Source organism: Bos taurus, chromosome Y (assembly GCF_002263795.3).
Source record: "Bos taurus isolate L1 Dominette 01449 registration number 42190680 breed Hereford chromosome Y, ARS-UCD2.0, whole genome shotgun sequence".
Classification (NCBI taxonomy): domain Eukaryota; kingdom Metazoa; phylum Chordata; class Mammalia; order Artiodactyla; family Bovidae; genus Bos; species Bos taurus.
Genome location: NC_082638.1, coordinates 14,494,871 through 14,635,305, shown reverse-complemented (window position 1 = coordinate 14,635,305; position 140,435 = coordinate 14,494,871).

The window sequence follows — 140,435 nt, the reverse complement described above, 5'->3', positions numbered from 1 at the left end:
GCAAGACCCTGACAAACACTCCTGAGCCAACCGCCCGGTGCCTGCTCTGAACCAGGCTGGCTCCTGCCCTCGGGCAAGACCCTGACAAACACTGCTGAGCCAGCCGCCCGGTGCCTGCACTGGCCCAGGCTGGCTCCTGCCCTCAGGCAAGACCCTGACAAACACTCCTGAGCCAACCGCCCGGTGCCTGCTCTGAACCAGGCTGGCTCCTGCCCTCGGGCAAGACCCTGACAAACACTCCTGAGACCACCCCGGGTCCCTGCACTGAAGTAGGCTGGCTCCTGCCTTCCTTCAAGCACCTGGCAAAGAAACCACGGGAGACTTCAGATCGCTCCCTTCCGTCCACTTCGCTGTGTCCTGCCCTTGGTCCCTCGCCGGGACAAAGCCCTGATCCCGCAACTCACTCCCGGCACTGAACCCGCCTCGGGGGCTTGGACTGCTTCAAGACCCCGAGAAATACATCTCGGTCGGCGCACTGAAGAAGCAGTTTAGGGCCTGCCCTTCTTCGATTCTCGTGACACACACTCCTGAGCCCACAGCTGCGTGCCCGCCCTGAACTCGGATGGATGCTGCCCTTGAGCAACACCCCCTCCCCGCACACACACACACAAAACACTCCTGAGCGTTCATCTCGGTCCCTGAGCTCAACCACGGAGGTTTCTGCGTCTGGCCAAGGCCCCCGACAAACAATCCTGAGCCCAAACCTGGCCCCCTGGCCCCGAACGACGGTGAGGCCTCCCCTTGTTCAAACCCCTCAGAATCACTGCTGCGCCCTCATCTCACGCGCTGCACCAAACCAGGCTGGGTTCCGCCCTTCCTGAAGTGCACGTCTAATCTCCCGAGCCCCGTCTCTGTCACTGAACTGAACCAGTCGAGGTCCTGCCCTTGTGCGGGACCTTAGCACAGACTCCCGACCCCACCTCTCGGTCCCTGCAGTCAAGCAGGCGTTTGTTGGACTTTGCATATTCGTGTCCCGGACACATAATCCTGAGCGCGCATCTCAGTCCCTGCCCCGAAGCAGGCTGGGTCCTTCCCATGTTCAAGCCCCGAGAAGCATTCCTGAGCCCACATCGGGTAGCCTGCCCTCAATCAGGCTAGGTCCTGCCCTTGGCCCGACCCCCGGCAAACACTCCTGAGCTTGCATCGGTCGCTGCCCTCAACTGGGCGGTGCCCGGCACTTCTTCCCGACCCTGACAAACACTCCTGACCCAACACCTCGGTCCCTGCTCGGGACGAGGCTGGGTCCCGCCCAGTGTCAGTCCCCCGACAGGCCCTCCTGAGCGTGCCTCGCGGCCACGGCACGCACCTAGGCTGGGGCCTCCCTTGCTGCACAGCGCCACCCAACGCCCCTGTGCCAACATCTCCTTCCCTGCCCCGGCCAGGGCTCCGGCAAGCAATTGCCGAAGCCACCGGCAAATGCGCCTGTGCCCGCCCCTCGGGCGCTGCACTGAACCAGTCGAGGTTCTGCCCTTGGGAGCTACCTCAACACGTCCTCCTGAGGCCTCCTCTCGCACTCTGCCCTGAAGCCGTGCGCGTCCTGCCCACGATCAGACCTCGAGAAACCCTCCTGAGGGAGCATCTCGGTCCCCGCACAGAGACAGGGTGGGCCGTGCCCTCGTTCAGTCACCCGGGAAACACTGCTGAGCCCGCATCTTGATCCCCGCGCTAAACCTGGCCGGGGTCCTACCCCCAGGAAATACTCCTGAAGCAGCATCTCTGTCCCTGCCCTGAACCGGTCTAGGTCTGGCCCTTGTTCGATTCACTCAGCACAGACTCCTGAGCCCCCATCTCTGTGTCTGCCCTGAAGGAGGCTGGGTCCTGCCCATGCCCGGCGCCGACAGACACTCCTGAGACCACCGCCCGGTGCCTGCCCTGAACCAGGCTGGTCCCTGCCCTCGGGCAATACCCTGACAAACACTCCTGAGCCCACCGCCCGGTGCCTGCTCTAAACCAGGCTGGCTCCTGCCCTCGGGCAATACCATGACAAACACTCCTGGGCCCCCCGCCCGGTGTCTGCACTGATCCAGGCTGGCTCCTGCCCTCGGTCAAGACCCTGGCAAACACTCCAGAGCCCACTCCGGATCCCTGCACCGAAGCAGGCTGGCTCCTGCCTTCGTTCAAGCACCTGGCAAAGTAACCACCGGGAGACTCCAGCTCGCTCCCTGCCCGTCCACTTCGCTGTGTCCTGCATTTGGTCCCTCTCCGGGACAAAGCTGTGATCCCGCAGCTCACTCCCGGCACTGAAGCCACCTCTGGGGCTTGGCCTGCTTCAAGACCCCGAGAAATACATCTCGGTCGGCGCACTGAAGAAGCAGTCTAGGGCCTGCCTTCTTCGATTCCCGCGACACACACTCCTGAGCCCACAGCTGCGTGCCCGCCCGGAACTCGGATGGATGCTGCCCTTGCGCACCCCCCCCCACACACCCCCCCACCCCCCACACACACACACTAAACACGCCTGAGCGTTCATCATCTTGGTCCCTGAGCTCAACCACGGTGGTTTCTGCCTCTGGCCAAGGCCCCCGACAAACAGTCCTGAGCCCAAACTTGGCCCCCTGGCCCCGAACGACGGTGAGTCCTCTCCTTGTTTAAACCCCCCGGAATCATTGCTGCACCCTCATCTCACGTGCTGCACCAAACCAGGCAGGGTCGTGCCCTTCCAGAAGTGCCCTTCTAAACTCCTGAGCCCCGTCTCGGTCACTGATCTGAAACAGTCGAGGTCCTGCCCTTGTGCGAGCGCCTAGTACAGACTCCCGACCCCACCTCTCGGTCCCTGCAGTCCAGAACGTGTTCGTTGGATTTTCCATGTTCAAGTCCCTGGAACATAATCCTGAGAGCGCATCTGAGTCCATGCCCCGAAGCAGGCTGTGTCCTTCCCATGTTCAAACCCCGTGAAGCACTCCTGAGCCCACATCGGGTTCCCTGCCTTCAATCAGGCTAGGTCCTGCCCTTGGCCCGACCCCCGGCAAACACTCCTGAGCCTGCATCGGTCGCTGCCCTCAACAGGGCGATGCACGGCGCTTCTTCCGAACCCTGACAAACACTCCGGAGCCAACACCTGGGTCCCTGCACTGGACGAGGCTGGGTCCCGCCCGGCGACAGTCCGCCGACAGACCCTCCTGAGCCTGCCTCGCAGCCATGGCTTGCACCGAGGCTGGGGCCTCCCTTTGTGCACGGCTCCCTGCAACGCCCCCGAGCCCACATCTCCTTCCCTGCACCGGCCGCGGCTACTGCAAGCACTTGCTGAAGACACCGGCAGATGCGCCTGTGCCCACCCCTCGGGCGCTGCGCTGAACCAGTCGAGATCCTGCCCTTGGGAGCTACCTCAACACGTCCTCCTGAGGTCACATCTAGCTCTCTAACCTGAAGCCGAGCGCGTCCTGCCCACTTTTCGACCTCGAGAAACCCTTCAGAGGGCGCATCTCGGTCCCTGCACAGAGACAGGGTGGGCCGTGCCCTCGTTCAATTAGCCGGGAAACACTGCTGAGCCCGCATCTCGGTCCCTGCGCTGAACCTGGCCGGGCTCCTACCGCCTGGAAATCCTCCTGAAGCTGCATCTCGGTCCCTGCGCTCAACCGGTTTAGGTCTGGCCCTTGTTCGATTCGCCCAGCACAGACTCCTGAGCCCCCATCTCTGTGCCTGCCCTGAAGGAGGCTGGGTCCCGCCCATGGCCCGGCCCCGACAAACACAACTGAGCCCACCGCCCGGTGCCTGCACTGAACCAGGCTGGCTCCAGCCCTCGGGCAAGACCCTGACAAACACTCCTGAGCCAACCGCCCGGTGCCTGCTCTGAACCAGGCTGGCTCCTGCCCTCGGGCAAGACCCTGACAAACACTGCTGAGCCAGCCGCCCGGTGCCTGCACTGGCCCAGGCTGGCTCCTGCCCTCAGGCAAGACCCTGACAAACACTCCTGAGCCAACCGCCCGGTGCCTGCTCTGAACCAGGCTGGCTCCTGCCCTCGGGCAAGACCCTGACAAACACTCCTGAGACCACCCCGGGTCCCTGCACTGAAGTAGGCTGGCTCCTGCCTTCCTTCAAGCACCTGGCAAAGAAACCACGGGAGACTTCAGATCGCTCCCTTCCGTCCACTTCGCTGTGTCCTGCCCTTGGTCCCTCGCCGGGACAAAGCCCTGATCCCGCAACTCACTCCCGGCACTGAACCCGCCTCGGGGGCTTGGACTGCTTCAAGACCCCGAGAAATACATCTCGGTCGGCGCACTGAAGAAGCAGTTTAGGGCCTGCCCTTCTTCGATTCTCGTGACACACACTCCTGAGCCCACAGCTGCGTGCCCGCCCTGAACTCGGATGGATGCTGCCCTTGAGCAACACCCCCTCCCCGCACACACACACACAAAACACTCCTGAGCGTTCATCTCGGTCCCTGAGCTCAACCACGGAGGTTTCTGCGTCTGGCCAAGGCCCCCGACAAACAATCCTGAGCCCAAACCTGGCCCCCTGGCCCCGAACGACGGTGAGGCCTCCCCTTGTTCAAACCCCTCAGAATCACTGCTGCGCCCTCATCTCACGCGCTGCACCAAACCAGGCTGGGTTCCGCCCTTCCTGAAGTGCACGTCTAATCTCCCGAGCCCCGTCTCTGTCACTGAACTGAACCAGTCGAGGTCCTGCCCTTGTGCGGGACCTTAGCACAGACTCCCGACCCCACCTCTCGGTCCCTGCAGTCAAGCAGGCGTTTGTTGGACTTTGCATATTCGTGTCCCGGACACATAATCCTGAGCGCGCATCTCAGTCCCTGCCCCGAAGCAGGCTGGGTCCTTCCCATGTTCAAGCCCCGAGAAGCATTCCTGAGCCCACATCGGGTAGCCTGCCCTCAATCAGGCTAGGTCCTGCCCTTGGCCCGACCCCCGGCAAACACTCCTGAGCTTGCATCGGTCGCTGCCCTCAACTGGGCGGTGCCCGGCACTTCTTCCCGACCCTGACAAACACTCCTGACCCAACACCTCGGTCCCTGCTCGGGACGAGGCTGGGTCCCGCCCAGTGTCAGTCCCCCGACAGGCCCTCCTGAGCCTGCCTCGCGGCCACGGCACGCACCTAGGCTGGGGCCTCCCTTGCTGCACAGCGCCACCCAACGCCCCTGTGCCAACATCTCCTTCCCTGCCCCGGCCAGGGCTCCGGCAAGCAATTGCCGAAGCCACCGGCAAATGCGCCTGTGCCCGCCCCTCGGGCGCTGCGCTGAACCAGTCGAGATCCTGCCCTTGGGAGCTACCTCAACACGTCCTCCTGAGGTCACATCTAGCTCTCTAACCTGAAGCCGAGCGCGTCCTGCCCACTTTTCGACCTCGAGAAACCCTTCAGAGGGCGCATCTCGGTCCCTGCACAGAGACAGGGTGGGCCGTGCCCTCGTTCAATTAGCCGGGAAACACTGCTGAGCCCGCATCTCGGTCCCTGCGCTGAACCTGGCCGGGCTCCTACCGCCTGGAAATCCTCCTGAAGCTGCATCTCGGTCCCTGCGCTCAACCGGTTTAGGTCTGGCCCTTGTTCGATTCGCCCAGCACAGACTCCTGAGCCCCCATCTCTGTGCCTGCCCTGAAGGAGGCTGGGTCCCGCCCATGGCCCGGCCCCGACAAACACAACTGAGCCCACCGCCCGGTGCCTGCACTGAACCAGGCTGGCTCCAGCCCTCGGGCAAGACCCTGACAAACACTCCTGAGCCAACCGCCCGGTGCCTGCTCTGAACCAGGCTGGCTCCTGCCCTCGGGCAAGACCCTGACAAACACTGCTGAGCCAGCCGCCCGGTGCCTGCACTGGCCCAGGCTGGCTCCTGCCCTCAGGCAAGACCCTGACAAACACTCCTGAGCCAACCGCCCGGTGCCTGCTCTGAACCAGGCTGGCTCCTGCCCTCGGGCAAGACCCTGACAAACACTCCTGAGACCACCCCGGGTCCCTGCACTGAAGTAGGCTGGCTCCTGCCTTCCTTCAAGCACCTGGCAAAGAAACCACGGGAGACTTCAGATCGCTCCCTTCCGTCCACTTCGCTGTGTCCTGCCCTTGGTCCCTCGCCGGGACAAAGCCCTGATCCCGCAACTCACTCCCGGCACTGAACCCGCCTCGGGGGCTTGGACTGCTTCAAGACCCCGAGAAATACATCTCGGTCGGCGCACTGAAGAAGCAGTTTAGGGCCTGCCCTTCTTCGATTCTCGTGACACACACTCCTGAGCCCACAGCTGCGTGCCCGCCCTGAACTCGGATGGATGCTGCCCTTGAGCAACACCCCCTCCCCGCACACACACACACAAAACACTCCTGAGCGTTCATCTCGGTCCCTGAGCTCAACCACGGAGGTTTCTGCGTCTGGCCAAGGCCCCCGACAAACAATCCTGAGCCCAAACCTGGCCCCCTGGCCCCGAACGACGGTGAGGCCTCCCCTTGTTCAAACCCCTCAGAATCACTGCTGCGCCCTCATCTCACGCGCTGCACCAAACCAGGCTGGGTTCCGCCCTTCCTGAAGTGCACGTCTAATCTCCCGAGCCCCGTCTCTGTCACTGAACTGAACCAGTCGAGGTCCTGCCCTTGTGCGGGACCTTAGCACAGACTCCCGACCCCACCTCTCGGTCCCTGCAGTCAAGCAGGCGTTTGTTGGACTTTGCATATTCGTGTCCCGGACACATAATCCTGAGCGCGCATCTCAGTCCCTGCCCCGAAGCAGGCTGGGTCCTTCCCATGTTCAAGCCCCGAGAAGCATTCCTGAGCCCACATCGGGTAGCCTGCCCTCAATCAGGCTAGGTCCTGCCCTTGGCCCGACCCCCGGCAAACACTCCTGAGCTTGCATCGGTCGCTGCCCTCAACTGGGCGGTGCCCGGCACTTCTTCCCGACCCTGACAAACACTCCTGACCCAACACCTCGGTCCCTGCTCGGGACGAGGCTGGGTCCCGCCCAGTGTCAGTCCCCCGACAGGCCCTCCTGAGCATGCCTCGCGGCCACGGCACGCACCTAGGCTGGGGCCTCCCTTGCTGCACAGCGCCACCCAACGCCCCTGTGCCAACATCTCCTTCCCTGCCCCGGCCAGGGCTCCGGCAAGCAATTGCCGAAGCCACCGGCAAATGCGCCTGTGCCCGCCCCTCGGGCGCTGCACTGAACCAGTCGAGGTTCTGCCCTTGGGAGCTACCTCAACACGTCCTCCTGAGGCCTCCTCTCGCACTCTGCCCTGAAGCCGTGCGCGTCCTGCCCACGATCAGACCTCGAGAAACCCTCCTGAGGGAGCATCTCGGTCCCCGCACAGAGACAGGGTGGGCCGTGCCCTCGTTCAGTCACCCGGGAAACACTGCTGAGCCCGCATCTTGATCCCCGCGCTAAACCTGGCCGGGGTCCTACCCCCAGGAAATACTCCTGAAGCAGCATCTCTGTCCCTGCCCTGAACCGGTCTAGGTCTGGCCCTTGTTCGATTCACTCAGCACAGACTCCTGAGCCCCCATCTCTGTGTCTGCCCTGAAGGAGGCTGGGTCCTGCCCATGCCCGGCGCCGACAGACACTCCTGAGACCACCGCCCGGTGCCTGCCCTGAACCAGGCTGGTCCCTGCCCTCGGGCAATACCCTGACAAACACTCCTGAGCCCACCGCCCGGTGCCTGCTCTAAACCAGGCTGGCTCCTGCCCTCGGGCAATACCATGACAAACACTCCTGGGCCCCCCGCCCGGTGTCTGCACTGATCCAGGCTGGCTCCTGCCCTCGGTCAAGACCCTGGCAAACACTCCAGAGCCCACTCCGGATCCCTGCACCGAAGCAGGCTGGCTCCTGCCTTCGTTCAAGCACCTGGCAAAGTAACCACCGGGAGACTCCAGCTCGCTCCCTGCCCGTCCACTTCGCTGTGTCCTGCATTTGGTCCCTCTCCGGGACAAAGCTGTGATCCCGCAGCTCACTCCCGGCACTGAAGCCACCTCTGGGGCTTGGCCTGCTTCAAGACCCCGAGAAATACATCTCGGTCGGCGCACTGAAGAAGCAGTCTAGGGCCTGCCTTCTTCGATTCCCGCGACACACACTCCTGAGCCCACAGCTGCGTGCCCGCCCGGAACTCGGATGGATGCTGCCCTTGCGCACACCCCCCCACACACCCCCCCACCCCCCACACACACACACTAAACACGCCTGAGCGTTCATCTTGGTCCCTGAGCTCAACCACGGTGGTTTCTGCCTCTGGCCAAGGCCCCCGACAAACAGTCCTGAGCCCAAACTTGGCCCCCTGGCCCCGAACGACGGTGAGTCCTCTCCTTGTTTAAACCCCCCGGAATCATTGCTGCACCCTCATCTCACGTGCTGCACCAAACCAGGCAGGGTCGTGCCCTTCCAGAAGTGCCCTTCTAAACTCCTGAGCCCCGTCTCGGTCACTGATCTGAAACAGTCGAGGTCCTGCCCTTGTGCGAGCGCCTAGTACAGACTCCCGACCCCACCTCTCGGTCCCTGCAGTCCAGAACGTGTTCGTTGGATTTTCCATGTTCAAGTCCCTGGAACATAATCCTGAGAGCGCATCTGAGTCCATGCCCCGAAGCAGGCTGTGTCCTTCCCATGTTCAAACCCCGTGAAGCACTCCTGAGCCCACATCGGGTTCCCTGCCTTCAATCAGGCTAGGTCCTGCCCTTGGCCCGACCCCCGGCAAACACTCCTGAGCCTGCATCGGTCGCTGCCCTCAACAGGGCGATGCACGGCGCTTCTTCCGAACCCTGACAAACACTCCGGAGCCAACACCTGGGTCCCTGCACTGGACGAGGCTGGGTCCCGCCCGGCGACAGTCCGCCGACAGACCCTCCTGAGCCTGCCTCGCAGCCATGGCTTGCACCGAGGCTGGGGCCTCCCTTTGTGCACGGCTCCCTGCAACGCCCCCGAGCCCACATCTCCTTCCCTGCACCGGCCGCGGCTACTGCAAGCACTTGCTGAAGACACCGGCAGATGCGCCTGTGCCCACCCCTCGGGCGCTGCGCTGAACCAGTCGAGATCCTGCCCTTGGGAGCTACCTCAACACGTCCTCCTGAGGTCACATCTAGCTCTCTAACCTGAAGCCGAGCGCGTCCTGCCCACTTTTCGACCTCGAGAAACCCTTCAGAGGGCGCATCTCGGTCCCTGCACAGAGACAGGGTGGGCCGTGCCCTCGTTCAATTAGCCGGGAAACACTGCTGAGCCCGCATCTCGGTCCCTGCGCTGAACCTGGCCGGGCTCCTACCGCCTGGAAATCCTCCTGAAGCTGCATCTCGGTCCCTGCGCTCAACCGGTTTAGGTCTGGCCCTTGTTCGATTCGCCCAGCACAGACTCCTGAGCCCCCATCTCTGTGCCTGCCCTGAAGGAGGCTGGGTCCCGCCCATGGCCCGGCCCCGACAAACACAACTGAGCCCACCGCCCGGTGCCTGCACTGAACCAGGCTGGCTCCAGCCCTCGGGCAAGACCCTGACAAACACTCCTGAGCCAACCGCCCGGTGCCTGCTCTGAACCAGGCTGGCTCCTGCCCTCGGGCAAGACCCTGACAAACACTGCTGAGCCAGCCGCCCGGTGCCTGCACTGGCCCAGGCTGGCTCCTGCCCTCAGGCAAGACCCTGACAAACACTCCTGAGCCAACCGCCCGGTGCCTGCTCTGAACCAGGCTGGCTCCTGCCCTCGGGCAAGACCCTGACAAACACTCCTGAGACCACCCCGGGTCCCTGCACTGAAGTAGGCTGGCTCCTGCCTTCCTTCAAGCACCTGGCAAAGAAACCACGGGAGACTTCAGATCGCTCCCTTCCGTCCACTTCGCTGTGTCCTGCCCTTGGTCCCTCGCCGGGACAAAGCCCTGATCCCGCAACTCACTCCCGGCACTGAACCCGCCTCGGGGGCTTGGACTGCTTCAAGACCCCGAGAAATACATCTCGGTCGGCGCACTGAAGAAGCAGTTTAGGGCCTGCCCTTCTTCGATTCTCGTGACACACACTCCTGAGCCCACAGCTGCGTGCCCGCCCTGAACTCGGATGGATGCTGCCCTTGAGCAACACCCCCTCCCCGCACACACACACACAAAACACTCCTGAGCGTTCATCTCGGTCCCTGAGCTCAACCACGGAGGTTTCTGCGTCTGGCCAAGGCCCCCGACAAACAATCCTGAGCCCAAACCTGGCCCCCTGGCCCCGAACGACGGTGAGGCCTCCCCTTGTTCAAACCCCTCAGAATCACTGCTGCGCCCTCATCTCACGCGCTGCACCAAACCAGGCTGGGTTCCGCCCTTCCTGAAGTGCACGTCTAATCTCCCGAGCCCGGTCTCTGTCACTGAACTGAACCAGTCGAGGTCCTGCCCTTGTGCGGGACCTTAGCACAGACTCCCGACCCCACCTCTCGGTCCCTGCAGTCAAGCAGGCGTTTGTTGGACTTTGCATATTCGTGTCCCGGACACATAATCCTGAGCGCGCATCTCAGTCCCTGCCCCGAAGCAGGCTGGGTCCTTCCCATGTTCAAGCCCCGAGAAGCATTCCTGAGCCCACATCGGGTAGCCTGCCCTCAATCAGGCTAGGTCCTGCCCTTGGCCCGACCCCCGGCAAACACTCCTGAGCTTGCATCGGTCGCTGCCCTCAACTGGGCGGTGCCCGGCACTTCTTCCCGACCCTGACAAACACTCCTGACCCAACACCTCGGTCCCTGCTCGGGACGAGGCTGGGTCCCGCCCAGTGTCAGTCCCCCGACAGGCCCTCCTGAGCGTGCCTCGCGGCCACGGCACGCACCTAGGCTGGGGCCTCCCTTGCTGCACAGCGCCACCCAACGCCCCTGTGCCAACATCTCCTTCCCTGCCCCGGCCAGGGCTCCGGCAAGCAATTGCCGAAGCCACCGGCAAATGCGCCTGTGCCCGCCCCTCGGGCGCTGCACTGAACCAGTCGAGGTTCTGCCCTTGGGAGCTACCTCAACACGTCCTCCTGAGGCCTCCTCTCGCACTCTGCCCTGAAGCCGTGCGCGTCCTGCCCACGATCAGACCTCGAGAAACCCTCCTGAGGGAGCATCTCGGTCCCCGCACAGAGACAGGGTGGGCCGTGCCCTCGTTCAGTCACCCGGGAAACACTGCTGAGCCCGCATCTTGATCCCCGCGCTAAACCTGGCCGGGGTCCTACCCCCAGGAAATACTCCTGAAGCAGCATCTCTGTCCCTGCCCTGAACCGGTCTAGGTCTGGCCCTTGTTCGATTCACTCAGCACAGACTCCTGAGCCCCCATCTCTGTGTCTGCCCTGAAGGAGGCTGGGTCCTGCCCATGCCCGGCGCCGACAGACACTCCTGAGACCACCGCCCGGTGCCTGCCCTGAACCAGGCTGGTCCCTGCCCTCGGGCAATACCCTGACAAACACTCCTGAGCCCACCGCCCGGTGCCTGCTCTAAACCAGGCTGGCTCCTGCCCTCGGGCAATACCATGACAAACACTCCTGGGCCCCCCGCCCGGTGTCTGCACTGATCCAGGCTGGCTCCTGCCCTCGGTCAAGACCCTGGCAAACACTCCAGAGCCCACTCCGGATCCCTGCACCGAAGCAGGCTGGCTCCTGCCTTCGTTCAAGCACCTGGCAAAGTAACCACCGGGAGACTCCAGCTCGCTCCCTGCCCGTCCACTTCGCTGTGTCCTGCATTTGGTCCCTCTCCGGGACAAAGCTGTGATCCCGCAGCTCACTCCCGGCACTGAAGCCACCTCTGGGGCTTGGCCTGCTTCAAGACCCCGAGAAATACATCTCGGTCGGCGCACTGAAGAAGCAGTCTAGGGCCTGCCTTCTTCGATTCCCGCGACACACACTCCTGAGCCCACAGCTGCGTGCCCGCCCGGAACTCGGATGGATGCTGCCCTTGCGCACCCCCCCCCACACACCCCCCCACCCCCCACACACACACACTAAACACGCCTGAGCGTTCATCTTGGTCCCTGAGCTCAACCACGGTGGTTTCTGCCTCTGGCCAAGGCCCCCGACAAACAGTCCTGAGCCCAAACTTGGCCCCCTGGCCCCGAACGACGGTGAGTCCTCTCCTTGTTTAAACCCCCCGGAATCATTGCTGCACCCTCATCTCACGTGCTGCACCAAACCAGGCAGGGTCGTGCCCTTCCAGAAGTGCCCTTCTAAACTCCTGAGCCCCGTCTCGGTCACTGATCTGAAACAGTCGAGGTCCTGCCCTTGTGCGAGCGCCTAGTACAGACTCCCGACCCCACCTCTCGGTCCCTGCAGTCCAGAACGTGTTCGTTGGATTTTCCATGTTCAAGTCCCTGGAACATAATCCTGAGAGCGCATCTGAGTCCATGCCCCGAAGCAGGCTGTGTCCTTCCCATGTTCAAACCCCGTGAAGCACTCCTGAGCCCACATCGGGTTCCCTGCCTTCAATCAGGCTAGGTCCTGCCCTTGGCCCGACCCCCGGCAAACACTCCTGAGCCTGCATCGGTCGCTGCCCTCAACAGGGCGATGCACGGCGCTTCTTCCGAACCCTGACAAACACTCCGGAGCCAACACCTGGGTCCCTGCACTGGACGAGGCTGGGTCCCGCCCGGCGACAGTCCGCCGACAGACCCTCCTGAGCCTGCCTCGCAGCCATGGCTTGCACCGAGGCTGGGGCCTCCCTTTGTGCACGGCTCCCTGCAACGCCCCCGAGCCCACATCTCCTTCCCTGCACCGGCCGCGGCTACTGCAAGCACTTGCTGAAGACACCGGCAGATGCGCCTGTGCCCACCCCTCGGGCGCTGCGCTGAACCAGTCGAGATCCTGCCCTTGGGAGCTACCTCAACACGTCCTCCTGAGGTCACATCTAGCTCTCTAACCTGAAGCCGAGCGCGTCCTGCCCACTTTTCGACCTCGAGAAACCCTTCAGAGGGCGCATCTCGGTCCCTGCACAGAGACAGGGTGGGCCGTGCCCTCGTTCAATTAGCCGGGAAACACTGCTGAGCCCGCATCTCGGTCCCTGCGCTGAACCTGGCCGGGCTCCTACCGCCTGGAAATCCTCCTGAAGCTGCATCTCGGTCCCTGCGCTCAACCGGTTTAGGTCTGGCCCTTGTTCGATTCGCCCAGCACAGACTCCTGAGCCCCCATCTCTGTGCCTGCCCTGAAGGAGGCTGGGTCCCGCCCATGGCCCGGCCCCGACAAACACAACTGAGCCCACCGCCCGGTGCCTGCACTGAACCAGGCTGGCTCCAGCCCTCGGGCAAGACCCTGACAAACACTCCTGAGCCAACCGCCCGGTGCCTGCTCTGAACCAGGCTGGCTCCTGCCCTCGGGCAAGACCCTGACAAACACTGCTGAGCCAGCCGCCCGGTGCCTGCACTGGCCCAGGCTGGCTCCTGCCCTCAGACAAGACCCTGACAAACACTCCTGAGCCAACCGCCCGGTGCCTGCTCTGAACCAGGCTGGCTCCTGCCCTCGGGCAAGACCCTGACAAACACTCCTGAGACCACCCCGGGTCCCTGCACTGAAGTAGGCTGGCTCCTGCCTTCCTTCAAGCACCTGGCAAAGAAACCACGGGAGACTTCAGATCGCTCCCTTCCGTCCACTTCGCTGTGTCCTGCCCTTGGTCCCTCGCCGGGACAAAGCCCTGATCCCGCAACTCACTCCCGGCACTGAACCCGCCTCGGGGGCTTGGACTGCTTCAAGACCCCGAGAAATACATCTCGGTCGGCGCACTGAAGAAGCAGTTTAGGGCCTGCCCTTCTTCGATTCTCGTGACACACACTCCTGAGCCCACAGCTGCGTGCCCGCCCTGAACTCGGATGGATGCTGCCCTTGAGCAACACCCCCTCCCCGCACACACACACACAAAACACTCCTGAGCGTTCATCTCGGTCCCTGAGCTCAACCACGGAGGTTTCTGCGTCTGGCCAAGGCCCCCGACAAACAATCCTGAGCCCAAACCTGGCCCCCTGGCCCCGAACGACGGTGAGGCCTCCCCTTGTTCAAACCCCTCAGAATCACTGCTGCGCCCTCATCTCACGCGCTGCACCAAACCAGGCTGGGTTCCGCCCTTCCTGAAGTGCACGTCTAATCTCCCGAGCCCCGTCTCTGTCACTGAACTGAACCAGTCGAGGTCCTGCCCTTGTGCGGGACCTTAGCACAGACTCCCGACCCCACCTCTCGGTCCCTGCAGTCAAGCAGGCGTTTGTTGGACTTTGCATATTCGTGTCCCGGACACATAATCCTGAGCGCGCATCTCAGTCCCTGCCCCGAAGCAGGCTGGGTCCTTCCCATGTTCAAGCCCCGAGAAGCATTCCTGAGCCCACATCGGGTAGCCTGCCCTCAATCAGGCTAGGTCCTGCCCTTGGCCCGACCCCCGGCAAACACTCCTGAGCTTGCATCGGTCGCTGCCCTCAACTGGGCGGTGCCCGGCACTTCTTCCCGACCCTGACAAACACTCCTGACCCAACACCTCGGTCCCTGCTCGGGACGAGGCTGGGTCCCGCCCAGTGTCAGTCCCCCGACAGGCCCTCCTGAGCATGCCTCGCGGCCACGGCACGCACCTAGGCTGGGGCCTCCCTTGCTGCACAGCGCCACCCAACGCCCCTGTGCCAACATCTCCTTCCCTGCCCCGGCCAGGGCTCCGGCAAGCAATTGCCGAAGCCACCGGCAAATGCGCCTGTGCCCGCCCCTCGGGCGCTGCGCTGAACCAGTCGAGATCCTGCCCTTGGGAGCTACCTCAACACGTCCTCCTGAGGTCACATCTAGCTCTCTAACCTGAAGCCGAGCGCGTCCTGCCCACTTTTCGACCTCGAGAAACCCTTCAGAGGGCGCATCTCGGTCCCTGCACAGAGACAGGGTGGGCCGTGCCCTCGTTCAATTAGCCGGGAAACACTGCTGAGCCCGCATCTCGGTCCCTGCGCTGAACCTGGCCGGGCTCCTACCGCCTGGAAATCCTCCTGAAGCTGCATCTCGGTCCCTGCGCTCAACCGGTTTAGGTCTGGCCCTTGTTCGATTCGCCCAGCACAGACTCCTGAGCCCCCATCTCTGTGCCTGCCCTGAAGGAGGCTGGGTCCCGCCCATGGCCCGGCCCCGACAAACACAACTGAGCCCACCGCCCGGTGCCTGCACTGAACCAGGCTGGCTCCAGCCCTCGGGCAAGACCCTGACAAACACTCCTGAGCCAACCGCCCGGTGCCTGCTCTGAACCAGGCTGGCTCCTGCCCTCGGGCAAGACCCTGACAAACACTGCTGAGCCAGCCGCCCGGTGCCTGCACTGGCCCAGGCTGGCTCCTGCCCTCAGGCAAGACCCTGACAAACACTCCTGAGCCAACCGCCCGGTGCCTGCTCTGAACCAGGCTGGCTCCTGCCCTCGGGCAAGACCCTGACAAACACTCCTGAGACCACCCCGGGTCCCTGCACTGAAGTAGGCTGGCTCCTGCCTTCCTTCAAGCACCTGGCAAAGAAACCACGGGAGACTTCAGATCGCTCCCTTCCGTCCACTTCGCTGTGTCCTGCCCTTGGTCCCTCGCCGGGACAAAGCCCTGATCCCGCAACTCACTCCCGGCACTGAACCCGCCTCGGGGGCTTGGACTGCTTCAAGACCCCGAGAAATACATCTCGGTCGGCGCACTGAAGAAGCAGTTTAGGGCCTGCCCTTCTTCGATTCTCGTGACACACACTCCTGAGCCCACAGCTGCGTGCCCGCCCTGAACTCGGATGGATGCTGCCCTTGAGCAACACCCCCTCCCCGCACACACACACACAAAACACTCCTGAGCGTTCATCTCGGTCCCTGAGCTCAACCACGGAGGTTTCTGCGTCTGGCCAAGGCCCCCGACAAACAATCCTGAGCCCAAACCTGGCCCCCTGGCCCCGAACGACGGTGAGGCCTCCCCTTGTTCAAACCCCTCAGAATCACTGCTGCGCCCTCATCTCACGCGCTGCACCAAACCAGGCTGGGTTCCGCCCTTCCTGAAGTGCACGTCTAATCTCCCGAGCCCCGTCTCTGTCACTGAACTGAACCAGTCGAGGTCCTGCCCTTGTGCGGGACCTTAGCACAGACTCCCGACCCCACCTCTCGGTCCCTGCAGTCAAGCAGGCGTTTGTTGGACTTTGCATATTCGTGTCCCGGACACATAATCCTGAGCGCGCATCTCAGTCCCTGCCCCGAAGCAGGCTGGGTCCTTCCCATGTTCAAGCCCCGAGAAGCATTCCTGAGCCCACATCGGGTAGCCTGCCCTCAATCAGGCTAGGTCCTGCCCTTGGCCCGACCCCCGGCAAACACTCCTGAGCTTGCATCGGTCGCTGCCCTCAACTGGGCGGTGCCCGGCACTTCTTCCCGACCCTGACAAACACTCCTGACCCAACACCTCGGTCCCTGCTCGGGACGAGGCTGGGTCCCGCCCAGTGTCAGTCCCCCGACAGGCCCTCCTGAGCATGCCTCGCGGCCACGGCACGCACCTAGGCTGGGGCCTCCCTTGCTGCACAGCGCCACCCAACGCCCCTGTGCCAACATCTCCTTCCCTGCCCCGGCCAGGGCTCCGGCAAGCAATTGCCGAAGCCACCGGCAAATGCGCCTGTGCCCGCCCCTCGGGCGCTGCACTGAACCAGTCGAGGTTCTGCCCTTGGGAGCTACCTCAACACGTCCTCCTGAGGCCTCCTCTCGCACTCTGCCCTGAAGCCGTGCGCGTCCTGCCCACGATCAGACCTCGAGAAACCCTCCTGAGGGAGCATCTCGGTCCCCGCACAGAGACAGGGTGGGCCGTGCCCTCGTTCAGTCACCCGGGAAACACTGCTGAGCCCGCATCTTGATCCCCGCGCTAAACCTGGCCGGGGTCCTACCCCCAGGAAATACTCCTGAAGCAGCATCTCTGTCCCTGCCCTGAACCGGTCTAGGTCTGGCCCTTGTTCGATTCACTCAGCACAGACTCCTGAGCCCCCATCTCTGTGTCTGCCCTGAAGGAGGCTGGGTCCTGCCCATGCCCGGCGCCGACAGACACTCCTGAGACCACCGCCCGGTGCCTGCCCTGAACCAGGCTGGTCCCTGCCCTCGGGCAATACCCTGACAAACACTCCTGAGCCCACCGCCCGGTGCCTGCTCTAAACCAGGCTGGCTCCTGCCCTCGGGCAATACCATGACAAACACTCCTGGGCCCCCCGCCCGGTGTCTGCACTGATCCAGGCTGGCTCCTGCCCTCGGTCAAGACCCTGGCAAACACTCCAGAGCCCACTCCGGATCCCTGCACCGAAGCAGGCTGGCTCCTGCCTTCGTTCAAGCACCTGGCAAAGTAACCACCGGGAGACTCCAGCTCGCTCCCTGCCCGTCCACTTCGCTGTGTCCTGCATTTGGTCCCTCTCCGGGACAAAGCTGTGATCCCGCAGCTCACTCCCGGCACTGAAGCCACCTCTGGGGCTTGGCCTGCTTCAAGACCCCGAGAAATACATCTCGGTCGGCGCACTGAAGAAGCAGTCTAGGGCCTGCCTTCTTCGATTCCCGCGACACACACTCCTGAGCCCACAGCTGCGTGCCCGCCCGGAACTCGGATGGATGCTGCCCTTGCGCACCCCCCCCCACACACCCCCCCACCCCCCACACACACACACTAAACACGCCTGAGCGTTCATCTTGGTCCCTGAGCTCAACCACGGTGGTTTCTGCCTCTGGCCAAGGCCCCCGACAAACAGTCCTGAGCCCAAACTTGGCCCCCTGGCCCCGAACGACGGTGAGTCCTCTCCTTGTTTAAACCCCCCGGAATCATTGCTGCACCCTCATCTCACGTGCTGCACCAAACCAGGCAGGGTCGTGCCCTTCCAGAAGTGCCCTTCTAAACTCCTGAGCCCCGTCTCGGTCACTGATCTGAAACAGTCGAGGTCCTGCCCTTGTGCGAGCGCCTAGTACAGACTCCCGACCCCACCTCTCGGTCCCTGCAGTCCAGAACGTGTTCGTTGGATTTTCCATGTTCAAGTCCCTGGAACATAATCCTGAGAGCGCATCTGAGTCCATGCCCCGAAGCAGGCTGTGTCCTTCCCATGTTCAAACCCCGTGAAGCACTCCTGAGCCCACATCGGGTTCCCTGCCTTCAATCAGGCTAGGTCCTGCCCTTGGCCCGACCCCCGGCAAACACTCCTGAGCCTGCATCGGTCGCTGCCCTCAACAGGGCGATGCACGGCGCTTCTTCCGAACCCTGACAAACACTCCGGAGCCAACACCTGGGTCCCTGCACTGGACGAGGCTGGGTCCCGCCCGGCGACAGTCCGCCGACAGACCCTCCTGAGCCTGCCTCGCAGCCATGGCTTGCACCGAGGCTGGGGCCTCCCTTTGTGCACGGCTCCCTGCAACGCCCCCGAGCCCACATCTCCTTCCCTGCACCGGCCGCGGCTACTGCAAGCACTTGCTGAAGACACCGGCAGATGCGCCTGTGCCCACCCCTCGGGCGCTGCGCTGAACCAGTCGAGATCCTGCCCTTGGGAGCTACCTCAACACGTCCTCCTGAGGTCACATCTAGCTCTCTAACCTGAAGCCGAGCGCGTCCTGCCCACTTTTCGACCTCGAGAAACCCTTCAGAGGGCGCATCTCGGTCCCTGCACAGAGACAGGGTGGGCCGTGCCCTCGTTCAATTAGCCGGGAAACACTGCTGAGCCCGCATCTCGGTCCCTGCGCTGAACCTGGCCGGGCTCCTACCGCCTGGAAATCCTCCTGAAGCTGCATCTCGGTCCCTGCGCTCAACCGGTTTAGGTCTGGCCCTTGTTCGATTCGCCCAGCACAGACTCCTGAGCCCCCATCTCTGTGCCTGCCCTGAAGGAGGCTGGGTCCCGCCCATGGCCCGGCCCCGACAAACACAACTGAGCCCACCGCCCGGTGCCTGCACTGAACCAGGCTGGCTCCAGCCCTCGGGCAAGACCCTGACAAACACTCCTGAGCCAACCGCCCGGTGCCTGCTCTGAACCAGGCTGGCTCCTGCCCTCGGGCAAGACCCTGACAAACACTGCTGAGCCAGCCGCCCGGTGCCTGCACTGGCCCAGGCTGGCTCCTGCCCTCAGGCAAGACCCTGACAAACACTCCTGAGCCAACCGCCCGGTGCCTGCTCTGAACCAGGCTGGCTCCTGCCCTCGGGCAAGACCCTGACAAACACTCCTGAGACCACCCCGGGTCCCTGCACTGAAGTAGGCTGGCTCCTGCCTTCCTTCAAGCACCTGGCAAAGAAACCACGGGAGACTTCAGATCGCTCCCTTCCGTCCACTTCGCTGTGTCCTGCCCTTGGTCCCTCGCCGGGACAAAGCCCTGATCCCGCAACTCACTCCCGGCACTGAACCCGCCTCGGGGGCTTGGACTGCTTCAAGACCCCGAGAAATACATCTCGGTCGGCGCACTGAAGAAGCAGTTTAGGGCCTGCCCTTCTTCGATTCTCGTGACACACACTCCTGAGCCCACAGCTGCGTGCCCGCCCTGAACTCGGATGGATGCTGCCCTTGAGCAACACCCCCTCCCCGCACACACACACACAAAACACTCCTGAGCGTTCATCTCGGTCCCTGAGCTCAACCACGGAGGTTTCTGCGTCTGGCCAAGGCCCCCGACAAACAATCCTGAGCCCAAACCTGGCCCCCTGGCCCCGAACGACGGTGAGGCCTCCCCTTGTTCAAACCCCTCAGAATCACTGCTGCGCCCTCATCTCACGCGCTGCACCAAACCAGGCTGGGTTCCGCCCTTCCTGAAGTGCACGTCTAATCTCCCGAGCCCGGTCTCTGTCACTGAACTGAACCAGTCGAGGTCCTGCCCTTGTGCGGGACCTTAGCACAGACTCCCGACCCCACCTCTCGGTCCCTGCAGTCAAGCAGGCGTTTGTTGGACTTTGCATATTCGTGTCCCGGACACATAATCCTGAGCGCGCATCTCAGTCCCTGCCCCGAAGCAGGCTGGGTCCTTCCCATGTTCAAGCCCCGAGAAGCATTCCTGAGCCCACATCGGGTAGCCTGCCCTCAATCAGGCTAGGTCCTGCCCTTGGCCCGACCCCCGGCAAACACTCCTGAGCTTGCATCGGTCGCTGCCCTCAACTGGGCGGTGCCCGGCACTTCTTCCCGACCCTGACAAACACTCCTGACCCAACACCTCGGTCCCTGCTCGGGACGAGGCTGGGTCCCGCCCAGTGTCAGTCCCCCGACAGGCCCTCCTGAGCGTGCCTCGCGGCCACGGCACGCACCTAGGCTGGGGCCTCCCTTGCTGCACAGCGCCACCCAACGCCCCTGTGCCAACATCTCCTTCCCTGCCCCGGCCAGGGCTCCGGCAAGCAATTGCCGAAGCCACCGGCAAATGCGCCTGTGCCCGCCCCTCGGGCGCTGCACTGAACCAGTCGAGGTTCTGCCCTTGGGAGCTACCTCAACACGTCCTCCTGAGGCCTCCTCTCGCACTCTGCCCTGAAGCCGTGCGCGTCCTGCCCACGATCAGACCTCGAGAAACCCTCCTGAGGGAGCATCTCGGTCCCCGCACAGAGACAGGGTGGGCCGTGCCCTCGTTCAGTCACCCGGGAAACACTGCTGAGCCCGCATCTTGATCCCCGCGCTAAACCTGGCCGGGGTCCTACCCCCAGGAAATACTCCTGAAGCAGCATCTCTGTCCCTGCCCTGAACCGGTCTAGGTCTGGCCCTTGTTCGATTCACTCAGCACAGACTCCTGAGCCCCCATCTCTGTGTCTGCCCTGAAGGAGGCTGGGTCCTGCCCATGCCCGGCGCCGACAGACACTCCTGAGACCACCGCCCGGTGCCTGCCCTGAACCAGGCTGGTCCCTGCCCTCGGGCAATACCCTGACAAACACTCCTGAGCCCACCGCCCGGTGCCTGCTCTAAACCAGGCTGGCTCCTGCCCTCGGGCAATACCATGACAAACACTCCTGGGCCCCCCGCCCGGTGTCTGCACTGATCCAGGCTGGCTCCTGCCCTCGGTCAAGACCCTGGCAAACACTCCAGAGCCCACTCCGGATCCCTGCACCGAAGCAGGCTGGCTCCTGCCTTCGTTCAAGCACCTGGCAAAGTAACCACCGGGAGACTCCAGCTCGCTCCCTGCCCGTCCACTTCGCTGTGTCCTGCATTTGGTCCCTCTCCGGGACAAAGCTGTGATCCCGCAGCTCACTCCCGGCACTGAAGCCACCTCTGGGGCTTGGCCTGCTTCAAGACCCCGAGAAATACATCTCGGTCGGCGCACTGAAGAAGCAGTCTAGGGCCTGCCTTCTTCGATTCCCGCGACACACACTCCTGAGCCCACAGCTGCGTGCCCGCCCGGAACTCGGATGGATGCTGCCCTTGCGCACCCCCCCCCACACACCCCCCCACCCCCCACACACACACACTAAACACGCCTGAGCGTTCATCTTGGTCCCTGAGCTCAACCACGGTGGTTTCTGCCTCTGGCCAAGGCCCCCGACAAACAGTCCTGAGCCCAAACTTGGCCCCCTGGCCCCGAACGACGGTGAGTCCTCTCCTTGTTTAAACCCCCCGGAATCATTGCTGCACCCTCATCTCACGTGCTGCACCAAACCAGGCAGGGTCGTGCCCTTCCAGAAGTGCCCTTCTAAACTCCTGAGCCCCGTCTCGGTCACTGATCTGAAACAGTCGAGGTCCTGCCCTTGTGCGAGCGCCTAGTACAGACTCCCGACCCCACCTCTCGGTCCCTGCAGTCCAGAACGTGTTCGTTGGATTTTCCATGTTCAAGTCCCTGGAACATAATCCTGAGAGCGCATCTGAGTCCATGCCCCGAAGCAGGCTGTGTCCTTCCCATGTTCAAACCCCGTGAAGCACTCCTGAGCCCACATCGGGTTCCCTGCCTTCAATCAGGCTAGGTCCTGCCCTTGGCCCGACCCCCGGCAAACACTCCTGAGCCTGCATCGGTCGCTGCCCTCAACAGGGCGATGCACGGCGCTTCTTCCGAACCCTGACAAACACTCCGGAGCCAACACCTGGGTCCCTGCACTGGACGAGGCTGGGTCCCGCCCGGCGACAGTCCGCCGACAGACCCTCCTGAGCCTGCCTCGCAGCCATGGCTTGCACCGAGGCTGGGGCCTCCCTTTGTGCACGGCTCCCTGCAACGCCCCCGAGCCCACATCTCCTTCCCTGCACCGGCCGCGGCTACTGCAAGCACTTGCTGAAGACACCGGCAGATGCGCCTGTGCCCACCCCTCGGGCGCTGCGCTGAACCAGTCGAGATCCTGCCCTTGGGAGCTACCTCAACACGTCCTCCTGAGGTCACATCTAGCTCTCTAACCTGAAGCCGAGCGCGTCCTGCCCACTTTTCGACCTCGAGAAACCCTTCAGAGGGCGCATCTCGGTCCCTGCACAGAGACAGGGTGGGCCGTGCCCTCGTTCAATTAGCCGGGAAACACTGCTGAGCCCGCATCTCGGTCCCTGCGCTGAACCTGGCCGGGCTCCTACCGCCTGGAAATCCTCCTGAAGCTGCATCTCGGTCCCTGCGCTCAACCGGTTTAGGTCTGGCCCTTGTTCGATTCGCCCAGCACAGACTCCTGAGCCCCCATCTCTGTGCCTGCCCTGAAGGAGGCTGGGTCCCGCCCATGGCCCGGCCCCGACAAACACAACTGAGCCCACCGCCCGGTGCCTGCACTGAACCAGGCTGGCTCCTGCCCTCGGGCAAGACCCTGACAAACACTGCTGAGCCAGCCGCCCGGTGCCTGCACTGGCCCAGGCTGGCTCCTGCCCTCAGGCAAGACCCTGACAAACACTCCTGAGCCAACCGCCCGGTGCCTGCTCTGAACCAGGCTGGCTCCTGCCCTCGGGCAAGACCCTGACAAACACTCCTGAGACCACCCCGGGTCCCTGCACTGAAGTAGGCTGGCTCCTGCCTTCCTTCAAGCACCTGGCAAAGAAACCACGGGAGACTTCAGATCGCTCCCTTCCGTCCACTTCGCTGTGTCCTGCCCTTGGTCCCTCGCCGGGACAAAGCCCTGATCCCGCAACTCACTCCCGGCACTGAACCCGCCTCGGGTGCTTGGACTGCTTCAAGACCCCGAGAAATACATCTCGGTCGGCGCACTGAAGAAGCAGTTTAGGGCCTGCCCTTCTTCGATTCTCGTGACACACACTCCTGAGCCCACAGCTGCGTGCCCGCCCTGAACTCGGATGGATGCTGCCCTTGAGCAACACCCCCTCCCCGCACACACACACACAAAACACTCCTGAGCGTTCATCTCGGTCCCTGAGCTCAACCACGGAGGTTTCTGCGTCTGGCCAAGGCCCCCGACAAACAATCCTGAGCCCAAACCTGGCCCCCTGGCCCCGAACGACGGTGAGGCCTCCCCTTGTTCAAACCCCTCAGAATCACTGCTGCGCCCTCATCTCACGCGCTGCACCAAACCAGGCTGGGTTCCGCCCTTCCTGAAGTGCACGTCTAATCTCCCGAGCCCCGTCTCTGTCACTGAACTGAACCAGTCGAGGTCCTGCCCTTGTGCGGGACCTTAGCACAGACTCCCGACCCCACCTCTCGGTCCCTGCAGTCAAGCAGGCGTTTGTTGGACTTTGCATATTCGTGTCCCGGACACATAATCCTGAGCGCGCATCTCAGTCCCTGCCCCGAAGCAGGCTGGGTCCTTCCCATGTTCAAGCCCCGAGAAGCATTCCTGAGCCCACATCGGGTAGCCTGCCCTCAATCAGGCTAGGTCCTGCCCTTGGCCCGACCCCCGGCAAACACTCCTGAGCTTGCATCGGTCGCTGCCCTCAACTGGGCGGTGCCCGGCACTTCTTCCCGACCCTGACAAACACTCCTGACCCAACACCTCGGTCCCTGCTCGGGACGAGGCTGGGTCCCGCCCAGTGTCAGTCCCCCGACAGGCCCTCCTGAGCATGCCTCGCGGCCACGGCACGCACCTAGGCTGGGGCCTCCCTTGCTGCACAGCGCCACCCAACGCCCCTGTGCCAACATCTCCTTCCCTGCCCCGGCCAGGGCTCCGGCAAGCAATTGCCGAAGCCACCGGCAAATGCGCCTGTGCCCGCCCCTCGGGCGCTGCGCTGAACCAGTCGAGATCCTGCCCTTGGGAGCTACCTCAACACGTCCTCCTGAGGTCACATCTAGCTCTCTAACCTGAAGCCGAGCGCGTCCTGCCCACTTTTCGACCTCGAGAAACCCTTCAGAGGGCGCATCTCGGTCCCTGCACAGAGACAGGGTGGGCCGTGCCCTCGTTCAATTAGCCGGGAAACACTGCTGAGCCCGCATCTCGGTCCCTGCGCTGAACCTGGCCGGGCTCCTACCGCCTGGAAATCCTCCTGAAGCTGCATCTCGGTCCCTGCGCTCAACCGGTTTAGGTCTGGCCCTTGTTCGATTCGCCCAGCACAGACTCCTGAGCCCCCATCTCTGTGCCTGCCCTGAAGGAGGCTGGGTCCCGCCCATGGCCCGGCCCCGACAAACACAACTGAGCCCACCGCCCGGTGCCTGCACTGAACCAGGCTGGCTCCAGCCCTCGGGCAAGACCCTGACAAACACTCCTGAGCCAACCGCCCGGTGCCTGCTCTGAACCAGGCTGGCTCCTGCCCTCGGGCAAGACCCTGACAAACACTGCTGAGCCAGCCGCCCGGTGCCTGCACTGGCCCAGGCTGGCTCCTGCCCTCAGGCAAGACCCTGACAAACACTCCTGAGCCAACCGCCCGGTGCCTGCTCTGAACCAGGCTGGCTCCTGCCCTCGGGCAAGACCCTGACAAACACTCCTGAGACCACCCCGGGTCCCTGCACTGAAGTAGGCTGGCTCCTGCCTTCCTTCAAGCACCTGGCAAAGAAACCACGGGAGACTTCAGATCGCTCCCTTCCGTCCACTTCGCTGTGTCCTGCCCTTGGTCCCTCGCCGGGACAAAGCCCTGATCCCGCAACTCACTCCCGGCACTGAACCCGCCTCGGGGGCTTGGACTGCTTCAAGACCCCGAGAAATACATCTCGGTCGGCGCACTGAAGAAGCAGTTTAGGGCCTGCCCTTCTTCGATTCTCGTGACACACACTCCTGAGCCCACAGCTGCGTGCCCGCCCTGAACTCGGATGGATGCTGCCCTTGAGCAACACCCCCTCCCCGCACACACACACACAAAACACTCCTGAGCGTTCATCTCGGTCCCTGAGCTCAACCACGGAGGTTTCTGCGTCTGGCCAAGGCCCCCGACAAACAATCCTGAGCCCAAACCTGGCCCCCTGGCCCCGAACGACGGTGAGGCCTCCCCTTGTTCAAACCCCTCAGAATCACTGCTGCGCCCTCATCTCACGCGCTGCACCAAACCAGGCTGGGTTCCGCCCTTCCTGAAGTGCACGTCTAATCTCCCGAGCCCCGTCTCTGTCACTGAACTGAACCAGTCGAGGTCCTGCCCTTGTGCGGGACCTTAGCACAGACTCCCGACCCCACCTCTCGGTCCCTGCAGTCAAGCAGGCGTTTGTTGGACTTTGCATATTCGTGTCCCGGACACATAATCCTGAGCGCGCATCTCAGTCCCTGCCCCGAAGCAGGCTGGGTCCTTCCCATGTTCAAGCCCCGAGAAGCATTCCTGAGCCCACATCGGGTAGCCTGCCCTCAATCAGGCTAGGTCCTGCCCTTGGCCCGACCCCCGGCAAACACTCCTGAGCTTGCATCGGTCGCTGCCCTCAACTGGGCGGTGCCCGGCACTTCTTCCCGACCCTGACAAACACTCCTGACCCAACACCTCGGTCCCTGCTCGGGACGAGGCTGGGTCCCGCCCAGTGTCAGTCCCCCGACAGGCCCTCCTGAGCATGCCTCGCGGCCACGGCACGCACCTAGGCTGGGGCCTCCCTTGCTGCACAGCGCCACCCAACGCCCCTGTGCCAACATCTCCTTCCCTGCCCCGGCCAGGGCTCCGGCAAGCAATTGCCGAAGCCACCGGCAAATGCGCCTGTGCCCGCCCCTCGGGCGCTGCGCTGAACCAGTCGAGATCCTGCCCTTGGGAGCTACCTCAACACGTCCTCCTGAGGTCACATCTAGCTCTCTAACCTGAAGCCGAGCGCGTCCTGCCCACTTTTCGACCTCGAGAAACCCTTCAGAGGGCGCATCTCGGTCCCTGCACAGAGACAGGGTGGGCCGTGCCCTCGTTCAATTAGCCGGGAAACACTGCTGAGCCCGCATCTCGGTCCCTGCGCTGAACCTGGCCGGGCTCCTACCGCCTGGAAATCCTCCTGAAGCTGCATCTCGGTCCCTGCGCTCAACCGGTTTAGGTCTGGCCCTTGTTCGATTCGCCCAGCACAGACTCCTGAGCCCCCATCTCTGTGCCTGCCCTGAAGGAGGCTGGGTCCCGCCCATGGCCCGGCCCCGACAAACACAACTGAGCCCACCGCCCGGTGCCTGCACTGAACCAGGCTGGCTCCAGCCCTCGGGCAAGACCCTGACAAACACTCCTGAGCCAACCGCCCGGTGCCTGCTCTGAACCAGGCTGGCTCCTGCCCTCGGGCAAGACCCTGACAAACACTGCTGAGCCAGCCGCCCGGTGCCTGCACTGGCCCAGGCTGGCTCCTGCCCTCAGGCAAGACCCTGACAAACACTCCTGAGCCAACCGCCCGGTGCCTGCTCTGAACCAGGCTGGCTCCTGCCCTCGGGCAAGACCCTGACAAACACTCCTGAGACCACCCCGGGTCCCTGCACTGAAGTAGGCTGGCTCCTGCCTTCCTTCAAGCACCTGGCAAAGAAACCACGGGAGACTTCAGATCGCTCCCTTCCGTCCACTTCGCTGTGTCCTGCCCTTGGTCCCTCGCCGGGACAAAGCCCTGATCCCGCAACTCACTCCCGGCACTGAACCCGCCTCGGGGGCTTGGACTGCTTCAAGACCCCGAGAAATACATCTCGGTCGGCGCACTGAAGAAGCAGTTTAGGGCCTGCCCTTCTTCGATTCTCGTGACACACACTCCTGAGCCCACAGCTGCGTGCCCGCCCTGAACTCGGATGGATGCTGCCCTTGAGCAACACCCCCTCCCCGCACACACACACACAAAACACTCCTGAGCGTTCATCTCGGTCCCTGAGCTCAACCACGGAGGTTTCTGCGTCTGGCCAAGGCCCCCGACAAACAATCCTGAGCCCAAACCTGGCCCCCTGGCCCCGAACGACGGTGAGGCCTCCCCTTGTTCAAACCCCTCAGAATCACTGCTGCGCCCTCATCTCACGCGCTGCACCAAACCAGGCTGGGTTCCGCCCTTCCTGAAGTGCACGTCTAATCTCCCGAGCCCCGTCTCTGTCACTGAACTGAACCAGTCGAGGTCCTGCCCTTGTGCGGGACCTTAGCACAGACTCCCGACCCCACCTCTCGGTCCCTGCAGTCAAGCAGGCGTTTGTTGGACTTTGCATATTCGTGTCCCGGACACATAATCCTGAGCGCGCATCTCAGTCCCTGCCCCGAAGCAGGCTGGGTCCTTCCCATGTTCAAGCCCCGAGAAGCATTCCTGAGCCCACATCGGGTAGCCTGCCCTCAATCAGGCTAGGTCCTGCCCTTGGCCCGACCCCCGGCAAACACTCCTGAGCTTGCATCGGTCGCTGCCCTCAACTGGGCGGTGCCCGGCACTTCTTCCCGACCCTGACAAACACTCCTGACCCAACACCTCGGTCCCTGCTCGGGACGAGGCTGGGTCCCGCCCAGTGTCAGTCCCCCGACAGGCCCTCCTGAGCATGCCTCGCGGCCACGGCACGCACCTAGGCTGGGGCCTCCCTTGCTGCACAGCGCCACCCAACGCCCCTGTGCCAACATCTCCTTCCCTGCCCCGGCCAGGGCTCCGGCAAGCAATTGCCGAAGCCACCGGCAAATGCGCCTGTGCCCGCCCCTCGGGCGCTGCACTGAACCAGTCGAGGTTCTGCCCTTGGGAGCTACCTCAACACGTCCTCCTGAGGCCTCCTCTCGCACTCTGCCCTGAAGCCGTGCGCGTCCTGCCCACGATCAGACCTCGAGAAACCCTCCTGAGGGAGCATCTCGGTCCCCGCACAGAGACAGGGTGGGCCGTGCCCTCGTTCAGTCACCCGGGAAACACTGCTGAGCCCGCATCTTGATCCCCGCGCTAAACCTGGCCGGGGTCCTACCCCCAGGAAATACTCCTGAAGCAGCATCTCTGTCCCTGCCCTGAACCGGTCTAGGTCTGGCCCTTGTTCGATTCACTCAGCACAGACTCCTGAGCCCCCATCTCTGTGTCTGCCCTGAAGGAGGCTGGGTCCTGCCCATGCCCGGCGCCGACAGACACTCCTGAGACCACCGCCCGGTGCCTGCCCTGAACCAGGCTGGTCCCTGCCCTCGGGCAATACCCTGACAAACACTCCTGAGCCCACCGCCCGGTGCCTGCTCTAAACCAGGCTGGCTCCTGCCCTCGGGCAATACCATGACAAACACTCCTGGGCCCCCCGCCCGGTGTCTGCACTGATCCAGGCTGGCTCCTGCCCTCGGTCAAGACCCTGGCAAACACTCCAGAGCCCACTCCGGATCCCTGCACCGAAGCAGGCTGGCTCCTGCCTTCGTTCAAGCACCTGGCAAAGTAACCACCGGGAGACTCCAGCTCGCTCCCTGCCCGTCCACTTCGCTGTGTCCTGCATTTGGTCCCTCTCCGGGACAAAGCTGTGATCCCGCAGCTCACTCCCGGCACTGAAGCCACCTCTGGGGCTTGGCCTGCTTCAAGACCCCGAGAAATACATCTCGGTCGGCGCACTGAAGAAGCAGTCTAGGGCCTGCCTTCTTCGATTCCCGCGACACACACTCCTGAGCCCACAGCTGCGTGCCCGCCCGGAACTCGGATGGATGCTGCCCTTGCGCACACCCCCCCACACACCCCCCCACCCCCCACACACACACACTAAACACGCCTGAGCGTTCATCTTGGTCCCTGAGCTCAACCACGGTGGTTTCTGCCTCTGGCCAAGGCCCCCGACAAACAGTCCTGAGCCCAAACTTGGCCCCCTGGCCCCGAACGATGGTGAGTCCTCTCCTTGTTTAAACCCCCCGGAATCATTGCTGCACCCTCATCTCACGTGCTGCACCAAACCAGGCAGGGTCGTGCCCTTCCAGAAGTGCCCTTCTAAACTCCTGAGCCCCGTCTCGGTCACTGATCTGAAACAGTCGAGGTCCTGCCCTTGTGCGAGCGCCTAGTACAGACTCCCGACCCCACCTCTCGGTCCCTGCAGTCCAGAACGTGTTCGTTGGATTTTCCATGTTCAAGTCCCTGGAACATAATCCTGAGAGCGCATCTGAGTCCATGCCCCGAAGCAGGCTGTGTCCTTCCCATGTTCAAACCCCGTGAAGCACTCCTGAGCCCACATCGGGTTCCCTGCCTTCAATCAGGCTAGGTCCTGCCCTTGGCCCGACCCCCGGCAAACACTCCTGAGCCTGCATCGGTCGCTGCCCTCAACAGGGCGATGCACGGCGCTTCTTCCGAACCCTGACAAACACTCCGGAGCCAACACCTGGGTCCCTGCACTGGACGAGGCTGGGTCCCGCCCGGCGACAGTCCGCCGACAGACCCTCCTGAGCCTGCCTCGCAGCCATGGCTTGCACCGAGGCTGGGGCCTCCCTTTGTGCACGGCTCCCTGCAACGCCCCCGAGCCCACATCTCCTTCCCTGCACCGGCCGCGGCTACTGCAAGCACTTGCTGAAGACACCGGCAGATGCGCCTGTGCCCACCCCTCGGGCGCTGCGCTGAACCAGTCGAGATCCTGCCCTTGGGAGCTACCTCAACACGTCCTCCTGAGGTCACATCTAGCTCTCTAACCTGAAGCCGAGCGCGTCCTGCCCACTTTTCGACCTCGAGAAACCCTTCAGAGGGCGCATCTCGGTCCCTGCACAGAGACAGGGTGGGCCGTGCCCTCGTTCAATTAGCCGGGAAACACTGCTGAGCCCGCATCTCGGTCCCTGCGCTGAACCTGGCCGGGCTCCTACCGCCTGGAAATCCTCCTGAAGCTGCATCTCGGTCCCTGCGCTCAACCGGTTTAGGTCTGGCCCTTGTTCGATTCGCCCAGCACAGACTCCTGAGCCCCCATCTCTGTGCCTGCCCTGAAGGAGGCTGGGTCCCGCCCATGGCCCGGCCCCGACAAACACAACTGAGCCCACCGCCCGGTGCCTGCACTGAACCAGGCTGGCTCCAGCCCTCGGGCAAGACCCTGACAAACACTCCTGAGCCAACCGCCCGGTGCCTGCTCTGAACCAGGCTGGCTCCTGCCCTCGGGCAAGACCCTGACAAACACTGCTGAGCCAGCCGCCCGGTGCCTGCACTGGCCCAGGCTGGCTCCTGCCCTCAGGCAAGACCCTGACAAACACTCCTGAGCCAACCGCCCGGTGCCTGCTCTGAACCAGGCTGGCTCCTGCCCTCGGGCAAGACCCTGACAAACACTCCTGAGACCACCCCGGGTCCCTGCACTGAAGTAGGCTGGCTCCTGCCTTCCTTCAAGCACCTGGCAAAGAAACCACGGGAGACTTCAGATCGCTCCCTTCCGTCCACTTCGCTGTGTCCTGCCCTTGGTCCCTCGCCGGGACAAAGCCCTGATCCCGCAACTCACTCCCGGCACTGAACCCGCCTCGGGGGCTTGGACTGCTTCAAGACCCCGAGAAATACATCTCGGTCGGCGCACTGAAGAAGCAGTTTAGGGCCTGCCCTTCTTCGATTCTCGTGACACACACTCCTGAGCCCACAGCTGCGTGCCCGCCCTGAACTCGGATGGATGCTGCCCTTGAGCAACACCCCCTCCCCGCACACACACACACAAAACACTCCTGAGCGTTCATCTCGGTCCCTGAGCTCAACCACGGAGGTTTCTGCGTCTGGCCAAGGCCCCCGACAAACAATCCTGAGCCCAAACCTGGCCCCCTGGCCCCGAACGACGGTGAGGCCTCCCCTTGTTCAAACCCCTCAGAATCACTGCTGCGCCCTCATCTCACGCGCTGCACCAAACCAGGCTGGGTTCCGCCCTTCCTGAAGTGCACGTCTAATCTCCCGAGCCCGGTCTCTGTCACTGAACTGAACCAGTCGAGGTCCTGCCCTTGTGCGGGACCTTAGCACAGACTCCCGACCCCACCTCTCGGTCCCTGCAGTCAAGCAGGCGTTTGTTGGACTTTGCATATTCGTGTCCCGGACACATAATCCTGAGCGCGCATCTCAGTCCCTGCCCCGAAGCAGGCTGGGTCCTTCCCATGTTCAAGCCCCGAGAAGCATTCCTGAGCCCACATCGGGTAGCCTGCCCTCAATCAGGCTAGGTCCTGCCCTTGGCCCGACCCCCGGCAAACACTCCTGAGCTTGCATCGGTCGCTGCCCTCAACTGGGCGGTGCCCGGCACTTCTTCCCGACCCTGACAAACACTCCTGACCCAACACCTCGGTCCCTGCTCGGGACGAGGCTGGGTCCCGCCCAGTGTCAGTCCCCCGACAGGCCCTCCTGAGCGTGCCTCGCGGCCACGGCACGCACCTAGGCTGGGGCCTCCCTTGCTGCACAGCGCCACCCAACGCCCCTGTGCCAACATCTCCTTCCCTGCCCCGGCCAGGGCTCCGGCAAGCAATTGCCGAAGCCACCGGCAAATGCGCCTGTGCCCGCCCCTCGGGCGCTGCACTGAACCAGTCGAGGTTCTGCCCTTGGGAGCTACCTCAACACGTCCTCCTGAGGCCTCCTCTCGCACTCTGCCCTGAAGCCGTGCGCGTCCTGCCCACGATCAGACCTCGAGAAACCCTCCTGAGGGAGCATCTCGGTCCCCGCACAGAGACAGGGTGGGCCGTGCCCTCGTTCAGTCACCCGGGAAACACTGCTGAGCCCGCATCTTGATCCCCGCGCTAAACCTGGCCGGGGTCCTACCCCCAGGAAATACTCCTGAAGCAGCATCTCTGTCCCTGCCCTGAACCGGTCTAGGTCTGGCCCTTGTTCGATTCACTCAGCACAGACTCCTGAGCCCCCATCTCTGTGTCTGCCCTGAAGGAGGCTGGGTCCTGCCCATGCCCGGCGCCGACAGACACTCCTGAGACCACCGCCCGGTGCCTGCCCTGAACCAGGCTGGTCCCTGCCCTCGGGCAATACCCTGACAAACACTCCTGAGCCCACCGCCCGGTGCCTGCTCTAAACCAGGCTGGCTCCTGCCCTCGGGCAATACCATGACAAACACTCCTGGGCCCCCCGCCCGGTGTCTGCACTGATCCAGGCTGGCTCCTGCCCTCGGTCAAGACCCTGGCAAACACTCCAGAGCCCACTCCGGATCCCTGCACCGAAGCAGGCTGGCTCCTGCCTTCGTTCAAGCACCTGGCAAAGTAACCACCGGGAGACTCCAGCTCGCTCCCTGCCCGTCCACTTCGCTGTGTCCTGCATTTGGTCCCTCTCCGGGACAAAGCTGTGATCCCGCAGCTCACTCCCGGCACTGAAGCCACCTCTGGGGCTTGGCCTGCTTCAAGACCCCGAGAAATACATCTCGGTCGGCGCACTGAAGAAGCAGTCTAGGGCCTGCCTTCTTCGATTCCCGCGACACACACTCCTGAGCCCACAGCTGCGTGCCCGCCCGGAACTCGGATGGATGCTGCCCTTGCGCACCCCCCCCCACACACCCCCCCACCCCCCACACACACACACTAAACACGCCTGAGCGTTCATCTTGGTCCCTGAGCTCAACCACGGTGGTTTCTGCCTCTGGCCAAGGCCCCCGACAAACAGTCCTGAGCCCAAACTTGGCCCCCTGGCCCCGAACGACGGTGAGTCCTCTCCTTGTTTAAACCCCCCGGAATCATTGCTGCACCCTCATCTCACGTGCTGCACCAAACCAGGCAGGGTCGTGCCCTTCCAGAAGTGCCCTTCTAAACTCCTGAGCCCCGTCTCGGTCACTGATCTGAAACAGTCGAGGTCCTGCCCTTGTGCGAGCGCCTAGTACAGACTCCCGACCCCACCTCTCGGTCCCTGCAGTCCAGAACGTGTTCGTTGGATTTTCCATGTTCAAGTCCCTGGAACATAATCCTGAGAGCGCATCTGAGTCCATGCCCCGAAGCAGGCTGTGTCCTTCCCATGTTCAAACCCCGTGAAGCACTCCTGAGCCCACATCGGGTTCCCTGCCTTCAATCAGGCTAGGTCCTGCCCTTGGCCCGACCCCCGGCAAACACTCCTGAGCCTGCATCGGTCGCTGCCCTCAACAGGGCGATGCACGGCGCTTCTTCCGAACCCTGACAAACACTCCGGAGCCAACACCTGGGTCCCTGCACTGGACGAGGCTGGGTCCCGCCCGGCGACAGTCCGCCGACAGACCCTCCTGAGCCTGCCTCGCAGCCATGGCTTGCACCGAGGCTGGGGCCTCCCTTTGTGCACGGCTCCCTGCAACGCCCCCGAGCCCACATCTCCTTCCCTGCACCGGCCGCGGCTACTGCAAGCACTTGCTGAAGACACCGGCAGATGCGCCTGTGCCCACCCCTCGGGCGCTGCGCTGAACCAGTCGAGATCCTGCCCTTGGGAGCTACCTCAACACGTCCTCCTGAGGTCACATCTAGCTCTCTAACCTGAAGCCGAGCGCGTCCTGCCCACTTTTCGACCTCGAGAAACCCTTCAGAGGGCGCATCTCGGTCCCTGCACAGAGACAGGGTGGGCCGTGCCCTCGTTCAATTAGCCGGGAAACACTGCTGAGCCCGCATCTCGGTCCCTGCGCTGAACCTGGCCGGGCTCCTACCGCCTGGAAATCCTCCTGAAGCTGCATCTCGGTCCCTGCGCTCAACCGGTTTAGGTCTGGCCCTTGTTCGATTCGCCCAGCACAGACTCCTGAGCCCCCATCTCTGTGCCTGCCCTGAAGGAGGCTGGGTCCCGCCCATGGCCCGGCCCCGACAAACACAACTGAGCCCACCGCCCGGTGCCTGCACTGAACCAGGCTGGCTCCAGCCCTCGGGCAAGACCCTGACAAACACTCCTGAGCCAACCGCCCGGTGCCTGCTCTGAACCAGGCTGGCTCCTGCCCTCGGGCAAGACCCTGACAAACACTGCTGAGCCAGCCGCCCGGTGCCTGCACTGGCCCAGGCTGGCTCCTGCCCTCAGGCAAGACCCTGACAAACACTCCTGAGCCAACCGCCCGGTGCCTGCTCTGAACCAGGCTGGCTCCTGCCCTCGGGCAAGACCCTGACAAACACTCCTGAGACCACCCCGGGTCCCTGCACTGAAGTAGGCTGGCTCCTGCCTTCCTTCAAGCACCTGGCAAAGAAACCACGGGAGACTTCAGATCGCTCCCTTCCGTCCACTTCGCTGTGTCCTGCCCTTGGTCCCTCGCCGGGACAAAGCCCTGATCCCGCAACTCACTCCCGGCACTGAACCCGCCTCGGGGGCTTGGACTGCTTCAAGACCCCGAGAAATACATCTCGGTCGGCGCACTGAAGAAGCAGTTTAGGGCCTGCCCTTCTTCGATTCTCGTGACACACACTCCTGAGCCCACAGCTGCGTGCCCGCCCTGAACTCGGATGGATGCTGCCCTTGAGCAACACCCCCTCCCCGCACACACACACACAAAACACTCCTGAGCGTTCATCTCGGTCCCTGAGCTCAACCACGGAGGTTTCTGCGTCTGGCCAAGGCCCCCGACAAACAATCCTGAGCCCAAACCTGGCCCCCTGGCCCCGAACGACGGTGAGGCCTCCCCTTGTTCAAACCCCTCAGAATCACTGCTGCGCCCTCATCTCACGCGCTGCACCAAACCAGGCTGGGTTCCGCCCTTCCTGAAGTGCACGTCTAATCTCCCGAGCCCCGTCTCTGTCACTGAACTGAACCAGTCGAGGTCCTGCCCTTGTGCGGGACCTTAGCACAGACTCCCGACCCCACCTCTCGGTCCCTGCAGTCAAGCAGGCGTTTGTTGGACTTTGCATATTCGTGTCCCGGACACATAATCCTGAGCGCGCATCTCAGTCCCTGCCCCGAAGCAGGCTGGGTCCTTCCCATGTTCAAGCCCCGAGAAGCATTCCTGAGCCCACATCGGGTAGCCTGCCCTCAATCAGGCTAGGTCCTGCCCTTGGCCCGACCCCCGGCAAACACTCCTGAGCTTGCATCGGTCGCTGCCCTCAACTGGGCGGTGCCCGGCACTTCTTCCCGACCCTGACAAACACTCCTGACCCAACACCTCGGTCCCTGCTCGGGACGAGGCTGGGTCCCGCCCAGTGTCAGTCCCCCGACAGGCCCTCCTGAGCGTGCCTCGCGGCCACGGCACGCACCTAGGCTGGGGCCTCCCTTGCTGCACAGCGCCACCCAACGCCCCTGTGCCAACATCTCCTTCCCTGCCCCGGCCAGGGCTCCGGCAAGCAATTGCCGAAGCCACCGGCAAATGCGCCTGTGCCCGCCCCTCGGGCGCTGCACTGAACCAGTCGAGGTTCTGCCCTTGGGAGCTACCTCAACACGTCCTCCTGAGGCCTCCTCTCGCACTCTGCCCTGAAGCCGTGCGCGTCCTGCCCACGATCAGACCTCGAGAAACCCTCCTGAGGGAGCATCTCGGTCCCCGCACAGAGACAGGGTGGGCCGTGCCCTCGTTCAGTCACCCGGGAAACACTGCTGAGCCCGCATCTTGATCCCCGCGCTAAACCTGGCCGGGGTCCTACCCCCAGGAAATACTCCTGAAGCAGCATCTCTGTCCCTGCCCTGAACCGGTCTAGGTCTGGCCCTTGTTCGATTCACTCAGCACAGACTCCTGAGCCCCCATCTCTGTGTCTGCCCTGAAGGAGGCTGGGTCCTGCCCATGCCCGGCGCCGACAGACACTCCTGAGACCACCGCCCGGTGCCTGCCCTGAACCAGGCTGGTCCCTGCCCTCGGGCAATACCCTGACAAACACTCCTGAGCCCACCGCCCGGTGCCTGCTCTAAACCAGGCTGGCTCCTGCCCTCGGGCAATACCATGACAAACACTCCTGGGCCCCCCGCCCGGTGTCTGCACTGATCCAGGCTGGCTCCTGCCCTCGGTCAAGACCCTGGCAAACACTCCAGAGCCCACTCCGGATCCCTGCACCGAAGCAGGCTGGCTCCTGCCTTCGTTCAAGCACCTGGCAAAGTAACCACCGGGAGACTCCAGCTCGCTCCCTGCCCGTCCACTTCGCTGTGTCCTGCATTTGGTCCCTCTCCGGGACAAAGCTGTGATCCCGCAGCTCACTCCCGGCACTGAAGCCACCTCTGGGGCTTGGCCTGCTTCAAGACCCCGAGAAATACATCTCGGTCGGCGCACTGAAGAAGCAGTCTAGGGCCTGCCTTCTTCGATTCCCGCGACACACACTCCTGAGCCCACAGCTGCGTGCCCGCCCGGAACTCGGATGGATGCTGCCCTTGCGCACCCCCCCACACACACCCCCCCACCCCCCACACACACACACTAAACACGCCTGAGCGTTCATCTTGGTCCCTGAGCTCAACCACGGTGGTTTCTGCCTCTGGCCAAGGCCCCCGACAAACAGTCCTGAGCCCAAACTTGGCCCCCTGGCCCCGAACGACGGTGAGTCCTCTCCTTGTTTAAACCCCCCGGAATCATTGCTGCACCCTCATCTCACGTGCTGCACCAAACCAGGCAGGGTCGTGCCCTTCCAGAAGTGCCCTTCTAAACTCCTGAGCCCCGTCTCGGTCACTGATCTGAAACAGTCGAGGTCCTGCCCTTGTGCGAGCGCCTAGTACAGACTCCCGACCCCACCTCTCGGTCCCTGCAGTCCAGAACGTGTTCGTTGGATTTTCCATGTTCAAGTCCCTGGAACATAATCCTGAGAGCGCATCTGAGTCCATGCCCCGAAGCAGGCTGTGTCCTTCCCATGTTCAAACCCCGTGAAGCACTCCTGAGCCCACATCGGGTTCCCTGCCTTCAATCAGGCTAGGTCCTGCCCTTGGCCCGACCCCCGGCAAACACTCCTGAGCCTGCATCGGTCGCTGCCCTCAACAGGGCGATGCACGGCGCTTCTTCCGAACCCTGACAAACACTCCGGAGCCAACACCTGGGTCCCTGCACTGGACGAGGCTGGGTCCCGCCCGGCGACAGTCCGCCGACAGACCCTCCTGAGCCTGCCTCGCAGCCATGGCTTGCACCGAGGCTGGGGCCTCCCTTTGTGCACGGCTCCCTGCAACGCCCCCGAGCCCACATCTCCTTCCCTGCACCGGCCGCGGCTACTGCAAGCACTTGCTGAAGACACCGGCAGATGCGCCTGTGCCCACCCCTCGGGCGCTGCGCTGAACCAGTCGAGATCCTGCCCTTGGGAGCTACCTCAACACGTCCTCCTGAGGTCACATCTAGCTCTCTAACCTGAAGCCGAGCGCGTCCTGCCCACTTTTCGACCTCGAGAAACCCTTCAGAGGGCGCATCTCGGTCCCTGCACAGAGACAGGGTGGGCCGTGCCCTCGTTCAATTAGCCGGGAAACACTGCTGAGCCCGCATCTCGGTCCCTGCGCTGAACCTGGCCGGGCTCCTACCGCCTGGAAATCCTCCTGAAGCTGCATCTCGGTCCCTGCGCTCAACCGGTTTAGGTCTGGCCCTTGTTCGATTCGCCCAGCACAGACTCCTGAGCCCCCATCTCTGTGCCTGCCCTGAAGGAGGCTGGGTCCCGCCCATGGCCCGGCCCCGACAAACACAACTGAGCCCACCGCCCGGTGCCTGCACTGAACCAGGCTGGCTCCAGCCCTCGGGCAAGACCCTGACAAACACTCCTGAGCCAACCGCCCGGTGCCTGCTCTGAACCAGGCTGGCTCCTGCCCTCGGGCAAGACCCTGACAATCACTGCTGAGCCAGCCGCCCGGTGCCTGCACTGGCCCAGGCTGGCTCCTGCCCTCAGGCAAGACCCTGACAAACACTCCTGAGCCAACCGCCCGGTGCCTGCTCTGAACCAGGCTGGCTCCTGCCCTCGGGCAAGACCCTGACAAACACTCCTGAGACCACCCCGGGTCCCTGCACTGAAGTAGGCTGGCTCCTGCCTTCCTTCAAGCACCTGGCAAAGAAACCACGGGAGACTTCAGATCGCTCCCTTCCGTCCACTTCGCTGTGTCCTGCCCTTGGTCCCTCGCCGGGACAAAGCCCTGATCCCGCAACTCACTCCCGGCACTGAACCCGCCTCGGGGGCTTGGACTGCTTCAAGACCCCGAGAAATACATCTCGGTCGGCGCACTGAAGAAGCAGTTTAGGGCCTGCCCTTCTTCGATTCTCGTGACACACACTCCTGAGCCCACAGCTGCGTGCCCGCCCTGATCTCGGATGGATGCTGCCCTTGAGCAACACCCCCTCCCCGCACACACACACACAAAACACTCCTGAGCGTTCATCTCGGTCCCTGAGCTCAACCACGGAGGTTTCTGCGTCTGGCCAAGGCCCCCGACAAACAATCCTGAGCCCAAACCTGGCCCCCTGGCCCCGAACGACGGTGAGGCCTCCCCTTGTTCAAACCCCTCAGAATCACTGCTGCGCCCTCATCTCACGCGCTGCACCAAACCAGGCTGGGTTCCGCCCTTCCTGAAGTGCACGTCTAATCTCCCGAGCCCCGTCTCTGTCACTGAACTGAACCAGTCGAGGTCCTGCCCTTGTGCGGGACCTTAGCACAGACTCCCGACCCCACCTCTCGGTCCCTGCAGTCAAGCAGGCGTTTGTTGGACTTTGCATATTCGTGTCCCGGACACATAATCCTGAGCGCGCATCTCAGTCCCTGCCCCGAAGCAGGCTGGGTCCTTCCCATGTTCAAGCCCCGAGAAGCATTCCTGAGCCCACATCGGGTAGCCTGCCCTCAATCAGGCTAGGTCCTGCCCTTGGCCCGACCCCCGGCAAACACTCCTGAGCTTGCATCGGTCGCTGCCCTCAACTGGGCGGTGCCCGGCACTTCTTCCCGACCCTGACAAACACTCCTGACCCAACACCTCGGTCCCTGCTCGGGACGAGGCTGGGTCCCGCCCAGTGTCAGTCCCCCGACAGGCCCTCCTGAGCGTGCCTCGCGGCCACGGCACGCACCTAGGCTGGGGCCTCCCTTGCTGCACAGCGCCACCCAACGCCCCTGTGCCAACATCTCCTTCCCTGCCCCGGCCAGGGCTCCGGCAAGCAATTGCCGAAGCCACCGGCAAATGCGCCTGTGCCCGCCCCTCGGGCGCTGCACTGAACCAGTCGAGGTTCTGCCCTTGGGAGCTACCTCAACACGTCCTCCTGAGGCCTCCTCTCGCACTCTGCCCTGAAGCCGTGCGCGTCCTGCCCACGATCAGACCTCGAGAAACCCTCCTGAGGGAGCATCTCGGTCCCCGCACAGAGACAGGGTGGGCCGTGCCCTCGTTCAGTCACCCGGGAAACACTGCTGAGCCCGCATCTTGATCCCCGCGCTAAACCTGGCCGGGGTCCTACCCCCAGGAAATACTCCTGAAGCAGCATCTCTGTCCCTGCCCTGAACCGGTCTAGGTCTGGCCCTTGTTCGATTCACTCAGCACAGACTCCTGAGCCCCCATCTCTGTGTCTGCCCTGAAGGAGGCTGGGTCCTGCCCATGCCCGGCGCCGACAGACACTCCTGAGACCACCGCCCGGTGCCTGCCCTGAACCAGGCTGGTCCCTGCCCTCGGGCAATACCCTGACAAACACTCCTGAGCCCACCGCCCGGTGCCTGCTCTAAACCAGGCTGGCTCCTGCCCTCGGGCAATACCATGACAAACACTCCTGGGCCCCCCGCCCGGTGTCTGCACTGATCCAGGCTGGCTCCTGCCCTCGATCAAGACCCTGGCAAACACTCCAGAGCCCACTCCGGATCCCTGCACCGAAGCAGGCTGGCTCCTGCCTTCGTTCAAGCACCTGGCAAAGTAACCACCGGGAGACTCCAGCTCGCTCCCTGCCCGTCCACTTCGCTGTGTCCTGCATTTGGTCCCTCTCCGGGACAAAGCTGTGATCCCGCAGCTCACTCCCGGCACTGAAGCCACCTCTGGGGCTTGGCCTGCTTCAAGACCCCGAGAAATACATCTCGGTCGGCGCACTGAAGAAGCAGTCTAGGGCCTGCCTTCTTCGATTCCCGCGACACACACTCCTGAGCCCACAGCTGCGTGCCCGCCCGGAACTCGGATGGATGCTGCCCTTGCGCACCCCCCCCCACACACCCCCCCACCCCCCACACACACACACTAAACACGCCTGAGCGTTCATCTTGGTCCCTGAGCTCAACCACGGTGGTTTCTGCCTCTGGCCAAGGCCCCCGACAAACAGTCCTGAGCCCAAACTTGGCCCCCTGGCCCCGAACGACGGTGAGTCCTCTCCTTGTTTAAACCCCCCGGAATCATTGCTGCACCCTCATCTCACGTGCTGCACCAAACCAGGCAGGGTCGTGCCCTTCCAGAAGTGCCCTTCTAAACTCCTGAGCCCCGTCTCTGTCACTGATCTGAAACAGTCGAGGTCCTGCCCTTGTGCGAGCGCCTAGTACAGACTCCCGACCCCACCTCTTGGTCCCTGCAGTCCAGAACGTGTTCGTTGGATTTTCCATGTTCAAGTCCCTGGAACATAATCCTGAGAGCGCATCTGAGTCCATGCCCCGAAGCAGGCTGTGTCCTTCCCATGTTCAAACCCCGTGAAGCACTCCTGAGCCCACATCGGGTTCCCTGCCTTCAATCAGGCTAGGTCCTGCCCTTGGCCCGACCCCCGGCAAACACTCCTGAGCCTGCATCGGTCGCTGCCCTCAACAGGGCGATGCACGGCGCTTCTTCCGAACCCTGACAAACACTCCGGAGCCAACACCTGGGTCCCTGCACTGGACGAGGCTGGGTCCCGCCCGGCGACAGTCCGCCGACAGACCCTCCTGAGCCTGCCTCGCAGCCATGGCTTGCACCGAGGCTGGGGCCTCCCTTTGTGCACGGCTCCCTGCAACGCCCCCGAGCCCACATCTCCTTCCCTGCACCGGCCGCGGCTACTGCAAGCGCTTGCTGAAGACACCGGCAGATGCGCCTGTGCCCACCCCTCGGGCGCTGCGCTGAACCAGTCGAGATCCTGCCCTTGGGAGCTACCTCAACACGTCCTCCTGAGGTCACATCTAGCTCTCTAACCTGAAGCCGAGCTCGTCCTGCCCACTTTTCGACCTCGAGAAACCCTTCAGAGGGCGCATCTCGGTCCCTGCACAGAGACAGGGTGGGCCGTGCCCTCGTTCAATTAGCCGGGAAACACTGCTGAGCCCGCATCTCGGTCCCTGCGCTGAACCTGGCCGGGCTCCTACCGCCTGGAAATCCTCCTGAAGCTGCATCTCGGTCCCTGCGCTCAACCGGTTTAGGTCTGGCCCTTGTTCGATTCGCCCAGCACAGACTCCTGAGCCCCCATCTCTGTGCCTGCCCTGAAGGAGGCTGGGTCCCGCCCATGGCCCGGCCCCGACAAACACAACTGAGCCCACCGCCCGGTGCCTGCACTGAACCAGGCTGGCTCCAGCCCTCGGGCAAGACCCTGACAAACACTCCTGAGCCAACCGCCCGGTGCCTGCTCTGAACCAGGCTGGCTCCTGCCCTCGGGCAAGACCCTGACAAACACTGCTGAGCCAGCCGCCCGGTGCCTGCACTGGCCCAGGCTGGCTCCTGCCCTCAGGCAAGACCCTGACAAACACTCCTGAGCCAACCGCCCGGTGCCTGCTCTGAACCAGGCTGGCTCCTGCCCTCGGGCAAGACCCTGACAAACACTCCTGAGACCACCCCGGGTCCCTGCACTGAAGTAGGCTGGCTCCTGCCTTCCTTCAAGCACCTGGCAAAGAAACCACGGGAGACTCCAGCTGGCTCCCGTCCGTCCACATCGCTGTGTCCTGCCCTTGGTCCCTCGCCGGGACAAAGCCCTGATCCCGCAACGCACTCCCGGCACTGAACCCGCCCCGGGGGCTTGGACTGCTTCAAGACCCCGAGAAATACATCTCGGTCGGCGCACTGGAGAAGCAGTTTAGGGCCTGCCCTTCTTCGATTCCCGTGACACACACGCCTGAGCCCACAGCTGCGTGCCCGCCCTGAATTCGGATGGATGCTGCCCTTGGGCAACACTCCCACCGCCCCCAAACTCACACAAAACACTCCTGAGCGTTCATCTCGGTCCCTGAGCTCAACCACGGTGGTTTCTGCGTCTGGCCAAGGCCCTCGACAATCAATCCTGAGCCCAAACCTGGCCCCCTGGCCCTGAACGACGGTGAGTCCTCCCCTTGTTCAAACGCCCGGAATCATTGCTGCACCCTCATCTCACGCGCTGCACTAAACCACGCAGAGTTCCGCCCTTCCTGAAGTGCCCGTCTAAAGTCCTGGGCCCCGTCTCGGTCACTGAACTGAACCAGTCGAGGTCCTGCCCTTGTGCGGGCCCCTAGCACAGACTCCCGACCCAAACCTCTCGGTCCCTGCAGTCAAGCAGGCGTTCTTTGGACTTTCCATGTTCGAGTCCCGGGAACATAATCCTGAGCGCGCGTCTCAGTGCCTGCCCCGAAGCAGGCTGGGTCCTTCCCATGTTCAAGCCCCGAGAAGCATTCCTGAGCCCACATCGGGTTCCCTGCCCTCAATCAGGCTAGGTCCTACCCTTGGACCGACCCCCGGCAAGCACTCCTAAGCCTGCCTCGGTCGCTCCCTCAATTGGGGGGTGCACGGCACTTCTTCCCGACCCTGACAACACTCCTGAGCCAACACCTCGGTCCCTGCACGGGACGAGGCTGGGTCCCACCCGGCGTCAGTCCCCCGGCAGACCCGCCTGAGCCTGCCTTGCGGACACGGCACGCACCTAGGCTCGGGCCTCCCTTTGGGCACTGTGCCGTGCAACGCCCCTGAGTCAACATCTCCTTCCCTGCACCGGCCGCGGCTCCAGCAAGCACTTGCTGAAGCCATTGGCAAATGCGCCTTTACCCACCCCTCGGGCGCTGCTCTGAACCAGTCGAGGTTCTGCCCTTGGGAGCTACCTCAACACGTCATCCTGAGGCCTCCTCTCGCACTCTGCCCTGAAGCCGTGCGCGTCCTGCCCACGATCAGACCTCGAGAAACCCTCCTGAGGGCGCATCTCGGTCCCCGCACAGAGACAGGGTGGGCCGTGCCCTCGTTCAGTCAACCGGGAAACACTGCTGAGCCCGCATCTTGGTCCCCGCGGTGAACCTGTCCGGGATCCTACCCCCAGGAAATACTCCTGAAGCTGCATCTCGGTCCCTGTCCTGAACTGGTCTAGGTCTGGCCTTTGTTTGATTCGCCCAGCACAGACTCCTGAGCCCCCATCTCTGTGCCTGCCCTGAAGGAGGCTGGGTCCCGCCCACGGCCCGGCGACGACAAACACTCCTGAGCCCACCGCCCCGGGCCTGCACTGAACCAGGCTGGCTCCTTCCTGTCCGTGGGCAAGACCCTGACAAACACTCCTGAGCCCACCGCCCGATGCCTGCACTGAAGCAGGCTGGCTCCTGCCTTCGTTCAAGCACCTGGCAAAGACACCACCGGGAGCCTCCAGCTCGCTCCCTACCCGCCCACTTCGCTGTGTCCCGCCCTTGGTCCCTCGCCGGGACAAAGCCCTGATCCCGCAGTTCACTCCCGGCACTGAATCCGCCTCGGGGGCTTGGCGTGCTTCAAGACCCCGAGAAACACATCGGGCTCGGCGCACGGAAGAAGCAGTCTAGAGCCTGCCCTTCTTGGACTCCCGCGACACACGCGCCTGAGCCCACAGCTGCGTGCCCGCCCTGAACTCGGATGGATGCTGCCCTTGGGCAACCCTCCCCCCCTCCAACACAAAACGCACCTCCCTGCGCGTCCATCTTGGTCCCTCCACTCAACCTCGGTGGTTGCTGCCTCTGGCCAAGGCCCCCAACAAACAATCCTGAGTCGAAATTGGCTCCCTGTCCCCGAACGACGGTGAGTCCTCCCCTTGTTCAAACCCTCGGGAAACACTGCTGCGCCCTCACCTCAAGCGCTGCATAAAAGCAGGCTGGGTCCCGCCCTTTCTGAGGCGCCCTTGTAAACTCCTGAGCCCCGTCTCGGTCACTGAACGTAACCAGTCGAGGTCCTGCCCTTGTGCGGGCCCCTAGCACAGTCTCCCGACCCCACCTCTCGGCCCCTGCGGTCACGCGGGCGTTCCTGGGACTTTGCATAGTCGAGTCCCGGGAACATAATCCTGAGCGCGCGTCTCAGGCCCTGCCCCGAAGCAGGCTGGGTCCTTCCCACGATCAAGCCCCGAGAAGCATTCCTGAGCCCACATCGGGTTCCCTGCCCTCAATCAGGCTAGGTCCTGCCCTTGGACCGACCCCCGGCAAACACTCCTGCGCCGGCGTCGGTCGCTCCCCTCAACTGGCCGGTGCCCGGCGCGTCTTCCGGGCCCTAACAAACACTCCGGAGCCAACCCCTCGGTCCCTGCACGGGACGAGGCTAGGTCCCGCTCGGCGTCAGTCCCCCGACAGACCCTCCTGAGCTTGCCTCGCGGCCACGGCACGCACCTCGCCTGGGGCCTCCCCTGGTGCACGGCGCCGTCCAACGCCGCCGAGCCAACACCTCCTTCCCTGCACCGGTCGCGGCTGCGGGAAGCACTTGCTGAAGACACCGGCAAATGCGCCTGTGCCTACCCCTCGGGCGCTGCGCTGAACCAGTCGAGGTCCTGCCCTTGGGAGCAACCTCAACACGTCCTCCTGAGGCCACCTCTCGCTCTCTGCCCTGAAGCCGTGTGCGTGCTGCCCACGGTCAGACCTCGAGAAACCCTCCTGAGGGCGCATCTCGGTCCCTGCACAGAGACAGGATGGGCCGTGCCCTCGTTCAATCACCCGGGGAACACTGCTGAGCCCGCATCTTGGTCCCCGCGCTGAACCTGTCCGGGATCCTACCCCCAGGAAATACTCCTGAAGCTGCATCTCGGTCCCTGTCCTGAACTGGTCTAGGTCTGGCCTTTGTTTGATTCGCCCAGCACAGACTCCTGAGCCCCCATCTCTGTGCCTGCCCTGAAGGAGGCTGGGTCCCGCCCACGGCCCGGCGACGACAAACACTCCTGAGCCCACCGCCCCGGGCCTGCACTGAACCAGGCTGGCTCCTTCCTGTCCGTGGGCAAGACCCTGACAAACACTCCTGAGCCCACCGCCCGATGCCTGCACTGAAGCAGGCTGGCTCCTGCCTTCGTTCAAGCACCTGGCAAAGACACCACCGGGAGCCTCCAGCTCGCTCCCTACCCGCCCACTTCGCTGTGTCCCGCCCTTGGTCCCTCGCCGGGACAAAGCCCTGATCCCGCAGTTCACTCCCGGCACTGAACCCGCCTCGGGGGCTTGGCGTGCTTCAAGACCCCGAGAAACACATCGGGCTCGGCGCACGGAAGAAGCAGTCTAGAGCCTGCCCTTCTTGGACTCCCGCGACACACGCGCCTGAGCCCACAGCTGCGTGCCCGCCCTGAACTCGGATGGATGCTGCCCTTGGGCAACCCTCCCCCCCTCCAACACAAAACGCTCCTCCCTGCGTGTCCATCTTGGTCCCTCCACTCAACCTCGGTGGTTGCTGCCTCTGGCCAAGGCCCCCAACAAACAATCCTGAGTCGAAATTGGCTCCCTGTCCCCGAACGACGGTGAGTCCTCCCCTTGTTCAAACCCTCGGGAAACACTGCTGCGCCCTCACCTCAAGCGCTGCATAAAAGCAGGCTGGGTCCCGCCCTTTCTGAGGCGCCCGTGTAAACTCCTGAGCCCCGTCTCGGTCACTGAACGTAACCAGTCGAGGTCCTGCCCTTGTGCGGGCCCCTAGCACAGTCTCCCGACCCCACCTCTCGGCCCCTGCGGTCACGCGGGCGTTCCTGGGACTTTGCATAGTCGAGTCCCGGGAACATAATCCTGAGCGCGCGTCTCAGGCCCTGCCCCGAAGCAGGCTGGGTCCTTCCCACGATCAAGCCCCGAGAAGCATTCCTGAGCCCACATCGGGTTCCCTGCCCTCAATCAGGCTAGGTCCTGCCCTTGGACCGACCCCCGGCAAACACTCCTGCGCCGGCGTCGGTCGCTCCCCTCAACTGGCCGGTGCCCGGCGCGTCTTCCGGGCCCTAACAAACACTCCGGAGCCAACCCCTCGGTCCCTGCACGGGACGAGGCTAGGTCCCGCTCGGCGTCAGTCCCCCGACAGACCCTCCTGAGCTTGCCTCGCGGCCACGGCACGCACCTCGCCTGGGGCCTCCCCTGGTGCACGGCGCCGTCCAACGCCGCCGAGCCAACACCTCCTTCCCTGCACCGGTCGCGGCTGCGGGAAGCACTTGCTGAAGACACCGGCAAATGCGCCTGTGCCTACCCCTCGGGCGCTGCGCTGAACCAGTCGAGGTCCTGCCCTTGGGAGCAACCTCAACACGTCCTCCTGAGGCTACCTCTCGCTCTCTGCCCTGAAGCCGTGTGCGTGCTGCCCACGGTCAGACCTCGAGAAACCCTCCTGAGGGCGCATCTCGGTCCCTGCACAGAGACAGGATGGGCCGTGCCCTCGTTCAATCACCCGGGGAACACTGCTGAGCCCGCATCTTGGTCCCCGCGCTGAACCTGTCCGGGATCCTACCCCCAGGAAATACTCCTGAAGCTGCATCTCGGTCCCTGTCCTGAACTGGTCTAGGTCTGGCCTTTGTTTGATTCGCCCAGCACAGACTCCTGAGCCCCCATCTCTGTGCCTGCCCTGAAGGAGGCTGGGTCCCGCCCACGGCCCGGCGACGACAAACACTCCTGAGCCCACCGCCCCGGGCCTGCACTGAACCAGGCTGGCTCCTTCCTGTCCGTGGGCAAGACCCTGACAAACACTCCTGAGCCCACCGCCCGATGCCTGCACTGAAGCAGGCTGGCTCCTGCCTTCGTTCAAGCACCTGGCAAAGACACCACCGGGAGCCTCCAGCTCGCTCCCTACCCGCCCACTTCGCTGTGTCCCGCCCTTGGTCCCTCGCCGGGACAAAGCCCTGATCCCGCAGTTCACTCCCGGCACTGAACCCGCCTCGGGGGCTTGGCGTGCTTCAAGACCCCGAGAAACACATCGGGCTCGGCGCACGGAAGAAGCAGTCTAGAGCCTGCCCTTCTTGGACTCCCGCGACACACGCGCCTGAGCCCACAGCTGCGTGCCCGCCCTGAACTCGGATGGATGCTGCCCTTGGGCAACCCTCCCCCCCTCCAACACAAAACGCACCTCCCTGCGCGTCCATCTTGGTCCCTCCACTCAACCTCGGTGGTTGCTGCCTCTGGCCAAGGCCCCCAACAAACAATCCTGAGTCGAAATTGGCTCCCTGTCCCCGAACGACGGTGAGTCCTCCCCTTGTTCAAACCCTCGGGAAACACTGCTGCGCCCTCACCTCAAGCGCTGCATAAAAGCAGGCTGGGTCCCGCCCTTTCTGAGGCGCCCGTGTAAACTCCTGAGCCCCGTCTCGGTCACTGAACGTAACCAGTCGAGGTCCTGCCCTTGTGCGGGCCCCTAGCACAGTCTCCCGACCCCACCTCTCGGCCCCTGCGGTCACGCGGGCGTTCCTGGGACTTTGCATAGTCGAGTCCCGGGAACATAATCCTGAGCGCGCGTCTCAGGCCCTGCCCCGAAGCAGGCTGGGTCCTTCCCACGATCAAGCCCCGAGAAGCATTCCTGAGCCCACATCGGGTTCCCTGCCCTCAATCAGGCTAGGTCCTGCCCTTGGACCGACCCCCGGCAAACACTCCTGCGCCGGCGTCGGTCGCTCCCCTCAACTGGCCGGTGCCCGGCGCGTCTTCCGGGCCCTAACAAACACTCCGGAGCCAACCCCTCGGTCCCTGCACGGGACGAGGCTAGGTCCCGCTCGGCGTCAGTCCCCCGACAGACCCTCCTGAGCTTGCCTCGCGGCCACGGCACGCACCTCGCCTGGGGCCTCCCCTGGTGCACGGCGCCGTCCAACGCCGCCGAGCCAACACCTCCTTCCCTGCACCGGTCGCGGCTGCGGGAAGCACTTGCTGAAGACACCGGCAAATGCGCCTGTGCCTACCCCTCGGGCGCTGCGCTGAACCAGTCGAGGTCCTGCCCTTGGGAGCAACCTCAACACGTCCTCCTGAGGCCACCTCTCGCTCTCTGCCCTGAAGCCGTGTGCGTGCTGCCCACGGTCAGACCTCGAGAAACCCTCCTGAGGGCGCATCTCGGTCCCTGCACAGAGACAGGATGGGCCGTGCCCTCGTTCAATCACCCGGGGAACACTGCTGAGCCCGCATCTTGGTCCCCGCGCTGAACCTGTCCGGGATCCTACCCCCAGGAAATACTCCTGAAGCTGCATCTCGGTCCCTGTCCTGAACTGGTCTAGGTCTGGCCTTTGTTTGATTCGCCCAGCACAGACTCCTGAGCCCCCATCTCTGTGCCTGCCCTGAAGGAGGCTGGGTCCCGCCCACGGCCCGGCGACGACAAACACTCCTGAGCCCCCCGCCCCGGGCCTGCACTGAACCAGGCTGGCTCCTTCCTGTCCGTGGGCAAGACCCTGACAAACACTCCTGAGCCCACCGCCCGATGCCTGCACTGAAGCAGGCTGGCTCCTGCCTTCGTTCAAGCACCTGGCAAAGACACCACCGGGAGCCTCCAGCTCGCTCCCTACCCGCCCACTTCGCTGTGTCCCGCCCTTGGTCCCTCGCCGGGACAAAGCCCTGATCCCGCAGTTCACTCCCGGCACTGAACCCGCCTCGGGGGCTTGGCGTGCTTCAAGACCCCGAGAAACACATCGGGCTCGGCGCACGGAAGAAGCAGTCTAGAGCCTGCCCTTCTTGGACTCCCGCGACACACGCGCCTGAGCCCACAGCTGCGTGCCCGCCCTGAACTCGGATGGATGCTGCCCTTGGGCAACCCTCCCCCCCTCCAACACAAAACGCACCTCCCTGCGCGTCCATCTTGGTCCCTCCACTCAACCTCGGTGGTTGCTGCCTCTGGCCAAGGCCCCCAACAAACAATCCTGAGTCGAAATTGGCTCCCTGTCCCCGAACGACGGTGAGTCCTCCCCTTGTTCAAACCCTCGGGAAACACTGCTGCGCCCTCACCTCAAGCGCTGCATAAAAGCAGGCTGGGTCCCGCCCTTTCTGAGGCGCCCGTGTAAACTCCTGAGCCCCGTCTCGGTCACTGAACGTAACCAGTCGAGGTCCTGCCCTTGTGCGGGCCCCTAGCACAGTCTCCCGACCCCACCTCTCGGCCCCTGCGGTCACGCGGGCGTTCCTGGGACTTTGCATAGTCGAGTCCCGGGAACATAATCCTGAGCGCGCGTCTCAGGCCCTGCCCCGAAGCAGGCTGGGTCCTTCCCACGATCAAGCCCCGAGAAGCATTCCTGAGCCCACATCGGGTTCCCTGCCCTCAATCAGGCTAGGTCCTGCCCTTGGACCGACCCCCGGCAAACACTCCTGCGCCGGCGTCGGTCGCTCCCCTCAACTGGCCGGTGCCCGGCGCGTCTTCCGGGCCCTAACAAACACTCCGGAGCCAACCCCTCGGTCCCTGCACGGGACGAGGCTAGGTCCCGCTCGGCGTCAGTCCCCCGACAGACCCTCCTGAGCTTGCCTCGCGGCCACGGCACGCACCTCGCCTGGGGCCTCCCCTGGTGCACGGCGCCGTCCAACGCCGCCGAGCCAACACCTCCTTCCCTGCACCGGTCGCGGCTGCGGGAAGCACTTGCTGAAGACACCGGCAAATGCGCCTGTGCCTACCCCTCGGGCGCTGCGCTGAACCAGTCGAGGTCCTGCCCTTGGGAGCAACCTCAACACGTCCTCCTGAGGCCACCTCTCGCTCTCTGCCCTGAAGCCGTGTGCGTGCTGCCCACGGTCAGACCTCGAGAAACCCTCCTGAGGGCGCATCTCGGTCCCTGCACAGAGACAGGATGGGCCGTGCCCTCGTTCAATCACCCGGGGAACACTGCTGAGCCCGCATCTTGGTCCCCGCGCTGAACCTGTCCGGGATCCTACCCCCAGGAAATACTCCTGAAGCTGCATCTCGGTCCCTGTCCTGAACTGGTCTAGGTCTGGCCTTTGTTTGATTCGCCCAGCACAGACTCCTGAGCCCCCATCTCTGTGCCTGCCCTGAAGGAGGCTGGGTCCCGCCCACGGCCCGGCGACGACAAACACTCCTGAGCCCCCCGCCCCGGGCCTGCACTGAACCAGGCTGGCTCCTTCCTGTCCGTGGGCAAGACCCTGACAAACACTCCTGAGCCCACCGCCCGATGCCTGCACTGAAGCAGGCTGGCTCCTGCCTTCGTTCAAGCACCTGGCAAAGACACCACCGGGAGCCTCCAGCTCGCTCCCTACCCGCCCACTTCGCTGTGTCCCGCCCTTGGTCCCTCGCCGGGACAAAGCCCTGATCCCGCAGTTCACTCCCGGCACTGAACCCGCCTCGGGGGCTTGGCGTGCTTCAAGACCCCGAGAAACACATCGGGCTCGGCGCACGGAAGAAGCAGTCTAGAGCCTGCCCTTCTTGGACTCCCGCGACACACGCGCCTGAGCCCACAGCTGCGTGCCCGCCCTGAACTCGGATGGATGCTGCCCTTGGGCAACCCTCCCCCCCTCCAACACAAAACGCTCCTCCCTGCGTGTCCATCTTGGTCCCTCCACTCAACCTCGGTGGTTGCTGCCTCTGGCCAAGGCCCCCAACAAACAATCCTGAGTCGAAATTGGCTCCCTGTCCCCGAACGACGGTGAGTCCTCCCCTTGTTCAAACCCTCGGGAAACACTGCTGCGCCCTCACCTCAAGCGCTGCATAAAAGCAGGCTGGGTCCCGCCCTTTCTGAGGCGCCCGTGTAAACTCCTGAGCCCCGTCTCGGTCACTGAACGTAACCAGTCGAGGTCCTGCCCTTGTGCGGGCCCCTAGCACAGTCTCCCGACCCCACCTCTCGGCCCCTGCGGTCACGCGGGCGTTCCTGGGACTTTGCATAGTCGAGTCCCGGGAACATAATCCTGAGCGCGCGTCTCAGGCCCTGCCCCGAAGCAGGCTGGGTCCTTCCCACGATCAAGCCCCGAGAAGCATTCCTGAGCCCACATCGGGTTCCCTGCCCTCAATCAGGCTAGGTCCTGCCCTTGGACCGACCCCCGGCAAACACTCCTGCGCCGGCGTCGGTCGCTCCCCTCAACTGGCCGGTGCCCGGCGCGTCTTCCGGGCCCTAACAAACACTCCGGAGCCAACCCCTCGGTCCCTGCACGGGACGAGGCTAGGTCCCGCTCGGCGTCAGTCCCCCGACAGACCCTCCTGAGCTTGCCTCGCGGCCACGGCACGCACCTCGCCTGGGGCCTCCCCTGGTGCACGGCGCCGTCCAACGCCGCCGAGCCAACACCTCCTTCCCTGCACCGGTCGCGGCTGCGGGAAGCACTTGCTGAAGACACCGGCAAATGCGCCTGTGCCTACCCCTCGGGCGCTGCGCTGAACCAGTCGAGGTCCTGCCCTTGGGAGCAACCTCAACACGTCCTCCTGAGGCCACCTCTCGCTCTCTGCCCTGAAGCCGTGTGCGTGCTGCCCACGGTCAGACCTCGAGAAACCCTCCTGAGGGCGCATCTCGGTCCCTGCACAGAGACAGGATGGGCCGTGCCCTCGTTCAATCACCCGGGGAACACTGCTGAGCCCGCATCTTGGTCCCCGCGCTGAACCTGTCCGGGATCCTACCCCCAGGAAATACTCCTGAAGCTGCATCTCGGTCCCTGTCCTGAACTGGTCTAGGTCTGGCCTTTGTTTGATTCGCCCAGCACAGACTCCTGAGCCCCCATCTCTGTGCCTGCCCTGAAGGAGGCTGGGTCCCGCCCACGGCCCGGCGACGACAAACACTCCTGAGCCCCCCGCCCCGGGCCTGCACTGAACCAGGCTGGCTCCTTCCTGTCCGTGGGCAAGACCCTGACAAACACTCCTGAGCCCACCGCCCGATGCCTGCACTGAAGCAGGCTGGCTCCTGCCTTCGTTCAAGCACCTGGCAAAGACACCACCGGGAGCCTCCAGCTCGCTCCCTACCCGCCCACTTCGCTGTGTCCCGCCCTTGGTCCCTCGCCGGGACAAAGCCCTGATCCCGCAGTTCACTCCCGGCACTGAACCCGCCTCGGGGGCTTGGCGTGCTTCAAGACCCCGAGAAACACATCGGGCTCGGCGCACGGAAGAAGCAGTCTAGAGCCTGCCCTTCTTGGACTCCCGCGACACACGCGCCTGAGCCCACAGCTGCGTGCCCGCCCTGAACTCGGATGGATGCTGCCCTTGGGCAACCCTCCCCCCCTCCAACACAAAACGCACCTCCCTGCGCGTCCATCTTGGTCCCTCCACTCAACCTCGGTGGTTGCTGCCTCTGGCCAAGGCCCCCAACAAACAATCCTGAGTCGAAATTGGCTCCCTGTCCCCGAACGACGGTGAGTCCTCCCCTTGTTCAAACCCTCGGGAAACACTGCTGCGCCCTCACCTCAAGCGCTGCATAAAAGCAGGCTGGGTCCCGCCCTTTCTGAGGCGCCCGTGTAAACTCCTGAGCCCCGTCTCGGTCACTGAATGTAACCAGTCGAGGTCCTGCCCTTGTGCGGGCCCCTAGCACAGTCTCCCGACCCCACCTCTCGGCCCCTGCGGTCACGCGGGCGTTCCTGGGACTTTGCATAGTCGAGTCCCGGGAACATAATCCTGAGCGCGCGTCTCAGGCCCTGCCCCGAAGCAGGCTGGGTCCTTCCCACGATCAAGCCCCGAGAAGCATTCCTGAGCCCACATCGGGTTCCCTGCCCTCAATCAGGCTAGGTCCTGCCCTTGGACCGACCCCCGGCAAACACTCCTGAGCCGGCGTCGGTCGCTCCCCTCAACTGGCCGGTGCCCGGCGCGTCTTCCGGGCCCTAACAAACACTCCGGAGCCAACCCCTCGGTCCCTGCACGGGACGAGGCTAGGTCCCGCTCGGCGTCAGTCCCCCGACAGACCCTCCTGAGCTTGCCTCGCGGCCACGGCACGCACCTCGCCTGGGGCCTCCCCTGGTGCACGGCGCCGTCCAACGCCGCCGAGCCAACACCTCCTTCCCTGCACCGGTCGCGGCTGCGGGAAGCACTTGCTGAAGACACCGGCAAATGCGCCTGTGCCTACCCCTCGGGCGCTGCGCTGAACCAGTCGAGGTCCTGCCCTTGGGAGCAACCTCAACACGTCCTCCTGAGGCCACCTCTCGCTCTCTGCCCTGAAGCCGTGTGCGTGCTGCCCACGGTCAGACCTCGAGAAACCCTCCTGAGGGCGCATCTCGGTCCCTGCACAGAGACAGGATGGGCCGTGCCCTCGTTCAATCACCCGGGGAACACTGCTGAGCCCGCATCTTGGTCCCCGCGCTGAACCTGTCCGGGATCCTACCCCCAGGAAATACTCCTGAAGCTGCATCTCGGTCCCTGTCCTGAACTGGTCTAGGTCTGGCCTTTGTTTGATTCGCCCAGCACAGACTCCTGAGCCCCCATCTCTGTGCCTGCCCTGAAGGAGGCTGGGTCCCGCCCACGGCCCGGCGACGACAAACACTCCTGAGCCCACCGCCCCGGGCCTGCACTGAACCAGGCTGGCTCCTTCCTGTCCGTGGGCAAGACCCTGACAAACACTCCTGAGCCCACCGCCCGATGCCTGCACTGAAGCAGGCTGGCTCCTGCCTTCGTTCAAGCACCTGGCAAAGACACCACCGGGAGCCTCCAGCTCGCTCCCTACCCGCCCACTTCGCTGTGTCCCGCCCTTGGTCCCTCGCCGGGACAAAGCCCTGATCCCGCAGTTCACTCCCGGCACTGAACCCGCCTCGGGGGCTTGGCGTGCTTCAAGACCCCGAGAAACACATCGGGCTCGGCGCACGGAAGAAGCAGTCTAGAGCCTGCCCTTCTTGGACTCCCGCGACACACGCGCCTGAGCCCACAGCTGCGTGCCCGCCCTGAACTCGGATGGATGCTGCCCTTGGGCAACCCTCCCCCCCTCCAACACAAAACGCACCTCCCTGCGCGTCCATCTTGGTCCCTCCACTCAACCTCGGTGGTTGCTGCCTCTGGCCAAGGCCCCCAACAAACAATCCTGAGTCGAAATTGGCTCCCTGTCCCCGAACGACGGTGAGTCCTCCCCTTGTTCAAACCCTCGGGAAACACTGCTGCGCCCTCACCTCAAGCGCTGCATAAAAGCAGGCTGGGTCCCGCCCTTTCTGAGGCGCCCGTGTAAACTCCTGAGCCCCGTCTCGGTCACTGAACGTAACCAGTCGAGGTCCTGCCCTTGTGCGGGCCCCTAGCACAGTCTCCCGACCCCACCTCTCGGCCCCTGCGGTCACGCGGGCGTTCCTGGGACTTTGCATAGTCGAGTCCCGGGAACATAATCCTGAGCGCGCGTCTCAGGCCCTGCCCCGAAGCAGGCTGGGTCCTTCCCACGATCAAGCCCCGAGAAGCATTCCTGAGCCCACATCGGGTTCCCTGCCCTCAATCAGGCTAGGTCCTGCCCTTGGACCGACCCCCGGCAAACACTCCTGCGCCGGCGTCGGTCGCTCCCCTCAACTGGCCGGTGCCCGGCGCGTCTTCCGGGCCCTAACAAACACTCCGGAGCCAACCCCTCGGTCCCTGCACGGGACGAGGCTAGGTCCCGCTCGGCGTCAGTCCCCCGACAGACCCTCCTGAGCTTGCCTCGCGGCCACGGCACGCACCTCGCCTGGGGCCTCCCCTGGTGCACGGCGCCGTCCAACGCCGCCGAGCCAACACCTCCTTCCCTGCACCGGTCGCGGCTGCGGGAAGCACTTGCTGAAGACACCGGCAAATGCGCCTGTGCCTACCCCTCGGGCGCTGCGCTGAACCAGTCGAGGTCCTGCCCTTGGGAGCAACCTCAACACGTCCTCCTGAGGCCACCTCTCGCTCTCTGCCCTGAAGCCGTGTGCGTGCTGCCCACGGTCAGACCTCGAGAAACCCTCCTGAGGGCGCATCTCGGTCCCTGCACAGAGACAGGATGGGCCGTGCCCTCGTTCAATCACCCGGGGAACACTGCTGAGCCCGCATCTTGGTCCCCGCGCTGAACCTGTCCGGGATCCTACCCCCAGGAAATACTCCTGAAGCTGCATCTCGGTCCCTGTCCTGAACTGGTCTAGGTCTGGCCTTTGTTTGATTCGCCCAGCACAGACTCCTGAGCCCCCATCTCTGTGCCTGCCCTGAAGGAGGCTGGGTCCCGCCCACGGCCCGGCGACGACAAACACTCCTGAGCCCCCCGCCCCGGGCCTGCACTGAACCAGGCTGGCTCCTTCCTGTCCGTGGGCAAGACCCTGACAAACACTCCTGAGCCCACCGCCCGATGCCTGCACTGAAGCAGGCTGGCTCCTGCCTTCGTTCAAGCACCTGGCAAAGACACCACCGGGAGCCTCCAGCTCGCTCCCTACCCGCCCACTTCGCTGTGTCCTGCCCTTGGTCCCTCGCCGGGACAAAGCCCTGATCCCGCAGTTCACTCCCGGCACTGAACCCGCCTCGGGGGCTTGGCGTGCTTCAAGACCCCGAGAAACACATCGGGCTCGGCGCACGGAAGAAGCAGTCTAGAGCCTGCCCTTCTTGGACTCCCGCGACACACGCGCCTGAGCCCACAGCTGCGTGCCCGCCCTGAACTCGGATGGATGCTGCCCTTGGGCAACCCTCCCCCCCTCCAACACAAAACGCACCTCCCTGCGCGTCCATCTTGGTCCCTCCACTCAACCTCGGTGGTTGCTGCCTCTGGCCAAGGCCCCCAACAAACAATCCTGAGTCGAAATTGGCTCCCTGTCCCCGAACGACGGTGAGTCCTCCCCTTGTTCAAACCCTCGGGAAACACTGCTGCGCCCTCACCTCAAGCGCTGCATAAAAGCAGGCTGGGTCCGGCCCTTTCTGAGGCGCCCGTGTAAACTCCTGAGCCCCGTCTCGGTCACTGAACGTAACCAGTCGAGGTCCTGCCCTTGTGCGGGCCCCTAGCACAGTCTCCCGACCCCACCTCTCGGCCCCTGCGGTCACGCGGGCGTTCCTGGGACTTTGCATAGTCGAGTCCCGGGAACATAATCCTGAGCGCGCGTCTCAGGCCCTGCCCCGAAGCAGGCTGGGTCCTTCCCACGATCAAGCCCCGAGAAGCATTCCTGAGCCCACATCGGGTTCCCTGCCCTCAATCAGGCTAGGTCCTGCCCTTGGACCGACCCCCGGCAAACACTCCTGCGCCGGCGTCGGTCGCTCCCCTCAACTGGCCGGTGCCCGGCGCGTCTTCCGGGCCCTAACAAACACTCCGGAGCCAACCCCTCGGTCCCTGCACGGGACGAGGCTAGGTCCCGCTCGGCGTCAGTCCCCCGACAGACCCTCCTGAGCTTGCCTCGCGGCCACGGCACGCACCTCGCCTGGGGCCTCCCCTGGTGCACGGCGCCGTCCAACGCCGCCGAGCCAACACCTCCTTCCCTGCACCGGTCGCGGCTGCGGGAAGCACTTGCTGAAGACACCGGCAAATGCGCCTGTGCCTACCCCTCGGGCGCTGCGCTGAACCAGTCGAGGTCCTGCCCTTGGGAGCAACCTCAACACGTCCTCCTGAGGCCACCTCTCGCTCTCTGCCCTGAAGCCGTGTGCGTGCTGCCCACGGTCAGACCTCGAGAAACCCTCCTGAGGGCGCATCTCGGTCCCTGCACAGAGACAGGATGGGCCGTGCCCTCGTTCAATCACCCGGGGAACACTGCTGAGCCCGCATCTTGGTCCCCGCGCTGAACCTGTCCGGGATCCTACCCCCAGGAAATACTCCTGAAGCTGCATCTCGGTCCCTGTCCTGAACTGGTCTAGGTCTGGCCTTTGTTTGATTCGCCCAGCACAGACTCCTGAGCCCCCATCTCTGTGCCTGCCCTGAAGGAGGCTGGGTCCCGCCCACGGCCCGGCGACGACAAACACTCCTGAGCCCCCCGCCCCGGGCCTGCACTGAACCAGGCTGGCTCCTTCCTGTCCGTGGGCAAGACCCTGACAAACACTCCTGAGCCCACCGCCCGATGCCTGCACTGAAGCAGGCTGGCTCCTGCCTTCGTTCAAGCACCTGGCAAAGACACCACCGGGAGCCTCCAGCTCGCTCCCTACCCGCCCACTTCGCTGTGTCCCGCCCTTGGTCCCTCGCCGGGACAAAGCCCTGATCCCGCAGTTCACTCCCGGCACTGAACCCGCCTCGGGGGCTTGGCGTGCTTCAAGACCCCGAGAAACACATCGGGCTCGGCGCACGGAAGAAGCAGTCTAGAGCCTGCCCTTCTTGGACTCCCGCGACACACGCGCCTGAGCCCACAGCTGCGTGCCCGCCCTGAACTCGGATGGATGCTGCCCTTGGGCAACCCTCCCCCCCTCCAACACAAAACGCACCTCCCTGCGCGTCCATCTTGGTCCCTCCACTCAACCTCGGTGGTTGCTGCCTCTGGCCAAGGCCCCCAACAAACAATCCTGAGTCGAAATTGGCTCCCTGTCCCCGAACGACGGTGAGTCCTCCCCTTGTTCAAACCCTCGGGAAACACTGCTGCGCCCTCACCTCAAGCGCTGCATAAAAGCAGGCTGGGTCCGGCCCTTTCTGAGGCGCCCGTGTAAACTCCTGAGCCCCGTCTCGGTCACTGAACGTAACCAGTCGAGGTCCTGCCCTTGTGCGGGCCCCTAGCACAGTCTCCCGACCCCACCTCTCGGCCCCTGCGGTCACGCGGGCGTTCCTGGGACTTTGCATAGTCGAGTCCCGGGAACATAATCCTGAGCGCGCGTCTCAGGCCCTGCCCCGAAGCAGGCTGGGTCCTTCCCACGATCAAGCCCCGAGAAGCATTCCTGAGCCCACATCGGGTTCCCTGCCCTCAATCAGGCTAGGTCCTGCCCTTGGACCGACCCCCGGCAAACACTCCTGCGCCGGCGTCGGTCGCTCCCCTCAACTGGCCGGTGCCCGGCGCGTCTTCCGGGCCCTAACAAACACTCCGGAGCCAACCCCTCGGTCCCTGCACGGGACGAGGCTAGGTCCCGCTCGGCGTCAGTCCCCCGACAGACCCTCCTGAGCTTGCCTCGCGGCCACGGCACGCACCTCGCCTGGGGCCTCCCCTGGTGCACGGCGCCGTCCAACGCCGCCGAGCCAACACCTCCTTCCCTGCACCGGTCGCGGCTGCGGGAAGCACTTGCTGAAGACACCGGCAAATGCGCCTGTGCCTACCCCTCGGGCGCTGCGCTGAACCAGTCGAGGTCCTGCCCTTGGGAGCAACCTCAACACGTCCTCCTGAGGCCACCTCTCGCTCTCTGCCCTGAAGCCGTGTGCGTGCTGCCCACGGTCAGACCTCGAGAAACCCTCCTGAGGGCGCATCTCGGTCCCTGCACAGAGACAGGATGGGCCGTGCCCTCGTTCAATCACCCGGGGAACACTGCTGAGCCCGCATCTTGGTCCCCGCGCTGAACCTGTCCGGGATCCTACCCCCAGGAAATACTCCTGAAGCTGCATCTCGGTCCCTGTCCTGAACTGGTCTAGGTCTGGCCTTTGTTTGATTCGCCCAGCACAGACTCCTGAGCCCCCATCTCTGTGCCTGCCCTGAAGGAGGCTGGGTCCCGCCCACGGCCCGGCGACGACAAACACTCCTGAGCCCCCCGCCCCGGGCCTGCACTGAACCAGGCTGGCTCCTTCCTGTCCGTGGGCAAGACCCTGACAAACACTCCTGAGCCCACCGCCCGATGCCTGCACTGAAGCAGGCTGGCTCCTGCCTTCGTTCAAGCACCTGGCAAAGACACCACCGGGAGCCTCCAGCTCGCTCCCTACCCGCCCACTTCGCTGTGTCCCGCCCTTGGTCCCTCGCCGGGACAAAGCCCTGATCCCGCAGTTCACTCCCGGCACTGAACCCGCCTCGGGGGCTTGGCGTGCTTCAAGACCCCGAGAAACACATCGGGCTCGGCGCACGGAAGAAGCAGTCTAGAGCCTGCCCTTCTTGGACTCCCGCGACACACGCGCCTGAGCCCACAGCTGCGTGCCCGCCCTGAACTCGGATGGATGCTGCCCTTGGGCAACCCTCCCCCCCTCCAACACAAAACGCTCCTCCCTGCGCGTCCATCTTGGTCCCTCCACTCAACCTCGGTGGTTGCTGCCTCTGGCCAAGGCCCCCAACAAACAATCCTGAGTCGAAATTGGCTCCCTGTCCCCGAACGACGGTGAGTCCTCCCCTTGTTCAAACCCTCGGGAAACACTGCTGCGCCCTCACCTCAAGCGCTGCATAAAAGCAGGCTGGGTCCCGCCCTTTCTGAGGCGCCCGTGTAAACTCCTGAGCCCCGTCTCGGTCACTGAACGTAACCAGTCGAGGTCCTGCCCTTGTGCGGGCCCCTAGCACAGTCTCCCGACCCCACCTCTCGGCCCCTGCGGTCACGCGGGCGTTCCTGGGACTTTGCATAGTCGAGTCCCGGGAACATAATCCTGAGCGCGCGTCTCAGGCCCTGCCCCGAAGCAGGCTGGGTCCTTCCCACGATCAAGCCCCGAGAAGCATTCCTGAGCCCACATCGGGTTCCCTGCCCTCAATCAGGCTAGGTCCTGCCCTTGGACCGACCCCCGGCAAACACTCCTGCGCCGGCGTCGGTCGCTCCCCTCAACTGGCCGGTGCCCGGCGCGTCTTCCGGGCCCTAACAAACACTCCGGAGCCAACCCCTCGGTCCCTGCACGGGACGAGGCTAGGTCCCGCTCGGCGTCAGTCCCCCGACAGACCCTCCTGAGCTTGCCTCGCGGCCACGGCACGCACCTCGCCTGGGGCCTCCCCTGGTGCACGGCGCCGTCCAACGCCGCCGAGCCAACACCTCCTTCCCTGCACCGGTCGCGGCTGCGGGAAGCACTTGCTGAAGACACCGGCAAATGCGCCTGTGCCTACCCCTCGGGCGCTGCGCTGAACCAGTCGAGGTCCTGCCCTTGGGAGCAACCTCAACACGTCCTCCTGAGGCCACCTCTCGCTCTCTGCCCTGAAGCCGTGTGCGTGCTGCCCACGGTCAGACCTCGAGAAACCCTCCTGAGGGCGCATCTCGGTCCCTGCACAGAGACAGGATGGGCCGTGCCCTCGTTCAATCACCCGGGGAACACTGCTGAGCCCGCATCTTGGTCCCCGCGCTGAACCTGTCCGGGATCCTACCCCCAGGAAATACTCCTGAAGCTGCATCTCGGTCCCTGTCCTGAACTGGTCTAGGTCTGGCCTTTGTTTGATTCGCCCAGCACAGACTCCTGAGCCCCCATCTCTGTGCCTGCCCTGAAGGAGGCTGGGTCCCGCCCACGGCCCGGCGACGACAAACACTCCTGAGCCCCCCGCCCCGGGCCTGCACTGAACCAGGCTGGCTCCTTCCTGTCCGTGGGCAAGACCCTGACAAACACACCTGAGCCCACCGCCCGATGCCTGCACTGAAGCAGGCTGGCTCCTGCCTTCGTTCAAGCACCTGGCAAAGACACCACCGGGAGCCTCCAGCTCGCTCCCTACCCGCCCACTTCGCTGTGTCCCGCCCTTGGTCCCTCGCCGGGACAAAGCCCTGATCCCGCAGTTCACTCCCGGCACTGAACCCGCCTCGGGGGCTTGGCGTGCTTCAAGACCCCGAGAAACACATCGGGCTCGGCGCACGGAAGAAGCAGTCTAGAGCCTGCCCTTCTTGGACTCCCGCGACACACGCGCCTGAGCCCACAGCTGCGTGCCCGCCCTGAACTCGGATGGATGCTGCCCTTGGGCAACCCTCCCCCCCTCCAACACAAAACGCACCTCCCTGCGCGTCCATCTTGGTCCCTCCACTCAACCTCGGTGGTTGCTGCCTCTGGCCAAGGCCCCCAACAAACAATCCTGAGTCGAAATTGGCTCCCTGTCCCCGAACGACGGTGAGTCCTCCCCTTGTTCAAACCCTCGGGAAACACTGCTGCGCCCTCACCTCAAGCGCTGCATAAAAGCAGGCTGGGTCCCGCCCTTTCTGAGGCGCCCGTGTAAACTCCTGAGCCCCGTCTCGGTCACTGAACGTAACCAGTCGAGGTCCTGCCCTTGTGCGGGCCCCTAGCACAGTCTCCCGACCCCACCTCTCGGCCCCTGCGGTCACGCGGGCGTTCCTGGGACTTTGCATAGTCGAGTCCCGGGAACATAATCCTGAGCGCGCGTCTCAGGCCCTGCCCCGAAGCAGGCTGGGTCCTTCCCACGATCAAGCCCCGAGAAGCATTCCTGAGCCCACATCGGGTTCCCTGCCCTCAATCAGGCTAGGTCCTGCCCTTGGACCGACCCCCGGCAAACACTCCTGCGCCGGCGTCGGTCGCTCCCCTCAACTGGCCGGTGCCCGGCGCGTCTTCCGGGCCCTAACAAACACTCCGGAGCCAACCCCTCGGTCCCTGCACGGGACGAGGCTAGGTCCCGCTCGGCGTCAGTCCCCCGACAGACCCTCCTGAGCTTGCCTCGCGGCCACGGCACGCACCTCGCCTGGGGCCTCCCCTGGTGCACGGCGCCGTCCAACGCCGCCGAGCCAACACCTCCTTCCCTGCACCGGTCGCGGCTGCGGGAAGCACTTGCTGAAGACACCGGCAAATGCGCCTGTGCCTACCCCTCGGGCGCTGCGCTGAACCAGTCGAGGTCCTGCCCTTGGGAGCAACCTCAACACGTCCTCCTGAGGCCACCTCTCGCTCTCTGCCCTGAAGCCGTGTGCGTGCTGCCCACGGTCAGACCTCGAGAAACCCTCCTGAGGGCGCATCTCGGTCCCTGCACAGAGACAGGATGGGCCGTGCCCTCGTTCAATCACCCGGGGAACACTGCTGAGCCCGCATCTTGGTCCCCGCGCTGAACCTGTCCGGGATCCTACCCCCAGGAAATACTCCTGAAGCTGCATCTCGGTCCCTGTCCTGAACTGGTCTAGGTCTGGCCTTTGTTTGATTCGCCCAGCACAGACTCCTGAGCCCCCATCTCTGTGCCTGCCCTGAAGGAGGCTGGGTCCCGCCCACGGCCCGGCGACGACAAACACTCCTGAGCCCCCCGCCCCGGGCCTGCACTGAACCAGGCTGGCTCCTTCCTGTCCGTGGGCAAGACCCTGACAAACACTCCTGAGCCCACCGCCCGATGCCTGCACTGAAGCAGGCTGGCTCCTGCCTTCGTTCAAGCACCTGGCAAAGACACCACCGGGAGCCTCCAGCTCGCTCCCTACCCGCCCACTTCGCTGTGTCCCGCCCTTGGTCCCTCGCCGGGACAAAGCCCTGATCCCGCAGTTCACTCCCGGCACTGAACCCGCCTCGGGGGCTTGGCGTGCTTCAAGACCCCGAGAAACACATCGGGCTCGGCGCACGGAAGAAGCAGTCTAGAGCCTGCCCTTCTTGGACTCCCGCGACACACGCGCCTGAGCCCACAGCTGCGTGCCCGCCCTGAACTCGGATGGATGCTGCCCTTGGGCAACCCTCCCCCCCTCCAACACAAAACGCACCTCCCTGCGCGTCCATCTTGGTCCCTCCACTCAACCTCGGTGGTTGCTGCCTCTGGCCAAGGCCCCCAACAAACAATCCTGAGTCGAAATTGGCTCCCTGTCCCCGAACGACGGTGAGTCCTCCCCTTGTTCAAACCCTCGGGAAACACTGCTGCGCCCTCACCTCAAGCGCTGCATAAAAGCAGGCTGGGTCCCGCCCTTTCTGAGGCGCCCGTGTAAACTCCTGAGCCCCGTCTCGGTCACTGAACGTAACCAGTCGAGGTCCTGCCCTTGTGCGGGCCCCTAGCACAGTCTCCCGACCCCACCTCTCGGCCCCTGCGGTCACGCGGGCGTTCCTGGGACTTTGCATAGTCGAGTCCCGGGAACATAATCCTGAGCGCGCGTCTCAGGCCCTGCCCCGAAGCAGGCTGGGTCCTTCCCACGATCAAGCCCCGAGAAGCATTCCTGAGCCCACATCGGGTTCCCTGCCCTCAATCAGGCTAGGTCCTGCCCTTGGACCGACCCCCGGCAAACACTCCTGCGCCGGCGTCGGTCGCTCCCCTCAACTGGCCGGTGCCCGGCGCGTCTTCCGGGCCCTAACAAACACTCCGGAGCCAACCCCTCGGTCCCTGCACGGGACGAGGCTAGGTCCCGCTCGGCGTCAGTCCCCCGACAGACCCTCCTGAGCTTGCCTCGCGGCCACGGCACGCACCTCGCCTGGGGCCTCCCCTGGTGCACGGCGCCGTCCAACGCCGCCGAGCCAACACCTCCTTCCCTGCACCGGTCGCGGCTGCGGGAAGCACTTGCTGAAGACACCGGCAAATGCGCCTGTGCCTACCCCTCGGGCGCTGCGCTGAACCAGTCGAGGTCCTGCCCTTGGGAGCAACCTCAACACGTCCTCCTGAGGCCACCTCTCGCTCTCTGCCCTGAAGCCGTGTGCGTGCTGCCCACGGTCAGACCTCGAGAAACCCTCCTGAGGGCGCATCTCGGTCCCTGCACAGAGACAGGATGGGCCGTGCCCTCGTTCAATCACCCGGGGAACACTGCTGAGCCCGCATCTTGGTCCCCGCGCTGAACCTGTCCGGGATCCTACCCCCAGGAAATACTCCTGAAGCTGCATCTCGGTCCCTGTCCTGAACTGGTCTAGGTCTGGCCTTTGTTTGATTCGCCCAGCACAGACTCCTGAGCCCCCATCTCTGTGCCTGCCCTGAAGGAGGCTGGGTCCCGCCCACGGCCCGGCGACGACAAACACTCCTGAGCCCCCCGCCCCGGGCCTGCACTGAACCAGGCTGGCTCCTTCCTGTCCGTGGGCAAGACCCTGACAAACACTCCTGAGCCCACCGCCCGATGCCTGCACTGAAGCAGGCTGGCTCCTGCCTTCGTTCAAGCACCTGGCAAAGACACCACCGGGAGCCTCCAGCTCGCTCCCTACCCGCCCACTTCGCTGTGTCCCGCCCTTGGTCCCTCGCCGGGACAAAGCCCTGATCCCGCAGTTCACTCCCGGCACTGAACCCGCCTCGGGGGCTTGGCGTGCTTCAAGACCCCGAGAAACACATCGGGCTCGGCGCACGGAAGAAGCAGTCTAGAGCCTGCCCTTCTTGGACTCCCGCGACACACGCGCCTGAGCCCACAGCTGCGTGCCCGCCCTGAACTCGGATGGATGCTGCCCTTGGGCAACCCTCCCCCCCTCCAACACAAAACGCTCCTCCCTGCGCGTCCATCTTGGTCCCTCCACTCAACCTCGGTGGTTGCTGCCTCTGGCCAAGGCCCCCAACAAACAATCCTGAGTCGAAATTGGCTCCCTGTCCCCGAACGACGGTGAGTCCTCCCCTTGTTCAAACCCTCGGGAAACACTGCTGCGCCCTCACCTCAAGCGCTGCATAAAAGCAGGCTGGGTCCCGCCCTTTCTGAGGCGCCCGTGTAAACTCCTGAGCCCCGTCTCGGTCACTGAACGTAACCAGTCGAGGTCCTGCCCTTGTGCGGGCCCCTAGCACAGTCTCCCGACCCCACCTCTCGGCCCCTGCGGTCACGCGGGCGTTCCTGGGACTTTGCATAGTCGAGTCCCGGGAACATAATCCTGAGCGCGCGTCTCAGGCCCTGCCCCGAAGCAGGCTGGGTCCTTCCCACGATCAAGCCCCGAGAAGCATTCCTGAGCCCACATCGGGTTCCCTGCCCTCAATCAGGCTAGGTCCTGCCCTTGGACCGACCCCCGGCAAACACTCCTGCGCCGGCGTCGGTCGCTCCCCTCAACTGGCCGGTGCCCGGCGCGTCTTCCGGGCCCTAACAAACACTCCGGAGCCAACCCCTCGGTCCCTGCACGGGACGAGGCTAGGTCCCGCTCGGCGTCAGTCCCCCGACAGACCCTCCTGAGCTTGCCTCGCGGCCACGGCACGCACCTCGCCTGGGGCCTCCCCTGGTGCACGGCGCCGTCCAACGCCGCCGAGCCAACACCTCCTTCCCTGCACCGGTCGCGGCTGCGGGAAGCACTTGCTGAAGACACCGGCAAATGCGCCTGTGCCTACCCCTCGGGCGCTGCGCTGAACCAGTCGAGGTCCTGCCCTTGGGAGCAACCTCAACACGTCCTCCTGAGGCCACCTCTCGCTCTCTGCCCTGAAGCCGTGTGCGTGCTGCCCACGGTCAGACCTCGAGAAACCCTCCTGAGGGCGCATCTCGGTCCCTGCACAGAGACAGGATGGGCCGTGCCCTCGTTCAATCACCCGGGGAACACTGCTGAGCCCGCATCTTGGTCCCCGCGCTGAACCTGTCCGGGATCCTACCCCCAGGAAATACTCCTGAAGCTGCATCTCGGTCCCTGTCCTGAACTGGTCTAGGTCTGGCCTTTGTTTGATTCGCCCAGCACAGACTCCTGAGCCCCCATCTCTGTGCCTGCCCTGAAGGAGGCTGGGTCCCGCCCACGGCCCGGCGACGACAAACACTCCTGAGCCCCCCGCCCCGGGCCTGCACTGAACCAGGCTGGCTCCTTCCTGTCCGTGGGCAAGACCCTGACAAACACTCCTGAGCCCACCGCCCGATGCCTGCACTGAAGCAGGCTGGCTCCTGCCTTCGTTCAAGCACCTGGCAAAGACACCACCGGGAGCCTCCAGCTCGCTCCCTACCCGCCCACTTCGCTGTGTCCCGCCCTTGGTCCCTCGCCGGGACAAAGCCCTGATCCCGCAGTTCACTCCCGGCACTGAACCCGCCTCGGGGGCTTGGCGTGCTTCAAGACCCCGAGAAACACATCGGGCTCGGCGCACGGAAGAAGCAGTCTAGAGCCTGCCCTTCTTGGACTCCCGCGACACACGCGCCTGAGCCCACAGCTGCGTGCCCGCCCTGAACTCGGATGGATGCTGCCCTTGGGCAACCCTCCCCCCCTCCAACACAAAACGCACCTCCCTGCGCGTCCATCTTGGTCCCTCCACTCAACCTCGGTGGTTGCTGCCTCTGGCCAAGGCCCCCAACAAACAATCCTGAGTCGAAATTGGCTCCCTGTCCCCGAACGACGGTGAGTCCTCCCCTTGTTCAAACCCTCGGGAAACACTGCTGCGCCCTCACCTCAAGCGCTGCATAAAAGCAGGCTGGGTCCCGCCCTTTCTGAGGTGCCCGTGTAAACTCCTGAGCCCCGTCTCGGTCACTGAACGTAACCAGTCGAGGTCCTGCCCTTGTGCGGGCCCCTAGCACAGTCTCCCGACCCCACCTCTCGGCCCCTGCGGTCACGCGGGCGTTCCTGGGACTTTGCATAGTCGAGTCCCGGGAACATAATCCTGAGCGCGCGTCTCAGGCCCTGCCCCGAAGCAGGCTGGGTCCTTCCCACGATCAAGCCCCGAGAAGCATTCCTGAGCCCACATCGGGTTCCCTGCCCTCAATCAGGCTAGGTCCTGCCCTTGGACCGACCCCCGGCAAACACTCCTGCGCCGGCGTCGGTCGCTCCCCTCAACTGGCCGGTGCCCGGCGCGTCTTCCGGGCCCTAACAAACACTCCGGAGCCAACCCCTCGGTCCCTGCACGGGACGAGGCTAGGTCCCGCTCGGCGTCAGTCCCCCGACAGACCCTCCTGAGCTTGCCTCGCGGCCACGGCACGCACCTCGCCTGGGGCCTCCCCTGGTGCACGGCGCCGTCCAACGCCGCCGAGCCAACACCTCCTTCCCTGCACCGGTCGCGGCTGCGGGAAGCACTTGCTGAAGACACCGGCAAATGCGCCTGTGCCTACCCCTCGGGCGCTGCGCTGAACCAGTCGAGGTCCTGCCCTTGGGAGCAACCTCAACACGTCCTCCTGAGGCCACCTCTCGCTCTCTGCCCTGAAGCCGTGTGCGTGCTGCCCACGGTCAGACCTCGAGAAACCCTCCTGAGGGCGCATCTCGGTCCCTGCACAGAGACAGGATGGGCCGTGCCCTCGTTCAATCACCCGGGGAACACTGCTGAGCCCGCATCTTGGTCCCCGCGCTGAACCTGTCCGGGATCCTACCCCCAGGAAATACTCCTGAAGCTGCATCTCGGTCCCTGTCCTGAACTGGTCTAGGTCTGGCCTTTGTTTGATTCGCCCAGCACAGACTCCTGAGCCCCCATCTCTGTGCCTGCCCTGAAGGAGGCTGGGTCCCGCCCACGGCCCGGCGACGACAAACACTCCTGAGCCCCCCGCCCCGGGCCTGCACTGAACCAGGCTGGCTCCTTCCTGTCCGTGGGCAAGACCCTGACAAACACTCCTGAGCCCACCGCCCGATGCCTGCACTGAAGCAGGCTGGCTCCTGCCTTCGTTCAAGCACCTGGCAAAGACACCACCGGGAGCCTCCAGCTCGCTCCCTACCCGCCCACTTCGCTGTGTCCCGCCCTTGGTCCCTCGCCGGGACAAAGCCCTGATCCCGCAGTTCACTCCCGGCACTGAACCCGCCTCGGGGGCTTGGCGTGCTTCAAGACCCCGAGAAACACATCGGGCTCGGCGCACGGAAGAAGCAGTCTAGAGCCTGCCCTTCTTGGACTCCCGCGACACACGCGCCTGAGCCCACAGCTGCGTGCCCGCCCTGAACTCGGATGGATGCTGCCCTTGGGCAACCCTCCCCCCCTCCAACACAAAACGCTCCTCCCTGCGCGTCCATCTTGGTCCCTCCACTCAACCTCGGTGGTTGCTGCCTCTGGCCAAGGCCCCCAACAAACAATCCTGAGTCGAAATTGGCTCCCTGTCCCCGAACGACGGTGAGTCCTCCCCTTGTTCAAACCCTCGGGAAACACTGCTGCGCCCTCACCTCAAGCGCTGCATAAAAGCAGGCTGGGTCCCGCCCTTTCTGAGGCGCCCGTGTAAACTCCTGAGCCCCGTCTCGGTCACTGAACGTAACCAGTCGAGGTCCTGCCCTTGTGCGGGCCCCTAGCACAGTCTCCCGACCCCACCTCTCGGCCCCTGCGGTCACGCGGGCGTTCCTGGGACTTTGCATAGTCGAGTCCCGGGAACATAATCCTGAGCGCGCGTCTCAGGCCCTGCCCCGAAGCAGGCTGGGTCCTTCCCACGATCAAGCCCCGAGAAGCATTCCTGAGCCCACATCGGGTTCCCTGCCCTCAATCAGGCTAGGTCCTGCCCTTGGACCGACCCCCGGCAAACACTCCTGCGCCGGCGTCGGTCGCTCCCCTCAACTGGCCGGTGCCCGGCGCGTCTTCCGGGCCCTAACAAACACTCCGGAGCCAACCCCTCGGTCCCTGCACGGGACGAGGCTAGGTCCCGCTCGGCGTCAGTCCCCCGACAGACCCTCCTGAGCTTGCCTCGCGGCCACGGCACGCACCTCGCCTGGGGCCTCCCCTGGTGCACGGCGCCGTCCAACGCCGCCGAGCCAACACCTCCTTCCCTGCACCGGTCGCGGCTGCGGGAAGCACTTGCTGAAGACACCGGCAAATGCGCCTGTGCCTACCCCTCGGGCGCTGCGCTGAACCAGTCGAGGTCCTGCCCTTGGGAGCAACCTCAACACGTCCTCCTGAGGCCACCTCTCGCTCTCTGCCCTGAAGCCGTGTGCGTGCTGCCCACGGTCAGACCTCGAGAAACCCTCCTGAGGGCGCATCTCGGTCCCTGCACAGAGACAGGATGGGCCGTGCCCTCGTTCAATCACCCGGGGAACACTGCTGAGCCCGCATCTTGGTCCCCGCGCTGAACCTGTCCGGGATCCTACCCCCAGGAAATACTCCTGAAGCTGCATCTCGGTCCCTGTCCTGAACTGGTCTAGGTCTGGCCTTTGTTTGATTCGCCCAGCACAGACTCCTGAGCCCCCATCTCTGTGCCTGCCCTGAAGGAGGCTGGGTCCCGCCCACGGCCCGGCGACGACAAACACTCCTGAGCCCCCCGCCCCGGGCCTGCACTGAACCAGGCTGGCTCCTTCCTGTCCGTGGGCAAGACCCTGACAAACACTCCTGAGCCCACCGCCCGATGCCTGCACTGAAGCAGGCTGGCTCCTGCCTTCGTTCAAGCACCTGGCAAAGACACCACCGGGAGCCTCCAGCTCGCTCCCTACCCGCCCACTTCGCTGTGTCCCGCCCTTGGTCCCTCGCCGGGACAAAGCCCTGATCCCGCAGTTCACTCCCGGCACTGAACCCGCCTCGGGGGCTTGGCGTGCTTCAAGACCCCGAGAAACACATCGGGCTCGGCGCACGGAAGAAGCAGTCTAGAGCCTGCCCTTCTTGGACTCCCGCGACACACGCGCCTGAGCCCACAGCTGCGTGCCCGCCCTGAACTCGGATGGATGCTGCCCTTGGGCAACCCTCCCCCCCTCCAACACAAAACGCACCTCCCTGCGCGTCCATCTTGGTCCCTCCACTCGACCTCGGTGGTTGCTGCCTCTGGCCAAGGCCCCCAACAAACAATCCTGAGTCGAAATTGGCTCCCTGTCCCCGAACGACGGTGAGTCCTCCCCTTGTTCAAACCCTCGGGAAACACTGCTGCGCCCTCACCTCAAGCGCTGCATAAAAGCAGGCTGGGTCCCGCCCTTTCTGAGGCGCCCGTGTAAACTCCTGAGCCCCGTCTCGGTCACTGAACGTAACCAGTCGAGGTCCTGCCCTTGTGCGGGCCCCTAGCACAGTCTCCCGACCCCACCTCTCGGCCCCTGCGGTCACGCGGGCGTTCCTGGGACTTTGCATAGTCGAGTCCCGGGAACATAATCCTGAGCGCGCGTCTCAGGCCCTGCCCCGAAGCAGGCTGGGTCCTTCCCACGATCAAGCCCCGAGAAGCATTCCTGAGCCCACATCGGGTTCCCTGCCCTCAATCAGGCTAGGTCCTGCCCTTGGACCGACCCCCGGCAAACACTCCTGCGCCGGCGTCGGTCGCTCCCCTCAACTGGCCGGTGCCCGGCGCGTCTTCCGGGCCCTAACAAACACTCCGGAGCCAACCCCTCGGTCCCTGCACGGGACGAGGCTAGGTCCCGCTCGGCGTCAGTCCCCCGACAGACCCTCCTGAGCTTGCCTCGCGGCCACGGCACGCACCTCGCCTGGGGCCTCCCCTGGTGCACGGCGCCGTCCAACGCCGCCGAGCCAACACCTCCTTCCCTGCACCGGTCGCGGCTGCGGGAAGCACTTGCTGAAGACACCGGCAAATGCGCCTGTGCCTACCCCTCGGGCGCTGCGCTGAACCAGTCGAGGTCCTGCCCTTGGGAGCAACCTCAACACGTCCTCCTGAGGCCACCTCTCGCTCTCTGCCCTGAAGCCGTGTGCGTGCTGCCCACGGTCAGACCTCGAGAAACCCTCCTGAGGGCGCATCTCGGTCCCTGCACAGAGACAGGATGGGCCGTGCCCTCGTTCAATCACCCGGGGAACACTGCTGAGCCCGCATCTTGGTCCCCGCGCTGAACCTGTCCGGGATCCTACCCCCAGGAAATACTCCTGAAGCTGCATCTCGGTCCCTGTCCTGAACTGGTCTAGGTCTGGCCTTTGTTTGATTCGCCCAGCACAGACTCCTGAGCCCCCATCTCTGTGCCTGCCCTGAAGGAGGCTGGGTCCCGCCCACGGCCCGGCGACGACAAACACTCCTGAGCCCCCCGCCCCGGGCCTGCACTGAACCAGGCTGGCTCCTTCCTGTCCGTGGGCAAGACCCTGACAAACACTCCTGAGCCCACCGCCCGATGCCTGCACTGAAGCAGGCTGGCTCCTGCCTTCGTTCAAGCACCTGGCAAAGACACCACCGGGAGCCTCCAGCTCGCTCCCTACCCGCCCACTTCGCTGTGTCCCGCCCTTGGTCCCTCGCCGGGACAAAGCCCTGATCCCGCAGTTCACTCCCGGCACTGAACCCGCCTCGGGGGCTTGGCGTGCTTCAAGACCCCGAGAAACACATCGGGCTCGGCGCACGGAAGAAGCAGTCTAGAGCCTGCCCTTCTTGGACTCCCGCGACACACGCGCCTGAGCCCACAGCTGCGTGCCCGCCCTGAACTCGGATGGATGCTGCCCTTGGGCAACCCTCCCCCCCTCCAACACAAAACGCTCCTCCCTGCGCGTCCATCTTGGTCCCTCCACTCGACCTCGGTGGTTGCTGCCTCTGGCCAAGGCCCCCAACAAACAATCCTGAGTCGAAATTGGCTCCCTGTCCCCGAACGACGGTGAGTCCTCCCCTTGTTCAAACCCTCGGGAAACACTGCTGCGCCCTCACCTCAAGCGCTGCATAAAAGCAGGCTGGGTCCCGCCCTTTCTGAGGCGCCCGTGTAAACTCCTGAGCCCCGTCTCGGTCACTGAACGTAACCAGTCGAGGTCCTGCCCTTGTGCGGGCCCCTAGCACAGTCTCCCGACCCCACCTCTCGGCCCCTGCGGTCACGCGGGCGTTCCTGGGACTTTGCATAGTCGAGTCCCGGGAACATAATCCTGAGCGCGCGTCTCAGGCCCTGCCCCGAAGCAGGCTGGGTCCTTCCCACGATCAAGCCCCGAGAAGCATTCCTGAGCCCACATCGGGTTCCCTGCCCTCAATCAGGCTAGGTCCTGCCCTTGGACCGACCCCCGGCAAACACTCCTGCGCCGGCGTCGGTCGCTCCCCTCAACTGGCCGGTGCCCGGCGCGTCTTCCGGGCCCTAACAAACACTCCGGAGCCAACCCCTCGGTCCCTGCACGGGACGAGGCTAGGTCCCGCTCGGCGTCAGTCCCCCGACAGACCCTCCTGAGCTTGCCTCGCGGCCACGGCACGCACCTCGCCTGGGGCCTCCCCTGGTGCACGGCGCCGTCCAACGCCGCCGAGCCAACACCTCCTTCCCTGCACCGGTCGCGGCTGCGGGAAGCACTTGCTGAAGACACCGGCAAATGCGCCTGTGCCTACCCCTCGGGCGCTGCGCTGAACCAGTCGAGGTCCTGCCCTTGGGAGCAACCTCAACACGTCCTCCTGAGGCCACCTCTCGCTCTCTGCCCTGAAGCCGTGTGCGTGCTGCCCACGGTCAGACCTCGAGAAACCCTCCTGAGGGCGCATCTCGGTCCCTGCACAGAGACAGGATGGGCCGTGCCCTCGTTCAATCACCCGGGGAACACTGCTGAGCCCGCATCTTGGTCCCCGCGCTGAACCTGTCCGGGATCCTACCCCCAGGAAATACTCCTGAAGCTGCATCTCGGTCCCTGTCCTGAACTGGTCTAGGTCTGGCCTTTGTTTGATTCGCCCAGCACAGACTCCTGAGCCCCCATCTCTGTGCCTGCCCTGAAGGAGGCTGGGTCCCGCCCACGGCCCGGCGACGACAAACACTCCTGAGCCCCCCGCCCCGGGCCTGCACTGAACCAGGCTGGCTCCTTCCTGTCCGTGGGCAAGACCCTGACAAACACTCCTGAGCCCACCGCCCGATGCCTGCACTGAAGCAGGCTGGCTCCTGCCTTCGTTCAAGCACCTGGCAAAGACACCACCGGGAGCCTCCAGCTCGCTCCCTACCCGCCCACTTCGCTGTGTCCCGCCCTTGGTCCCTCGCCGGGACAAAGCCCTGATCCCGCAGTTCACTCCCGGCACTGAACCCGCCTCGGGGGCTTGGCGTGCTTCAAGACCCCGAGAAACACATCGGGCTCGGCGCACGGAAGAAGCAGTCTAGAGCCTGCCCTTCTTGGACTCCCGCGACACACGCGCCTGAGCCCACAGCTGCGTGCCCGCCCTGAACTCGGATGGATGCTGCCCTTGGGCAACCCTCCCCCCCTCCAACACAAAACGCACCTCCCTGCGCGTCCATCTTGGTCCCTCCACTCAACCTCGGTGGTTGCTGCCTCTGGCCAAGGCCCCCAACAAACAATCCTGAGTCGAAATTGGCTCCCTGTCCCCGAACGACGGTGAGTCCTCCCCTTGTTCAAACCCTCGGGAAACACTGCTGCGCCCTCACCTCAAGCGCTGCATAAAAGCAGGCTGGGTCCCGCCCTTTCTGAGGCGCCCGTGTAAACTCCTGAGCCCCGTCTCGGTCACTGAACGTAACCAGTCGAGGTCCTGCCCTTGTGCGGGCCCCTAGCACAGTCTCCCGACCCCACCTCTCGGCCCCTGCGGTCACGCGGGCGTTCCTGGGACTTTGCATAGTCGAGTCCCGGGAACATAATCCTGAGCGCGCGTCTCAGGCCCTGCCCCGAAGCAGGCTGGGTCCTTCCCACGATCAAGCCCCGAGAAGCATTCCTGAGCCCACATCGGGTTCCCTGCCCTCAATCAGGCTAGGTCCTGCCCTTGGACCGACCCCCGGCAAACACTCCTGCGCCGGCGTCGGTCGCTCCCCTCAACTGGCCGGTGCCCGGCGCGTCTTCCGGGCCCTAACAAACACTCCGGAGCCAACCCCTCGGTCCCTGCACGGGACGAGGCTAGGTCCCGCTCGGCGTCAGTCCCCCGACAGACCCTCCTGAGCTTGCCTCGCGGCCACGGCACGCACCTCGCCTGGGGCCTCCCCTGGTGCACGGCGCCGTCCAACGCCGCCGAGCCAACACCTCCTTCCCTGCACCGGTCGCGGCTGCGGGAAGCACTTGCTGAAGACACCGGCAAATGCGCCTGTGCCTACCCCTCGGGCGCTGCGCTGAACCAGTCGAGGTCCTGCCCTTGGGAGCAACCTCAACACGTCCTCCTGAGGCCACCTCTCGCTCTCTGCCCTGAAGCCGTGTGCGTGCTGCCCACGGTCAGACCTCGAGAAACCCTCCTGAGGGCGCATCTCGGTCCCTGCACAGAGACAGGATGGGCCGTGCCCTCGTTCAATCACCCGGGGAACACTGCTGAGCCCGCATCTTGGTCCCCGCGCTGAACCTGTCCGGGATCCTACCCCCAGGAAATACTCCTGAAGCTGCATCTCGGTCCCTGTCCTGAACTGGTCTAGGTCTGGCCTTTGTTTGATTCGCCCAGCACAGACTCCTGAGCCCCCATCTCTGTGCCTGCCCTGAAGGAGGCTGGGTCCCGCCCACGGCCCGGCGACGACAAACACTCCTGAGCCCCCCGCCCCGGGCCTGCACTGAACCAGGCTGGCTCCTTCCTGTCCGTGGGCAAGACCCTGACAAACACTCCTGAGCCCACCGCCCGATGCCTGCACTGAAGCAGGCTGGCTCCTGCCTTCGTTCAAGCACCTGGCAAAGACACCACCGGGAGCCTCCAGCTCGCTCCCTACCCGCCCACTTCGCTGTGTCCCGCCCTTGGTCCCTCGCCGGGACAAAGCCCTGATCCCGCAGTTCACTCCCGGCACTGAACCCGCCTCGGGGGCTTGGCGTGCTTCAAGACCCCGAGAAACACATCGGGCTCGGCGCACGGAAGAAGCAGTCTAGAGCCTGCCCTTCTTGGACTCCCGCGACACACGCGCCTGAGCCCACAGCTGCGTGCCCGCCCTGAACTCGGATGGATGCTGCCCTTGGGCAACCCTCCCCCTCTCCAACACAAAACGCTCCTCCCTGCGCGTCCATCTTGGTCCCTCCACTCGACCTCGGTGGTTGCTGCCTCTGGCCAAGGCCCCCAACAAACAATCCTGAGTCGAAATTGGCTCCCTGTCCCCGAACGACGGTGAGTCCTCCCCTTGTTCAAACCCTCGGGAAACACTGCTGCGCCCTCACCTCAAGCGCTGCATAAAAGCAGGCTGGGTCCCGCCCTTTCTGAGGCGCCCGTGTAAACTCCTGAGCCCCGTCTCGGTCACTGAACGTAACCAGTCGAGGTCCTGCCCTTGTGCGGGCCCCTAGCACAGTCTCCCGACCCCACCTCTCGGCCCCTGCGGTCACGCGGGCGTTCCTGGGACTTTGCATAGTCGAGTCCCGGGAACATAATCCTGAGCGCGCGTCTCAGGCCCTGCCCCGAAGCAGGCTGGGTCCTTCCCACGATCAAGCCCCGAGAAGCATTCCTGAGCCCACATCGGGTTCCCTGCCCTCAATCAGGCTAGGTCCTGCCCTTGGACCGACCCCCGGCAAACACTCCTGCGCCGGCGTCGGTCGCTCCCCTCAACTGGCCGGTGCCCGGCGCGTCTTCCGGGCCCTAACAAACACTCCGGAGCCAACCCCTCGGTCCCTGCACGGGACGAGGCTAGGTCCCGCTCGGCGTCAGTCCCCCGACAGACCCTCCTGAGCTTGCCTCGCGGCCACGGCACGCACCTCGCCTGGGGCCTCCCCTGGTGCACGGCGCCGTCCAACGCCGCCGAGCCAACACCTCCTTCCCTGCACCGGTCGCGGCTGCGGGAAGCACTTGCTGAAGACACCGGCAAATGCGCCTGTGCCTACCCCTCGGGCGCTGCGCTGAACCAGTCGAGGTCCTGCCCTTGGGAGCAACCTCAACACGTCCTCCTGAGGCCACCTCTCGCTCTCTGCCCTGAAGCCGTGTGCGTGCTGCCCACGGTCAGACCTCGAGAAACCCTCCTGAGGGCGCATCTCGGTCCCTGCACAGAGACAGGATGGGCCGTGCCCTCGTTCAATCACCCGGGGAACACTGCTGAGCCCGCATCTTGGTCCCCGCGCTGAACCTGTCCGGGATCCTACCCCCAGGAAATACTCCTGAAGCTGCATCTCGGTCCCTGTCCTGAACTGGTCTAGGTCTGGCCTTTGTTTGATTCGCCCAGCACAGACTCCTGAGCCCCCATCTCTGTGCCTGCCCTGAAGGAGGCTGGGTCCCGCCCACGGCCCGGCGACGACAAACACTCCTGAGCCCCCCGCCCCGGGCCTGCACTGAACCAGGCTGGCTCCTTCCTGTCCGTGGGCAAGACCCTGACAAACACTCCTGAGCCCACCGCCCGATGCCTGCACTGAAGCAGGCTGGCTCCTGCCTTCGTTCAAGCACCTGGCAAAGACACCACCGGGAGCCTCCAGCTCGCTCCCTACCCGCCCACTTCGCTGTGTCCCGCCCTTGGTCCCTCGCCGGGACAAAGCCCTGATCCCGCAGTTCACTCCCGGCACTGAACCCGCCTCGGGGGCTTGGCGTGCTTCAAGACCCCGAGAAACACATCGGGCTCGGCGCACGGAAGAAGCAGTCTAGAGCCTGCCCTTCTTGGACTCCCGCGACACACGCGCCTGAGCCCACAGCTGCGTGCCCGCCCTGAACTCGGATGGATGCTGCCCTTGGGCAACCCTCCCCCCCTCCAACACAAAACGCACCTCCCTGCGCGTCCATCTTGGTCCCTCCACTCAACCTCGGTGGTTGCTGCCTCTGGCCAAGGCCCCCAACAAACAATCCTGAGTCGAAATTGGCTCCCTGTCCCCGAACGACGGTGAGTCCTCCCCTTGTTCAAACCCTCGGGAAACACTGCTGCGCCCTCACCTCAAGCGCTGCATAAAAGCAGGCTGGGTCCCGCCCTTTCTGAGGCGCCCGTGTAAACTCCTGAGCCCCGTCTCGGTCACTGAACGTAACCAGTCGAGGTCCTGCCCTTGTGCGGGCCCCTAGCACAGTCTCCCGACCCCACCTCTCGGCCCCTGCGGTCACGCGGGCGTTCCTGGGACTTTGCATAGTCGAGTCCCGGGAACATAATCCTGAGCGCGCGTCTCAGGCCCTGCCCCGAAGCAGGCTGGGTCCTTCCCACGATCAAGCCCCGAGAAGCATTCCTGAGCCCACATCGGGTTCCCTGCCCTCAATCAGGCTAGGTCCTGCCCTTGGACCGACCCCCGGCAAACACTCCTGCGCCGGCGTCGGTCGCTCCCCTCAACTGGCCGGTGCCCGGCGCGTCTTCCGGGCCCTAACAAACACTCCGGAGCCAACCCCTCGGTCCCTGCACGGGACGAGGCTAGGTCCCGCTCGGCGTCAGTCCCCCGACAGACCCTCCTGAGCTTGCCTCGCGGCCACGGCACGCACCTCGCCTGGGGCCTCCCCTGGTGCACGGCGCCGTCCAACGCCGCCGAGCCAACACCTCCTTCCCTGCACCGGTCGCGGCTGCGGGAAGCACTTGCTGAAGACACCGGCAAATGCGCCTGTGCCTACCCCTCGGGCGCTGCGCTGAACCAGTCGAGGTCCTGCCCTTGGGAGCAACCTCAACACGTCCTCCTGAGGCCACCTCTCGCTCTCTGCCCTGAAGCCGTGTGCGTGCTGCCCACGGTCAGACCTCGAGAAACCCTCCTGAGGGCGCATCTCGGTCCCTGCACAGAGACAGGATGGGCCGTGCCCTCGTTCAATCACCCGGGGAACACTGCTGAGCCCGCATCTTGGTCCCCGCGCTGAACCTGTCCGGGATCCTACCCCCAGGAAATACTCCTGAAGCTGCATCTCGGTCCCTGTCCTGAACTGGTCTAGGTCTGGCCTTTGTTTGATTCGCCCAGCACAGACTCCTGAGCCCCCATCTCTGTGCCTGCCCTGAAGGAGGCTGGGTCCCGCCCACGGCCCGGCGACGACAAACACTCCTGAGCCCCCCGCCCCGGGCCTGCACTGAACCAGGCTGGCTCCTTCCTGTCCGTGGGCAAGACCCTGACAAACACTCCTGAGCCCACCGCCCGATGCCTGCACTGAAGCAGGCTGGCTCCTGCCTTCGTTCAAGCACCTGGCAAAGACACCACCGGGAGCCTCCAGCTCGCTCCCTACCCGCCCACTTCGCTGTGTCCCGCCCTTGGTCCCTCGCCGGGACAAAGCCCTGATCCCGCAGTTCACTCCCGGCACTGAACCCGCCTCGGGGGCTTGGCGTGCTTCAAGACCCCGAGAAACACATCGGGCTCGGCGCACGGAAGAAGCAGTCTAGAGCCTGCCCTTCTTGGACTCCCGCGACACACGCGCCTGAGCCCACAGCTGCGTGCCCGCCCTGAACTCGGATGGATGCTGCCCTTGGGCAACCCTCCCCCCCTCCAACACAAAACGCACCTCCCTGCGCGTCCATCTTGGTCCCTCCACTCAACCTCGGTGGTTGCTGCCTCTGGCCAAGGCCCCCAACAAACAATCCTGAGTCGAAATTGGCTCCCTGTCCCCGAACGACGGTGAGTCCTCCCCTTGTTCAAACCCTCGGGAAACACTGCTGCGCCCTCACCTCAAGCGCTGCATAAAAGCAGGCTGGGTCCCGCCCTTTCTGAGGCGCCCGTGTAAACTCCTGAGCCCCGTCTCGGTCACTGAACGTAACCAGTCGAGGTCCTGCCCTTGTGCGGGCCCCTAGCACAGTCTCCCGACCCCACCTCTCGGCCCCTGCGGTCACGCGGGCGTTCCTGGGACTTTGCATAGTCGAGTCCCGGGAACATAATCCTGAGCGCGCGTCTCAGGCCCTGCCCCGAAGCAGGCTGGGTCCTTCCCACGATCAAGCCCCGAGAAGCATTCCTGAGCCCACATCGGGTTCCCTGCCCTCAATCAGGCTAGGTCCTGCCCTTGGACCGACCCCCGGCAAACACTCCTGCGCCGGCGTCGGTCGCTCCCCTCAACTGGCCGGTGCCCGGCGCGTCTTCCGGGCCCTAACAAACACTCCGGAGCCAACCCCTCGGTCCCTGCACGGGACGAGGCTAGGTCCCGCTCGGCGTCAGTCCCCCGACAGACCCTCCTGAGCTTGCCTCGCGGCCACGGCACGCACCTCGCCTGGGGCCTCCCCTGGTGCACGGCGCCGTCCAACGCCGCCGAGCCAACACCTCCTTCCCTGCACCGGTCGCGGCTGCGGGAAGCACTTGCTGAAGACACCGGCAAATGCGCCTGTGCCTACCCCTCGGGCGCTGCGCTGAACCAGTCGAGGTCCTGCCCTTGGGAGCAACCTCAACACGTCCTCCTGAGGCCACCTCTCGCTCTCTGCCCTGAAGCCGTGTGCGTGCTGCCCACGGTCAGACCTCGAGAAACCCTCCTGAGGGCGCATCTCGGTCCCTGCACAGAGACAGGATGGGCCGTGCCCTCGTTCAATCACCCGGGGAACACTGCTGAGCCCGCATCTTGGTCCCCGCGCTGAACCTGTCCGGGATCCTACCCCCAGGAAATACTCCTGAAGCTGCATCTCGGTCCCTGTCCTGAACTGGTCTAGGTCTGGCCTTTGTTTGATTCGCCCAGCACAGACTCCTGAGCCCCCATCTCTGTGCCTGCCCTGAAGGAGGCTGGGTCCCGCCCACGGCCCGGCGACGACAAACACTCCTGAGCCCCCCGCCCCGGGCCTGCACTGAACCAGGCTGGCTCCTTCCTGTCCGTGGGCAAGACCCTGACAAACACTCCTGAGCCCACCGCCCGATGCCTGCACTGAAGCAGGCTGGCTCCTGCCTTCGTTCAAGCACCTGGCAAAGACACCACCGGGAGCCTCCAGCTCGCTCCCTACCCGCCCACTTCGCTGTGTCCCGCCCTTGGTCCCTCGCCGGGACAAAGCCCTGATCCCGCAGTTCACTCCCGGCACTGAACCCGCCTCGGGGGCTTGGCGTGCTTCAAGACCCCGAGAAACACATCGGGCTCGGCGCACGGAAGAAGCAGTCTAGAGCCTGCCCTTCTTGGACTCCCGCGACACACGCGCCTGAGCCCACAGCTGCGTGCCCGCCCTGAACTCGGATGGATGCTGCCCTTGGGCAACCCTCCCCCCCTCCAACACAAAACGCTCCTCCCTGCGCGTCCATCTTGGTCCCTCCACTCAACCTCGGTGGTTGCTGCCTCTGGCCAAGGCCCCCAACAAACAATCCTGAGTCGAAATTGGCTCCCTGTCCCCGAACGACGGTGAGTCCTCCCCTTGTTCAAACCCTCGGGAAACACTGCTGCGCCCTCACCTCAAGCGCTGCATAAAAGCAGGCTGGGTCCCGCCCTTTCTGAGGCGCCCGTGTAAACTCCTGAGCCCCGTCTCGGTCACTGAACGTAACCAGTCGAGGTCCTGCCCTTGTGCGGGCCCCTAGCACAGTCTCCCGACCCCACCTCTCGGCCCCTGCGGTCACGCGGGCGTTCCTGGGACTTTGCATAGTCGAGTCCCGGGAACATAATCCTGAGCGCGCGTCTCAGGCCCTGCCCCGAAGCAGGCTGGGTCCTTCCCACGATCAAGCCCCGAGAAGCATTCCTGAGCCCACATCGGGTTCCCTGCCCTCAATCAGGCTAGGTCCTGCCCTTGGACCGACCCCCGGCAAACACTCCTGCGCCGGCGTCGGTCGCTCCCCTCAACTGGCCGGTGCCCGGCGCGTCTTCCGGGCCCTAACAAACACTCCGGAGCCAACCCCTCGGTCCCTGCACGGGACGAGGCTAGGTCCCGCTCGGCGTCAGTCCCCCGACAGACCCTCCTGAGCTTGCCTCGCGGCCACGGCACGCACCTCGCCTGGGGCCTCCCCTGGTGCACGGCGCCGTCCAACGCCGCCGAGCCAACACCTCCTTCCCTGCACCGGTCGCGGCTGCGGGAAGCACTTGCTGAAGACACCGGCAAATGCGCCTGTGCCTACCCCTCGGGCGCTGCGCTGAACCAGTCGAGGTCCTGCCCTTGGGAGCAACCTCAACACGTCCTCCTGAGGCCACCTCTCGCTCTCTGCCCTGAAGCCGTGTGCGTGCTGCCCACGGTCAGACCTCGAGAAACCCTCCTGAGGGCGCATCTCGGTCCCTGCACAGAGACAGGATGGGCCGTGCCCTCGTTCAATCACCCGGGGAACACTGCTGAGCCCGCATCTTGGTCCCCGCGCTGAACCTGTCCGGGATCCTACCCCCAGGAAATACTCCTGAAGCTGCATCTCGGTCCCTGTCCTGAACTGGTCTAGGTCTGGCCTTTGTTTGATTCGCCCAGCACAGACTCCTGAGCCCCCATCTCTGTGCCTGCCCTGAAGGAGGCTGGGTCCCGCCCACGGCCCGGCGACGACAAACACTCCTGAGCCCCCCGCCCCGGGCCTGCACTGAACCAGGCTGGCTCCTTCCTGTCCGTGGGCAAGACCCTGACAAACACTCCTGAGCCCACCGCCCGATGCCTGCACTGAAGCAGGCTGGCTCCTGCCTTCGTTCAAGCACCTGGCAAAGACACCACCGGGAGCCTCCAGCTCGCTCCCTACCCGCCCACTTCGCTGTGTCCCGCCCTTGGTCCCTCGCCGGGACAAAGCCCTGATCCCGCAGTTCACTCCCGGCACTGAACCCGCCTCGGGGGCTTGGCGTGCTTCAAGACCCCGAGAAACACATCGGGCTCGGCGCACGGAAGAAGCAGTCTAGAGCCTGCCCTTCTTGGACTCCCGCGACACACGCGCCTGAGCCCACAGCTGCGTGCCCGCCCTGAACTCGGATGGATGCTGCCCTTGGGCAACCCTCCCCCCCTCCAACACAAAACGCACCTCCCTGCGCGTCCATCTTGGTCCCTCCACTCAACCTCGGTGGTTGCTGCCTCTGGCCAAGGCCCCCAACAAACAATCCTGAGTCGAAATTGGCTCCCTGTCCCCGAACGACGGTGAGTCCTCCCCTTGTTCAAACCCTCGGGAAACACTGCTGCGCCCTCACCTCAAGCGCTGCATAAAAGCAGGCTGGGTCCCGCCCTTTCTGAGGCGCCCGTGTAAACTCCTGAGCCCCGTCTCGGTCACTGAACGTAACCAGTCGAGGTCCTGCCCTTGTGCGGGCCCCTAGCACAGTCTCCCGACCCCACCTCTCGGCCCCTGCGGTCACGCGGGCGTTCCTGGGACTTTGCATAGTCGAGTCCCGGGAACATAATCCTGAGCGCGCGTCTCAGGCCCTGCCCCGAAGCAGGCTGGGTCCTTCCCACGATCAAGCCCCGAGAAGCATTCCTGAGCCCACATCGGGTTCCCTGCCCTCAATCAGGCTAGGTCCTGCCCTTGGACCGACCCCCGGCAAACACTCCTGCGCCGGCGTCGGTCGCTCCCCTCAACTGGCCGGTGCCCGGCGCGTCTTCCGGGCCCTAACAAACACTCCGGAGCCAACCCCTCGGTCCCTGCACGGGACGAGGCTAGGTCCCGCTCGGCGTCAGTCCCCCGACAGACCCTCCTGAGCTTGCCTCGCGGCCACGGCACGCACCTCGCCTGGGGCCTCCCCTGGTGCACGGCGCCGTCCAACGCCGCCGAGCCAACACCTCCTTCCCTGCACCGGTCGCGGCTGCGGGAAGCACTTGCTGAAGACACCGGCAAATGCGCCTGTGCCTACCCCTCGGGCGCTGCGCTGAACCAGTCGAGGTCCTGCCCTTGGGAGCAACCTCAACACGTCCTCCTGAGGCCACCTCTCGCTCTCTGCCCTGAAGCCGTGTGCGTGCTGCCCACGGTCAGACCTCGAGAAACCCTCCTGAGGGCGCATCTCGGTCCCTGCACAGAGACAGGATGGGCCGTGCCCTCGTTCAATCACCCGGGGAACACTGCTGAGCCCGCATCTTGGTCCCCGCGCTGAACCTGTCCGGGATCCTACCCCCAGGAAATACTCCTGAAGCTGCATCTCGGTCCCTGTCCTGAACTGGTCTAGGTCTGGCCTTTGTTTGATTCGCCCAGCACAGACTCCTGAGCCCCCATCTCTGTGCCTGCCCTGAAGGAGGCTGGGTCCCGCCCACGGCCCGGCGACGACAAACACTCCTGAGCCCCCCGCCCCGGGCCTGCACTGAACCAGGCTGGCTCCTTCCTGTCCGTGGGCAAGACCCTGACAAACACTCCTGAGCCCACCGCCCGATGCCTGCACTGAAGCAGGCTGGCTCCTGCCTTCGTTCAAGCACCTGGCAAAGACACCACCGGGAGCCTCCAGCTCGCTCCCTACCCGCCCACTTCGCTGTGTCCCGCCCTTGGTCCCTCGCCGGGACAAAGCCCTGATCCCGCAGTTCACTCCCGGCACTGAACCCGCCTCGGGGGCTTGGCGTGCTTCAAGACCCCGAGAAACACATCGGGCTCGGCGCACGGAAGAAGCAGTCTAGAGCCTGCCCTTCTTGGACTCCCGCGACACACGCGCCTGAGCCCACAGCTGCGTGCCCGCCCTGAACTCGGATGGATGCTGCCCTTGGGCAACCCTCCCCCCCTCCAACACAAAACGCACCTCCCTGCGCGTCCATCTTGGTCCCTCCACTCAACCTCGGTGGTTGCTGCCTCTGGCCAAGGCCCCCAACAAACAATCCTGAGTCGAAATTGGCTCCCTGTCCCCGAACGACGGTGAGTCCTCCCCTTGTTCAAACCCTCGGGAAACACTGCTGCGCCCTCACCTCAAGCGCTGCATAAAAGCAGGCTGGGTCCCGCCCTTTCTGAGGCGCCCGTGTAAACTCCTGAGCCCCGTCTCGGTCACTGAACGTAACCAGTCGAGGTCCTGCCCTTGTGCGGGCCCCTAGCACAGTCTCCCGACCCCACCTCTCGGCCCCTGCGGTCACGCGGGCGTTCCTGGGACTTTGCATAGTCGAGTCCCGGGAACATAATCCTGAGCGCGCGTCTCAGGCCCTGCCCCGAAGCAGGCTGGGTCCTTCCCACGATCAAGCCCCGAGAAGCATTCCTGAGCCCACATCGGGTTCCCTGCCCTCAATCAGGCTAGGTCCTGCCCTTGGACCGACCCCCGGCAAACACTCCTGCGCCGGCGTCGGTCGCTCCCCTCAACTGGCCGGTGCCCGGCGCGTCTTCCGGGCCCTAACAAACACTCCGGAGCCAACCCCTCGGTCCCTGCACGGGACGAGGCTAGGTCCCGCTCGGCGTCAGTCCCCCGACAGACCCTCCTGAGCTTGCCTCGCGGCCACGGCACGCACCTCGCCTGGGGCCTCCCCTGGTGCACGGCGCCGTCCAACGCCGCCGAGCCAACACCTCCTTCCCTGCACCGGTCGCGGCTGCGGGAAGCACTTGCTGAAGACACCGGCAAATGCGCCTGTGCCTACCCCTCGGGCGCTGCGCTGAACCAGTCGAGGTCCTGCCCTTGGGAGCAACCTCAACACGTCCTCCTGAGGCCACCTCTCGCTCTCTGCCCTGAAGCCGTGTGCGTGCTGCCCACGGTCAGACCTCGAGAAACCCTCCTGAGGGCGCATCTCGGTCCCTGCACAGAGACAGGATGGGCCGTGCCCTCGTTCAATCACCCGGGGAACACTGCTGAGCCCGCATCTTGGTCCCCGCGCTGAACCTGTCCGGGATCCTACCCCCAGGAAATACTCCTGAAGCTGCATCTCGGTCCCTGTCCTGAACTGGTCTAGGTCTGGCCTTTGTTTGATTCGCCCAGCACAGACTCCTGAGCCCCCATCTCTGTGCCTGCCCTGAAGGAGGCTGGGTCCCGCCCACGGCCCGGCGACGACAAACACTCCTGAGCCCCCCGCCCCGGGCCTGCACTGAACCAGGCTGGCTCCTTCCTGTCCGTGGGCAAGACCCTGACAAACACTCCTGAGCCCACCGCCCGATGCCTGCACTGAAGCAGGCTGGCTCCTGCCTTCGTTCAAGCACCTGGCAAAGACACCACCGGGAGCCTCCAGCTCGCTCCCTACCCGCCCACTTCGCTGTGTCCCGCCCTTGGTCCCTCGCCGGGACAAAGCCCTGATCCCGCAGTTCACTCCCGGCACTGAACCCGCCTCGGGGGCTTGGCGTGCTTCAAGACCCCGAGAAACACATCGGGCTCGGCGCACGGAAGAAGCAGTCTAGAGCCTGCCCTTCTTGGACTCCCGCGACACACGCGCCTGAGCCCACAGCTGCGTGCCCGCCCTGAACTCGGATGGATGCTGCCCTTGGGCAACCCTCCCCCCCTCCAACACAAAACGCTCCTCCCTGCGCGTCCATCTTGGTCCCTCCACTCAACCTCGGTGGTTGCTGCCTCTGGCCAAGGCCCCCAACAAACAATCCTGAGTCGAAATTGGCTCCCTGTCCCCGAACGACGGTGAGTCCTCCCCTTGTTCAAACCCTCGGGAAACACTGCTGCGCCCTCACCTCAAGCGCTGCATAAAAGCAGGCTGGGTCCCGCCCTTTCTGAGGCGCCCGTGTAAACTCCTGAGCCCCGTCTCGGTCACTGAACGTAACCAGTCGAGGTCCTGCCCTTGTGCGGGCCCCTAGCACAGTCTCCCGACCCCACCTCTCGGCCCCTGCGGTCACGCGGGCGTTCCTGGGACTTTGCATAGTCGAGTCCCGGGAACATAATCCTGAGCGCGCGTCTCAGGCCCTGCCCCGAAGCAGGCTGGGTCCTTCCCACGATCAAGCCCCGAGAAGCATTCCTGAGCCCACATCGGGTTCCCTGCCCTCAATCAGGCTAGGTCCTGCCCTTGGACCGACCCCCGGCAAACACTCCTGCGCCGGCGTCGGTCGCTCCCCTCAACTGGCCGGTGCCCGGCGCGTCTTCCGGGCCCTAACAAACACTCCGGAGCCAACCCCTCGGTCCCTGCACGGGACGAGGCTAGGTCCCGCTCGGCGTCAGTCCCCCGACAGACCCTCCTGAGCTTGCCTCGCGGCCACGGCACGCACCTCGCCTGGGGCCTCCCCTGGTGCACGGCGCCGTCCAACGCCGCCGAGCCAACACCTCCTTCCCTGCACCGGTCGCGGCTGCGGGAAGCACTTGCTGAAGACACCGGCAAATGCGCCTGTGCCTACCCCTCGGGCGCTGCGCTGAACCAGTCGAGGTCCTGCCCTTGGGAGCAACCTCAACACGTCCTCCTGAGGCCACCTCTCGCTCTCTGCCCTGAAGCCGTGTGCGTGCTGCCCACGGTCAGACCTCGAGAAACCCTCCTGAGGGCGCATCTCGGTCCCTGCACAGAGACAGGATGGGCCGTGCCCTCGTTCAATCACCCGGGGAACACTGCTGAGCCCGCATCTTGGTCCCCGCGCTGAACCTGTCCGGGATCCTACCCCCAGGAAATACTCCTGAAGCTGCATCTCGGTCCCTGTCCTGAACTGGTCTAGGTCTGGCCTTTGTTTGATTCGCCCAGCACAGACTCCTGAGCCCCCATCTCTGTGCCTGCCCTGAAGGAGGCTGGGTCCCGCCCACGGCCCGGCGACGACAAACACTCCTGAGCCCCCCGCCCCGGGCCTGCACTGAACCAGGCTGGCTCCTTCCTGTCCGTGGGCAAGACCCTGACAAACACTCCTGAGCCCACCGCCCGATGCCTGCACTGAAGCAGGCTGGCTCCTGCCTTCGTTCAAGCACCTGGCAAAGACACCACCGGGAGCCTCCAGCTCGCTCCCTACCCGCCCACTTCGCTGTGTCCCGCCCTTGGTCCCTCGCCGGGACAAAGCCCTGATCCCGCAGTTCACTCCCGGCACTGAACCCGCCTCGGGGGCTTGGCGTGCTTCAAGACCCCGAGAAACACATCGGGCTCGGCGCACGGAAGAAGCAGTCTAGAGCCTGCCCTTCTTGGACTCCCGCGACACACGCGCCTGAGCCCACAGCTGCGTGCCCGCCCTGAACTCGGATGGATGCTGCCCTTGGGCAACCCTCCCCCCCTCCAACACAAAACGCTCCTCCCTGCGCGTCCATCTTGGTCCCTCCACTCAACCTCGGTGGTTGCTGCCTCTGGCCAAGGCCCCCAACAAACAATCCTGAGTCGAAATTGGCTCCCTGTCCCCGAACGACGGTGAGTCCTCCCCTTGTTCAAACCCTCGGGAAACACTGCTGCGCCCTCACCTCAAGCGCTGCATAAAAGCAGGCTGGGTCCCGCCCTTTCTGAGGCGCCCGTGTAAACTCCTGAGCCCCGTCTCGGTCACTGAACGTAACCAGTCGAGGTCCTGCCCTTGTGCGGGCCCCTAGCACAGTCTCCCGACCCCACCTCTCGGCCCCTGCGGTCACGCGGGCGTTCCTGGGACTTTGCATAGTCGAGTCCCGGGAACATAATCCTGAGCGCGCGTCTCAGGCCCTGCCCCGAAGCAGGCTGGGTCCTTCCCACGATCAAGCCCCGAGAAGCATTCCTGAGCCCACATCGGGTTCCCTGCCCTCAATCAGGCTAGGTCCTGCCCTTGGACCGACCCCCGGCAAACACTCCTGCGCCGGCGTCGGTCGCTCCCCTCAACTGGCCGGTGCCCGGCGCGTCTTCCGGGCCCTAACAAACACTCCGGAGCCAACCCCTCGGTCCCTGCACGGGACGAGGCTAGGTCCCGCTCGGCGTCAGTCCCCCGACAGACCCTCCTGAGCTTGCCTCGCGGCCACGGCACGCACCTCGCCTGGGGCCTCCCCTGGTGCACGGCGCCGTCCAACGCCGCCGAGCCAACACCTCCTTCCCTGCACCGGTCGCGGCTGCGGGAAGCACTTGCTGAAGACACCGGCAAATGCGCCTGTGCCTACCCCTCGGGCGCTGCGCTGAACCAGTCGAGGTCCTGCCCTTGGGAGCAACCTCAACACGTCCTCCTGAGGCCACCTCTCGCTCTCTGCCCTGAAGCCGTGTGCGTGCTGCCCACGGTCAGACCTCGAGAAACCCTCCTGAGGGCGCATCTCGGTCCCTGCACAGAGACAGGATGGGCCGTGCCCTCGTTCAATCACCCGGGGAACACTGCTGAGCCCGCATCTTGGTCCCCGCGCTGAACCTGTCCGGGATCCTACCCCCAGGAAATACTCCTGAAGCTGCATCTCGGTCCCTGTCCTGAACTGGTCTAGGTCTGGCCTTTGTTTGATTCGCCCAGCACAGACTCCTGAGCCCCCATCTCTGTGCCTGCCCTGAAGGAGGCTGGGTCCCGCCCACGGCCCGGCGACGACAAACACTCCTGAGCCCCCCGCCCCGGGCCTGCACTGAACCAGGCTGGCTCCTTCCTGTCCGTGGGCAAGACCCTGACAAACACTCCTGAGCCCACCGCCCGATGCCTGCACTGAAGCAGGCTGGCTCCTGCCTTCGTTCAAGCACCTGGCAAAGACACCACCGGGAGCCTCCAGCTCGCTCCCTACCCGCCCACTTCGCTGTGTCCCGCCCTTGGTCCCTCGCCGGGACAAAGCCCTGATCCCGCAGTTCACTCCCGGCACTGAACCCGCCTCGGGGGCTTGGCGTGCTTCAAGACCCCGAGAAACACATCGGGCTCGGCGCACGGAAGAAGCAGTCTAGAGCCTGCCCTTCTTGGACTCCCGCGACACACGCGCCTGAGCCCACAGCTGCGTGCCCGCCCTGAACTCGGATGGATGCTGCCCTTGGGCAACCCTCCCCCCCTCCAACACAAAACGCACCTCCCTGCGCGTCCATCTTGGTCCCTCCACTCAACCTCGGTGGTTGCTGCCTCTGGCCAAGGCCCCCAACAAACAATCCTGAGTCGAAATTGGCTCCCTGTCCCCGAACGACGGTGAGTCCTCCCCTTGTTCAAACCCTCGGGAAACACTGCTGCGCCCTCACCTCAAGCGCTGCATAAAAGCAGGCTGGGTCCCGCCCTTTCTGAGGCGCCCGTGTAAACTCCTGAGCCCCGTCTCGGTCACTGAACGTAACCAGTCGAGGTCCTGCCCTTGTGCGGGCCCCTAGCACAGTCTCCCGACCCCACCTCTCGGCCCCTGCGGTCACGCGGGCGTTCCTGGGACTTTGCATAGTCGAGTCCCGGGAACATAATCCTGAGCGCGCGTCTCAGGCCCTGCCCCGAAGCAGGCTGGGTCCTTCCCACGATCAAGCCCCGAGAAGCATTCCTGAGCCCACATCGGGTTCCCTGCCCTCAATCAGGCTAGGTCCTGCCCTTGGACCGACCCCCGGCAAACACTCCTGCGCCGGCGTCGGTCGCTCCCCTCAACTGGCCGGTGCCCGGCGCGTCTTCCGGGCCCTAACAAACACTCCGGAGCCAACCCCTCGGTCCCTGCACGGGACGAGGCTAGGTCCCGCTCGGCATCAGTCCCCCGACAGACCCTCCTGAGCTTGCCTCGCGGCCACGGCACGCACCTCGCCTGGGGCCTCCCCTGGTGCACGGCGCCGTCCAACGCCGCCGAGCCAACACCTCCTTCCCTGCACCGGTCGCGGCTGCGGGAAGCACTTGCTGAAGACACCGGCAAATGCGCCTGTGCCTACCCCTCGGGCGCTGCGCTGAACCAGTCGAGGTCCTGCCCTTGGGAGCAACCTCAACACGTCCTCCTGAGGCCACCTCTCGCTCTCTGCCCTGAAGCCGTGTGCGTGCTGCCCACGGTCAGACCTCGAGAAACCCTCCTGAGGGCGCATCTCGGTCCCTGCACAGAGACAGGATGGGCCGTGCCCTCGTTCAATCACCCGGGGAACACTGCTGAGCCCGCATCTTGGTCCCCGCGCTGAACCTGTCCGGGATCCTACCCCCAGGAAATACTCCTGAAGCTGCATCTCGGTCCCTGTCCTGAACTGGTCTAGGTCTGGCCTTTGTTTGATTCGCCCAGCACAGACTCCTGAGCCCCCATCTCTGTGCCTGCCCTGAAGGAGGCTGGGTCCCGCCCACGGCCCGGCGACGACAAACACTCCTGAGCCCCCCGCCCCGGGCCTGCACTGAACCAGGCTGGCTCCTTCCTGTCCGTGGGCAAGACCCTGACAAACACTCCTGAGCCCACCGCCCGATGCCTGCACTGAAGCAGGCTGGCTCCTGCCTTCGTTCAAGCACCTGGCAAAGACACCACCGGGAGCCTCCAGCTCGCTCCCTACCCGCCCACTTCGCTGTGTCCCGCCCTTGGTCCCTCGCCGGGACAAAGCCCTGATCCCGCAGTTCACTCCCGGCACTGAACCCGCCTCGGGGGCTTGGCGTGCTTCAAGACCCCGAGAAACACATCGGGCTCGGCGCACGGAAGAAGCAGTCTAGAGCCTGCCCTTCTTGGACTCCCGCGACACACGCGCCTGAGCCCACAGCTGCGTGCCCGCCCTGAACTCGGATGGATGCTGCCCTTGGGCAACCCTCCCCCCCTCCAACACAAAACGCTCCTCCCTGCGCGTCCATCTTGGTCCCTCCACTCAACCTCGGTGGTTGCTGCCTCTGGCCAAGGCCCCCAACAAACAATCCTGAGTCGAAATTGGCTCCCTGTCCCCGAACGACGGTGAGTCCTCCCCTTGTTCAAACCCTCGGGAAACACTGCTGCGCCCTCACCTCAAGCGCTGCATAAAAGCAGGCTGGGTCCCGCCCTTTCTGAGGCGCCCGTGTAAACTCCTGAGCCCCGTCTCGGTCACTGAACGTAACCAGTCGAGGTCCTGCCCTTGTGCGGGCCCCTAGCACAGTCTCCCGACCCCACCTCTCGGCCCCTGCGGTCACGCGGGCGTTCCTGGGACTTTGCATAGTCGAGTCCCGGGAACATAATCCTGAGCGCGCGTCTCAGGCCCTGCCCCGAAGCAGGCTGGGTCCTTCCCACGATCAAGCCCCGAGAAGCATTCCTGAGCCCACATCGGGTTCCCTGCCCTCAATCAGGCTAGGTCCTGCCCTTGGACCGACCCCCGGCAAACACTCCTGCGCCGGCGTCGGTCGCTCCCCTCAACTGGCCGGTGCCCGGCGCGTCTTCCGGGCCCTAACAAACACTCCGGAGCCAACCCCTCGGTCCCTGCACGGGACGAGGCTAGGTCCCGCTCGGCGTCAGTCCCCCGACAGACCCTCCTGAGCTTGCCTCGCGGCCACGGCACGCACCTCGCCTGGGGCCTCCCCTGGTGCACGGCGCCGTCCAACGCCGCCGAGCCAACACCTCCTTCCCTGCACCGGTCGCGGCTGCGGGAAGCACTTGCTGAAGACACCGGCAAATGCGCCTGTGCCTACCCCTCGGGCGCTGCGCTGAACCAGTCGAGGTCCTGCCCTTGGGAGCAACCTCAACACGTCCTCCTGAGGCCACCTCTCGCTCTCTGCCCTGAAGCCGTGTGCGTGCTGCCCACGGTCAGACCTCGAGAAACCCTCCTGAGGGCGCATCTCGGTCCCTGCACAGAGACAGGATGGGCCGTGCCCTCGTTCAATCACCCGGGGAACACTGCTGAGCCCGCATCTTGGTCCCCGCGCTGAACCTGTCCGGGATCCTACCCCCAGGAAATACTCCTGAAGCTGCATCTCGGTCCCTGTCCTGAACTGGTCTAGGTCTGGCCTTTGTTTGATTCGCCCAGCACAGACTCCTGAGCCCCCATCTCTGTGCCTGCCCTGAAGGAGGCTGGGTCCCGCCCACGGCCCGGCGACGACAAACACTCCTGAGCCCCCCGCCCCGGGCCTGCACTGAACCAGGCTGGCTCCTTCCTGTCCGTGGGCAAGACCCTGACAAACACTCCTGAGCCCACCGCCCGATGCCTGCACTGAAGCAGGCTGGCTCCTGCCTTCGTTCAAGCACCTGGCAAAGACACCACCGGGAGCCTCCAGCTCGCTCCCTACCCGCCCACTTCGCTGTGTCCCGCCCTTGGTCCCTCGCCGGGACAAAGCCCTGATCCCGCAGTTCACTCCCGGCACTGAACCCGCCTCGGGGGCTTGGCGTGCTTCAAGACCCCGAGAAACACATCGGGCTCGGCGCACGGAAGAAGCAGTCTAGAGCCTGCCCTTCTTGGACTCCCGCGACACACGCGCCTGAGCCCACAGCTGCGTGCCCGCCCTGAACTCGGATGGATGCTGCCCTTGGGCAACCCTCCCCCCCTCCAACACAAAACGCTCCTCCCTGCGCGTCCATCTTGGTCCCTCCACTCAACCTCGGTGGTTGCTGCCTCTGGCCAAGGCCCCCAACAAACAATCCTGAGTCGAAATTGGCTCCCTGTCCCCGAACGACGGTGAGTCCTCCCCTTGTTCAAACCCTCGGGAAACACTGCTGCGCCCTCACCTCAAGCGCTGCATAAAAGCAGGCTGGGTCCCGCCCTTTCTGAGGCGCCCGTGTAAACTCCTGAGCCCCGTCTCGGTCACTGAACGTAACCAGTCGAGGTCCTGCCCTTGTGCGGGCCCCTAGCACAGTCTCCCGACCCCACCTCTCGGCCCCTGCGGTCACGCGGGCGTTCCTGGGACTTTGCATAGTCGAGTCCCGGGAACATAATCCTGAGCGCGCGTCTCAGGCCCTGCCCCGAAGCAGGCTGGGTCCTTCCCACGATCAAGCCCCGAGAAGCATTCCTGAGCCCACATCGGGTTCCCTGCCCTCAATCAGGCTAGGTCCTGCCCTTGGACCGACCCCCGGCAAACACTCCTGCGCCGGCGTCGGTCGCTCCCCTCAACTGGCCGGTGCCCGGCGCGTCTTCCGGGCCCTAACAAACACTCCGGAGCCAACCCCTCGGTCCCTGCACAGGACGAGGCTAGGTCCCGCTCGGCGTCAGTCCCCCGACAGACCCTCCTGAGCTTGCCTCGCGGCCACGGCACGCACCTCGCCTGGGGCCTCCCCTGGTGCACGGCGCCGTCCAACGCCGCCGAGCCAACACCTCCTTCCCTGCACCGGTCGCGGCTGCGGGAAGCACTTGCTGAAGACACCGGCAAATGCGCCTGTGCCTACCCCTCGGGCGCTGCGCTGAACCAGTCGAGGTCCTGCCCTTGGGAGCAACCTCAACACGTCCTCCTGAGGCCACCTCTCGCTCTCTGCCCTGAAGCCGTGTGCGTGCTGCCCACGGTCAGACCTCGAGAAACCCTCCTGAGGGCGCATCTCGGTCCCTGCACAGAGACAGGATGGGCCGTGCCCTCGTTCAATCACCCGGGGAACACTGCTGAGCCCGCATCTTGGTCCCCGCGCTGAACCTGTCCGGGATCCTACCCCCAGGAAATACTCCTGAAGCTGCATCTCGGTCCCTGTCCTGAACTGGTCTAGGTCTGGCCTTTGTTTGATTCGCCCAGCACAGACTCCTGAGCCCCCATCTCTGTGCCTGCCCTGAAGGAGGCTGGGTCCCGCCCACGGCCCGGCGACGACAAACACTCCTGAGCCCCCCGCCCCGGGCCTGCACTGAACCAGGCTGGCTCCTTCCTGTCCGTGGGCAAGACCCTGACAAACACTCCTGAGCCCACCGCCCGATGCCTGCACTGAAGCAGGCTGGCTCCTGCCTTCGTTCAAGCACCTGGCAAAGACACCACCGGGAGCCTCCAGCTCGCTCCCTACCCGCCCACTTCGCTGTGTCCCGCCCTTGGTCCCTCGCCGGGACAAAGCCCTGATCCCGCAGTTCACTCCCGGCACTGAACCCGCCTCGGGGGCTTGGCGTGCTTCAAGACCCCGAGAAACACATCGGGCTCGGCGCACGGAAGAAGCAGTCTAGAGCCTGCCCTTCTTGGACTCCCGCGACACACGCGCCTGAGCCCACAGCTGCGTGCCCGCCCTGAACTCGGATGGATGCTGCCCTTGGGCAACCCTCCCCCCCTCCAACACAAAACGCACCTCCCTGCGCGTCCATCTTGGTCCCTCCACTCAACCTCGGTGGTTGCTGCCTCTGGCCAAGGCCCCCAACAAACAATCCTGAGTCGAAATTGGCTCCCTGTCCCCGAACGACGGTGAGTCCTCCCCTTGTTCAAACCCTCGGGAAACACTGCTGCGCCCTCACCTCAAGCGCTGCATAAAAGCAGGCTGGGTCCCGCCCTTTCTGAGGCGCCCGTGTAAACTCCTGAGCCCCGTCTCGGTCACTGAACGTAACCAGTCGAGGTCCTGCCCTTGTGCGGGCCCCTAGCACAGTCTCCCGACCCCACCTCTCGGCCCCTGCGGTCACGCGGGCGTTCCTGGGACTTTGCATAGTCGAGTCCCGGGAACATAATCCTGAGCGCGCGTCTCAGGCCCTGCCCCGAAGCAGGCTGGGTCCTTCCCACGATCAAGCCCCGAGAAGCATTCCTGAGCCCACATCGGGTTCCCTGCCCTCAATCAGGCTAGGTCCTGCCCTTGGACCGACCCCCGGCAAACACTCCTGCGCCGGCGTCGGTCGCTCCCCTCAACTGGCCGGTGCCCGGCGCGTCTTCCGGGCCCTAACAAACACTCCGGAGCCAACCCCTCGGTCCCTGCACGGGACGAGGCTAGGTCCCGCTCGGCGTCAGTCCCCCGACAGACCCTCCTGAGCTTGCCTCGCGGCCACGGCACGCACCTCGCCTGGGGCCTCCCCTGGTGCACGGCGCCGTCCAACGCCGCCGAGCCAACACCTCCTTCCCTGCACCGGTCGCGGCTGCGGGAAGCACTTGCTGAAGACACCGGCAAATGCGCCTGTGCCTACCCCTCGGGCGCTGCGCTGAACCAGTCGAGGTCCTGCCCTTGGGAGCAACCTCAACACGTCCTCCTGAGGCCACCTCTCGCTCTCTGCCCTGAAGCCGTGTGCGTGCTGCCCACGGTCAGACCTCGAGAAACCCTCCTGAGGGCGCATCTCGGTCCCTGCACAGAGACAGGATGGGCCGTGCCCTCGTTCAATCACCCGGGGAACACTGCTGAGCCCGCATCTTGGTCCCCGCGCTGAACCTGTCCGGGATCCTACCCCCAGGAAATACTCCTGAAGCTGCATCTCGGTCCCTGTCCTGAACTGGTCTAGGTCTGGCCTTTGTTTGATTCGCCCAGCACAGACTCCTGAGCCCCCATCTCTGTGCCTGCCCTGAAGGAGGCTGGGTCCCGCCCACGGCCCGGCGACGACAAACACTCCTGAGCCCCCCGCCCCGGGCCTGCACTGAACCAGGCTGGCTCCTTCCTGTCCGTGGGCAAGACCCTGACAAACACTCCTGAGCCCACCGCCCGATGCCTGCACTGAAGCAGGCTGGCTCCTGCCTTCGTTCAAGCACCTGGCAAAGACACCACCGGGAGCCTCCAGCTCGCTCCCTACCCGCCCACTTCGCTGTGTCCCGCCCTTGGTCCCTCGCCGGGACAAAGCCCTGATCCCGCAGTTCACTCCCGGCACTGAACCCGCCTCGGGGGCTTGGCGTGCTTCAAGACCCCGAGAAACACATCGGGCTCGGCGCACGGAAGAAGCAGTCTAGAGCCTGCCCTTCTTGGACTCCCGCGACACACGCGCCTGAGCCCACAGCTGCGTGCCCGCCCTGAACTCGGATGGATGCTGCCCTTGGGCAACCCTCCCCCCCTCCAACACAAAACGCTCCTCCCTGCGCGTCCATCTTGGTCCCTCCACTCAACCTCGGTGGTTGCTGCCTCTGGCCAAGGCCCCCAACAAACAATCCTGAGTCGAAATTGGCTCCCTGTCCCCGAACGACGGTGAGTCCTCCCCTTGTTCAAACCCTCGGGAAACACTGCTGCGCCCTCACCTCAAGCGCTGCATAAAAGCAGGCTGGGTCCCGCCCTTTCTGAGGCGCCCGTGTAAACTCCTGAGCCCCGTCTCGGTCACTGAACGTAACCAGTCGAGGTCCTGCCCTTGTGCGGGCCCCTAGCACAGTCTCCCGACCCCACCTCTCGGCCCCTGCGGTCACGCGGGCGTTCCTGGGACTTTGCATAGTCGAGTCCCGGGAACATAATCCTGAGCGCGCGTCTCAGGCCCTGCCCCGAAGCAGGCTGGGTCCTTCCCACGATCAAGCCCCGAGAAGCATTCCTGAGCCCACATCGGGTTCCCTGCCCTCAATCAGGCTAGGTCCTGCCCTTGGACCGACCCCCGGCAAACACTCCTGCGCCGGCGTCGGTCGCTCCCCTCAACTGGCCGGTGCCCGGCGCGTCTTCCGGGCCCTAACAAACACTCCGGAGCCAACCCCTCGGTCCCTGCACGGGACGAGGCTAGGTCCCGCTCGGCGTCAGTCCCCCGACAGACCCTCCTGAGCTTGCCTCGCGGCCACGGCACGCACCTCGCCTGGGGCCTCCCCTGGTGCACGGCGCCGTCCAACGCCGCCGAGCCAACACCTCCTTCCCTGCACCGGTCGCGGCTGCGGGAAGCACTTGCTGAAGACACCGGCAAATGCGCCTGTGCCTACCCCTCGGGCGCTGCGCTGAACCAGTCGAGGTCCTGCCCTTGGGAGCAACCTCAACACGTCCTCCTGAGGCCACCTCTCGCTCTCTGCCCTGAAGCCGTGTGCGTGCTGCCCACGGTCAGACCTCGAGAAACCCTCCTGAGGGCGCATCTCGGTCCCTGCACAGAGACAGGATGGGCCGTGCCCTCGTTCAATCACCCGGGGAACACTGCTGAGCCCGCATCTTGGTCCCCGCGCTGAACCTGTCCGGGATCCTACCCCCAGGAAATACTCCTGAAGCTGCATCTCGGTCCCTGTCCTGAACTGGTCTAGGTCTGGCCTTTGTTTGATTCGCCCAGCACAGACTCCTGAGCCCCCATCTCTGTGCCTGCCCTGAAGGAGGCTGGGTCCCGCCCACGGCCCGGCGACGACAAACACTCCTGAGCCCCCCGCCCCGGGCCTGCACTGAACCAGGCTGGCTCCTTCCTGTCCGTGGGCAAGACCCTGACAAACACTCCTGAGCCCACCGCCCGATGCCTGCACTGAAGCAGGCTGGCTCCTGCCTTCGTTCAAGCACCTGGCAAAGACACCACCGGGAGCCTCCAGCTCGCTCCCTACCCGCCCACTTCGCTGTGTCCCGCCCTTGGTCCCTCGCCGGGACAAAGCCCTGATCCCGCAGTTCACTCCCGGCACTGAACCCGCCTCGGGGGCTTGGCGTGCTTCAAGACCCCGAGAAACACATCGGGCTCGGCGCACGGAAGAAGCAGTCTAGAGCCTGCCCTTCTTGGACTCCCGCGACACACGCGCCTGAGCCCACAGCTGCGTGCCCGCCCTGAACTCGGATGGATGCTGCCCTTGGGCAACCCTCCCCCCCTCCAACACAAAACGCTCCTCCCTGCGCGTCCATCTTGGTCCCTCCACTCAACCTCGGTGGTTGCTGCCTCTGGCCAAGGCCCCCAACAAACAATCCTGAGTCGAAATTGGCTCCCTGTCCCCGAACGACGGTGAGTCCTCCCCTTGTTCAAACCCTCGGGAAACACTGCTGCGCCCTCACCTCAAGCGCTGCATAAAAGCAGGCTGGGTCCCGCCCTTTCTGAGGCGCCCGTGTAAACTCCTGAGCCCCGTCTCGGTCACTGAACGTAACCAGTCGAGGTCCTGCCCTTGTGCGGGCCCCTAGCACAGTCTCCCGACCCCACCTCTCGGCCCCTGCGGTCACGCGGGCGTTCCTGGGACTTTGCATAGTCGAGTCCCGGGAACATAATCCTGAGCGCGCGTCTCAGGCCCTGCCCCGAAGCAGGCTGGGTCCTTCCCACGATCAAGCCCCGAGAAGCATTCCTGAGCCCACATCGGGTTCCCTGCCCTCAATCAGGCTAGGTCCTGCCCTTGGACCGACCCCCGGCAAACACTCCTGCGCCGGCGTCGGTCGCTCCCCTCAACTGGCCGGTGCCCGGCGCGTCTTCCGGGCCCTAACAAACACTCCGGAGCCAACCCCTCGGTCCCTGCACGGGACGAGGCTAGGTCCCGCTCGGCGTCAGTCCCCCGACAGACCCTCCTGAGCTTGCCTCGCGGCCACGGCACGCACCTCGCCTGGGGCCTCCCCTGGTGCACGGCGCCGTCCAACGCCGCCGAGCCAACACCTCCTTCCCTGCACCGGTCGCGGCTGCGGGAAGCACTTGCTGAAGACACCGGCAAATGCGCCTGTGCCTACCCCTCGGGCGCTGCGCTGAACCAGTCGAGGTCCTGCCCTTGGGAGCAACCTCAACACGTCCTCCTGAGGCCACCTCTCGCTCTCTGCCCTGAAGCCGTGTGCGTGCTGCCCACGGTCAGACCTCGAGAAACCCTCCTGAGGGCGCATCTCGGTCCCTGCACAGAGACAGGATGGGCCGTGCCCTCGTTCAATCACCCGGGGAACACTGCTGAGCCCGCATCTTGGTCCCCGCGCTGAACCTGTCCGGGATCCTACCCCCAGGAAATACTCCTGAAGCTGCATCTCGGTCCCTGTCCTGAACTGGTCTAGGTCTGGCCTTTGTTTGATTCGCCCAGCACAGACTCCTGAGCCCCCATCTCTGTGCCTGCCCTGAAGGAGGCTGGGTCCCGCCCACGGCCCGGCGACGACAAACACTCCTGAGCCCCCCGCCCCGGGCCTGCACTGAACCAGGCTGGCTCCTTCCTGTCCGTGGGCAAGACCCTGACAAACACTCCTGAGCCCACCGCCCGATGCCTGCACTGAAGCAGGCTGGCTCCTGCCTTCGTTCAAGCACCTGGCAAAGACACCACCGGGAGCCTCCAGCTCGCTCCCTACCCGCCCACTTCGCTGTGTCCCGCCCTTGGTCCCTCGCCGGGACAAAGCCCTGATCCCGCAGTTCACTCCCGGCACTGAACCCGCCTCGGGGGCTTGGCGTGCTTCAAGACCCCGAGAAACACATCGGGCTCGGCGCACGGAAGAAGCAGTCTAGAGCCTGCCCTTCTTGGACTCCCGCGACACACGCGCCTGAGCCCACAGCTGCGTGCCCGCCCTGAACTCGGATGGATGCTGCCCTTGGGCAACCCTCCCCCCCTCCAACACAAAACGCTCCTCCCTGCGCGTCCATCTTGGTCCCTCCACTCAACCTCGGTGGTTGCTGCCTCTGGCCAAGGCCCCCAACAAACAATCCTGAGTCGAAATTGGCTCCCTGTCCCCGAACGACGGTGAGTCCTCCCCTTGTTCAAACCCTCGGGAAACACTGCTGCGCCCTCACCTCAAGCGCTGCATAAAAGCAGGCTGGGTCCCGCCCTTTCTGAGGCGCCCGTGTAAACTCCTGAGCCCCGTCTCGGTCACTGAACGTAACCAGTCGAGGTCCTGCCCTTGTGCGGGCCCCTAGCACAGTCTCCCGACCCCACCTCTCGGCCCCTGCGGTCACGCGGGCGTTCCTGGGACTTTGCATAGTCGAGTCCCGGGAACATAATCCTGAGCGCGCGTCTCAGGCCCTGCCCCGAAGCAGGCTGGGTCCTTCCCACGATCAAGCCCCGAGAAGCATTCCTGAGCCCACATCGGGTTCCCTGCCCTCAATCAGGCTAGGTCCTGCCCTTGGACCGACCCCCGGCAAACACTCCTGCGCCGGCGTCGGTCGCTCCCCTCAACTGGCCGGTGCCCGGCGCGTCTTCCGGGCCCTAACAAACACTCCGGAGCCAACCCCTCGGTCCCTGCACAGGACGAGGCTAGGTCCCGCTCGGCGTCAGTCCCCCGACAGACCCTCCTGAGCTTGCCTCGCGGCCACGGCACGCACCTCGCCTGGGGCCTCCCCTGGTGCACGGCGCCGTCCAACGCCGCCGAGCCAACACCTCCTTCCCTGCACCGGTCGCGGCTGCGGGAAGCACTTGCTGAAGACACCGGCAAATGCGCCTGTGCCTACCCCTCGGGCGCTGCGCTGAACCAGTCGAGGTCCTGCCCTTGGGAGCAACCTCAACACGTCCTCCTGAGGCCACCTCTCGCTCTCTGCCCTGAAGCCGTGTGCGTGCTGCCCACGGTCAGACCTCGAGAAACCCTCCTGAGGGCGCATCTCGGTCCCTGCACAGAGACAGGATGGGCCGTGCCCTCGTTCAATCACCCGGGGAACACTGCTGAGCCCGCATCTTGGTCCCCGCGCTGAACCTGTCCGGGATCCTACCCCCAGGAAATACTCCTGAAGCTGCATCTCGGTCCCTGTCCTGAACTGGTCTAGGTCTGGCCTTTGTTTGATTCGCCCAGCACAGACTCCTGAGCCCCCATCTCTGTGCCTGCCCTGAAGGAGGCTGGGTCCCGCCCACGGCCCGGCGACGACAAACACTCCTGAGCCCCCCGCCCCGGGCCTGCACTGAACCAGGCTGGCTCCTTCCTGTCCGTGGGCAAGACCCTGACAAACACTCCTGAGCCCACCGCCCGATGCCTGCACTGAAGCAGGCTGGCTCCTGCCTTCGTTCAAGCACCTGGCAAAGACACCACCGGGAGCCTCCAGCTCGCTCCCTACCCGCCCACTTCGCTGTGTCCCGCCCTTGGTCCCTCGCCGGGACAAAGCCCTGATCCCGCAGTTCACTCCCGGCACTGAACCCGCCTCGGGGGCTTGGCGTGCTTCAAGACCCCGAGAAACACATCGGGCTCGGCGCACGGAAGAAGCAGTCTAGAGCCTGCCCTTCTTGGACTCCCGCGACACACGCGCCTGAGCCCACAGCTGCGTGCCCGCCCTGAACTCGGATGGATGCTGCCCTTGGGCAACCCTCCCCCCCTCCAACACAAAACGCACCTCCCTGCGCGTCCATCTTGGTCCCTCCACTCAACCTCGGTGGTTGCTGCCTCTGGCCAAGGCCCCCAACAAACAATCCTGAGTCGAAATTGGCTCCCTGTCCCCGAACGACGGTGAGTCCTCCCCTTGTTCAAACCCTCGGGAAACACTGCTGCGCCCTCACCTCAAGCGCTGCATAAAAGCAGGCTGGGTCCCGCCCTTTCTGAGGCGCCCGTGTAAACTCCTGAGCCCCGTCTCGGTCACTGAACGTAACCAGTCGAGGTCCTGCCCTTGTGCGGGCCCCTAGCACAGTCTCCCGACCCCACCTCTCGGCCCCTGCGGTCACGCGGGCGTTCCTGGGACTTTGCATAGTCGAGTCCCGGGAACATAATCCTGAGCGCGCGTCTCAGGCCCTGCCCCGAAGCAGGCTGGGTCCTTCCCACGATCAAGCCCCGAGAAGCATTCCTGAGCCCACATCGGGTTCCCTGCCCTCAATCAGGCTAGGTCCTGCCCTTGGACCGACCCCCGGCAAACACTCCTGCGCCGGCGTCGGTCGCTCCCCTCAACTGGCCGGTGCCCGGCGCGTCTTCCGGGCCCTAACAAACACTCCGGAGCCAACCCCTCGGTCCCTGCACGGGACGAGGCTAGGTCCCGCTCGGCGTCAGTCCCCCGACAGACCCTCCTGAGCTTGCCTCGCGGCCACGGCACGCACCTCGCCTGGGGCCTCCCCTGGTGCACGGCGCCGTCCAACGCCGCCGAGCCAACACCTCCTTCCCTGCACCGGTCGCGGCTGCGGGAAGCACTTGCTGAAGACACCGGCAAATGCGCCTGTGCCTACCCCTCGGGCGCTGCGCTGAACCAGTCGAGGTCCTGCCCTTGGGAGCAACCTCAACACGTCCTCCTGAGGCCACCTCTCGCTCTCTGCCCTGAAGCCGTGTGCGTGCTGCCCACGGTCAGACCTCGAGAAACCCTCCTGAGGGCGCATCTCGGTCCCTGCACAGAGACAGGATGGGCCGTGCCCTCGTTCAATCACCCGGGGAACACTGCTGAGCCCGCATCTTGGTCCCCGCGCTGAACCTGTCCGGGATCCTACCCCCAGGAAATACTCCTGAAGCTGCATCTCGGTCCCTGTCCTGAACTGGTCTAGGTCTGGCCTTTGTTTGATTCGCCCAGCACAGACTCCTGAGCCCCCATCTCTGTGCCTGCCCTGAAGGAGGCTGGGTCCCGCCCACGGCCCGGCGACGACAAACACTCCTGAGCCCCCCGCCCCGGGCCTGCACTGAACCAGGCTGGCTCCTTCCTGTCCGTGGGCAAGACCCTGACAAACACTCCTGAGCCCACCGCCCGATGCCTGCACTGAAGCAGGCTGGCTCCTGCCTTCGTTCAAGCACCTGGCAAAGACACCACCGGGAGCCTCCAGCTCGCTCCCTACCCGCCCACTTCGCTGTGTCCCGCCCTTGGTCCCTCGCCGGGACAAAGCCCTGATCCCGCAGTTCACTCCCGGCACTGAACCCGCCTCGGGGGCTTGGCGTGCTTCAAGACCCCGAGAAACACATCGGGCTCGGCGCACGGAAGAAGCAGTCTAGAGCCTGCCCTTCTTGGACTCCCGCGACACACGCGCCTGAGCCCACAGCTGCGTGCCCGCCCTGAACTCGGATGGATGCTGCCCTTGGGCAACCCTCCCCCCCTCCAACACAAAACGCTCCTCCCTGCGCGTCCATCTTGGTCCCTCCACTCAACCTCGGTGGTTGCTGCCTCTGGCCAAGGCCCCCAACAAACAATCCTGAGTCGAAATTGGCTCCCTGTCCCCGAACGACGGTGAGTCCTCCCCTTGTTCAAACCCTCGGGAAACACTGCTGCGCCCTCACCTCAAGCGCTGCATAAAAGCAGGCTGGGTCCCGCCCTTTCTGAGGCGCCCGTGTAAACTCCTGAGCCCCGTCTCGGTCACTGAACGTAACCAGTCGAGGTCCTGCCCTTGTGCGGGCCCCTAGCACAGTCTCCCGACCCCACCTCTCGGCCCCTGCGGTCACGCGGGCGTTCCTGGGACTTTGCATAGTCGAGTCCCGGGAACATAATCCTGAGCGCGCGTCTCAGGCCCTGCCCCGAAGCAGGCTGGGTCCTTCCCACGATCAAGCCCCGAGAAGCATTCCTGAGCCCACATCGGGTTCCCTGCCCTCAATCAGGCTAGGTCCTGCCCTTGGACCGACCCCCGGCAAACACTCCTGCGCCGGCGTCGGTCGCTCCCCTCAACTGGCCGGTGCCCGGCGCGTCTTCCGGGCCCTAACAAACACTCCGGAGCCAACCCCTCGGTCCCTGCACGGGACGAGGCTAGGTCCCGCTCGGCGTCAGTCCCCCGACAGACCCTCCTGAGCTTGCCTCGCGGCCACGGCACGCACCTCGCCTGGGGCCTCCCCTGGTGCACGGCGCCGTCCAACGCCGCCGAGCCAACACCTCCTTCCCTGCACCGGTCGCGGCTGCGGGAAGCACTTGCTGAAGACACCGGCAAATGCGCCTGTGCCTACCCCTCGGGCGCTGCGCTGAACCAGTCGAGGTCCTGCCCTTGGGAGCAACCTCAACACGTCCTCCTGAGGCCACCTCTCGCTCTCTGCCCTGAAGCCGTGTGCGTGCTGCCCACGGTCAGACCTCGAGAAACCCTCCTGAGGGCGCATCTCGGTCCCTGCACAGAGACAGGATGGGCCGTGCCCTCGTTCAATCACCCGGGGAACACTGCTGAGCCCGCATCTTGGTCCCCGCGCTGAACCTGTCCGGGATCCTACCCCCAGGAAATACTCCTGAAGCTGCATCTCGGTCCCTGTCCTGAACTGGTCTAGGTCTGGCCTTTGTTTGATTCGCCCAGCACAGACTCCTGAGCCCCCATCTCTGTGCCTGCCCTGAAGGAGGCTGGGTCCCGCCCACGGCCCGGCGACGACAAACACTCCTGAGCCCCCCGCCCCGGGCCTGCACTGAACCAGGCTGGCTCCTTCCTGTCCGTGGGCAAGACCCTGACAAACACTCCTGAGCCCACCGCCCGATGCCTGCACTGAAGCAGGCTGGCTCCTGCCTTCGTTCAAGCACCTGGCAAAGACACCACCGGGAGCCTCCAGCTCGCTCCCTACCCGCCCACTTCGCTGTGTCCCGCCCTTGGTCCCTCGCCGGGACAAAGCCCTGATCCCGCAGTTCACTCCCGGCACTGAACCCGCCTCGGGGGCTTGGCGTGCTTCAAGACCCCGAGAAACACATCGGGCTCGGCGCACGGAAGAAGCAGTCTAGAGCCTGCCCTTCTTGGACTCCCGCGACACACGCGCCTGAGCCCACAGCTGCGTGCCCGCCCTGAACTCGGATGGATGCTGCCCTTGGGCAACCCTCCCCCCCTCCAACACAAAACGCTCCTCCCTGCGCGTCCATCTTGGTCCCTCCACTCAACCTCGGTGGTTGCTGCCTCTGGCCAAGGCCCCCAACAAACAATCCTGAGTCGAAATTGGCTCCCTGTCCCCGAACGACGGTGAGTCCTCCCCTTGTTCAAACCCTCGGGAAACACTGCTGCGCCCTCACCTCAAGCGCTGCATAAAAGCAGGCTGGGTCCCGCCCTTTCTGAGGCGCCCGTGTAAACTCCTGAGCCCCGTCTCGGTCACTGAACGTAACCAGTCGAGGTCCTGCCCTTGTGCGGGCCCCTAGCACAGTCTCCCGACCCCACCTCTCGGCCCCTGCGGTCACGCGGGCGTTCCTGGGACTTTGCATAGTCGAGTCCCGGGAACATAATCCTGAGCGCGCGTCTCAGGCCCTGCCCCGAAGCAGGCTGGGTCCTTCCCACGATCAAGCCCCGAGAAGCATTCCTGAGCCCACATCGGGTTCCCTGCCCTCAATCAGGCTAGGTCCTGCCCTTGGACCGACCCCCGGCAAACACTCCTGCGCCGGCGTCGGTCGCTCCCCTCAACTGGCCGGTGCCCGGCGCGTCTTCCGGGCCCTAACAAACACTCCGGAGCCAACCCCTCGGTCCCTGCACGGGACGAGGCTAGGTCCCGCTCGGCGTCAGTCCCCCGACAGACCCTCCTGAGCTTGCCTCGCGGCCACGGCACGCACCTCGCCTGGGGCCTCCCCTGGTGCACGGCGCCGTCCAACGCCGCCGAGCCAACACCTCCTTCCCTGCACCGGTCGCGGCTGCGGGAAGCACTTGCTGAAGACACCGGCAAATGCGCCTGTGCCTACCCCTCGGGCGCTGCGCTGAACCAGTCGAGGTCCTGCCCTTGGGAGCAACCTCAACACGTCCTCCTGAGGCCACCTCTCGCTCTCTGCCCTGAAGCCGTGTGCGTGCTGCCCACGGTCAGACCTCGAGAAACCCTCCTGAGGGCGCATCTCGGTCCCTGCACAGAGACAGGATGGGCCGTGCCCTCGTTCAATCACCCGGGGAACACTGCTGAGCCCGCATCTTGGTCCCCGCGCTGAACCTGTCCGGGATCCTACCCCCAGGAAATACTCCTGAAGCTGCATCTCGGTCCCTGTCCTGAACTGGTCTAGGTCTGGCCTTTGTTTGATTCGCCCAGCACAGACTCCTGAGCCCCCATCTCTGTGCCTGCCCTGAAGGAGGCTGGGTCCCGCCCACGGCCCGGCGACGACAAACACTCCTGAGCCCCCCGCCCCGGGCCTGCACTGAACCAGGCTGGCTCCTTCCTGTCCGTGGGCAAGACCCTGACAAACACTCCTGAGCCCACCGCCCGATGCCTGCACTGAAGCAGGCTGGCTCCTGCCTTCGTTCAAGCACCTGGCAAAGACACCACCGGGAGCCTCCAGCTCGCTCCCTACCCGCCCACTTCGCTGTGTCCCGCCCTTGGTCCCTCGCCGGGACAAAGCCCTGATCCCGCAGTTCACTCCCGGCACTGAACCCGCCTCGGGGGCTTGGCGTGCTTCAAGACCCCGAGAAACACATCGGGCTCGGCGCACGGAAGAAGCAGTCTAGAGCCTGCCCTTCTTGGACTCCCGCGACACACGCGCCTGAGCCCACAGCTGCGTGCCCGCCCTGAACTCGGATGGATGCTGCCCTTGGGCAACCCTCCCCCCCTCCAACACAAAACGCACCTCCCTGCGCGTCCATCTTGGTCCCTCCACTCAACCTCGGTGGTTGCTGCCTCTGGCCAAGGCCCCCAACAAACAATCCTGAGTCGAAATTGGCTCCCTGTCCCCGAACGACGGTGAGTCCTCCCCTTGTTCAAACCCTCGGGAAACACTGCTGCGCCCTCACCTCAAGCGCTGCATAAAAGCAGGCTGGGTCCCGCCCTTTCTGAGGCGCCCGTGTAAACTCCTGAGCCCCGTCTCGGTCACTGAACGTAACCAGTCGAGGTCCTGCCCTTGTGCGGGCCCCTAGCACAGTCTCCCGACCCCACCTCTCGGCCCCTGCGGTCACGCGGGCGTTCCTGGGACTTTGCATAGTCGAGTCCCGGGAACATAATCCTGAGCGCGCGTCTCAGGCCCTGCCCCGAAGCAGGCTGGGTCCTTCCCACGATCAAGCCCCGAGAAGCATTCCTGAGCCCACATCGGGTTCCCTGCCCTCAATCAGGCTAGGTCCTGCCCTTGGACCGACCCCCGGCAAACACTCCTGCGCCGGCGTCGGTCGCTCCCCTCAACTGGCCGGTGCCCGGCGCGTCTTCCGGGCCCTAACAAACACTCCGGAGCCAACCCCTCGGTCCCTGCACGGGACGAGGCTAGGTCCCGCTCGGCGTCAGTCCCCCGACAGACCCTCCTGAGCTTGCCTCGCGGCCACGGCACGCACCTCGCCTGGGGCCTCCCCTGGTGCACGGCGCCGTCCAACGCCGCCGAGCCAACACCTCCTTCCCTGCACCGGTCGCGGCTGCGGGAAGCACTTGCTGAAGACACCGGCAAATGCGCCTGTGCCTACCCCTCGGGCGCTGCGCTGAACCAGTCGAGGTCCTGCCCTTGGGAGCAACCTCAACACGTCCTCCTGAGGCCACCTCTCGCTCTCTGCCCTGAAGCCGTGTGCGTGCTGCCCACGGTCAGACCTCGAGAAACCCTCCTGAGGGCGCATCTCGGTCCCTGCACAGAGACAGGATGGGCCGTGCCCTCGTTCAATCACCCGGGGAACACTGCTGAGCCCGCATCTTGGTCCCCGCGCTGAACCTGTCCGGGATCCTACCCCCAGGAAATACTCCTGAAGCTGCATCTCGGTCCCTGTCCTGAACTGGTCTAGGTCTGGCCTTTGTTTGATTCGCCCAGCACAGACTCCTGAGCCCCCATCTCTGTGCCTGCCCTGAAGGAGGCTGGGTCCCGCCCACGGCCCGGCGACAACAAACACTCCTGAGCCCCCCGCCCCGGGCCTGCACTGAACCAGGCTGGCTCCTTCCTGTCCGTGGGCAAGACCCTGACAAACACTCCTGAGCCCACCGCCCGATGCCTGCACTGAAGCAGGCTGGCTCCTGCCTTCGTTCAAGCACCTGGCAAAGACACCACCGGGAGCCTCCAGCTCGCTCCCTACCCGCCCACTTCGCTGTGTCCCGCCCTTGGTCCCTCGCCGGGACAAAGCCCTGATCCCGCAGTTCACTCCCGGCACTGAACCCGCCTCGGGGGCTTGGCGTGCTTCAAGACCCCGAGAAACACATCGGGCTCGGCGCACGGAAGAAGCAGTCTAGAGCCTGCCCTTCTTGGACTCCCGCGACACACGCGCCTGAGCCCACAGCTGCGTGCCCGCCCTGAACTCGGATGGATGCTGCCCTTGGGCAACCCTCCCCCCCTCCAACACAAAACGCACCTCCCTGCGCGTCCATCTTGGTCCCTCCACTCAACCTCGGTGGTTGCTGCCTCTGGCCAAGGCCCCCAACAAACAATCCTGAGTCGAAATTGGCTCCCTGTCCCCGAACGACGGTGAGTCCTCCCCTTGTTCAAACCCTCGGGAAACACTGCTGCGCCCTCACCTCAAGCGCTGCATAAAAGCAGGCTGGGTCCCGCCCTTTCTGAGGCGCCCGTGTAAACTCCTGAGCCCCGTCTCGGTCACTGAACGTAACCAGTCGAGGTCCTGCCCTTGTGCGGGCCCCTAGCACAGTCTCCCGACCCCACCTCTCGGCCCCTGCGGTCACGCGGGCGTTCCTGGGACTTTGCATAGTCGAGTCCCGGGAACATAATCCTGAGCGCGCGTCTCAGGCCCTGCCCCGAAGCAGGCTGGGTCCTTCCCACGATCAAGCCCCGAGAAGCATTCCTGAGCCCACATCGGGTTCCCTGCCCTCAATCAGGCTAGGTCCTGCCCTTGGACCGACCCCCGGCAAACACTCCTGCGCCGGCGTCGGTCGCTCCCCTCAACTGGCCGGTGCCCGGCGCGTCTTCCGGGCCCTAACAAACACTCCGGAGCCAACCCCTCGGTCCCTGCACGGGACGAGGCTAGGTCCCGCTCGGCGTCAGTCCCCCGACAGACCCTCCTGAGCTTGCCTCGCGGCCACGGCACGCACCTCGCCTGGGGCCTCCCCTGGTGCACGGCGCCGTCCAACGCCGCCGAGCCAACACCTCCTTCCCTGCACCGGTCGCGGCTGCGGGAAGCACTTGCTGAAGACACCGGCAAATGCGCCTGTGCCTACCCCTCGGGCGCTGCGCTGAACCAGTCGAGGTCCTGCCCTTGGGAGCAACCTCAACACGTCCTCCTGAGGCCACCTCTCGCTCTCTGCCCTGAAGCCGTGTGCGTGCTGCCCACGGTCAGACCTCGAGAAACCCTCCTGAGGGCGCATCTCGGTCCCTGCACAGAGACAGGATGGGCCGTGCCCTCGTTCAATCACCCGGGGAACACTGCTGAGCCCGCATCTTGGTCCCCGCGCTGAACCTGTCCGGGATCCTACCCCCAGGAAATACTCCTGAAGCTGCATCTCGGTCCCTGTCCTGAACTGGTCTAGGTCTGGCCTTTGTTTGATTCGCCCAGCACAGACTCCTGAGCCCCCATCTCTGTGCCTGCCCTGAAGGAGGCTGGGTCCCGCCCACGGCCCGGCGACGACAAACACTCCTGAGCCCCCCGCCCCGGGCCTGCACTGAACCAGGCTGGCTCCTTCCTGTCCGTGGGCAAGACCCTGACAAACACTCCTGAGCCCACCGCCCGATGCCTGCACTGAAGCAGGCTGGCTCCTGCCTTCGTTCAAGCACCTGGCAAAGACACCACCGGGAGCCTCCAGCTCGCTCCCTACCCGCCCACTTCGCTGTGTCCCGCCCTTGGTCCCTCGCCGGGACAAAGCCCTGATCCCGCAGTTCACTCCCGGCACTGAACCCGCCTCGGGGGCTTGGCGTGCTTCAAGACCCCGAGAAACACATCGGGCTCGGCGCACGGAAGAAGCAGTCTAGAGCCTGCCCTTCTTGGACTCCCGCGACACACGCGCCTGAGCCCACAGCTGCGTGCCCGCCCTGAACTCGGATGGATGCTGCCCTTGGGCAACCCTCCCCCCCTCCAACACAAAACGCTCCTCCCTGCGCGTCCATCTTGGTCCCTCCACTCAACCTCGGTGGTTGCTGCCTCTGGCCAAGGCCCCCAACAAACAATCCTGAGTCGAAATTGGCTCCCTGTCCCCGAACGACGGTGAGTCCTCCCCTTGTTCAAACCCTCGGGAAACACTGCTGCGCCCTCACCTCAAGCGCTGCATAAAAGCAGGCTGGGTCCCGCCCTTTCTGAGGCGCCCGTGTAAACTCCTGAGCCCCGTCTCGGTCACTGAACGTAACCAGTCGAGGTCCTGCCCTTGTGCGGGCCCCTAGCACAGTCTCCCGACCCCACCTCTCGGCCCCTGCGGTCACGCGGGCGTTCCTGGGACTTTGCATAGTCGAGTCCCGGGAACATAATCCTGAGCGCGCGTCTCAGGCCCTGCCCCGAAGCAGGCTGGGTCCTTCCCACGATCAAGCCCCGAGAAGCATTCCTGAGCCCACATCGGGTTCCCTGCCCTCAATCAGGCTAGGTCCTGCCCTTGGACCGACCCCCGGCAAACACTCCTGCGCCGGCGTCGGTCGCTCCCCTCAACTGGCCGGTGCCCGGCGCGTCTTCCGGGCCCTAACAAACACTCCGGAGCCAACCCCTCGGTCCCTGCACGGGACGAGGCTAGGTCCCGCTCGGCGTCAGTCCCCCGACAGACCCTCCTGAGCTTGCCTCGCGGCCACGGCACGCACCTCGCCTGGGGCCTCCCCTGGTGCACGGCGCCGTCCAACGCCGCCGAGCCAACACCTCCTTCCCTGCACCGGTCGCGGCTGCGGGAAGCACTTGCTGAAGACACCGGCAAATGCGCCTGTGCCTACCCCTCGGGCGCTGCGCTGAACCAGTCGAGGTCCTGCCCTTGGGAGCAACCTCAACACGTCCTCCTGAGGCCACCTCTCGCTCTCTGCCCTGAAGCCGTGTGCGTGCTGCCCACGGTCAGACCTCGAGAAACCCTCCTGAGGGCGCATCTCGGTCCCTGCACAGAGACAGGATGGGCCGTGCCCTCGTTCAATCACCCGGGGAACACTGCTGAGCCCGCATCTTGGTCCCCGCGCTGAACCTGTCCGGGATCCTACCCCCAGGAAATACTCCTGAAGCTGCATCTCGGTCCCTGTCCTGAACTGGTCTAGGTCTGGCCTTTGTTTGATTCGCCCAGCACAGACTCCTGAGCCCCCATCTCTGTGCCTGCCCTGAAGGAGGCTGGGTCCCGCCCACGGCCCGGCGACGACAAACACTCCTGAGCCCCCCGCCCCGGGCCTGCACTGAACCAGGCTGGCTCCTTCCTGTCCGTGGGCAAGACCCTGACAAACACTCCTGAGCCCACCGCCCGATGCCTGCACTGAAGCAGGCTGGCTCCTGCCTTCGTTCAAGCACCTGGCAAAGACACCACCGGGAGCCTCCAGCTCGCTCCCTACCCGCCCACTTCGCTGTGTCCCGCCCTTGGTCCCTCGCCGGGACAAAGCCCTGATCCCGCAGTTCACTCCCGGCACTGAACCCGCCTCGGGGGCTTGGCGTGCTTCAAGACCCCGAGAAACACATCGGGCTCGGCGCACGGAAGAAGCAGTCTAGAGCCTGCCCTTCTTGGACTCCCGCGACACACGCGCCTGAGCCCACAGCTGCGTGCCCGCCCTGAACTCGGATGGATGCTGCCCTTGGGCAACCCTCCCCCCCTCCAACACAAAACGCTCCTCCCTGCGCGTCCATCTTGGTCCCTCCACTCAACCTCGGTGGTTGCTGCCTCTGGCCAAGGCCCCCAACAAACAATCCTGAGTCGAAATTGGCTCCCTGTCCCCGAACGACGGTGAGTCCTCCCCTTGTTCAAACCCTCGGGAAACACTGCTGCGCCCTCACCTCAAGCGCTGCATAAAAGCAGGCTGGGTCCCGCCCTTTCTGAGGCGCCCGTGTAAACTCCTGAGCCCCGTCTCGGTCACTGAACGTAACCAGTCGAGGTCCTGCCCTTGTGCGGGCCCCTAGCACAGTCTCCCGACCCCACCTCTCGGCCCCTGCGGTCACGCGGGCGTTCCTGGGACTTTGCATAGTCGAGTCCCGGGAACATAATCCTGAGCGCGCGTCTCAGGCCCTGCCCCGAAGCAGGCTGGGTCCTTCCCACGATCAAGCCCCGAGAAGCATTCCTGAGCCCACATCGGGTTCCCTGCCCTCAATCAGGCTAGGTCCTGCCCTTGGACCGACCCCCGGCAAACACTCCTGCGCCGGCGTCGGTCGCTCCCCTCAACTGGCCGGTGCCCGGCGCGTCTTCCGGGCCCTAACAAACACTCCGGAGCCAACCCCTCGGTCCCTGCACGGGACGAGGCTAGGTCCCGCTCGGCGTCAATCCCCCGACAGACCCTCCTGAGCTTGCCTCGCGGCCACGGCACGCACCTCGCCTGGGGCCTCCCCTGGTGCACGGTGCCGTCCAACGCCGCCGAGCCAACACCTCCTTCCCTGCACCGGTCGCGGCTGCGGGAAGCACTTGCTGAAGACACCGGCAAATGCGCCTGTGCCTACCCCTCGGGCGCTGCGCTGAACCAGTCGAGGTCCTGCCCTTGGGAGCAACCTCAACACGTCCTCCTGAGGCCACCTCTCGCTCTCTGCCCTGAAGCCGTGTGCGTGCTGCCCACGGTCAGACCTCGAGAAACCCTCCTGAGGGCGCATCTCGGTCCCTGCACAGAGACAGGATGGGCCGTGCCCTCGTTCAATCACCCGGGGAACACTGCTGAGCCCGCATCTTGGTCCCCGCGCTGAACCTGTCCGGGATCCTACCCCCAGGAAATACTCCTGAAGCTGCATCTCGGTCCCTGTCCTGAACTGGTCTAGGTCTGGCCTTTGTTTGATTCGCCCAGCACAGACTCCTGAGCCCCCATCTCTGTGCCTGCCCTGAAGGAGGCTGGGTCCCGCCCACGGCCCGGCGACGACAAACACTCCTGAGCCCCCCGCCCCGGGCCTGCACTGAACCAGGCTGGCTCCTTCCTGTCCGTGGGCAAGACCCTGACAAACACTCCTGAGCCCACCGCCCGATGCCTGCACTGAAGCAGGCTGGCTCCTGCCTTCGTTCAAGCACCTGGCAAAGACACCACCGGGAGCCTCCAGCTCGCTCCCTACCCGCCCACTTCGCTGTGTCCCGCCCTTGGTCCCTCGCCGGGACAAAGCCCTGATCCCGCAGTTCACTCCCGGCACTGAACCCGCCTCGGGGGCTTGGCGTGCTTCAAGACCCCGAGAAACACATCGGGCTCGGCGCACGGAAGAAGCAGTCTAGAGCCTGCCCTTCTTGGACTCCCGCGACACACGCGCCTGAGCCCACAGCTGCGTGCCCGCCCTGAACTCGGATGGATGCTGCCCTTGGGCAACCCTCCCCCCCTCCAACACAAAACGCTCCTCCCTGCGCGTCCATCTTGGTCCCTCCACTCAACCTCGGTGGTTGCTGCCTCTGGCCAAGGCCCCCAACAAACAATCCTGAGTCGAAATTGGCTCCCTGTCCCCGAACGACGGTGAGTCCTCCCCTTGTTCAAACCCTCGGGAAACACTGCTGCGCCCTCACCTCAAGCGCTGCATAAAAGCAGGCTGGGTCCCGCCCTTTCTGAGGCGCCCGTGTAAACTCCTGAGCCCCGTCTCGGTCACTGAACGTAACCAGTCGAGGTCCTGCCCTTGTGCGGGCCCCTAGCACAGTCTCCCGACCCCACCTCTCGGCCCCTGCGGTCACGCGGGCGTTCCTGGGACTTTGCATAGTCGAGTCCCGGGAACATAATCCTGAGCGCGCGTCTCAGGCCCTGCCCCGAAGCAGGCTGGGTCCTTCCCACGATCAAGCCCCGAGAAGCATTCCTGAGCCCACATCGGGTTCCCTGCCCTCAATCAGGCTAGGTCCTGCCCTTGGACCGACCCCCGGCAAACACTCCTGCGCCGGCGTCGGTCGCTCCCCTCAACTGGCCGGTGCCCGGCGCGTCTTCCGGGCCCTAACAAACACTCCGGAGCCAACCCCTCGGTCCCTGCACGGGACGAGGCTAGGTCCCGCTCGGCGTCAGTCCCCCGACAGACCCTCCTGAGCTTGCCTCGCGGCCACGGCACGCACCTCGCCTGGGGCCTCCCCTGGTGCACGGCGCCGTCCAACGCCGCCGAGCCAACACCTCCTTCCCTGCACCGGTCGCGGCTGCGGGAAGCACTTGCTGAAGACACCGGCAAATGCGCCTGTGCCTACCCCTCGGGCGCTGCGCTGAACCAGTCGAGGTCCTGCCCTTGGGAGCAACCTCAACACGTCCTCCTGAGGCCACCTCTCGCTCTCTGCCCTGAAGCCGTGTGCGTGCTGCCCACGGTCAGACCTCGAGAAACCCTCCTGAGGGCGCATCTCGGTCCCTGCACAGAGACAGGATGGGCCGTGCCCTCGTTCAATCACCCGGGGAACACTGCTGAGCCCGCATCTTGGTCCCCGCGCTGAACCTGTCCGGGATCCTACCCCCAGGAAATACTCCTGAAGCTGCATCTCGGTCCCTGTCCTGAACTGGTCTAGGTCTGGCCTTTGTTTGATTCGCCCAGCACAGACTCCTGAGCCCCCATCTCTGTGCCTGCCCTGAAGGAGGCTGGGTCCCGCCCACGGCCCGGCGACGACAAACACTCCTGAGCCCCCCGCCCCGGGCCTGCACTGAACCAGGCTGGCTCCTTCCTGTCCGTGGGCAAGACCCTGACAAACACTCCTGAGCCCACCGCCCGATGCCTGCACTGAAGCAGGCTGGCTCCTGCCTTCGTTCAAGCACCTGGCAAAGACACCACCGGGAGCCTCCAGCTCGCTCCCTACCCGCCCACTTCGCTGTGTCCCGCCCTTGGTCCCTCGCCGGGACAAAGCCCTGATCCCGCAGTTCACTCCCGGCACTGAACCCGCCTCGGGGGCTTGGCGTGCTTCAAGACCCCGAGAAACACATCGGGCTCGGCGCACGGAAGAAGCAGTCTAGAGCCTGCCCTTCTTGGACTCCCGCGACACACGCGCCTGAGCCCACAGCTGCGTGCCCGCCCTGAACTCGGATGGATGCTGCCCTTGGGCAACCCTCCCCCCCTCCAACACAAAACGCACCTCCCTGCGCGTCCATCTTGGTCCCTCCACTCAACCTCGGTGGTTGCTGCCTCTGGCCAAGGCCCCCAACAAACAATCCTGAGTCGAAATTGGCTCCCTGTCCCCGAACGACGGTGAGTCCTCCCCTTGTTCAAACCCTCGGGAAACACTGCTGCGCCCTCACCTCAAGCGCTGCATAAAAGCAGGCTGGGTCCCGCCCTTTCTGAGGCGCCCGTGTAAACTCCTGAGCCCCGTCTCGGTCACTGAACGTAACCAGTCGAGGTCCTGCCCTTGTGCGGGCCCCTAGCACAGTCTCCCGACCCCACCTCTCGGCCCCTGCGGTCACGCGGGCGTTCCTGGGACTTTGCATAGTCGAGTCCCGGGAACATAATCCTGAGCGCGCGTCTCAGGCCCTGCCCCGAAGCAGGCTGGGTCCTTCCCACGATCAAGCCCCGAGAAGCATTCCTGAGCCCACATCGGGTTCCCTGCCCTCAATCAGGCTAGGTCCTGCCCTTGGACCGACCCCCGGCAAACACTCCTGCGCCGGCGTCGGTCGCTCCCCTCAACTGGCCGGTGCCCGGCGCGTCTTCCGGGCCCTAACAAACACTCCGGAGCCAACCCCTCGGTCCCTGCACGGGACGAGGCTAGGTCCCGCTCGGCGTCAGTCCCCCGACAGACCCTCCTGAGCTTGCCTCGCGGCCACGGCACGCACCTCGCCTGGGGCCTCCCCTGGTGCACGGCGCCGTCCAACGCCGCCGAGCCAACACCTCCTTCCCTGCACCGGTCGCGGCTGCGGGAAGCACTTGCTGAAGACACCGGCAAATGCGCCTGTGCCTACCCCTCGGGCGCTGCGCTGAACCAGTCGAGGTCCTGCCCTTGGGAGCAACCTCAACACGTCCTCCTGAGGCCACCTCTCGCTCTCTGCCCTGAAGCCGTGTGCGTGCTGCCCACGGTCAGACCTCGAGAAACCCTCCTGAGGGCGCATCTCGGTCCCTGCACAGAGACAGGATGGGCCGTGCCCTCGTTCAATCACCCGGGGAACACTGCTGAGCCCGCATCTTGGTCCCCGCGCTGAACCTGTCCGGGATCCTACCCCCAGGAAATACTCCTGAAGCTGCATCTCGGTCCCTGTCCTGAACTGGTCTAGGTCTGGCCTTTGTTTGATTCGCCCAGCACAGACTCCTGAGCCCCCATCTCTGTGCCTGCCCTGAAGGAGGCTGGGTCCCGCCCACGGCCCGGCGACGACAAACACTCCTGAGCCCCCCGCCCCGGGCCTGCACTGAACCAGGCTGGCTCCTTCCTGTCCGTGGGCAAGACCCTGACAAACACTCCTGAGCCCACCGCCCGATGCCTGCACTGAAGCAGGCTGGCTCCTGCCTTCGTTCAAGCACCTGGCAAAGACACCACCGGGAGCCTCCAGCTCGCTCCCTACCCGCCCACTTCGCTGTGTCCCGCCCTTGGTCCCTCGCCGGGACAAAGCCCTGATCCCGCAGTTCACTCCCGGCACTGAACCCGCCTCGGGGGCTTGGCGTGCTTCAAGACCCCGAGAAACACATCGGGCTCGGCGCACGGAAGAAGCAGTCTAGAGCCTGCCCTTCTTGGACTCCCGCGACACACGCGCCTGAGCCCACAGCTGCGTGCCCGCCCTGAACTCGGATGGATGCTGCCCTTGGGCAACCCTCCCCCCCTCCAACACAAAACGCTCCTCCCTGCGCGTCCATCTTGGTCCCTCCACTCAACCTCGGTGGTTGCTGCCTCTGGCCAAGGCCCCCAACAAACAATCCTGAGTCGAAATTGGCTCCCTGTCCCCGAACGACGGTGAGTCCTCCCCTTGTTCAAACCCTCGGGAAACACTGCTGCGCCCTCACCTCAAGCGCTGCATAAAAGCAGGCTGGGTCCCGCCCTTTCTGAGGCGCCCGTGTAAACTCCTGAGCCCCGTCTCGGTCACTGAACGTAACCAGTCGAGGTCCTGCCCTTGTGCGGGCCCCTAGCACAGTCTCCCGACCCCACCTCTCGGCCCCTGCGGTCACGCGGGCGTTCCTGGGACTTTGCATAGTCGAGTCCCGGGAACATAATCCTGAGCGCGCGTCTCAGGCCCTGCCCCGAAGCAGGCTGGGTCCTTCCCACGATCAAGCCCCGAGAAGCATTCCTGAGCCCACATCGGGTTCCCTGCCCTCAATCAGGCTAGGTCCTGCCCTTGGACCGACCCCCGGCAAACACTCCTGCGCCGGCGTCGGTCACTCCCCTCAACTGGCCGGTGCCCGGCGCGTCTTCCGGGCCCTAACAAACACTCCGGAGCCAACCCCTCGGTCCCTGCACGGGACGAGGCTAGGTCCCGCTCGGCGTCAGTCCCCCGACAGACCCTCCTGAGCTTGCCTCGCGGCCACGGCACGCACCTCGCCTGGGGCCTCCCCTGGTGCACGGCGCCGTCCAACGCCGCCGAGCCAACACCTCCTTCCCTGCACCGGTCGCGGCTGCGGGAAGCACTTGCTGAAGACACCGGCAAATGCGCCTGTGCCTACCCCTCGGGCGCTGCGCTGAACCAGTCGAGGTCCTGCCCTTGGGAGCAACCTCAACACGTCCTCCTGAGGCCACCTCTCGCTCTCTGCCCTGAAGCCGTGTGCGTGCTGCCCACGGTCAGACCTCGAGAAACCCTCCTGAGGGCGCATCTCGGTCCCTGCACAGAGACAGGATGGGCCGTGCCCTCGTTCAATCACCCGGGGAACACTGCTGAGCCCGCATCTTGGTCCCCGCGCTGAACCTGTCCGGGATCCTACCCCCAGGAAATACTCCTGAAGCTGCATCTCGGTCCCTGTCCTGAACTGGTCTAGGTCTGGCCTTTGTTTGATTCGCCCAGCACAGACTCCTGAGCCCCCATCTCTGTGCCTGCCCTGAAGGAGGCTGGGTCCCGCCCACGGCCCGGCGACGACAAACACTCCTGAGCCCCCCGCCCCGGGCCTGCACTGAACCAGGCTGGCTCCTTCCTGTCCGTGGGCAAGACCCTGACAAACACTCCTGAGCCCACCGCCCGATGCCTGCACTGAAGCAGGCTGGCTCCTGCCTTCGTTCAAGCACCTGGCAAAGACACCACCGGGAGCCTCCAGCTCGCTCCCTACCCGCCCACTTCGCTGTGTCCCGCCCTTGGTCCCTCGCCGGGACAAAGCCCTGATCCCGCAGTTCACTCCCGGCACTGAACCCGCCTCGGGGGCTTGGCGTGCTTCAAGACCCCGAGAAACACATCGGGCTCGGCGCACGGAAGAAGCAGTCTAGAGCCTGCCCTTCTTGGACTCCCGCGACACACGCGCCTGAGCCCACAGCTGCGTGCCCGCCCTGAACTCGGATGGATGCTGCCCTTGGGCAACCCTCCCCCCCTCCAACACAAAACGCTCCTCCCTGCGCGTCCATCTTGGTCCCTCCACTCAACCTCGGTGGTTGCTGCCTCTGGCCAAGGCCCCCAACAAACAATCCTGAGTCGAAATTGGCTCCCTGTCCCCGAACGACGGTGAGTCCTCCCCTTGTTCAAACCCTCGGGAAACACTGCTGCGCCCTCACCTCAAGCGCTGCATAAAAGCAGGCTGGGTCCCGCCCTTTCTGAGGCGCCCGTGTAAACTCCTGAGCCCCGTCTCGGTCACTGAACGTAACCAGTCGAGGTCCTGCCCTTGTGCGGGCCCCTAGCACAGTCTCCCGACCCCACCTCTCGGCCCCTGCGGTCACGCGGGCGTTCCTGGGACTTTGCATAGTCGAGTCCCGGGAACATAATCCTGAGCGCGCGTCTCAGGCCCTGCCCCGAAGCAGGCTGGGTCCTTCCCACGATCAAGCCCCGAGAAGCATTCCTGAGCCCACATCGGGTTCCCTGCCCTCAATCAGGCTAGGTCCTGCCCTTGGACCGACCCCCGGCAAACACTCCTGCGCCGGCGTCGGTCGCTCCCCTCAACTGGCCGGTGCCCGGCGCGTCTTCCGGGCCCTAACAAACACTCCGGAGCCAACCCCTCGGTCCCTGCACGGGACGAGGCTAGGTCCCGCTCGGCGTCAGTCCCCCGACAGACCCTCCTGAGCTTGCCTCGCGGCCACGGCACGCACCTCGCCTGGGGCCTCCCCTGGTGCACGGCGCCGTCCAACGCCGCCGAGCCAACACCTCCTTCCCTGCACCGGTCGCGGCTGCGGGAAGCACTTGCTGAAGACACCGGCAAATGCGCCTGTGCCTACCCCTCGGGCGCTGCGCTGAACCAGTCGAGGTCCTGCCCTTGGGAGCAACCTCAACACGTCCTCCTGAGGCCACCTCTCGCTCTCTGCCCTGAAGCCGTGTGCGTGCTGCCCACGGTCAGACCTCGAGAAACCCTCCTGAGGGCGCATCTCGGTCCCTGCACAGAGACAGGATGGGCCGTGCCCTCGTTCAATCACCCGGGGAACACTGCTGAGCCCGCATCTTGGTCCCCGCGCTGAACCTGTCCGGGATCCTACCCCCAGGAAATACTCCTGAAGCTGCATCTCGGTCCCTGTCCTGAACTGGTCTAGGTCTGGCCTTTGTTTGATTCGCCCAGCACAGACTCCTGAGCCCCCATCTCTGTGCCTGCCCTGAAGGAGGCTGGGTCCCGCCCACGGCCCGGCGACGACAAACACTCCTGAGCCCCCCGCCCCGGGCCTGCACTGAACCAGGCTGGCTCCTTCCTGTCCGTGGGCAAGACCCTGACAAACACTCCTGAGCCCACCGCCCGATGCCTGCACTGAAGCAGGCTGGCTCCTGCCTTCGTTCAAGCACCTGGCAAAGACACCACCGGGAGCCTCCAGCTCGCTCCCTACCCGCCCACTTCGCTGTGTCCCGCCCTTGGTCCCTCGCCGGGACAAAGCCCTGATCCCGCAGTTCACTCCCGGCACTGAACCCGCCTCGGGGGCTTGGCGTGCTTCAAGACCCCGAGAAACACATCGGGCTCGGCGCACGGAAGAAGCAGTCTAGAGCCTGCCCTTCTTGGACTCCCGCGACACACGCGCCTGAGCCCACAGCTGCGTGCCCGCCCTGAACTCGGATGGATGCTGCCCTTGGGCAACCCTCCCCCCCTCCAACACAAAACGCACCTCCCTGCGCGTCCATCTTGGTCCCTCCACTCAACCTCGGTGGTTGCTGCCTCTGGCCAAGGCCCCCAACAAACAATCCTGAGTCGAAATTGGCTCCCTGTCCCCGAACGACGGTGAGTCCTCCCCTTGTTCAAACCCTCGGGAAACACTGCTGCGCCCTCACCTCAAGCGCTGCATAAAAGCAGGCTGGGTCCCGCCCTTTCTGAGGCGCCCGTGTAAACTCCTGAGCCCCGTCTCGGTCACTGAACGTAACCAGTCGAGGTCCTGCCCTTGTGCGGGCCCCTAGCACAGTCTCCCGACCCCACCTCTCGGCCCCTGCGGTCACGCGGGCGTTCCTGGGACTTTGCATAGTCGAGTCCCGGGAACATAATCCTGAGCGCGCGTCTCAGGCCCTGCCCCGAAGCAGGCTGGGTCCTTCCCACGATCAAGCCCCGAGAAGCATTCCTGAGCCCACATCGGGTTCCCTGCCCTCAATCAGGCTAGGTCCTGCCCTTGGACCGACCCCCGGCAAACACTCCTGCGCCGGCGTCGGTCGCTCCCCTCAACTGGCCGGTGCCCGGCGCGTCTTCCGGGCCCTAACAAACACTCCGGAGCCAACCCCTCGGTCCCTGCACGGGACGAGGCTAGGTCCCGCTCGGCGTCAGTCCCCCGACAGACCCTCCTGAGCTTGCCTCGCGGCCACGGCACGCACCTCGCCTGGGGCCTCCCCTGGTGCACGGCGCCGTCCAACGCCGCCGAGCCAACACCTCCTTCCCTGCACCGGTCGCGGCTGCGGGAAGCACTTGCTGAAGACACCGGCAAATGCGCCTGTGCCTACCCCTCGGGCGCTGCGCTGAACCAGTCGAGGTCCTGCCCTTGGGAGCAACCTCAACACGTCCTCCTGAGGCCACCTCTCGCTCTCTGCCCTGAAGCCGTGTGCGTGCTGCCCACGGTCAGACCTCGAGAAACCCTCCTGAGGGCGCATCTCGGTCCCTGCACAGAGACAGGATGGGCCGTGCCCTCGTTCAATCACCCGGGGAACACTGCTGAGCCCGCATCTTGGTCCCCGCGCTGAACCTGTCCGGGATCCTACCCCCAGGAAATACTCCTGAAGCTGCATCTCGGTCCCTGTCCTGAACTGGTCTAGGTCTGGCCTTTGTTTGATTCGCCCAGCACAGACTCCTGAGCCCCCATCTCTGTGCCTGCCCTGAAGGAGGCTGGGTCCCGCCCACGGCCCGGCGACGACAAACACTCCTGAGCCCCCCGCCCCGGGCCTGCACTGAACCAGGCTGGCTCCTTCCTGTCCGTGGGCAAGACCCTGACAAACACTCCTGAGCCCACCGCCCGATGCCTGCACTGAAGCAGGCTGGCTCCTGCCTTCGTTCAAGCACCTGGCAAAGACACCACCGGGAGCCTCCAGCTCGCTCCCTACCCGCCCACTTCGCTGTGTCCCGCCCTTGGTCCCTCGCCGGGACAAAGCCCTGATCCCGCAGTTCACTCCCGGCACTGAACCCGCCTCGGGGGCTTGGCGTGCTTCAAGACCCCGAGAAACACATCGGGCTCGGCGCACGGAAGAAGCAGTCTAGAGCCTGCCCTTCTTGGACTCCCGCGACACACGCGCCTGAGCCCACAGCTGCGTGCCCGCCCTGAACTCGGATGGATGCTGCCCTTGGGCAACCCTCCCCCCCTCCAACACAAAACGCTCCTCCCTGCGCGTCCATCTTGGTCCCTCCACTCAACCTCGGTGGTTGCTGCCTCTGGCCAAGGCCCCCAACAAACAATCCTGAGTCGAAATTGGCTCCCTGTCCCCGAACGACGGTGAGTCCTCCCCTTGTTCAAACCCTCGGGAAACACTGCTGCGCCCTCACCTCAAGCGCTGCATAAAAGCAGGCTGGGTCCCGCCCTTTCTGAGGCGCCCGTGTAAACTCCTGAGCCCCGTCTCGGTCACTGAACGTAACCAGTCGAGGTCCTGCCCTTGTGCGGGCCCCTAGCACAGTCTCCCGACCCCACCTCTCGGCCCCTGCGGTCACGCGGGCGTTCCTGGGACTTTGCATAGTCGAGTCCCGGGAACATAATCCTGAGCGCGCGTCTCAGGCCCTGCCCCGAAGCAGGCTGGGTCCTTCCCACGATCAAGCCCCGAGAAGCATTCCTGAGCCCACATCGGGTTCCCTGCCCTCAATCAGGCTAGGTCCTGCCCTTGGACCGACCCCCGGCAAACACTCCTGCGCCGGCGTCGGTCGCTCCCCTCAACTGGCCGGTGCCCGGCGCGTCTTCCGGACCCTAACAAGCACTCCGGAGCCAACCCCTCGGTCCCTGCACGGGACGAGGCTAGGTCCCGCTCGGCGTCAGTCCCCCGACAGACCCTCCTGAGCTTGCCTCGCGGCCACGGCACGCACCTCGCCTGGGGCCTCCCCTGGTGCACGGCGCCGTCCAACGCCGCCGAGCCAACACCTCCTTCCCTGCACCGGTCGCGGCTGCGGGAAGCACTTGCTGAAGACACCGGCAAATGCGCCTGTGCCTACCCCTCGGGCGCTGCGCTGAACCAGTCGAGGTCCTGCCCTTGGGAGCAACCTCAACACGTCCTCCTGAGGCCACCTCTCGCTCTCTGCCCTGAAGCCGTGTGCGTGCTGCCCACGGTCAGACCTCGAGAAACCCTCCTGAGGGCGCATCTCGGTCCCTGCACAGAGACAGGATGGGCCGTGCCCTCGTTCAATCACCCGGGGAACACTGCTGAGCCCGCATCTTGGTCCCCGCGCTGAACCTGTCCGGGATCCTACCCCCAGGAAATACTCCTGAAGCTGCATCTCGGTCCCTGTCCTGAACTGGTCTAGGTCTGGCCTTTGTTTGATTCGCCCAGCACAGACTCCTGAGCCCCCATCTCTGTGCCTGCCCTGAAGGAGGCTGGGTCCCGCCCACGGCCCGGCGACGACAAACACTCCTGAGCCCCCCGCCCCGGGCCTGCACTGAACCAGGCTGGCTCCTTCCTGTCCGTGGGCAAGACCCTGACAAACACTCCTGAGCCCACCGCCCGATGCCTGCACTGAAGCAGGCTGGCTCCTGCCTTCGTTCAAGCACCTGGCAAAGACACCACCGGGAGCCTCCAGCTCGCTCCCTACCCGCCCACTTCGCTGTGTCCCGCCCTTGGTCCCTCGCCGGGACAAAGCCCTGATCCCGCAGTTCACTCCCGGCACTGAACCCGCCTCGGGGGCTTGGCGTGCTTCAAGACCCCGAGAAACACATCGGGCTCGGCGCACGGAAGAAGCAGTCTAGAGCCTGCCCTTCTTGGACTCCCGCGACACACGCGCCTGAGCCCACAGCTGCGTGCCCGCCCTGAACTCGGATGGATGCTGCCCTTGGGCAACCCTCCCCCCCTCCAACACAAAACGCACCTCCCTGCGCGTCCATCTTGGTCCCTCCACTCAACCTCGGTGGTTGCTGCCTCTGGCCAAGGCCCCCAACAAACAATCCTGAGTCGAAATTGGCTCCCTGTCCCCGAACGACGGTGAGTCCTCCCCTTGTTCAAACCCTCGGGAAACACTGCTGCGCCCTCACCTCAAGCGCTGCATAAAAGCAGGCTGGGTCCCGCCCTTTCTGAGGCGCCCGTGTAAACTCCTGAGCCCCGTCTCGGTCACTGAACGTAACCAGTCGAGGTCCTGCCCTTGTGCGGGCCCCTAGCACAGTCTCCCGACCCCACCTCTCGGCCCCTGCGGTCACGCGGGCGTTCCTGGGACTTTGCATAGTCGAGTCCCGGGAACATAATCCTGAGCGCGCGTCTCAGGCCCTGCCCCGAAGCAGGCTGGGTCCTTCCCACGATCAAGCCCCGAGAAGCATTCCTGAGCCCACATCGGGTTCCCTGCCCTCAATCAGGCTAGGTCCTGCCCTTGGACCGACCCCCGGCAAACACTCCTGCGCCGGCGTCGGTCGCTCCCCTCAACTGGCCGGTGCCCGGCGCGTCTTCCGGGCCCTAACAAACACTCCGGAGCCAACCCCTCGGTCCCTGCACGGGACGAGGCTAGGTCCCGCTCGGCGTCAGTCCCCCGACAGACCCTCCTGAGCTTGCCTCGCGGCCACGGCACGCACCTCGCCTGGGGCCTCCCCTGGTGCACGGCGCCGTCCAACGCCGCCGAGCCAACACCTCCTTCCCTGCACCGGTCGCGGCTGCGGGAAGCACTTGCTGAAGACACCGGCAAATGCGCCTGTGCCTACCCCTCGGGCGCTGCGCTGAACCAGTCGAGGTCCTGCCCTTGGGAGCAACCTCAACACGTCCTCCTGAGGCCACCTCTCGCTCTCTGCCCTGAAGCCGTGTGCGTGCTGCCCACGGTCAGACCTCGAGAAACCCTCCTGAGGGCGCATCTCGGTCCCTGCACAGAGACAGGATGGGCCGTGCCCTCGTTCAATCACCCGGGGAACACTGCTGAGCCCGCATCTTGGTCCCCGCGCTGAACCTGTCCGGGATCCTACCCCCAGGAAATACTCCTGAAGCTGCATCTCGGTCCCTGTCCTGAACTGGTCTAGGTCTGGCCTTTGTTTGATTCGCCCAGCACAGACTCCTGAGCCCCCATCTCTGTGCCTGCCCTGAAGGAGGCTGGGTCCCGCCCACGGCCCGGCGACGACAAACACTCCTGAGCCCACCGCCCCGGGCCTGCACTGAACCAGGCTGGCTCCTTCCTGTCCGTGGGCAAGACCCTGACAAACACTCCTGAGCCCACCGCCCGATGCCTGCACTGAAGCAGGCTGGCTCCTGCCTTCGTTCAAGCACCTGGCAAAGACACCACCGGGAGCCTCCAGCTCGCTCCCTACCCGCCCACTTCGCTGTGTCCCGCCCTTGGTCCCTCGCCGGGACAAAGCCCTGATCCCGCAGTTCACTCCCGGCACTGAACCCGCCTCGGGGGCTTGGCGTGCTTCAAGACCCCGAGAAACACATCGGGCTCGGCGCACGGAAGAAGCAGTCTAGAGCCTGCCCTTCTTGGACTCCCGCGACACACGCGCCTGAGCCCACAGCTGCGTGCCCGCCCTGAACTCGGATGGATGCTGCCCTTGGGCAACCCTCCCCCCCTCCAACACAAAACGCACCTCCCTGCGCGTCCATCTTGGTCCCTCCACTCAACCTCGGTGGTTGCTGCCTCTGGCCAAGGCCCCCAACAAACAATCCTGAGTCGAAATTGGCTCCCTGTCCCCGAACGACGGTGAGTCCTCCCCTTGTTCAAACCCTCGGGAAACACTGCTGCGCCCTCACCTCAAGCGCTGCATAAAAGCAGGCTGGGTCCCGCCCTTTCTGAGGCGCCCGTGTAAACTCCTGAGCCCCGTCTCGGTCACTGAACGTAACCAGTCGAGGTCCTGCCCTTGTGCGGGCCCCTAGCACAGTCTCCCGACCCCACCTCTCGGCCCCTGCGGTCACGCGGGCGTTCCTGGGACTTTGCATAGTCGAGTCCCGGGAACATAATCCTGAGCGCGCGTCTCAGGCCCTGCCCCGAAGCAGGCTGGGTCCTTCCCACGATCAAGCCCCGAGAAGCATTCCTGAGCCCACATCGGGTTCCCTGCCCTCAATCAGGCTAGGTCCTGCCCTTGGACCGACCCCCGGCAAACACTCCTGCGCCGGCGTCGGTCGCTCCCCTCAACTGGCCGGTGCCCGGCGCGTCTTCCGGGCCCTAACAAACACTCCGGAGCCAACCCCTCGGTCCCTGCACGGGACGAGGCTAGGTCCCGCTCGGCGTCAGTCCCCCGACAGACCCTCCTGAGCTTGCCTCGCGGCCACGGCACGCACCTCGCCTGGGGCCTCCCCTGGTGCACGGCGCCGTCCAACGCCGCCGAGCCAACACCTCCTTCCCTGCACCGGTCGCGGCTGCGGGAAGCACTTGCTGAAGACACCGGCAAATGCGCCTGTGCCTACCCCTCGGGCGCTGCGCTGAACCAGTCGAGGTCCTGCCCTTGGGAGCAACCTCAACACGTCCTCCTGAGGCCACCTCTCGCTCTCTGCCCTGAAGCCGTGTGCGTGCTGCCCACGGTCAGACCTCGAGAAACCCTCCTGAGGGCGCATCTCGGTCCCTGCACAGAGACAGGATGGGCCGTGCCCTCGTTCAATCACCCGGGGAACACTGCTGAGCCCGCATCTTGGTCCCCGCGCTGAACCTGTCCGGGATCCTACCCCCAGGAAATACTCCTGAAGCTGCATCTCGGTCCCTGTCCTGAACTGGTCTAGGTCTGGCCTTTGTTTGATTCGCCCAGCACAGACTCCTGAGCCCCCATCTCTGTGCCTGCCCTGAAGGAGGCTGGGTCCCGCCCACGGCCCGGCGACGACAAACACTCCTGAGCCCACCGCCCCGGGCCTGCACTGAACCAGGCTGGCTCCTTCCTGTCCGTGGGCAAGACCCTGACAAACACTCCTGAGCCCACCGCCCGATGCCTGCACTGAAGCAGGCTGGCTCCTGCCTTCGTTCAAGCACCTGGCAAAGACACCACCGGGAGCCTCCAGCTCGCTCCCTACCCGCCCACTTCGCTGTGTCCCGCCCTTGGTCCCTCGCCGGGACAAAGCCCTGATCCCGCAGTTCACTCCCGGCACTGAACCCGCCTCGGGGGCTTGGCGTGCTTCAAGACCCCGAGAAACACATCGGGCTCGGCGCACGGAAGAAGCAGTCTAGAGCCTGCCCTTCTTGGACTCCCGCGACACACGCGCCTGAGCCCACAGCTGCGTGCCCGCCCTGAACTCGGATGGATGCTGCCCTTGGGCAACCCTCCCCCCCTCCAACACAAAACGCTCCTCCCTGCGCGTCCATCTTGGTCCCTCCACTCAACCTCGGTGGTTGCTGCCTCTGGCCAAGGCCCCCAACAAACAATCCTGAGTCGAAATTGGCTCCCTGTCCCCGAACGACGGTGAGTCCTCCCCTTGTTCAAACCCTCGGGAAACACTGCTGCGCCCTCACCTCAAGCGCTGCATAAAAGCAGGCTGGGTCCCGCCCTTTCTGAGGCGCCCGTGTAAACTCCTGAGCCCCGTCTCGGTCACTGAACGTAACCAGTCGAGGTCCTGCCCTTGTGCGGGCCCCTAGCACAGTCTCCCGACCCCACCTCTCGGCCCCTGCGGTCACGCGGGCGTTCCTGGGACTTTGCATAGTCGAGTCCCGGGAACATAATCCTGAGCGCGCGTCTCAGGCCCTGCCCCGAAGCAGGCTGGGTCCTTCCCACGATCAAGCCCCGAGAAGCATTCCTGAGCCCACATCGGGTTCCCTGCCCTCAATCAGGCTAGGTCCTGCCCTTGGACCGACCCCCGGCAAACACTCCTGCGCCGGCGTCGGTCGCTCCCCTCAACTGGCCGGTGCCCGGCGCGTCTTCCGGGCCCTAACAAACACTCCGGAGCCAACCCCTCGGTCCCTGCACGGGACGAGGCTAGGTCCCGCTCGGCGTCAGTCCCCCGACAGACCCTCCTGAGCTTGCCTCGCGGCCACGGCACGCACCTCGCCTGGGGCCTCCCCTGGTGCACGGCGCCGTCCAACGCCGCCGAGCCAACACCTCCTTCCCTGCACCGGTCGCGGCTGCGGGAAGCACTTGCTGAAGACACCGGCAAATGCGCCTGTGCCTACCCCTCGGGCGCTGCGCTGAACCAGTCGAGGTCCTGCCCTTGGGAGCAACCTCAACACGTCCTCCTGAGGCCACCTCTCGCTCTCTGCCCTGAAGCCGTGTGCGTGCTGCCCACGCTCAGACCTCGAGAAACCCTCCTGAGGGCGCATCTCGGTCCCTGCACAGAGACAGGATGGGCCGTGCCCTCGTTCAATCACCCGGGGAACACTGCTGAGCCCGCATCTTGGTCCCCGCGCTGAACCTGTCCGGGATCCTACCCCCAGGAAATACTCCTGAAGCTGCATCTCGGTCCCTGTCCTGAACTGGTCTAGGTCTGGCCTTTGTTTGATTCGCCCAGCACAGACTCCTGAGCCCCCATCTCTGTGCCTGCCCTGAAGGAGGCTGGGTCCCGCCCACGGCCCGGCGACGACAAACACTCCTGAGCCCCCCGCCCCGGGCCTGCACTGAACCAGGCTGGCTCCTTCCTGTCCGTGGGCAAGACCCTGACAAACACTCCTGAGCCCACCGCCCGATGCCTGCACTGAAGCAGGCTGGCTCCTGCCTTCGTTCAAGCACCTGGCAAAGACACCACCGGGAGCCTCCAGCTCGCTCCCTACCCGCCCACTTCGCTGTGTCCCGCCCTTGGTCCCTCGCCGGGACAAAGCCCTGATCCCGCAGTTCACTCCCGGCACTGAACCCGCCTCGGGGGCTTGGCGTGCTTCAAGACCCCGAGAAACACATCGGGCTCGGCGCACGGAAGAAGCAGTCTAGAGCCTGCCCTTCTTGGACTCCCGCGACACACGCGCCTGAGCCCACAGCTGCGTGCCCGCCCTGAACTCGGATGGATGCTGCCCTTGGGCAACCCTCCCCCCCTCCAACACAAAACGCACCTCCCTGCGCGTCCATCTTGGTCCCTCCACTCAACCTCGGTGGTTGCTGCCTCTGGCCAAGGCCCCCAACAAACAATCCTGAGTCGAAATTGGCTCCCTGTCCCCGAACGACGGTGAGTCCTCCCCTTGTTCAAACCCTCGGGAAACACTGCTGCGCCCTCACCTCAAGCGCTGCATAAAAGCAGGCTGGGTCCCGCCCTTTCTGAGGCGCCCGTGTAAACTCCTGAGCCCCGTCTCGGTCACTGAACGTAACCAGTCGAGGTCCTGCCCTTGTGCGGGCCCCTAGCACAGTCTCCCGACCCCACCTCTCGGCCCCTGCGGTCACGCGGGCGTTCCTGGGACTTTGCATAGTCGAGTCCCGGGAACATAATCCTGAGCGCGCGTCTCAGGCCCTGCCCCGAAGCAGGCTGGGTCCTTCCCACGATCAAGCCCCGAGAAGCATTCCTGAGCCCACATCGGGTTCCCTGCCCTCAATCAGGCTAGGTCCTGCCCTTGGACCGACCCCCGGCAAACACTCCTGCGCCGGCGTCGGTCGCTCCCCTCAACTGGCCGGTGCCCGGCGCGTCTTCCGGGCCCTAACAAACACTCCGGAGCCAACCCCTCGGTCCCTGCACGGGACGAGGCTAGGTCCCGCTCGGCGTCAGTCCCCCGACAGACCCTCCTGAGCTTGCCTCGCGGCCACGGCACGCACCTCGCCTGGGGCCTCCCCTGGTGCACGGCGCCGTCCAACGCCGCCGAGCCAACACCTCCTTCCCTGCACCGGTCGCGGCTGCGGGAAGCACTTGCTGAAGACACCGGCAAATGCGCCTGTGCCTACCCCTCGGGCGCTGCGCTGAACCAGTCGAGGTCCTGCCCTTGGGAGCAACCTCAACACGTCCTCCTGAGGCCACCTCTCGCTCTCTGCCCTGAAGCCGTGTGCGTGCTGCCCACGGTCAGACCTCGAGAAACCCTCCTGAGGGCGCATCTCGGTCCCTGCACAGAGACAGGATGGGCCGTGCCCTCGTTCAATCACCCGGGGAACACTGCTGAGCCCGCATCTTGGTCCCCGCGCTGAACCTGTCCGGGATCCTACCCCCAGGAAATACTCCTGAAGCTGCATCTCGGTCCCTGTCCTGAACTGGTCTAGGTCTGGCCTTTGTTTGATTCGCCCAGCACAGACTCCTGAGCCCCCATCTCTGTGCCTGCCCTGAAGGAGGCTGGGTCCCGCCCACGGCCCGGCGACGACAAACACTCCTGAGCCCACCGCCCCGGGCCTGCACTGAACCAGGCTGGCTCCTTCCTGTCCGTGGGCAAGACCCTGACAAACACTCCTGAGCCCACCGCCCGATGCCTGCACTGAAGCAGGCTGGCTCCTGCCTTCGTTCAAGCACCTGGCAAAGACACCACCGGGAGCCTCCAGCTCGCTCCCTACCCGCCCACTTCGCTGTGTCCCGCCCTTGGTCCCTCGCCGGGACAAAGCCCTGATCCCGCAGTTCACTCCCGGCACTGAACCCGCCTCGGGGGCTTGGCGTGCTTCAAGACCCCGAGAAACACATCGGGCTCGGCGCACGGAAGAAGCAGTCTAGAGCCTGCCCTTCTTGGACTCCCGCGACACACGCGCCTGAGCCCACAGCTGCGTGCCCGCCCTGAACTCGGATGGATGCTGCCCTTGGGCAACCCTCCCCCCCTCCAACACAAAACGCTCCTCCCTGCGCGTCCATCTTGGTCCCTCCACTCAACCTCGGTGGTTGCTGCCTCTGGCCAAGGCCCCCAACAAACAATCCTGAGTCGAAATTGGCTCCCTGTCCCCGAACGACGGTGAGTCCTCCCCTTGTTCAAACCCTCGGGAAACACTGCTGCGCCCTCACCTCAAGCGCTGCATAAAAGCAGGCTGGGTCCCGCCCTTTCTGAGGCGCCCGTGTAAACTCCTGAGCCCCGTCTCGGTCACTGAACGTAACCAGTCGAGGTCCTGCCCTTGTGCGGGCCCCTAGCACAGTCTCCCGACCCCACCTCTCGGCCCCTGCGGTCACGCGGGCGTTCCTGGGACTTTGCATAGTCGAGTCCCGGGAACATAATCCTGAGCGCGCGTCTCAGGCCCTGCCCCGAAGCAGGCTGGGTCCTTCCCACGATCAAGCCCCGAGAAGCATTCCTGAGCCCACATCGGGTTCCCTGCCCTCAATCAGGCTAGGTCCTGCCCTTGGACCGACCCCCGGCAAACACTCCTGCGCCGGCGTCGGTCGCTCCCCTCAACTGGCCGGTGCCCGGCGCGTCTTCCGGGCCCTAACAAACACTCCGGAGCCAACCCCTCGGTCCCTGCACGGGACGAGGCTAGGTCCCGCTCGGCGTCAGTCCCCCGACAGACCCTCCTGAGCTTGCCTCGCGGCCACGGCACGCACCTCGCCTGGGGCCTCCCCTGGTGCACGGCGCCGTCCAACGCCGCCGAGCCAACACCTCCTTCCCTGCACCGGTCGCGGCTGCGGGAAGCACTTGCTGAAGACACCGGCAAATGCGCCTGTGCCTACCCCTCGGGCGCTGCGCTGAACCAGTCGAGGTCCTGCCCTTGGGAGCAACCTCAACACGTCCTCCTGAGGCCACCTCTCGCTCTCTGCCCTGAAGCCGTGTGCGTGCTGCCCACGGTCAGACCTCGAGAAACCCTCCTGAGGGCGCATCTCGGTCCCTGCACAGAGACAGGATGGGCCGTGCCCTCGTTCAATCACCCGGGGAACACTGCTGAGCCCGCATCTTGGTCCCCGCGCTGAACCTGTCCGGGATCCTACCCCCAGGAAATACTCCTGAAGCTGCATCTCGGTCCCTGTCCTGAACTGGTCTAGGTCTGGCCTTTGTTTGATTCGCCCAGCACAGACTCCTGAGCCCCCATCTCTGTGCCTGCCCTGAAGGAGGCTGGGTCCCGCCCACGGCCCGGCGACGACAAACACTCCTGAGCCCACCGCCCCGGGCCTGCACTGAACCAGGCTGGCTCCTTCCTGTCCGTGGGCAAGACCCTGACAAACACTCCTGAGCCCACCGCCCGATGCCTGCACTGAAGCAGGCTGGCTCCTGCCTTCGTTCAAGCACCTGGCAAAGACACCACCGGGAGCCTCCAGCTCGCTCCCTACCCGCCCACTTCGCTGTGTCCCGCCCTTGGTCCCTCGCCGGGACAAAGCCCTGATCCCGCAGTTCACTCCCGGCACTGAACCCGCCTCGGGGGCTTGGCGTGCTTCAAGACCCCGAGAAACACATCGGGCTCGGCGCACGGAAGAAGCAGTCTAGAGCCTGCCCTTCTTGGACTCCCGCGACACACGCGCCTGAGCCCACAGCTGCGTGCCCGCCCTGAACTCGGATGGATGCTGCCCTTGGGCAACCCTCCCCCCCTCCAACACAAAACGCACCTCCCTGCGCGTCCATCTTGGTCCCTCCACTCAACCTCGGTGGTTGCTGCCTCTGGCCAAGGCCCCCAACAAACAATCCTGAGTCGAAATTGGCTCCCTGTCCCCGAACGACGGTGAGTCCTCCCCTTGTTCAAACCCTCGGGAAACACTGCTGCGCCCTCACCTCAAGCGCTGCATAAAAGCAGGCTGGGTCCCGCCCTTTCTGAGGCGCCCGTGTAAACTCCTGAGCCCCGTCTCGGTCACTGAACGTAACCAGTCGAGGTCCTGCCCTTGTGCGGGCCCCTAGCACAGTCTCCCGACCCCACCTCTCGGCCCCTGCGGTCACGCGGGCGTTCCTGGGACTTTGCATAGTCGAGTCCCGGGAACATAATCCTGAGCGCGCGTCTCAGGCCCTGCCCCGAAGCAGGCTGGGTCCTTCCCACGATCAAGCCCCGAGAAGCATTCCTGAGCCCACATCGGGTTCCCTGCCCTCAATCAGGCTAGGTCCTGCCCTTGGACCGACCCCCGGCAAACACTCCTGCGCCGGCGTCGGTCGCTCCCCTCAACTGGCCGGTGCCCGGCGCGTCTTCCGGGCCCTAACAAACACTCCGGAGCCAACCCCTCGGTCCCTGCACGGGACGAGGCTAGGTCCCGCTCGGCGTCAGTCCCCCGACAGACCCTCCTGAGCTTGCCTCGCGGCCACGGCACGCACCTCGCCTGGGGCCTCCCCTGGTGCACGGCGCCGTCCAACGCCGCCGAGCCAACACCTCCTTCCCTGCACCGGTCGCGGCTGCGGGAAGCACTTGCTGAAGACACCGGCAAATGCGCCTGTGCCTACCCCTCGGGCGCTGCGCTGAACCAGTCGAGGTCCTGCCCTTGGGAGCAACCTCAACACGTCCTCCTGAGGCCACCTCTCGCTCTCTGCCCTGAAGCCGTGTGCGTGCTGCCCACGGTCAGACCTCGAGAAACCCTCCTGAGGGCGCATCTCGGTCCCTGCACAGAGACAGGATGGGCCGTGCCCTCGTTCAATCACCCGGGGAACACTGCTGAGCCCGCATCTTGGTCCCCGCGCTGAACCTGTCCGGGATCCTACCCCCAGGAAATACTCCTGAAGCTGCATCTCGGTCCCTGTCCTGAACTGGTCTAGGTCTGGCCTTTGTTTGATTCGCCCAGCACAGACTCCTGAGCCCCCATCTCTGTGCCTGCCCTGAAGGAGGCTGGGTCCCGCCCACGGCCCGGCGACGACAAACACTCCTGAGCCCACCGCCCCGGGCCTGCACTGAACCAGGCTGGCTCCTTCCTGTCCGTGGGCAAGACCCTGACAAACACTCCTGAGCCCACCGCCCGATGCCTGCACTGAAGCAGGCTGGCTCCTGCCTTCGTTCAAGCACCTGGCAAAGACACCACCGGGAGCCTCCAGCTCGCTCCCTACCCGCCCACTTCGCTGTGTCCCGCCCTTGGTCCCTCGCCGGGACAAAGCCCTGATCCCGCAGTTCACTCCCGGCACTGAACCCGCCTCGGGGGCTTGGCGTGCTTCAAGACCCCGAGAAACACATCGGGCTCGGCGCACGGAAGAAGCAGTCTAGAGCCTGCCCTTCTTGGACTCCCGCGACACACGCGCCTGAGCCCACAGCTGCGTGCCCGCCCTGAACTCGGATGGATGCTGCCCTTGGGCAACCCTCCCCCCCTCCAACACAAAACGCTCCTCCCTGCGCGTCCATCTTGGTCCCTCCACTCAACCTCGGTGGTTGCTGCCTCTGGCCAAGGCCCCCAACAAACAATCCTGAGTCGAAATTGGCTCCCTGTCCCCGAACGACGGTGAGTCCTCCCCTTGTTCAAACCCTCGGGAAACACTGCTGCGCCCTCACCTCAAGCGCTGCATAAAAGCAGGCTGGGTCCCGCCCTTTCTGAGGCGCCCGTGTAAACTCCTGAGCCCCGTCTCGGTCACTGAACGTAACCAGTCGAGGTCCTGCCCTTGTGCGGGCCCCTAGCACAGTCTCCCGACCCCACCTCTCGGCCCCTGCGGTCACGCGGGCGTTCCTGGGACTTTGCATAGTCGAGTCCCGGGAACATAATCCTGAGCGCGCGTCTCAGGCCCTGCCCCGAAGCAGGCTGGGTCCTTCCCACGATCAAGCCCCGAGAAGCATTCCTGAGCCCACATCGGGTTCCCTGCCCTCAATCAGGCTAGGTCCTGCCCTTGGACCGACCCCCGGCAAACACTCCTGCGCCGGCGTCGGTCGCTCCCCTCAACTGGCCGGTGCCCGGCGCGTCTTCCGGGCCCTAACAAACACTCCGGAGCCAACCCCTCGGTCCCTGCACGGGACGAGGCTAGGTCCCGCTCGGCGTCAGTCCCCCGACAGACCCTCCTGAGCTTGCCTCGCGGCCACGGCACGCACCTCGCCTGGGGCCTCCCCTGGTGCACGGCGCCGTCCAACGCCGCCGAGCCAACACCTCCTTCCCTGCACCGGTCGCGGCTGCGGGAAGCACTTGCTGAAGACACCGGCAAATGCGCCTGTGCCTACCCCTCGGGCGCTGCGCTGAACCAGTCGAGGTCCTGCCCTTGGGAGCAACCTCAACACGTCCTCCTGAGGCCACCTCTCGCTCTCTGCCCTGAAGCCGTGTGCGTGCTGCCCACGGTCAGACCTCGAGAAACCCTCCTGAGGGCGCATCTCGGTCCCTGCACAGAGACAGGATGGGCCGTGCCCTCGTTCAATCACCCGGGGAACACTGCTGAGCCCGCATCTTGGTCCCCGCGCTGAACCTGTCCGGGATCCTACCCCCAGGAAATACTCCTGAAGCTGCATCTCGGTCCCTGTCCTGAACTGGTCTAGGTCTGGCCTTTGTTTGATTCGCCCAGCACAGACTCCTGAGCCCCCATCTCTGTGCCTGCCCTGAAGGAGGCTGGGTCCCGCCCACGGCCCGGCGACGACAAACACTCCTGAGCCCACCGCCCCGGGCCTGCACTGAACCAGGCTGGCTCCTTCCTGTCCGTGGGCAAGACCCTGACAAACACTCCTGAGCCCACCGCCCGATGCCTGCACTGAAGCAGGCTGGCTCCTGCCTTCGTTCAAGCACCTGGCAAAGACACCACCGGGAGCCTCCAGCTCGCTCCCTACCCGCCCACTTCGCTGTGTCCCGCCCTTGGTCCCTCGCCGGGACAAAGCCCTGATCCCGCAGTTCACTCCCGGCACTGAACCCGCCTCGGGGGCTTGGCGTGCTTCAAGACCCCGAGAAACACATCGGGCTCGGCGCACGGAAGAAGCAGTCTAGAGCCTGCCCTTCTTGGACTCCCGCGACACACGCGCCTGAGCCCACAGCTGCGTGCCCGCCCTGAACTCGGATGGATGCTGCCCTTGGGCAACCCTCCCCCCCTCCAACACAAAACGCTCCTCCCTGCGCGTCCATCTTGGTCCCTCCACTCAACCTCGGTGGTTGCTGCCTCTGGCCAAGGCCCCCAACAAACAATCCTGAGTCGAAATTGGCTCCCTGTCCCCGAACGACGGTGAGTCCTCCCCTTGTTCAAACCCTCGGGAAACACTGCTGCGCCCTCACCTCAAGCGCTGCATAAAAGCAGGCTGGGTCCCGCCCTTTCTGAGGCGCCCGTGTAAACTCCTGAGCCCCGTCTCGGTCACTGAACGTAACCAGTCGAGGTCCTGCCCTTGTGCGGGCCCCTAGCACAGTCTCCCGACCCCACCTCTCGGCCCCTGCGGTCACGCGGGCGTTCCTGGGACTTTGCATAGTCGAGTCCCGGGAACATAATCCTGAGCGCGCGTCTCAGGCCCTGCCCCGAAGCAGGCTGGGTCCTTCCCACGATCAAGCCCCGAGAAGCATTCCTGAGCCCACATCGGGTTCCCTGCCCTCAATCAGGCTAGGTCCTGCCCTTGGACCGACCCCCGGCAAACACTCCTGCGCCGGCGTCGGTCGCTCCCCTCAACTGGCCGGTGCCCGGCGCGTCTTCCGGGCCCTAACAAACACTCCGGAGCCAACCCCTCGGTCCCTGCACGGGACGAGGCTAGGTCCCGCTCGGCGTCAGTCCCCCGACAGACCCTCCTGAGCTTGCCTCGCGGCCACGGCACGCACCTCGCCTGGGGCCTCCCCTGGTGCACGGCGCCGTCCAACGCCGCCGAGCCAACACCTCCTTCCCTGCACCGGTCGCGGCTGCGGGAAGCACTTGCTGAAGACACCGGCAAATGCGCCTGTGCCTACCCCTCGGGCGCTGCGCTGAACCAGTCGAGGTCCTGCCCTTGGGAGCAACCTCAACACGTCCTCCTGAGGCCACCTCTCGCTCTCTGCCCTGAAGCCGTGTGCGTGCTGCCCACGGTCAGACCTCGAGAAACCCTCCTGAGGGCGCATCTCGGTCCCTGCACAGAGACAGGATGGGCCGTGCCCTCGTTCAATCACCCGGGGAACACTGCTGAGCCCGCATCTTGGTCCCCGCGCTGAACCTGTCCGGGATCCTACCCCCAGGAAATACTCCTGAAGCTGCATCTCGGTCCCTGTCCTGAACTGGTCTAGGTCTGGCCTTTGTTTGATTCGCCCAGCACAGACTCCTGAGCCCCCATCTCTGTGCCTGCCCTGAAGGAGGCTGGGTCCCGCCCACGGCCCGGCGACGACAAACACTCCTGAGCCCACCGCCCCGGGCCTGCACTGAACCAGGCTGGCTCCTTCCTGTCCGTGGGCAAGACCCTGACAAACACTCCTGAGCCCACCGCCCGATGCCTGCACTGAAGCAGGCTGGCTCCTGCCTTCGTTCAAGCACCTGGCAAAGACACCACCGGGAGCCTCCAGCTCGCTCCCTACCCGCCCACTTCGCTGTGTCCCGCCCTTGGTCCCTCGCCGGGACAAAGCCCTGATCCCGCAGTTCACTCCCGGCACTGAACCCGCCTCGGGGGCTTGGCATGCTTCAAGACCCCGAGAAACACATCGGGCTCGGCGCACGGAAGAAGCAGTCTAGAGCCTGCCCTTCTTGGACTCCCGCGACACACGCGCCTGAGCCCACAGCTGCGTGCCCGCCCTGAACTCGGATGGATGCTGCCCTTGGGCAACCCTCCCCCCCTCCAACACAAAACGCTCCTCCCTGCGCGTCCATCTTGGTCCCTCCACTCAACCTCGGTGGTTGCTGCCTCTGGCCAAGGCCCCCAACAAACAATCCTGAGTCGAAATTGGCTCCCTGTCCCCGAACGACGGTGAGTCCTCCCCTTGTTCAAACCCTCGGGAAACACTGCTGCGCCCTCACCTCAAGCGCTGCATAAAAGCAGGCTGGGTCCCGCCCTTTCTGAGGCGCCCGTGTAAACTCCTGAGCCCCGTCTCGGTCACTGAACGTAACCAGTCGAGGTCCTGCCCTTGTGCGGGCCCCTAGCACAGTCTCCCGACCCCACCTCTCGGCCCCTGCGGTCACGCGGGCGTTCCTGGGACTTTGCATAGTCGAGTCCCGGGAACATAATCCTGAGCGCGCGTCTCAGGCCCTGCCCCGAAGCAGGCTGGGTCCTTCCCACGATCAAGCCCCGAGAAGCATTCCTGAGCCCACATCGGGTTCCCTGCCCTCAATCAGGCTAGGTCCTGCCCTTGGACCGACCCCCGGCAAACACTCCTGAGCCAGCGTCGGTCGCTCCCCTCAACTGGCCGGTGCCCGGCGCGTCTTCCGGGCCCTAACAAACACTCCGGAGCCAACCCCTCGGTCCCTGCACGGGACGAGGCTAGGTCCCGCTCGGCGTCAGTCCCCCGACAGACCCTCCTGAGCTTGCCTCGCGGCCACGGCACGCACCTCGCCTGGGGCCTCCCCTGGTGCACGGCGCCGTCCAACGCCGCCGAGCCAACACCTCCTTCCCTGCACCGGTCGCGGCTGCGGGAAGCACTTGCTGAAGACACCGGCAAATGCGCCTGTGCCTACCCCTCGGGCGCTGCGCTGAACCAGTCGAGGTCCTGCCCTTGGGAGCAACCTCAACACGTCCTCCTGAGGCCACCTCTCGCTCTCTGCCCTGAAGCCGTGTGCGTGCTGCCCACGGTCAGACCTCGAGAAACCCTCCTGAGGGCGCATCTCGGTCCCTGCACAGAGACAGGATGGGCCGTGCCCTCGTTCAATCACCCGGGGAACACTGCTGAGCCCGCATCTTGGTCCCCGCGCTGAACCTGTCCGGGATCCTACCCCCAGGAAATACTCCTGAAGCTGCATCTCGGTCCCTGTCCTGAACTGGTCTAGGTCTGGCCTTTGTTTGATTCGCCCAGCACAGACTCCTGAGCCCCCATCTCTGTGCCTGCCCTGAAGGAGGCTGGGTCCCGCCCACGGCCCGGCGACGACAAACACTCCTGAGCCCACCGCCCCGGGCCTGCACTGAACCAGGCTGGCTCCTTCCTGTCCGTGGGCAAGACCCTGACAAACACTCCTGAGCCCACCGCCCGATGCCTGCACTGAAGCAGGCTGGCTCCTGCCTTCGTTCAAGCACCTGGCAAAGACACCACCGGGAGCCTCCAGCTCGCTCCCTACCCGCCCACTTCGCTGTGTCCCGCCCTTGGTCCCTCGCCGGGACAAAGCCCTGATCCCGCAGTTCACTCCCGGCACTGAACCCGCCTCGGGGGCTTGGCGTGCTTCAAGACCCCGAGAAACACATCGGGCTCGGCGCACGGAAGAAGCAGTCTAGAGCCTGCCCTTCTTGGACTCCCGCGACACACGCGCCTGAGCCCACAGCTGCGTGCCCGCCCTGAACTCGGATGGATGCTGCCCTTGGGCAACCCTCCCCCCCTCCAACACAAAACGCTCCTCCCTGCGCGTCCATCTTGGTCCCTCCACTCAACCTCGGTGGTTGCTGCCTCTGGCCAAGGCCCCCAACAAACAATCCTGAGTCGAAATTGGCTCCCTGTCCCCGAACGACGGTGAGTCCTCCCCTTGTTCAAACCCTCGGGAAACACTGCTGCGCCCTCACCTCAAGCGCTGCATAAAAGCAGGCTGGGTCCCGCCCTTTCTGAGGCGCCCGTGTAAACTCCTGAGCCCCGTCTCGGTCACTGAACGTAACCAGTCGAGGTCCTGCCCTTGTGCGGGCCCCTAGCACAGTCTCCCGACCCCACCTCTCGGCCCCTGCGGTCACGCGGGCGTTCCTGGGACTTTGCATAGTCGAGTCCCGGGAACATAATCCTGAGCGCGCGTCTCAGGCCCTGCCCCGAAGCAGGCTGGGTCCTTCCCACGATCAAGCCCCGAGAAGCATTCCTGAGCCCACATCGGGTTCCCTGCCCTCAATCAGGCTAGGTCCTGCCCTTGGACCGACCCCCGGCAAACACTCCTGCGCCGGCGTCGGTCGCTCCCCTCAACTGGCCGGTGCCCGGCGCGTCTTCCGGGCCCTAACAAGCACTCCGGAGCCAACCCCTCGGTCCCTGCACGGGACGAGGCTAGGTCCCGCTCGGCGTCAGTCCCCCGACAGACCCTCCTGAGCTTGCCTCGCGGCCACGGCACGCACCTCGCCTGGGGCCTCCCCTGGTGCACGGCGCCGTCCAACGCCGCCGAGCCAACACCTCCTTCCCTGCACCGGTCGCGGCTGCGGGAAGCACTTGCTGAAGACACCGGCAAATGCGCCTGTGCCTACCCCTCGGGCGCTGCGCTGAACCAGTCGAGGTCCTGCCCTTGGGAGCAACCTCAACACGACCTCCTGAGGCCACCTCTCGCTCTCTGCCCTGAAGCCGTGTGCGTGCTGCCCACGGTCAGACCTCGAGAAACCCTCCTGAGGGCGCATCTCGGTCCCTGCACAGAGACAGGATGGGCCGTGCCCTCGTTCAATCACCCGGGGAACACTGCTGAGCCCGCATCTTGGTCCCCGCGCTGAACCTGTCCGGGATCCTACCCCCAGGAAATACTCCTGAAGCTGCATCTCGGTCCCTGTCCTGAACTGGTCTAGGTCTGGCCTTTGTTTGATTCGCCCAGCACAGACTCCTGAGCCCCCATCTCTGTGCCTGCCCTGAAGGAGGCTGGGTCCCGCCCACGGCCCGGCGACGACAAACACTCCTGAGCCCACCGCCCCGGGCCTGCACTGAACCAGGCTGGCTCCTTCCTGTCCGTGGGCAAGACCCTGACAAACACTCCTGAGCCCACCGCCCGATGCCTGCACTGAAGCAGGCTGGCTCCTGCCTTCGTTCAAGCACCTGGCAAAGACACCACCGGGAGCCTCCAGCTCGCTCCCTTCCCGCCCACTTCGCTGTGTCCCGCCCTTGGTCCCTCGCCGGGACAAAGCCCTGATCCCGCAGTTCACTCCGGGCACTGAACCCGCCTCGGGGGCTTGGCGTGCTTCAAGGCCCCGAGAAACACATCGGGCTCGGCGCACGGAAGAAGCAGTCTAGAGCTTGCCCTTCTTGGACTCCCGCGACACACGCGCCTGAGCCCACAGCTGCGTGCCCGCCCTGAACTCGGATGGATGCTGCCCTTGGGCAACCCTCCCCGCCTCCAACACAAAACGCACCTCCCTGCGTGTCCATCTTGGTCCCTCCACTCAACCTCGGTGGTTTCTGCCTCTGGCCAAGGCCCCCAACAAACAATCCTGAGTCGAAATTGGCTCCCTGTCCCCGAACGACGGTGAGTCCTCCCCTTGTTCAACCCCCCGGGAAACACTGCTGCGCCCTCACCTCAAGCGCTGCATAAAAGCAGGCTGGGTCCCGCCCTTTCTGAGGCGCCCGTGTAAACTCCTGAGCCCCGTCTCGGTCACTGAACGTAACCAGTCGAGGTCCTGCCCTAGTGCGGGCCCCTAGCACAGTCTCCCGACCCCACCTCTCGGCCCCTGCGGTCACGCGGGCGTTCCTGGGACTTTGCATAGTCGAGTCCCGGGAACATAATCCTGAGCGCGCGTCTCAGGCCCTGCCCCGAAGCAGGCTGGGTCCTTCCCACGATCAAGCCCCGAGAAGCATTCCTGAGCCCACATCGGGTTCCCTGCCCTCAATCAGGCTAGGTCCTGCCCTTGGACCGACCCCCGGCAAACACTCCTGAGCCGGCGTCGGTCGCTCCCCTCAACTGGCCGGTGCCCGGCGCGTCTTCCGGACCCTAACAAGCACTCCGGAGCCAACCCCTCGGTCCCTGCACGGGACGAGGCTAGGTCCCGCTCGGCGTCAGTCCCCCGACAGACCCTCCTGAGCTTGCCTCGCGGCCACGGCACGCACCTCGCCTGGGGCCTCCCCTGGTGCACGGCGCCGTCCAACGCCGCCGAGCCAACATCTCCTTCCCTGCACCGGTCGCGGCTGCGGGTAGCACTTGCTGAAGACACCGGCAAATGCGCCTGTGCCTACCCCTCGGGCGCTGCGCTGAACCAGTCGAGGTCCTGCCCTTGGGAGCAACCTCAACACGACCTCCTGAGGCCACCTCTCGCTCTCTGCCCTGAAGCCGTGTGCGTGCTGCCCACGGTCAGACCTCGAGAAACCCTCCTGAGGGCGCATCTCGGTCCCTGCACAGAGACAGGATGGGCCGTGCCCTCGTTCAATCACCCGGGGAACACTGCTGAGCCCGCATCTTGGTCCCCGCGCTGAACCTGTCCGGGATCCTACCCCCAGGAAATACTCCTGAAGCTGCATCTCGGTCCCTGTCCTGAACTGGTCTAGGTCTGGCCTTTGTTTGATTCGCCCAGCACAGACTCCTGAGCCCCCATCTCTGTGCCTGCCCTGAAGGAGGCTGGGTCCCGCCCACGGCCCGGCGACGACAAACACTCCTGAGCCCACCGCCCCGGGCCTGCACTGAACCAGGCTGGCTCCTTCCTGTCCGTGGGCAAGACCCTGACAAACACTCCTGAGCCCACCGCCCGATGCCTGCACTGAAGCAGGCTGGCTCCTGCCTTCGTTCAAGCACCTGGCAAAGACACCACCGGGAGCCTCCAGCTCGCTCCCTACCCGCCCACTTCGCTGTGTCCCGCCCTTGGTCCCTCGCCGGGACAAAGCCCTGATCCCGCAGTTCACTCCCGGCACTGAACCCGCCTCGGGGGCTTGGCGTGCTTCAAGACCCCGAGAAACACATCGGGCTCGGCGCACGGAAGAAGCAGTCTAGAGCCTGCCCTTCTTGGACTCCCGCGACACACGCGCCTGAGCCCACAGCTGCGTGCCCGCCCTGAACTCGGATGGATGCTGCCCTTGGGCAACCCTCCCCCCCTCCAACACAAAACGCACCTCCCTGCGCGTCCATCTTGGTCCCTCCACTCAACCTCGGTGGTTGCTGCCTCTGGCCAAGGCCCCCAACAAACAATCCTGAGTCGAAATTGGCTCCCTGTCCCCGAACGACGGTGAGTCCTCCCCTTGTTCAAACCCTCGGGAAACACTGCTGCGCCCTCACCTCAAGCGCTGCATAAAAGCAGGCTGGGTCCCGCCCTTTCTGAGGCGCCCGTGTAAACTCCTGAGCCCCGTCTCGGTCACTGAACGTAACCAGTCGAGGTCCTGCCCTTGTGCGGGCCCCTAGCACAGTCTCCCGACCCCACCTCTCGGCCCCTGCGGTCACGCGGGCGTTCCTGGGACTTTGCATAGTCGAGTCCCGGGAACATAATCCTGAGCGCGCGTCTCAGGCCCTGCCCCGAAGCAGGCTGGGTCCTTCCCACGATCAAGCCCCGAGAAGCATTCCTGAGCCCACATCGGGTTCCCTGCCCTCAATCAGGCTAGGTCCTGCCCTTGGACCGACCCCCGGCAAACACTCCTGCGCCGGCGTCGGTCGCTCCCCTCAACTGGCCGGTGCCCGGCGCGTCTTCCGGGCCCTAACAAACACTCCGGAGCCAACCCCTCGGTCCCTGCACGGGACGAGGCTAGGTCCCGCTCGGCGTCAGTCCCCCGACAGACCCTCCTGAGCTTGCCTCGCGGCCACGGCACGCACCTCGCCTGGGGCCTCCCCTGGTGCACGGCGCCGTCCAACGCCGCCGAGCCAACACCTCCTTCCCTGCACCGGTCGCGGCTGCGGGAAGCACTTGCTGAAGACACCGGCAAATGCGCCTGTGCCTACCCCTCGGGCGCTGCGCTGAACCAGTCGAGGTCCTGCCCTTGGGAGCAACCTCAACACGTCCTCCTGAGGCCACCTCTCGCTCTCTGCCCTGAAGCCGTGTGCGTGCTGCCCACGGTCAGACCTCGAGAAACCCTCCTGAGGGC